At 39.2% G+C, this 136,874-nt stretch overlaps 1 protein-coding gene and 1 pseudogene across 1 annotated transcript; one reads left to right on the top strand and one right to left on the bottom strand.

The window, feature by feature from the left end:
• Nucleotides 1-25,341: 25,341 nt before the first annotated feature.
• LOC137166716 (choline/ethanolamine kinase-like) lies at nucleotides 25,342-31,833 on the bottom strand (annotated as a pseudogene).
• Nucleotides 31,834-39,749: 7,916 nt separating this feature from the next.
• Nucleotides 39,750-109,661, top strand: ALDH1A1 (aldehyde dehydrogenase 1 family member A1). Its single transcript, XM_067569084.1, has 15 exons — nucleotides 39,750-39,927; nucleotides 54,027-54,151; nucleotides 61,949-62,057; nucleotides 73,898-74,002; nucleotides 83,962-84,102; nucleotides 88,229-88,358; nucleotides 89,469-89,530; nucleotides 90,825-90,953; nucleotides 94,133-94,246; nucleotides 96,241-96,343; nucleotides 97,032-97,216; nucleotides 102,169-102,333; nucleotides 104,069-104,226; nucleotides 105,763-105,837; nucleotides 109,218-109,661. Exons 3-15 carry the CDS (start codon nucleotides 61,962-61,964, stop codon nucleotides 109,288-109,290), a joined length of 1,536 nt encoding a protein of 511 aa, XP_067425185.1. The 5' UTR covers nucleotides 39,750-39,927; nucleotides 54,027-54,151; nucleotides 61,949-61,961; the 3' UTR covers nucleotides 109,291-109,661.
• The last annotated feature ends 27,213 nt before the right edge of the window (nucleotides 109,662-136,874 follow it).

The following is a 136,874-nucleotide window of genomic DNA, read 5'->3' as shown; positions in this document are numbered from 1 at the left end:
GAGGGAGGGAAGGAGGAAGGTAACTGTCCTGCCCCACACTGGAGATATTATGGTGTGGGAACTGATAGGGGAGGCAGAAGGCATCTGAGGAGTAAGAGAGAACAGGAAAACTGAAACCAACTGCAAATAGCCGAAGGGCAAGCGGAGCGGCCAAAGGCAGGCTGTCTGCCACCCATTCGGCAGTTATAGTCATCCCTTTAACCGAGCCCCTGGAATTTCCTTCCCAATGTACAGCTGGTTGTAGGTATGGTCGGGTGTTACTGGCTCTGCTTAGCCAGACTGCACTGGTGGGAGCTGGAAATGTTTGCACATTGCAATATAAAAATGTGCAATTTTTTTTCCTTGCATGAAATTTTTACCATTAAAAAAAAAAAAAAAATCAGAAAATGTAACAAAGAAAAATATGATTTCTCCTCTTTCTAGTAGTGATGATTTTTACTTTGATTGGCTTATGTCTTTAAGTATGAAGATTAATATCCCTTATAAATTTCTATCCTAGCTGCAGTGAAGGTGGGCTATATTTTTGTTAATCACATAAATATAGAATCCTTTTTTTTAATCCTAGGAAGTTGGTTACTTCAACAACATCTTGTGGCAGTGTGTCCCACAGGTTGATTATTCAAATTGGAAAAAGTATTTCAATTTCTTTCAGATGTATTTCCTTTAAATTTATGGTGGTGACCGATATTCTCACATTATAAGAAAAAGTACAAATTGCCTAACTATAAACCATTCAGTGTTTTATATATCTTCATTATGAGTGCTCTTAACTGCATAAGCTAAATAGTCCTACTCTTTTTAAATTTCTGCTCATATGAAAACTTCTCTATGCCTCTAATAATGTTATTGCCCTCCTCTAGACCTTTTTAGTTTTTGAGATACGATGATCTAAACTGAACACTGTAGTTGAGCCCTTTGTTGATACAGACACTGACATTTATATTCTCAAATTATTATTGTATCATGGTTGAAAGAAATGTTGATATTCTGTACTGGCATTACATAAAGAAACAGCCCACTTTTTTTTATTAATCACAAATCTACTTTATTTTCTTCCACTTTATACATGATAATAAAAATAATCAGATCACAAGCAATTTCAGTTCTTCATGTCAATATAATACATATTGAATGTTGTTTATTATGCACTGTCTTTGTCTGCACTATTAATAATAGCTGTTGACACAAGACTATAATTTAAAACAAATCTCAGACAGGTCAATTTTGTTCAGTCAATATGGACATCATGTATGCTATGTTGAAAAGAAAGCGTTGTGTTGGACAAGCCTGAAATTTTGGTTTTTTTAGCACAAATGTCCACAACTAATTATGGCCCTAATTCTGCAAACACGTACTCTTATACTAAATTTTACTATCCTGAGTAATTCCATTGATTTCAAAGGGACTATTCACATGATTAAAGTTAAACATATAAGTATTTGCAGGTTAAGGACCTAGATTAGTAACCAGGCAGTTACTGCCTGACTATTATTTGTAGTAATTTTCTAAAATTTATACAGCTGTGTATTCTCTAAACTCTTAGTTGTGTACTACTTATATGGGAGTCATTAGCACAATCAACTGATTTCCCCTCCCTATCTTTGGCTAGACTCTCTTTTCCATCTAATACATGGGATAAAAGGAATGGATACATTAGGACTGATTATCCATTTATGCATATTCTCTTAGTCTACACCTGTGTAGTGAAGAGAGAAGCAAGCCAGATGTTTTTCTGTTGAACTTCACAGTATGCCAGAGTAATCCCCCTCTTTTATGCTTCGCTGTTCAACACTCACAAATGAGATCTACCCACCTACCTGCTGTCCCATTAGATTGTCAAAAACTGAAAACATTCCTTAGATTTGGATGTCCTTTACTGGGGCGTAGCCATAGACATTGGGCTGATACAGAAACTCAGAGCAGATCCCCTCCACTGAACTTTGAAGTTTTCCTTCCACAGGCCTTTTTTGCCACCTACCCAAAACACCCATCTGATCTCTAACTGCCTTCCCCTTACTTTCCTCCATACCAGTCCCTGGTTCTGCTCCTGTCCTTGTCAGCCTCTCAAGGCTCTGCTGGCTCAGTCTGTCTCCCCCATTGGTCATTTTTTTCTTTAGTTCCTCACTTTCAATGGCCCATTGACAAATACTTTGTCATTAGTGGGTTTAAAATGATACCAGGACAAATGCTGAACTGTCTTAAATTCTTTCTACTTTTGCATGGAAATTTTAAGTCCATGACCATAGGCAACAGTCAATTCAACCATATAGTTATGCAGCAGTTACCTGGTCATGTAAACATTTGATGATGATGTTGGCATTCCGTGCAAGATGAACAAACCCCTCTAATGACAAAGAGTATTCTTTGTGAAAGCGCCTATTGGGAAGCATCAAGTGCCAGTTTCATAGAAATATATTTTAGTTCTATAATGTGTTGGCAGTGCCAGTGAAATTAGGGGCCTCTTCCTGTGACTACACATGTTCTTTTATTGGAGAGTATGTGCTGGATTTGGTTCACTGATCTCACTCAGTGTTTAGCCCTGTGTGTGAATACAGCTCATTTTAAGTAATGTTCAGACAGGACAACCACTGTGTTTCTTTGAATACTGCTACTTTGTAAGAGGTATGGTGATATGGGACTATTCCCAGCAAAAATGGAAGAAAAAGCTTATATGCATTCTTGGTTTTGATGAGGTAGCATAATGAAATCTTAATTCTGGTGAATGAATTTATTTGTGTGGGGAAAAATGTCTCCACCATTCTTTAAAGCATTAATTAAATACCCCATGATATTGTGTGTCTGTATATTCTTCCTGCATGAAAGTGCAATGTCAATTACTAGCCTAGTATTTAAACTTAAAATTCTAAAACTTTATACAAATGAAGTGACAATATCTAGCTTTGCACAACCTGTAATATTATTTCACATGTGGAGTAGAGTAGCAATAGTGTAATGAAGGAAATATTTCACCTTACACAGACATTTCTGCTAACTACTGTATATGTTCAATCAGTGTAAAATGACCTATAGCTATGAAAATTCAAGTGTTGGTTATCTTGTCTGTAGCATGATATAATCTTTATGCTAGTATCTAAAATTATTTATTAATAGCTAAATTCTAATCAATCCTTCTCTTAATGTACAATGAAGGGTCATCTGTGTAGTATAATATTTTTCTAACCAATTAGAATTTTTACTGAAAAAAGGACAAAAGTGGTGGATTTACTCTTCCATTGGAGTGATGATATTAATGTTCCTTTAGCAGTAGCGAGTAACATTTTTCTCAAAACTCTAGTTTTTACTGACTTTTTTCTCAGCGTAGTTAATGTTATCAGTTGGCTGCTTCTGATGGGCTTGTACCTTCACCAGTCAGCAAGCTACTTCAGTATTCTTCTACTGTATTTTTTTCTAAAATAAGGTGATCAGATTGCCATCTGACATCTACCAATGTCATAATGCCTTATTGCAAAAAATTCATTTCATGCCACCTTTTATGGCTATATACGCTCATTTAAAAAACAAACAAACAAACAAAAAAACCCTAGGGCCTAGTCCTTCTAGGTGCTGAGTGCCTTCATTTGAGTTAGTGGGACTATAATGCATTCAGTAACTCCCAAAATGAGGATTTAATTTATTATTTTTGAGTGATCACTTTAAAATTTAAGTGTGGATTGTAAATTGCTTTTGCACTTTTGTTTATGGAATGCTCCTTTACAGGCTGTGATAAATGAGATCCTACACATCCTGTAAAAGCTAATGGGAAAAAATTACCAGTACAAAATATAGCATTCTTCACCACATTAAATTAATTAAACTAACCTTGGAATACAAAACCAAAGTAATATTGCAAATGTAACAGCTTCCCATTGTGATGCTGTATGTACTCTTTCTCGCATTTATGTTTGTAACTCATACATATGCAACTGATTTAAATCAAAAACCAAAAGTCATAATAAACTTGCAGTAGAGCAGGAAGCTTGTAGGAGTACCTCATTTATATAACCACTACTAATCCTTCCTGAGAATTGTTTTCTTTCCTGGATTAGAAATGTATGCACAAGCAGTAATGTTGCATAAATCGTATGCTCCCTATAGATCCTGCTGGTGTGCATTAAGGGTTCTTGGTGTGCTTGAAAGTAGCACTGTTTGAAACAGCACTACATTAATGTGCACGAGGGAATCTTTTGTGCACACCAGCAGGGTCTACAGATACCAGTTAACACACAACTTGTTAGTGCGCTTTAGAAACAACACCCCTGTAGGGCGCATTGCTGCTCTGTGTACACAAGCCCTGATTTCAGTCCTTTTTTTTTTTAAATTCAATTGTTAAACTCCCACTAATATTCACAAAGGCCCAGATTTTCAAATGGATATGCATCCGAGTCAAAATTGGGACTAAATAGTACTTGAAATTAGTGAGTGCAGAGAGATGGCCATTTTTAAATTGTTTGTTTAGGTTTCATAGTTAGCCCAAAATGTGGAGTTAGAGCTATTTTCTGGCCTTTAGGATACTTGATATTCAGTCGAAGGAGTAACATTGTTAGGAAGATGAACATTTCCATGGGAGCAAAGCTGTCTTCCAGACACGTCCTCTTGCCAGTCCTGAAGATCATTACTTTCTCAGCTAGGTCCTTGATTTCTTGTATATTTTCATCAAGAAATCTTTCAAGGCTTAACAAACCTGAGTTCTTCTATAATTTTCTAAAAATAAGCATCACACAGTTAGGTATTTGAGAGTTTAATGTCTCAATTCTGCAAGGGCCTGAGCACCCATAACGCCCAATGAATTCAATGCAAATCCAGGATATTCAGCTCCGTGTATCATAAGGCTCTAAGACAGTAAAATTAGAGATTTGTTTTCATACTACCTGACTTGGTATGGATCTTTCTTCAGAATAGTAGAAAACCATGTGCTTTTTTCCATATGCTCTATACTTTTTCAGGTGCTGAGAATCTGCAGCTCCCAATGGGCTCAATTGTATTCCACTGGAAGCCAGTGGCAAAATGCCTATTGACCTCATTGGGCCCCATTTCAGGAAAGCATCTGGAAAGTACTTTAGCGTGTGCTTAACTTTAAGCATATACTTAAGCCCCACTGAAGCTTAAGTTAAGTACATGGTTAAGTGCTTTCCTGAATCGTAGCCTGGAAGCCCATTGCCCATGATGGCAGTTATGGGTGCTGAGGATCTGTCCCTAATAGTCACAGAATAAGAGAATGTTAATATTGGTAATTTAAAAAGTAAACCTATCAATATTTGTTTATTGAGGTCTATTATTTATTTTGCAAGGCCAATTTATATTAGAACAGTAAAGTTCTTTAATAAAGCAAAGCAAACAGAATCAGATGTGCTTCACAGTTACTACGTGCTAGTCTACACAAGAAGCACTACCGCGAGACAGCTGCACTGATATGTAGCTGCACTGATGCAGCTGCGATGCTGTCGCACGTCTGTGAAGGTGCTCTGTGCTGACAGGAGAAAGTTCTTCCATTGGCATAATACAATCATCTCTGTGAGAGGCAGTAGCTATCCCTCCAACACCACACCAGCGTTTAAATTGGTGTAACTTATGTTGCTCGGGGGGGAGTGACTTATTCACACACTTTAAATTATCCCAATGTAACCTGTAGTGTAGACAAGCCCTAAGAATTGGGAGGAGAGAGGGACTTAACAAAATTTGAATTTTTAGATTATTTTTCCAATATAAATCACACCTATTTAGCTTTAAGTTAATGCAAATGATGATCACAGAGCATATAGGTAATAATTAATGGCTTATATGACTGTTTTTGATCTTTTGTCTAGTTTTGATCTTTCAAAGAATTCACCGATATATAACAGATATATAGATTGAGGTTTTAAGGCCGTAAGGCACCATTGTGCCATTTCGTTTGACATCCTGTATAACATAAGCCATACAGTTTTACCCAATTTCTCCTGCATCGTGTCAAATAATATGCTTTTAACTAAAGTGTGTCTTTATACAGATTTCATCCTAAAGCAGTGTTTCTTAACCTGGGGTTTTAGAGGGGTCGCAAGTGCAGAGCTGGTATTGGGGGTGGCAAGAAAGGCAATTGCCTGGAGCCACAGGGGTGCCATGAAACTAAGTTACATGCCTCAGCCCCGTGGGGGTGGGACTCAGGCTTCAGGGGTACAGTAGTTTGGAAAGGTTAAGAACCACTGTCCTAGAGAGTCTGAACATACTCTCCTATGTCTCATAAATCATAATCTAAGACTTATAATAACCTTGCATACTGGGCAACAAAATACAACTTACTCATCGTAGTTGACTTAATATTGATGGATGAAAACATAGGTATCTTTGGCAATAAAATATCCACTTCATAGAGTATCTTCAGTGGTACTGCAAGAAAACAAGGAAACTAAAAATTAAAAAAAAAAAAAAAAATCAAGCAATGCTTGCAGGGCTTGATCCAACTTCCATTAAAGTTAATAGATAGGCTCCCATTGACTTTAATGGAAGGTATTTGATTCTTAGTTTCTGATTTTACAAATGTAATTGTGAAGCAGAGAAGTGTATTTTCATTAGAAGCTGTGAATGTTTTAAATTACATGCCACTCCATTTATAAACAAGCTTTACTGAAAGGAAAAAACATGTCTTGTAGCTCACTATACATAACACAAATTATCTGTAAATCACTCGGAAAATGAGAACTCTCTCTGTCATTTCTTTGGATTTTGTTCCTATCTCTCTTAATGAAAATATTTATTTTCTTAACGAACAAAGAAAAAATACCTTATAAATCATAGTTTCACCTAAACATACGTATTTTTATATTAGGATGTATCAGATAAACCTCCTGTAATCCAGTGAGAGGTTTTGGGGGCTTAGCACATTTGAACAGTCAGTCAGATGCCCATCTCTAGATGTAGGAGACTAACTTTACATGTTTTGGTTTGTTTTTAAATTTTGGCCTAAATAAATAAAAATGGCGTAATATCTTTAAAAGCTATTATCATTAGTCTGGAAAATTATCAATGTAACAGTTTTTTGCAATAAGGACTGCAAACCTTTTGCTAAATACTTACCAGTGAGGAATCATGAAAAGGCACATAAGATGCATGTTGAATACTTCATAAATAAAAGCTTCAGTTTAGGGTATTGAAGACCTATCTTCAAATCTGGGCAGCCAGCTCAACCTAATTTCTTCATCTGTATGTGCAGAGACAAAAAAAAAAAAAAAAAAAAAAAGTAATTGAAAGATATCCCAATATTTTACAAGATGAAAACATGTATATTTAAAAACACTCCTAAGGATAAATTTTCAAAGGGGCCTCAACTTGGCTTCTTGAACTTAATGCACAGAGCAACTAAGGAAGAAAAAATGGAAATACATAAACCTGACCGTAGAACTTATTAGCTGCAAGATAGTTATGCCAGTGTCCACCACAATGGAGCTGCAGTTACAGAAAGTGTCTTATACCAGTATAACTGATACTGTTATAAAGCTGAAGAAGAGTTGTGTGTGGCTCAAAGCTTGTACCTTCCACCAACAGAAGTTGGTTCAATAAAAGATATTACCGTATCTATCTAGCTATCAATACTTTTTAGAATCACTGAGCTCTTTGTACCTTATAAGCTGATCTATGTGAAATGCATATGGTGGTTCCATTCCAATTCCCAGTGGACTCCACATAACATAGGAATCACAGCTGGGCTCTGTCTCACCAGAGAGGCTAAGCACTGAGGGCTTTGTTCTCTGAATTGCTGAGTGACTCCTCTAAGCCAATGAGAATTGTGAGCACTCCCCACTAGTAGGAGGTGCTTAGCGTCGGTGATATGAACATGGGGCTCAAACTCTAACTGTCACTTGCCTTTTATACACTTGCCCAGGTCAACAGTAACCAAAAATTTTAAATACCCACATCAGGTTTGACTTGAGGTCATTATAAGTGCTCTGTGAAGAAGCTTCCCACAGCTGCTGTCTGAGCTATATTTGGTTACTGGTCCAATAAAAGCCTTTCAATTCTAGCTATGTCGATCTGGCACTTTTCAGGGTAGCTAAATGCCCTGTGTTTTAAATCCGCTGTTTTAATTCAAACTGTAACAAAAAGTGTGTTTAAAAAAAAAGGAAGTGCCTGTGTAGTTTTCCCCCCTCACTAAATGCTGTGTTGCCTGGTTCTAAGACTTCCCAGCACTACCAAATTGGAGGATGTGACTAAAATGAGCAACTTTTAGATATAAAAGACAGTTAAAATTAGTAAGCAATTTTGAACATTGTTTCAGAAAACAGTTTGTCAGAATTTTTTTAAAAGTATGTGAAACTAAAATATAACAAATTCTAAATTTCTCAGAAAATAATTGGCATTTTTTGACCAGCTCTAGTAATGAGTAGACTTGGAGCTGGCTTTCACCACACTCTGTGTCTACTCGTGTAGGACGTGAGCACTTAGAAGCAATGTGATTGTAGATATATCCAGTGAGAGATTTATTCTATCCTCATATATCCCAGATTTACACTGGTGAAGATCCAGTTACTTCAATGGACTTGCACCTGATTTACAGTGGTGTGAGTGATTGATTTGTAATTTGGAGGTAGATAATGTTTGATTTTAGGAGACTGATTGCCTGAAATTTTTTGCTTGTCTTGATTTTAAATGAAAAACATATCCTTTGCATATTTATGGTGGCAACTCAATGGTAGCATGGTTATTAAATCTATTTTCCCATGTAATATTAAAAGGAACTGAAATGCCTCCTTTATAGTTTGCAACAGTCATAGTTCTGTACATTAGTAATGGCAAATACATTGATCAAGGAAAACTTTAAAACAAAGCTGCTATTGAGTGTTCTAGAATGACAGAAGAGGTCTGTAGTTTCTAGCATTTAGCAGTAAAATTGCTCTAATGTTGCGTTTACACAATTTCATATCATATGATATCAATATCATATCTGTTTTACTACAAGTTCTTAAATTTCACTGAACAAAAATATTCTGATTCACTAAAAAAACAAAATTAAAGACTGGACTTCCTAGGAAGATTCTGCTGCTGTGCAGTAGAAAGTGGGTACTAATACAAAAAAATAAGCATTGTAGATTCTGCTTAGTTGTAGTACACATTCATTTGCATAGGGCTCTTCTGTGTCTGTCCGTTAATCAACATTCATAAGTTTATCTGAGCCAAGAAAATGCAATCAGCCTGTGTAACAACTGGTGAAAGAAAATCATAGATGAAACTCATATAGACATAATGTTGCTGAGAAGGGGTTTTCTGTTTTGATTTGGTTGCATGTACCAGGCTTATGAGACATGTTGTTACGTTATGCGTCCAGGCTAGACCAGTCACAGGGAACATCTTTAAAGGTTGGACTAAAAGCCTTGATATTACTTTTAAATAGGAATATATCTTCTGTAACAAACAATTTTAATGTATAACCCCAAAATACAGAGATTTAAACCTTACAATGTTTAGGGCTGTGAACAACCGGAATTAGGTCATTTGAAATCATCACAGATTACCAGAAACAAGAGAGGAAAAAAATAGCCCCTGATCAGGACTGGGGTGGGGGGAGCAGGTGGCATAAAGGTGGAAGTCACCTTTGCCCCCTTCCTGGGTCTACTCTGAGCAAAGCTCTGCCAGACCTGAGTACTAAGCCCACATTTTTGCATTGAAATTACTTTTTTAAAACCAACACACCCCCCCCCCCCCCCCCCCCCCCCCCCCAGTTTGGACAGTGATGTTTGAGGTTCTGATAGGGCCATGGAGGTCATTCCCTTGTGGAAAGAAGAAATACAGTTACATTTGCGTGGTTTGACTGGTAGCACAGTATGCTCTCCCATGGCAGAGCCTGGTCTCAGGGCCACATTAGGGCTTCTACTCAGGGTAACGGAGCACTGTTCTTTACTTCTGAGGAGAGCAAATGCTATTTTTCTATCATGCTTTGAGTACCATTACATAGAAGGTAGAGGGACTGTAGGACTCAATATTGACTAAAATAATTGTCCAGAATGAAATTTTTGGTAAAAACCTAAAGGGCTCAATTTGTAACTGCCAGTAATATTGATTGTCATTTTAGGAATATGTTTGGGGTCAGGTTAGGCCAGGGTCAGGGAGAGGAAGAGATAGCCCTTCTGGAAACCTTGGGGCCACTCACTGATGACCGTCTCCATTAGAATGATATAATACAGGACCTTACTTGCAGAGAGCTGAGCACCCTGGGGTCGCAGCATTTTTTTTCAAGATCAGGTTCTCAATGACTGCATTGTTAAAAGGAAAGAAAAGCAGAAACCTGACAGGCATCTTTTTTTCTTGTGATATTCAAGCAGGCTCTTACACCATTAAAACATTGGCATCTGTGCAAATGCCATCCAAACTCATCTGATGAAAATTAAAATATTTCCTACCAACAAGTCCTGACAGTTTTCTCAGCTTTCTATGAATTCCATGCAGAAAGCCTCCCACATCTTAATGTTGATTAGTACTTGTATCATAACTCACATAAATAACTAAGGCCTTTGTTTAAAGGAAGGAAAAGGGAGTCAGATTTCATTGGTATTTTTGTCATGTATCTTCTGTAGATTTCCATAGTTTAGCCTGTTTACTCTCAACATAAAACACAAAACAGAGCTGATGCAGTTTGCAGAACTTTTACAAAATCCCGGTTTCCAATAAGGTGTAATTCAGGCTTGAAGGGAGACAAAGAAAAATCAGATGTAGAATGGAACTGGGTTAACCGTCAAATGGTTCAAATAATACTGAAGAATTCAGGCACTTATTCACTCTCTGAACCTCTTTGGGTTGTAAATAAAGCCATGAGTCCCACTGGAACAAAAAGAACAGGTATAGTCTTGTTCTCACTAAAGGGAGAAGGATGTGGTCCTAAAGTGCTTCTGCTTTCCATCTCAACCAAATGGTGAATTAGTGGCTCCTAACATACATTTAATGTTGCTTTACTAAGACAGTTATTGGATTGTAACCTAATAAATGCCAGTCGACTGTTAAATTAATTGAGCTTTAATAAATCAATGTAGTGGATTTAAAACTCTATTGTCATGGCCATCTTTAAAGTTATGTAGAGCTCTTCCTCAGGTCTCTTTTTTTTTCCCCTCAAACATTAATTTAAATTAGAGATGTGTAAAGTTTGTTTGTCCTGTGCTGGAACTTTTTAAACAAAATATATAACTTTCAAAACAGCACGTCCTTCTAAACTGCAGTTGCACTTAGGTAAAAACATTTTTTTTCTAAACAAAAGGAATCACTTGTCAATGTATTTCAATTTTGTAAACTTCATGCAAGAGATCTAATACTAGGAATACACAATGCTGAAGAAAATATGATTAATCTAACAATACAACCACTAAGAAACCAGTTATTAAAAAAGTGATTGAACTTTTAAAAGATTATAAATTCAAACATACATACTGTGATACAGACTCCTACCCAATCTTTTTTCCCCAATCTAATAACTGAGGAAAATAATGTTCAATGTGCAGTCTGTATTTTCTTTACAATGTATGCATTTTAAAAAAAATAAATTACTCCTTAAACTATTCTGCTTCTTTTTGGAGGGTAAAACCAGTTTTAGAAATAAATCCTTTCAAAGATTTTGCTGATGGATTGTACTGATGATGGTGAGCGGATGAGAGTCAGTTGTGCCTCTGGTATTTTACAGCCCGTTCTGTCTGGAGGCGCTCCTGCAGCACTTTAAGCCCAGATTGAAAAACGTTCAGACTTTCTTGTGCTTCCAAATTTCAGGGGGAGGAGTGAAGAGGAGGAGGTGTTTGATGTCGGAGAAACAAGCTCCAAGTTATAGAGGATGGAAACTGTAATTCACACAGCTATGTGTAAAATATCATTGTGATTTCTGAAAAAAAGCTTCAAAGAACATTTGAGGCTGCTACTAAAACCTTTCCCCTCAAAGGAATCACACTGACTATACAGCAAACGCGTAACTCCAAAGAAGAGCTGAAGTTTCAACTCCTCTTTTTGTACTCTGCCTCCTATTCTCTCTTCTCTTCAGATTCTTATAGTGCTCTCGTCAGTGTAGAATCTAAGCAAATTCCAGCAGTGCATAAGCAATGTGACACACATCTCTCCTCAGCAATGTGACTATACATCTCTTCTTTCACTCATTCTCTCCCCAGGGACTTAAGCGTGTGCAGTGTCGTGTAGGGTTTAGATTTGATCTCTTTTCCTTCCTACCTCTCACTCCCAATAAATCTGTGTTCATTAACATTTTCATGACAACTGAATGAGAACTGCAAATAGCCCAGTGAATCCATAATATATGGATTCAGAAATGATAACATCATGCATTGCTAAATTGTCCTTTATGAGTTAGCCATTCCCTCTCCTTCAAAGAGCAGCAGAAAGATCAGGGAGGTATGGAGGGAAGGCATGGAAACATCAACCCATACTGAATATTACAAAGCATAGTACAATTTTGAATAAAAAAACCTTGCTGCTTTCATGTAAAAATATGATGCCTTTTCACTGAACCAACAAAACTATATTATACATGATTTGGGCCGAAAAATGTTGGTAGTTTATAGAATAAGCAATTTGTGAATATTGTTTGTTGTTTGTACAGCATTAACACTGTGCTAAATTCTTCATAGATAGACACTGTAATCATTCTGCCTCTTCTATGTTCTCTCTTTTTTTAGGCAGGTCTGTAGCACTATGTGAAAGTCCATATCTAGTGCAGTAGCATACTGTGTCTGCATAGTGGAATATTTGTCCTGAATTCCTCTTGGTCTCCAGGGGTCACTGCATTGCCATGACATTCTGCCCTCTGCTTTTGTGGGGTGACTTGAAGTATAAGGATGCTATTCGGTGTGAAGAAGGTTACTTCACCTTCTTTCACTGAAGTGACTGACCTGGCTTCGGTGGAGTTACACTGATTCACAACAGCTGAGGGTCTGACCCTTGGCCTTCTCTTCAAATACCAACTGTGGCAGACAGTTGGCTTCACCCTAGTGGTTCTCACACTTCTGCCTCTTGTAGTGGGCCAGGGCGTCACCAGTTACCCCGTCTCCCAAGGGAGGGGGATAGGGACCCAGACCCACCTGCTCCTCCAGGTCCCAGCCCAGGGGCCCTATGAGTAGCAGCTATGAGCTGCTGGCACCATACTCACAGCTGCAGTCTTTTCTCCTGAGCTAATTTTCCCGCCCTCGGTCGTTCTGGCCTCTCAGGCCCTGCTTCCTTGCTGCCTGGACTGGGCTTCCTTACACAGGCCCCTGTGCCTGGGGGAGTATCTCAGTCCTGCCAGGGGCAGGTTCCCCCCTCCTGGGTCCAGTACCTCTCTCAGGACTCGTCTGCTCTTCCACGCAACACTGTACTCCTGTCTGCTCCACTCCGCTCCACTCCGCTCCACAGCACAGCTACTCCTCCAGCTCATGCGCTGTCTCTCTGGAGCAGTGGGCTTTTATCAGGCACCTGGCTGGGCCTTAATTGGCCTCAGCTGCTCCTAATTGCCCTCTAATGACTCTGGCTAGTCCACAGGGAATAAAGCCCGGATCATTCTGGGGCTTACATACCTCCAGCGCATGCCTTCCTCTGCCACCTCTGAGGGCTCCGATACGACCGGCAGCTCTTTTTTCTCCATCTGAGAGGTCTTCTGCGAGACCTCTCTGAGCTGCCGGTCTTCTACCAGGACCTCCTCCGGACCTGGAGGCTGGTCTCAGCCTCCAGGCCCCTTGTGGTCACCGACGGGGAGGATCTCCTCATGGAGCCCCTGCTACACAACCCCCAGCTCCGTGTGCAGGTGGCGGAGACCCCATCGGTGTGATGGAGGTTGGTCCTGGCAGGAGTCACCAAGATCGGAGATCTCCTGGACTGTGACCGAGGGGACTGGGTGGACCCCCCAGGCGCTGGCTCGGTGCATGGGGCTCTCCACCTTTCGAAGCCCCCGGTGTGTACTCCAGGAGGTGAGGGCAGCATTGCCCCCTGCTACTCAGGCTTCCCCCTCTCGGTCCCGGCCCTCCGGTGCTTTCCATCGGGCCCCGGCCCTGCGAGCCCTTCCCTCTCCCCACGCACTGAGCCGGCTGCACGACTTGCCGCCAGTCCTCTTTTGAACCGTGCCAAAGGACCATCTCTACACGCTCGTGCTGCACACCCTTCACTTCCTCGCCCTTGTGTCCCGTCCTGACATCAAGTGGCGGGACCTGTTGCCACCTGCGGAGGGCGAGGACCCCTGGTGGGCCAGTCTGTACTCCACCCTGACCCCACGGCCCACCGGGGACATCAGTTGGCGACTCCTTCATGGAACCATAAGCACGGGCGTGTACTTCACCCCTCATCCTGACACCTGCCCCTATTGCGGTGTGAGGGAGACCCTGGTGCACATCTACCTCGAGTGTGCCAGGTTGTAGCCCCTGTTCCGGCTCCTCCAGAACCTCCTACTGAGGTTCTGGCTGCACTTCTCCCCACACCTGTTCATCTACGCACACCCCATCCGTGGCCCCATGAAATAACGGGACCACCTTGTCAACCTCCTCTTGGCCCTGGCCAAATTGGCCAACTACAAGACCAGAGAGTGGAGGTTGGCAGGGGGGGCACTCTGCGACTGTGGGGCCTACTTCCGTTCCCTTGTGCACTCATTCATCTGAGCAGAGTTCCTCTGGGCGGCGTCCTCTGGCTCCCTTGACACCTTCCAGGAGCAGTGGACGCAGTCCAGAGTTCTCTGCTCAGTGTCCCATTCTGGTTTTCTTCATTTGTCCCTGTGACCCCCAAGCCTCTTCCTGGTCTTTCATTCGTTGTCCCCCGTACTCAGTTGTATCCTGGGCTCAGTGGCTCCTCCCCTTAGGCTAGTGCCCTCCCACTCCCTGGTTTACAAATAGACCACTCTCCTATTGCCCTCTGCCCTTGCTATATCACACAACATAACTCTTTCCCTCCCTATTTATCTGATCTAGCCTCCTATTTTCCTCCCCTAGCCTTTCTGCTCCACTGGTGATGCCAGCCTCAATGTCCTGTTTGTCCATTTCTGTAACAAACATCTCTGTGCCTCCTTTCATGAAGTCCCTTACTCCTGGAATAAACTCTTTTTTCTGGTCTGCCAAGCTACTTCCGTCTTCTCTTTTAAATGCTTAATGAAAGGGAAAACCCACTTATTTTGTAATGTCTACAATAAATGTCTCAATTACATTCACTCTTTGATGTATTTATTTTCCTTATTTTATATATACAGTAGTATGTTGATAAATTGGAGAGAGTTCAGAGAAAAGCCACGAGAACTATTAATGGATTGGAGAACGTGCCTTATAGTGACAGACTCAAAGAGCTCAATCTGTTTAGCTTAACAAAGATAAGGTTAAGAGGTGACTTGATCACAGTCTAGAAGCACTACATAGGGAACAAAAAAAAATTAATAATGGGCTCGTCAGGCCAGCAGCAAACATAAAACAAAGTCCAATGGGTGGAAGTTGAAGCTAAACAAATTCAGACTGGAAACAAAGTGTAAAGCCTCACTCTACTCAACTTGCCTGTAAGCGAGTGATGAGAAGGTAGGTTAACATATTTCTGTCACGACCCACGGGTCTCAAATCCAGACCCTCAAGATTCATGGGAGCAGCCATGCTTCAGTCCTCCACCTGACAGCCTGCTGACAACAGCTTACCTGAGACCCATGTGTGAGACTCTGCCCCAGAGCAGCTGATTGGCCTGCTGGTTCTACTTAAACCAGCAGCAGGAACAGGAAACCCTGTTTTGGACTGTGTCATGTGCTTCCTGCCACTTGCTCCTGCTTCCCCGGCTTACTCTCCTGGCATTCTGACTTGTGATTCCTCACCTCTGATTCTTCTCCTGCTTCTGACCTCCCAGTATCCCAACCCAGCTAAATTTTGACTCCTCTCTTATGACTGTGGATTCTGGTTCTGACTATTAGGTCCAGCTGCCACAACCCACCTGTGACAATTTCTTGTTTTAGTATTATTTTTTTCACAATTAAAAGTACATGGATTCAAAAACTCATTAACATAAGTGTTTTTTTCTAACGCACAATAATCTAACATCCATTGTATGCACAGATATATGCCCTGAGCATGGCAAGAGATTTATGCAGACATACAGGAATATCCCACCCATACATAAAACGAGACAAATTCACTGAGCCAAGAAATACTAGAGTCAGGAGTATGGCCTAACTTGTTGAGATTAAATAATCAGTGAATTATTAATTATTAATAATACAGATCAGCCCGAAACAACGTTTTAATATGAGCAACACTGAACTTCAAGGCAGAATTCAAAGTGCATCTGAATTTTATGATTAGGATTTATTTCTGCAGTAGCTCAAATGGGAACCTAGAATCCAAACACTGCCAAACTTTGAGATTGTTCAAAATCTGTACCTGAGCCTGGATTCAAGTGTTGTGGCTCTGTCCCACCTCTAATTATTATTGTGTGATTGTTAGGAGTTAAGAGAGACGATGTATGTCTATCTTTAGAAAGACTGTGGCGCCCTCTGATGTTTGTGTTTTTGAAACTACACAGAGATTTATTTAACATATTTTTGCTCAGTTTAGAAACTGCTCAATCACCAATGTCTCTGAGCACATATATTTAGTTGAACAAACCACTTTATTTTTTAAAAACAAGCAGTCATTCCCGAGGCACCAGACTCTGACATTTAAATCTGGTAACTATTAGCTGGTATGCCTATTCTGATTTTAATTGTTTCAGTTGCTCAGAGAGAGAAAAAGGGTCTCCCAGAGCAATAAATTCACCTCTGCCTCTGGGAGCAAAGGTGAACCCTGACCTCAAATTACAGAAGATGATGATCTGACCATGACACTTGCAGTTTTTACCCCCTCACTCACCAAATCTCATCCAAAAGCAACCCCCAGGGTGTGCATATCTGAATGCATAAAACCAAAAATGACATGGATGTCATCGTGGTCACTATTATGATCTAATGCTGAACAGCCAATGTCCTCATGTTTGCAGTGTTGTTGTAGTCATGTTGGGCCCAACAGAAAAAAGACAAGGTAGGTGAGGTAATATTTTATTGGACCAAATTCTGTTGGTGAGAGAGACAAGCTTTCAAACTACACAGAGCTCTTTTTTAGGTCTGGGAAAAGTATTTAGTGTCACAGCTAAATACAAGGTGGAACAGATTGTTTAGCATATGTAGTTGACCTATTCTAAGGCAGCAGTTCTCAAACTGTGGGTCGTGACCAAGTGGGGTCACTCAGCAGAGGGGGCCACATGGCAATCCTGAGCATGCAGCAGATGCCATTTTACAAAATGGCCTCCTCCGCACAGCATGTCCTCATACGCACGAGGTCACATCACATGGAGGAAGCTATTTTACTCTACAAAATGGCACCCTCCATGCAGCATGACCTCGCCTGCACCGTACGTATATGAGGGGGAAAATAACTGCCTGGGAACAGAGGGTTCCACTCAGGCTCCAGCTATTTCAGCAGGATCGAGCTGCTCTTGTTTTCTCTGTCTTCTGAACAGTTCCTTTTTTAAATATACCAGCTTTTGATTCCAGCCTTTACCTTTCAGAGGTGCCTATTAAAGAAAGGATACCTCCCAAATGACCAAGGAAGGATGCACCTGAAGCCAGCTTGCTAGATGTTGCTAAGGGTCTGCACTTGCCAGGAGACGAGGCATCTAAGGAGAGTTCGGCATCTTTTTTTCTCTTGGCAGCTCCAAGAGATTTTGGAAGGTGATCCAGCAGTGAAACCTAGGCTAGACTGGATGGAACTGTCTCCACTGATGAACAAGGTACTTGTACAATGCATTCTGAATGCAGTTCAGACCCATGAACCTCTAATTAAATCATATGGTCCCCAAATTTAAAGTGAAGCACAAAAAAAAAAGTGGGTTAAGAAACTGATATAGCTCAGGATCTATTCTGGTATCTACCAACCTGTACCCTTGTGCAGGCCATCAGTGGTGGAAATTCAGTTGGAAGAGACAGAGCACTGCCCCCAAACTAGGTGGGCAAAAGAGGGGCATGGCCAGAGCACTTGGGGAATAACTTTGTTCAGCATATCCCCCTCTGCAGCCTCTTCTGGTGGCTGGAGCTGGAGCTTCGGCTGTGAGCTAAAGCTGCCCTATCTGGGTGAACCCCCAACAAACAATTACTAGTACAGAGCCTGGCTCAGGATAAGTCTCCTCTGGGATACAGGGCCAGATTGTGTAATATATTCCTTGGAATGGCAACCGAAAAAGGTACTGTGGAAAAGCCATCTTTATGATCAGTTATCTCCCTTGTCTAAATGAGGTCAAGACATTAAAGGAGAACCCAGAATTCAGCCTTGTCCTGCTTTATATTAAAAACCTGCTTGGCTGAAATAGCACATAGGTCTGGAGACAGGCTGTGACAAGGGTGATGTATCAGCTGTGATGTCAGATCTCACTTTTGTTGGGCACATCTCCTCATTTACTGTATGGAACTGGAAAAAAGGTACTAATGGGCAATTTTTAGTTGATGAAGCTGAGACACTGATACTAGCCATGAGCCAATTTTTTCCCTCTCTACCCATGCACTTTCAGAGACATTCAAGCAATACCAGAACCCTGTTTAACATCACATTTTCTGCAATAATCTGCTTTAATTGCATGTACATGGCACATTAATTGTTTCTAAAACAGAAATGAATATTCTATTATTCAGACAATAGATTTCATTTCAATTTACAGCTGGCCCACTAAACTGCTAGTATTCCACAGTAAATCATAGGATACATATTAAAATGGATTGTTTATTTTGTTTCCAAGTTAGGAAAGCATCCATCCACATTACTAATTAAATTTTTCTTTGCCACCAGGAGGTGCAATTGATCTTTCCAATGAACCAGCAGCCATCCCTATGCTGTCTTACTTGGCTTGGCACAGTTTCTTTTCAATGGTAACGTTTTCTTCTGCCATTGTCTGTGGTACTTCTTTTGTGGTGTTTGATGGAGGTGGAGGGTGGACAGTAAACTTCCACTTTCTTTGACTTTTGTGTTTTTGAACTTCTTTTTGAGGAGTTCATCCCATTTTTCTTCCTCCTTGTCTTCCTTGAAGCTCCATCTTCAGTTTCTCAGTTTGCACTCAGACCTCAGAGCCCAGGTAGTATTCAGAATCTGGACAATCCCTTTCACTGTTGCTGAAGCCACAGTAGAGACAGACAGAAATGTCATCTGCAGTGAGGAACCCCCAAAATCACTATTTTCCTAGAAGTGAGATTTATTAGCCTGTAAAAACTGCCCAGATGAAAGCATGAAAGCTCCATCATTTATGACATTTAAAACTAGAGCATACAAAATCCTGGTAAATGTACAATGAGGAAGAATCCTGCATTGGAAGGGAGACGGACTGGATGACCTAAATTAACTTTTCTACCTCTAGATTCAATTGAGCTAATTAGTGAAAATCTGCATTAAATATGTTGGACCTGATTCCTTCCTGCCTTGCCCCTTTTGTAGTCATTTATACCTTTACAATATGGATAGAAAACACTGTCTTTCTGACTTGGTGGTGTTTAATGCCCACTTTGTATTCACTTTGAACAGATGTAAATGACCACGCGAGGTGCAAGACAATGGAGAATTGTGGTCTGATTTAACCAGATGAAGTGGTATTTACGTGTTTAAAAAGCCTGTATGTGAAACCTGCCTCAGTTGTACTTCCATAATTAGTTTTTTGGAGGAGCGTGGTAGGTAAAGTTGTCTTCTATGTTGAGTTTTGCAGGACATTTCTGATTTTTATGAGGTTATCCTGCAATTACAAAGCTGTCAAGATATTGAAAATATCCCAAAATATTCTTGCAACTAATATTATGATCTGACATATGGAAGGCAACATTTAAAAGATGAAATCCTATCTAGGGTTCTTTGCATTCTCCTTTCTCTGGGCTTGAGGTAAATATAGTGTCACTAATAATGGGCTCTTTTTCTATATTTCCCATTTTTGTTTCCATTTTGATATTTTCAAAATATCTTTTCAGGTTCCCCCATATTGATTTTCAAGGGCACCTTTACCATTACAGTTCCTTTCCATTTCTTCTATAGATAATCAGCTGTTGAGATTTCCCCTCAATTATTTTCTCTTTACTTCTTTGATATGTGATCATTTTTTTGGGGGTCGGGGGGAATGCCTGTCCTTTTTCTTTTTTCTTTTCTTTTTTTTAAATAGACACTATTGACTAGTCATCCTATTCTTCATAAGACTATGTTTACAGTTTTCGTTTTAATATATGCTATCAGATAAGGAAAAGACCTTCAGTAACAAAGAAACAAAAAACATACTTTGTTTTATTTTTTCTCTGTCCACAAAATTTTTTCTTCTCTTCTTCAACAGATCGAGATAAAATTATCAAATGTGTATAAACTCCAAAAAATATACTTAAAATGAGGCTCAGTCAGTTCTTGTTTTATTCATGTTCTCATGCTTGAATGGGGAAAATGATTTTTTTTACAAAGTCTAGATTTCTACAGAGAATTTAATGTTCCTGAAAAATGTCACCTATGTGATGAATCAATCGAGATGTGAACTAGTAACTGCTTGCAGACATAGCATAAGGGTTTTCAGATGTAAGTCTGAAGGAGGTCTGAACTTCAGTGAGAAAGAACAGAGCAAATTTGGTTCTGCAATTATCAGTGATCCAGAAGCAATCCCTTTTATCGCTGAGAGAGTATTTTTAGATAGTTTCATTCAGAAACAGGGTGTGAATTACTGCCTTCTTTGGTATTCCTGATTCAAGCAGGAGGAGGCATAAAAACATTCTAATCAGGAGTACTAAGTTGTGTGACAAGTTGAGGAAGGAGCTTGAGTTGCCCATCCTTTAAATGTTGTGTATAGTAGTTTAAAGGAAATATTGACAGTGTCTCAGAGCCACACTTGTGAGAGGGGAGGGGAAGGAGGCTATGATTCATATCCAAAAAGGTGCACAAAGTGAAGACATTTATGTTTCCGGATTGGGTTAGATGGGCTTAGATAACTGCTGCACGTGCAGTCGCCTGGTTTACAAGCACAACCTAAGTAACTGTGCATGTAATTGAGTATACTGTTCGTGCACAAATCTCAGGCCTCTTTTTCCAAAACTGGGCCTTTAATGCTATTGAAAACTATCTCTATGATTGCTGTAAAAAAATCCACTGTTGAAATGGGAGCACAAATGCCGTTGATTACTAGATGTTTTCTTCAACGATCTCTTTTTTTTTTTTTGCCAGTTTAATGGTAACGGGGGAGTAGATGAGGCTTTTCATTGTCATAACTGACTTACATGGCACCTGTTTTCTAAAGATATCAGCAAATTTATGTCAGACTTCACAGGTCTGCACAACACTATATGACAGGAAACAAAGAACAATTTTTCCAGTTCAGACTAACAGGGAAATTTTAGGTATCAAAAATGAAATCCCCAACTGGAATTGAGCCAGGCACCAACTCCAAAATCCCTATTGTTAAGAAAAAGTGTTATGGTATTGTAGATCTCAGTGGTATTGTCCGTCACATTTGAAAGGTGGCTCTTTCAGCAGTTCAGTTCTCCCTGACGATATATTGAGGCATTGGTTTAGGCTTAGTTATGCCTTATAAATACTGGCCTGTGTTGGGTCAGCACTGTGCTGTTCTGGCCAGAGAGCTCCCCATGAGGAATTCTGCCTCAGTGAGGCAGCGTTGTCCTCGGAGCTCCCCACCTACACTAGAGATGCATCCACTGCTTCAAAGGGTGCAGCGTATTTCTTCCTGTATACTCAACCAGCCCCATTTCTTCTGCATTTCTCTCTGCTTCCCACCCCCAATCTCCTTTGCTGAGGGGGTGCTGCCTTTGCACTTTCAGGAGCACAGGGACTTCAGTTTTTACCTGGCCACTGTTCAAAAATACAAGGGAAGGAAGGTTTTTTGTCTTCCCTTGAACACGTGGGGAGCAGTCAGGCACAATCAAGACCTCAGTTCTGACAGAGAGAGGATAGAATAGCAACAGCCTCGGTTTTGCTTTGAAATCTTCCATCCAAGGACTAATTATCCATGACCTTGCTGAGCCTGTGTTTGATCTTACAAGACCATAGCCCAGAGTTGCATGACTGCTGGTTAAGCAGATAGTGGAAATTTAACTTTATCATTTAAAGTCAGATTACTTTACAATCGAAGTCATGCTCTTCAAAAGCCTCTGTTTCAGGAGTCCTGGTTTCTGCTGACTTCCTGATATGTTGCTATCTTGGTTTCTTATTTACCCTACCCTTCCACAGCTGTCCATTAAGGGCTTGAGTCACAACTAGGTTACTCCAGTTTTATGTTTGTGTAATTCCATGGCTACATAGGCAAAAAACTGGAATAACACAGTGGTGAATCAAGGCCTAAAAAGTTTTTTTGAATACCATTTTAAATACAAAAGTTTGAATAAGATCACAAAATGAATGCCATCTAACAAACGTATAATAAAAATACGCAGACAAGACTTACATCTCCAGCCCTGTAATCATTATATCACAATGAGCCATGCTGTGAGTAAAAATCAGTGCAATAACTTTGCAGTGTTTAATGCTATAATGAAAAGCAGCTGCAGAAGAAATTTTAGCAAGCCTAGCAAGAGAAAGCAAATTATTAACAGTTCATGAACTGGAAATTACTTTTATAAGATTAAGGAGCTCCCAGACACCATCAGACAAATGAAACACTGATACAATATTATTCTTTACAGATAAAGAATAAAGTTCATTTTTATTTATATTGCAATCAGCTTAAATTGCAATTAAAATCACTGAAATATCACTCCATTAGTGTAACTTCATTGATGTGTTATTTATGTGCAGATGTGGCTGACAGCAGGGTTTCCAGCTACTTATTTCTGCTAAATATAGTCAGTGTTTAACCTACGCATCAACACAGATAGGGACTTTACTGAATGGGGTTCTAGTAATTTCTCAACCAGACATAACAAAGACCAGAATACTAAGTAACTGTGAACATGTGAAATACAATCTTCAGGTGACATTTCAAAGTACAAATAGCTTACAAATAGGAATAAAATATAGGTGATAGTTGTCACATTTTACATCTTCTATCCTTGACTTCTGGAAGCAAAAATCAAATATAACCCAGCAATGCAGTAACATACTTAACAGGGCTAGTCAAATTTGTTTTTAATTTTGATGAAAACCCCTCCGTGGGGCGTGTTTCTCTATAATGGGCTGAACTCAAACTCCTAGATCTAAGGTGTAGGGCTGGGGATTTGGATTGGGCTACTCCCTGGAAATGATATTTAGTGAAAAGGCATTTTCTTTCATCAGTTTTGAATTTGCCAACTTTCAGTTTCTTTATCACCATATCTTGGGTTAGCTTTTCTACATGGAATAAGATAGTGTACAATATCCTAAATGACAATTTGGCAGTTACCCCACTGAAAAAAATGGTAATTTTAAACAAAAATATAGACGGAGACACAAACAGACACATTCTCCCAGAACTACTGCACAATGGACACTCCAACCCAATGGCTGGAGTAGCCTGCATAGGACCTCATGTGGATCTCTTATAGGGTAGAGGATAGGAGGGTCTATGCAGCAGTAACAAATCATCTGTCCCCACCCTTGAACCTTCTCCAGCTATTCATGTCTGACTCCCTCCTTTTCCCAGTGTTCTGACGCAGGAGACTGTCACAAAGTTAAGATCCACTCCACACAGAGGATGTTCATGTACTTGAATACACCACCGAGCCCCTCCCCCAATAGCCTCCCTGCCCCATTCTGATACAAAGCTTGTCAGTGTTTGTCACCCTGACAGCAGGTGTTGATCCTGCTGGGAAATGATAAGTAACTTCTGTTCAATCACTGAAGCAGATAGCCTCTTATAGCCTATCCAAATATTAGGAAACTGGACGTGGCTCTCTAGAAAGAGAAGACTCAGGGTGTGAGCTGAGTAAAGCTGGTCTGGAATTTTCTGACAGAACCTTTTTCCACTGGAAAATCATTAAGAGTGAGAGAGTCTATGGGAGTGGGAATGCTTACTTCAGAAAGCAGATGAATAAGAGGGGTGTGATAAAAGCATAACAAATCATGAACTGTCTAGAGAAAGTACTGTAGGAACTTTCTTCCTGTCTCTTAACACTTGGGGAAATTCAATGAAACTGAAAGTTGACAAATTCAAAACTGATGAAAGAAAATGCCTTTTCACATAAACACATAATTAAAATCATTGCTACATGATGTCTTTGAGGCCAAAAACTGAGCAAGATTCAAAGAGAACTGGACATTGATATGGATAACAAGAACATCTAGACTAGCATTAACTATTGTGAACAAAAAAAGTTTTGGAACGGAAATGAAACATCTCATTTTGAAGTTTAAAAAAATCTAACTGTTTATGATGAGATGTTCCTGGGGGGCAGATTATCCCATAACTGGATCATTGGGTGATGGTGACTGTCAGAGATAGGATACTGAACAGATGGACCATGGATCTGATTCAGTATGGCAACTCCTGTTTTCTATGTAGATTCAAGCAGTAATAGCCCTGTCCTGAGCTCAGAACTGTAAATCCCATGAACCAACACAGAATAATCTGTGGGCTGTACAGCTATACATGCACAGCTCAAATCTAGTTCCACTGGACCTGCCATCCTTTGAAATTCTCAGACCTGAAGAAGAGCTCTGTGTAGCTCAAAATCTTGTCTCTTTCACCAAGAGAAGTTGGCCTAATAAAAGATATTACCTCACCTACCTTGTCCCTCTAATATCCTCTGAAATATACATTTAGTAAAACTACATCTTTTACATCTGGGCTATAAGAGACCCTCATTGGGGGTGTAGTTTGAACCACAGCTGAGAGGTCTTAGTCCTGACTCCCATTTATTCATATGCCATCCTCTAAGATTGCAGAACATTTATTGAATGCAAGTTTGTTTACAACACAGTAGAAATAAACAACTCACATGAGACCAGACCCAATGCCTTAGGAAGCCACTAAGTGTAATGCCTTTCTAAATTTTTCCTACAGCCTCCCTAGCCTCGTCTGCCTCCACTGAATTACCCTGCACGTCCCTGCCAGCAGGTGGAGCTGATTGCTGCTGTCAGTCTCCATCAGCCTCTGCCACAGTTGGCTGCCTACTCCTCCTCCACTGCAGATGGAGAGGAGAGGTTCTCCCAGGTATCTGAGGTTGGAGGAGGGATACACATATACCATGGGGTGTGGACATTGTTCCCTTGTGGTCCTTGCCAGCTGCTGTCCCTTAGTAGCACAGGGCAAATGGGTCCCTTGGCCAGGAAGGGGTCACTCAGCTGTGACTACCAGGCCCCAGGTGTTTGCAACAACCTGAGGCCAGGACCATGCTGCAGGAGACAAACTCTGAGAGTGGAGCAGGCAGAGCTGGGGGGATGCCATGGGCTGGCCTGGTCACGTGCATCTCACCTTCTGCTGGAATTAGGTCTCGAAGTGGCACTACACATACTCCAGGTACCCAAACTCAGTGGTGGAGATCTTTGCCTGCAGGATGGACCAGAAGTCCCAAAAGAAGTGAGAGGCCAGAGCGAAACAGCTGATCTGGGTGAGTATCTCCTCCTCTATGTGGGCCTGCTCCTTGTGCATAGGGTCCCCGTGCCTCCCCAAGTCCTCCCAGAGGTAGTTCCAGATGAAGTGCAGCTCTGCTGGCGAGTGGGGTAGTTCTCCATGGAGGATTTATACAAGAGCCATGCTTCATAGGTGTAGTTATAAACCCACTCACAGAACTGATTGTCAACATTGAAGCCCCTGTAATTTTAGCTGCTGGGCTCAAAGACAGTCAGCATCAGCTCATCAGAGCAACCGGCACCCAGCCAGCGGCAGGATATTCCCTTCTTGGACATCGTTGTGGCAAAAGTCTGTGGAGAAGGGCGTGGACTCCAGCAGCTCCCTGAGGCTCCTCTTTTCCTTCTGCAGGTCATAGATTTTGATATGGGTGAACTTCTTCAGCTGGGTTTGTTGGGTGAAGGTAAGCTCAGCAGTCTGCTTCAGGTACCGTTCTGTGGGGCCAAACAGCTCAATGGCTGTGAGGTTGGTGGGATGGACTGAAGGGCTATGGGGATGCAGGAGTGCTGTGGTTCTATGTGTGCAGAAAGACAGTGAGAGAGCAGAGGAGCTGATGGCTGTGGGATGAGGTCTTAGGCAGCAAAAGGGCTGGGGGAGTAATGGAGGTTCCAGTGGGAAGAAATAAGAAAAGCCCAACCTCAGAGAAGAGAATGGGAAAAACCAAATGGTTTTCAAGGAGTGATGGGGATAAGGCCCCAAAAGAGAGAGAGAGAAAGTCAAGATGGCATATCAAGGGCAAGAAAAAACAGATGAGGAAACAAGGGGAAGATACCAACAAAAACCTGCAAATTGTGCTCTTTTAATCTTTGCCTCAAATGAAATTTCCAAAGGGGAGTGAGGACAAGTTTTCACATCTGCTTTATTTAGATGTTACTTGATGTGCAAATGGACATCTAGGCCTATTCCTCAGTTGATGGTTGGGTTATGCACAGTAGCACAGATCATAGTAGGAATATTTTACAATATGAGCAGACTACATAGTATTATACCAGTAAACGTAACCAGTCATCTCAAACCTACCTTTCAGTGCTAAATGTCTGTTTTATGATTGTTTTGGTGACGTTATTTTACTTTATCTTTGTTTGGGCCCCGAGGATGAAGAATGGATATTAGAGAGGTCAAAGGATAATGTGAATGGAATTGAAACTGAGGTTACTATTGCAGTTGGTTGAAATTTTCTATTCAACACTTTTTTTTATTAAAACCTTTTTTTTCTAAAATGGACATTTTCCCAGAAAGATTTTGTCCTTTGAAATTTTCTGAGGAAAGGGTCAAGAAAGAAAAAAAGTGGGAGGGAGACCTGGGAGAGAACAAAAACCCAAACACAAATAGGTTTTTTAAAAGTTGTGTTTTTCATGGAAAAATTTTAAATTTCTTGAAGAAAAATGTTGAAATTTTTCTGGATTTTTTTTGGTGTGAAACATACACAGCAATGTAAGCCCAGGGTGAATGTTCCAGAGCCCAGACTCCAGCCTGAGTCCAAATGTCTACACTGCAATTTTATAGTCCCACAGTGTGAACCCGAGTCAGCTGACATGAACCAGCCACATCTGTGCCACAGGTCTTTTATTTTCCCTGTGTGTTTCAAGTTCTTCTGTTCAAGTGTACAAATCATGTATTACCTATTCTTATGTAAATATTTTGATGCTTTGTACTTACCCATTATGCCCTTTTTTATAGCAGCTTGAAATCATATGCAGTTTTATCTACATGACTTGTTATAATCTTTTGTAAAATCAAACTCTATGAGTTAGCAGTGCTCACTTCTGTGTTCATTTAGCTCTGGTTGACTGAAGAAAAATCATTAAAAATAACATACCCATATAAGAAGTCAATTTACTATGATATCCATTTGATAATTTCATTTTGATGAATGAATATCAACTAAAGTCTATAAAATGGAAGATATTTTAAATACTCCAGTAAACAGGAATGTACTTAAAAGGCAAATACTAAACTTAAAATATATAATAAGGTATTGTGGTGACTCTGTGAACTCTCAAATGAACAACAAAACATCTCTAAACAATCAGTAGCTTTTCTTTGGTCTTTGGGCAAATAAACCCAGATAGACTTATCAATAGGATGCATTAAATCATTGTATAGATAATAGGCCAAATTCTAGTCTCAGTCACACTGGGTTAATCAGCAGTAATGCCACTGAGTTAAGTGATGTATCTTGATATGAATAAAGGCAGAAATTGTTCCATTCATTCTTTAAAAAAAAAAAAGAAAAGAAAAGATGCAAAAGTCCAAAAAGTAGACAAATCAAAAGCAGGAGGGGGAAGATATTAAAGTTTTGGCTCAAAACCTCTTTCAGAAACTTACAAATCAGTGAAGTATATTTTTATTTCAAATGTCCAGGCTATCAAGGCTTCAGTTGTACTAAAGAAACTAATATTCAGTGTGTGTAGGAAAGAGAGAGAAGGTATTTAAATATGCCTTTCGATATTAACATTAAAATTTTATAGAAAACAGGTAATAATTCACAAGAGAAAAATAGGAGTAAGATACATTGATCTCATTAATTTCAAACTCCACAATGAAATAGAAACCTGTATTTAGGAGTGGGCTGTGCGCATGCATGATCAAACCTGTACGTTCAGCTTCGATAAACAGGAACAGAATTGTAATTCATAGAGAATTTTTTGATAAAAACAATCTGACTAAAAGGAAATAATTATTAAACAGGAAATTAGTACATTTCAAACTTAGAGTGATGGAAATAAATATTTCCTGCTGAAACAATTACATTTGAAAAGTGCATAGTTATATGGGTGTGCTGTTGATGGGAAGAAGAAAAAGGGAATAAAATCCCAGCAATGTAATATAAAGCCCAACAATTATGATATTTATTAAATTTCCAAAGAAATAATATTTCCAGGAACTGATCCCAGCCCCATTAGTAGGGTGTGAGTAAGAGGAAAATCAGACAGAAAAAGAAGTGAGGTTATATTTTTTTCTTAAAATTATTACCACATTTTGTTAATCACAAATTCATTCTAAAATTTTTTTAAAAGATTAATTTTTTTTTACCAGATTGCCCCATTTCCTATCAATAAAAGCAGGAACATAAAAAGCTTGCTTAAAAAATGTTTACTGTCTATGTGTATAATTTCCATTCTCATGCCGAAGATTAGTCCCACATTAATTCCATAATAAATTATTGAACCATATATTAGACGATCTATTCAGTGATTATCCCAACTTTTCTGGAATGCATTATTAATATAAAATTTACACAATATAATTGTAAACTGACTTATCAGTTCTGTTAATGTTTATAAAAAGGAAGGAGGGAGCCTGTGATTATGAGATATAAACATTGACTGCCCCACTTAAATATACTTTTATAATATTTTTTCTTGTGTTTTTACATCTGATTGTGTTAGTATTTCTAAACGTGACTGCTTGAATAGATGTTTGAGTGAGTAACACTAGCAAAATCATCAGACCTTTTAAAAACATTTCCATTAGAAAGGAATAAATGCAAATAATGGTAAACATCCTAATCAAACACTTTATAATTTACAAAATCTAGACAGAAGTCTAACATCAGAGGCACAGATAACATAGGCCAAGATGGGTTTGTCATGATCAATAATAATGTCCATCATGCATCCAGGATTATAATCAGGCTTTTTCATCATTAGGTGTAACTCATCTCAGATCCCAGCGTAGATCAGGACCACACAGTCAAAGATCATCATTTTTATACTGATTCTCTTCTTACCTACACCAGTTTTACACATATGTAGTTATGCCTGATTTAGACCATTGTGAGAGGTGAATCAGGGCCATAGTTAACCTCCTGCCCCCCTACTACCTCCATCACATCTTCTCAGATAACCAGAGGAATAATTTTATACACAAAAAATAAATAAACAAAACAAACAAACAAAAAAACCCAAATAACCAAGGCAAGCAAAGCTTTATATTCTACTAGAATATCAGGAATTTTAATAAAAGGTTCATATCTGCTTTATGGCTTTCATCTTAATAAGAAAACAACTCAAATTTCAGAAGAAATAAAAGCACCCCTAAAAGAAAAAGAGCTTCAGTTACTAATTATAGTTCTTTGTAAACTATATAGTGATTTATACCTGCGATTAGACTGTTGCTCCAAGTCCCCTTTCAACAGAGGAAGTCCATAAGTGTTATTTGAAAGCAAAACTGAGATATAATATATTTCCCAAGTCATGGCAAAAATCTAGTGAAGTTTGAAGATTTGAAAATCTTACTCCAATCTTCACACTGCATTTTAATAATATAGTATAGACTCCCAGCAACATCTGCTTTCCCTATCTAACAATCTATGTTCCTGATTCTGATCTTACTTACACCAGTTATAAAGTGGTATAACTCCTTTGACTTTAGTGGAGCTACTACTGATTTGCTAAGTATTAGTGTAAAGGAGATAAAAATTACAGCTGGGCAAAATTTTTTGGACTTTTTTTTTCTGAAAAAATCAGATTTGGGGCAACAGAAACATTTCCAAATTCATGTCAAATTCTCCAAATTGTTTCAGTTGAAAATAAACATACAAAAATTTTTGAAAAAACCAAAATATTTCATTTTGGCAGTTTTGAAATAAAACTTTTTGATTCAAAATTTTTCATTGCAAAATTTATTTCAATTTTATTAAAAAAAATTAAAGGTGTAAAAAAAGTCAAAATGAAATGAAACTTTTTAGGTCAAACAAAATGTATCATTTGACACAAAACAATTTTTTTTTAATTTTTTCAGTTTGCTAAAATATTTGAAAATTTTTCATTTCAAGTTGACCTGAAGCTATTTTTTATATTTTGTCCAACTATCCTAAAAATCAGTTATTCACACAGCTCTAATCAGAATGAGACCCTAAAGCAGTGTGTTGTCCTTACTTCAGATGGAGGAATTACTCATACTATTATGAGTAAATAATGAGCACTTCCATTTTACATGGTCAATGTACTGTACAAACAATAAGTAGCAATATAACATAGATCACAAACCCAATCCTATGCATACACTGAGTAGATTTAATGGAACAAAACTGTGCAAGTTAAGTGTCAACTCCAGCAATTTTTAATCAATGGAAGTTTTTTAATCAATAAGAAGTGCAAGACTGGCTTCCATAATATTAATGGTATTATATGTTTGCAGGAATAAACTGCAATGAAATTCTAATATTAAAACTAGAACTGTAACATAACTCATTTTTAACAATTCAATTACTAGTTGTTCATGAGTTTGTTTCATATCACTTAAAAGAAAACCTGATTTCAGTACAAAGATCACCTGAATAACAGTCATTTATAAGTGTCATAATGGCATACCAAATATCCCACAGCATCATTACATTTCCATCTGTTCATGTACAAATTATCAATGAAACAATACATTTCAATCTTTAACATTTAAAAACGCTTATTATTTAAAATATCAGTTATTGTAAGAAAGCTACCTATTTAAGTCTAAGTCAACCAGCATTACTGAGTAGATATGCCTAATAAATCCTTTGGACTCATTCAGTATTGGTAGAAATTAATTTAGTTCATTTGCCCACCTGGTAGCAGTAATACAGCTTTCAGTGCAGGGGTTCCTTCATCAGGGAAAGTAGCTGATTTGAGCAGTCCAACTTCAGCAAAGCTTTTTAATAAAGCATTTATCCCAAGAACAATCCCAATTCCACTGCAACAAGGGCAGGGTCACACATACAACAGGAAAAAAACAAAAACAAACAGCAAATTCATTGACACTGGATTGCCCAGCAAAAACTAAACTCCAGCTCTACTCCATCCAATCTTGTGTGATCAAGAGGGAAACATCAGGCCTTTCTCATAGTAACTTTTCTCTACTGATTGACCCGGTTAACTTCAAAGAAAACCGGTATGAAAAAGGCAGTCCTTGACAGAAACAAGCTTCATTATATGGAAAAGTAGAGAACAGGCCTTCATGTGACAGGTCTCTTTCACAGCCAGATCAAACCACCTTCATTTTAGCCAAGTTCATCATGAAAAGGCACAACAGATCCTCTCACAACCAGCTCCTATTCTGAATTAAAAATAAAAAACAAAAAAAACCCCAAGATGCCGGAACCAAAAACGTAGGGAAACCTAAATAATACCATTAAATAGAACATCTCCAGGTACAAGCACACATACACACTTGGCCTTGGTCATCTTGATCATCCAGTTCTGGGTCCCTTGGTGTGTAATCCACCTCAGATGTGGTCAGTTCGCTCCACAGGTCTCTGTGGTCTGAATAACTGTACACATCAATACTTTCGTCTTGAATTTCTTCAATACCTGGGATTTCATAAACTACACATCCTTTTGTGATTCTGATTTCGGGTGCTGGCTTTTTTACTGCATGAGCATGCATTGTAGGAAGCAGTTCAGTGACTGAGAATAACTCACTTTCTGCTAGATTGTCTCTTATGTTATTTGCCAGCAGCTGACAATGACTCATCAGTTCCTTTTGTTTTGGGGGACAATTTTCAAGCAGGGTTTTTTACAGTACTATGTGATTATAAGCTAGAGTTAGACATTTGTTGCTTGGCAACAAGTTTAGCAGTATCCTGACTGAAATTGTCCTGAAGAGCCTCAACTTAACTTATTCCCTGAATTCAGATAAATGAGGGAGTCACAGAAAATTCTAAGTTTCTGTATTTTCTCTGATTTCATGAAATTTTGCCTTATAATTAACCTAAAAAATGTGTTATTCTGTAGCACAGTAAACACATTATCTGATTCCCCTTTAAGAGCAGCAGAAGCAACTGATTGTTTTTCAATTTTCTTAAGATTTTTATTCCAAGTAAAAAGATAACCAACAAGATTTTCAACATGACATATATACCAATAATGTATATTTAATAACAACAGTACAGAAACAAATGTATATATGTAATATCATCTAGTTACACAGCAACTGGACCTTAATTTCCAATTGTTTTGCTTAGATTTGGATAAACTACTTATCCTCTGAAAGACAAGACATGATTCATTTTGTGAGGTTATTTCCTCCTATACCCATTTTAACACTGGATACAATTTTATCAGCTCACCCAAAAGTTGGAGACATTTGCTTCATTGCCCCTGTCATAGATTTGACCAAAACAAACAAACCACCATAAATGATAGGTTCAGTCATGCCATACACATGGTTTAGACAATGGACTCATCTATGCTCTCACTAACCTGATTTGGCTACTTCTAATGAGCTTTTGGCTCCAAGACCTTCAGCAGAATGAGGATGGAAATTGATGGAGAAGTGCTAAACACTCCTTCATCCTCCACTGATCTGAAGATGACTGAGTGAAATAGTGATATGTAATATGACAATTTCACCATATGTCAGCAAACCTAATTACATCAAAATAATTTCCCCACTGTATAATGTATTACCATCCACAGAGAAATCTTCATCTTTAGTAAATATAATCTTAGATCATGTTTATTTTTCTCAGGTCCCAACTGGGGAACCTGAAAAATACAAGGAATATAAAAGATATTAAAATCTCTGCAAATTATTAAAAATGAGTGCAATCCAAACACCAAAAAGGAGTATAAAATGTCACCATTTTTTACTCTCCAGGCCTGATTTTGATCTAACCCTGGTATAAATCGACAGTAACTTGATTTGGAGTCAGTACAGTCACACTGATGCAAAACTGGTGTGAGACAAACAACAGGCCTGAATCTATGTTAACTGCTTAGAACTTTTTTACAGCCCTCTGTGCCCCAAAGCTTAAAGAAGAAAGGTACAGGTGAGGCCCTTGTATTATACGGCACAACAGGACCACATTTTTCAGCAATGACCTTTACATTGTGTGGCGACATTCAGTGAGAATATTTCCAGGAAATGCCCTTATCTCCCTCAGCAAATCACATGCAGTTGTGGCTCATGGTTGAAAATCTTCATTGATATAAAATTCACCAATAGTTATTTTCAGTAATAATTTTGGAGGATTTTTTTTTGGCTTTACTTGGTAGGTGGCCCAGCTCCACTCTCCTGCTGTTGGCTCCCTCAGCATTGTTCAGGCATCTGGCAAAAAAACCTCCTTTTGCATGTGTGCCAATTAATTCCCTCTCATGAGGAAAGCCGGAGAGCAAGAGGCATCCTTGGGCAGGTTCTACAAGGTCAAGCACCTGACTGCAGCAAAATATCAAATTCCATGGTAAAATATTATATTGTGTGGCATTTTGGAAAAATATTACATTCTACAGCTATTGAGTCATGGGGTCCTAAAAAAGATGGGGCAATACACATCTCTCAGTTATTGTTTTAAGCTCTCTGCAGACTCAGGCATAGTCACTGCATCCCAAATGTTTGGTTCACAGTTTTAAGGTTATTTGTACAACCGAAAGGGGTATTAATATATTATTTAAATGAAAGCTGAGCTCCTCAACCATAATTCAGCAGCATGGGATGAAATATAGCATAAAGCTGGTGGCTGTCTAGTCACTAGATTCATGGATCTTTGGGTATAGAGTAGTGGCTTGCAAAATGGAAGTGTTTTTATGTTATGATAAGTCTTTTAGAAAATAACTTTCTTAAAAGGCTTAATGTTAGAGACTTGATTTGAAAGCAAACTTGTATCTTAAATTATGATCTGTCTGATAAAAATATGACTAGTATATATATGGGAAAGATTATTAATGGCTTGGCATTGCCACTTAACTTCTTTTCAAGAAGCAGGCTTCTTGATTGAACAGTGATAACTGCAGTCTGAGAGCCTGTAAACTCCACCTGTTTTGCAGGAGAGAGATGGGAGCCTGGAGTGTGCATGGGGGCTTGCTGTAGTATAGCAGACTGTTCTCTACTTGTTCATATGTCGTGGGAGGCTAACAAAAATGAAGGAACCTTTATTTTCTCTCTGGAAGATGACAGCAAAGCAAATTGTATTTAAATTTGAAGCAAAATTTATTTGTGCTAACTGCTAGCATCTGATTTTGTTCTCCTGCTGGTATAACTCCATTAACGTGAATGTAGTTGCTCCTACTTTTAATTTAAATTGTTTGACATGAAAGGAGATTCAGGCCCTTCATTTTTTTCTACATTAGCACAAGATCATGCCCTAAGGCCCTGACCATTGGATTGTACATAAATTGGGCCACCCAGGAGTAGCCCAGGAGGTACTGTATGGAGCTGGTCATAATTTCTTCCATTGACATTATTGCTTTTGGCAAAAAATGACTTTCTTTACAAATGAAATTTTTTGTAGAATTTTTGCATGGTTTTTGAATTTTCTGGGGTTTGAATGAACATCCCCCCTCCAAAAAAAAAAAAAATCAGTTTTTTAAAAAATCAAAAAGTTATTTTTCAGTTTTTCAGTGAAAAATTTCCCCTGAAAATTTAGAAGAAACTCCCCTTCCCCAACATTTTTCATTTCTTGTGTGGTGGTGGAGTTGTTGTGGGATTTTTTGTTTCTTTTGGAGATTTTGTTTCTGAAGATTTTGGGGCCAGTTGTTTGGAATACACTTAACCATTTTCCAACCAGCTCTAGCATTGTACCCCAGAGATAGCCCTCTGAAGCACTGTTCCTAATATGCTCTCCTTTTGCTCCAGGAAGAGGCAAGTTATTGCGATTTTTGCAAAGGTGGAGCTTACTCTTTTGTTTGTGCCTAGGCTACTATGTGTGGCTACTCTGGCCAGTGAGAAGGGGAAGGGGTCATAGCTCAGGGCCCATCCATTCCCTGCCCCTCTCCATCCACTTTCTCATAGAGGAGAATATCCTAAGAGTAGGAGCTGCAGTCCAACCAGACCCAAGGTCTTGGTAGGTCAAGCAAGGGAAGGTTGAGGAACATATGTCCCCGTTTAGCTAAATAAAAGAGGAGCACAATTTAGCTCTAAATGAGATAGTTGGCTATCTGATTATTGTATCTGTGTAAACTACACTGCTAGGATATCTGCTATACATGAAACATAGGAGCATGTTAGAGCTCTCCTTACATTTTGCATAGAGTGGCCTCACATTATGCTAATGTAGTCGTGGTGGGGCGACAGTAATTTGTATCCACCATTTTGTTTTCTTTTTTTCATGAATGAATCATTTCGTGTAATGTTTGTTTGCGGTTATGTCCCAGTAGGAAGTTCAGTTTGCTCAGTGAGGCTATGAGAAATTATGCATTGTGAAAAATGTAATTTTCATTAAAAAAATACTTTACAGATTTTGGTTTGTAAATCTAGCCTCTCTCTGACCCTCACAGCATATCCACACACATGCGTACGTGCGCACATACACCAGAAAAGGCCCCTTTCCTTCCTATTTATTTTGGTAATATTTCACCAGCAAAAGAGAGAGATTTTCCACCCATTTTTTCAAACATAATAGATTTAAACATAGACATGAGCAACTATTGCTGGGCAATGAGACTGTGACATGAGAAATAATCTGAGCCGCTGAGCATACAGTTAACTTTCGTTCATTTTCAAAATCCAGAACTGTCAGTTAAAATACTGTAAAACTTATTTTGTGCATTTTCCCTTCATATATTAAGAGAGTATTTCCTGGCTATAAAGTCACAAATATTACAGGGTGGTTTTCCAAAGGACTCAGGCCTGGCCCCCCTTTCTGTAGGAACTGGCCTGGTCAATTTTTTAAACCTTTTTCTTGGGGGGGGAAAGCAGTGAAAATGCCAACAATCCTACCTCAACTAGACCTCCATTATTTGCACTGGCAAATGTGGAGGCCAGTTTCTGTCTTGCCTTAAAAATCACTCAGTGTCTTGGATCATTGTCAGTAACTGAGAATGTATTGTTAATATGTTTGCATATATGGAGAATAAGAATGTTGGTGTAATCGCTGCTGCACGGTGTTCTAAATGTCTTGGTATAAGAATGTGGTGAAAAGTTTGATTAGTTTCATTCTGGGCTGAGTCAATGACCATTGACTCCCATTAACTTTAATGGGCATTGGATCAGGCTGTGATTTCTGTAACAAACCAGTGACAATTAGGAGTTTTTCACAGAAAAATCCTGGGGCCTGAATATCCACTGCCTTGTACTTGTTTAGTTTTTTACACCTATGAAAAATGTAAAATAAGTGTAAAATCAATTCAGAATGGTAGCATTTTGCACTCCATTTCCACACATGAAAGTGGAGAAGCAGGACCATAGTGTCTGTCACACTTTTTTTTTGCTATACTGGTTTATTTAATGATGACAGATCTCTAATGTAACTGTAATTTAAGAATGTATAACATGCTTTATCAGATCAAACTATGCTATCTTTATTTGTTTTTAAACTATTAATGACAGCTACTAGCACTTTTCAAGTGGAGAATAATTTAATAATTAAAATATTCTGTGCCACCAACTTTCACATTTTAAATTAAAATTATTAGTTTTATTTCTCACTCTTTTTTTTTTTTGTCATGTCAAACAACTAGTCTTATTATTTGTGTATATTTTCAGTCAAAATAGATTATTTATAAGTGTGTTTACACAACCCCTTTTCCCTACCAATTTTTTTTTTGCAATTTACTTTTATGAATATTTAGAAGTCTATTATTGGTTTAAATCATAGGTAGGCACATATTTGTGCACACATAGCTTCCTGTGAATGCTCAAATGCTGAGATGTGTTTAGCTTTCCATGAGTATTTGTTCTTACTAATCAGCAGTACACACCTCTGGATGTGCAAAGTAGGTTCATAGTTACAAATATACAAGTGCACACCACTGTACAAGTCCATATGTACTTACACGATCTGAAAATCAAGCTGTATGTCTTCCCAAGCATTTCTTTTGTGGCATATTTACTGAGTGCATTTAGAGAGAAAATCTTTGTTTTCCCTCACAATATTGTATACAAAAAACCTGTTGAAAATTGTACCTGGATGTGAGACATCTATCTAGAGATATTTTTAACTAAATGAAGGGAGAATGGTAACAATACCTTCAGCAAAATAGGTCCAGATCCCAGAGGCAGTGATTATGGTATAAGTGGGCTTTGTATTAGATCTGAAAGGAGGAGATCTATAATCTCACTTTCCCTTCTCCCTCCCTAACCCCTTCTCTCCTACCCAAAGTCTGGTCTCTGGCTTTGCACCCCTCCACCCCCTCCCTTCTCTCTACTTGTTCTTCTGAAGATGTCCGGGATGGTTAGGATTCATCAGGTCACACCTCAGCCTGTCAGGACACGGCGCCTCCTTTGCCCTGCTTCAGCCCATCGCTTCATTTCATCTGCAAAGAGGCTGGCGACGACCTAGCCTCGTTAGACACAAATAACCACCGCAAGCCAAAGGCAGCCAGTGATTTCCTTCTCAGTTACCTGTCACATCCCCTCGGCTTTTGCTAAACCAGCCAGTGCTTTTATTAACCCCAATCGGAGCCATGGCAGAGAGACAGATGCACATATACATACAGCAGAGCTTTGGACAAGGACTCCTACTTTCAAGTTGATAATGAATTGAAACCTGAGGAAACCCCAGATCTGGTCTTCCCTTTGCCCCATCCTCTTACCCATCCTGACAAACCTTTCCTCCTCCACCCTGCCTTTCTCCCCTTTTCTGTCCTGACAGCTCTACCTCGCCACACTCCACCTCCTACTGAAACTCCTCCCTCTCCTTACCCAACCCCCTTTCTAACGTCTCAGATTTGACCCCTCTCCTGCCCCTCTAAATGATTGCCTTTGCAATATTTTCCCTCACTTCCCTGGCTTGAACCCCCTTATTCAACCTGACACTATTCTTTATGCCACCCTTTCACAGCTTAACTCTCCCTTCTCACCTGCCCTTCTTCACCCTCTCCAGCCTGAACCCATCTTCACTGCACTCTCATTACTAGCCTGGCTTTTCTTCCTAAACTGTTATCCCTCCCTCCCAAGCTTGACATGGCCCTCTGTCACCCAGCTCTCTTGTTCCCCCTTTCTTGGCTTGATGCTCCCTGTCATACCTCAGCCTCTACTTCCCCAATCTGAACATCTTCACACTCTGATTTCTCCTTTAACAAGTCTCTCTGTGGTGTGTGTGTTAAGGGAGAAGCTGTCCTCTCTGGTATGTGGCATTGCCTGCATTACAACTTCAGCAGAGACATTCACTATCTCCTCTTGTGCTTGCCATGACGCTTGCATTTCTGGCACTGGACAGAAGAGAAAGGAGATACCAGAAGGCCCAGCCAGAAAACATGTGTTAATTAATTTGATGCCTTCACTGAAGAAGAGGCTAGACAAGGAACATGTTGCTGTTAACACCCACTAAATACACACACATATTGGGCCTGATTCTAGTCTCACAGTATATATCAGGAGTAGCCCCTCCACAGTCAGTGAAGTAATAGCAGTGTAGAACTGGTATAAGTGAGATTAGAATCAGGGCCACTGTGTTTATGTTTATGATACCAGAAGCTTGCATTCATATCTTTACATAGGAAGACTTCCAAAGAAGTAGCATCAAAAATATATGCCGTAATATAACTGTTGTATATTTTATACAAATAGATGTAATTTATAGAGTAATTTATAATTTATAGAGATGTAATTATAGTGATGAAAGTTGAAGTAATGATCTGCAGATTATGCTCTTTTACATCTTAGGAAGCATGGTGCGTGAGCACTGCATTAGATCCTTCACTCCTAACTTCTTGTTATATTTTATATTTTTAACTGGCATCCTAGGGGAAGATGCTTTAATTTTTATTAGAATAATAAAAAACCTGCCATTTTGCTGGAAGTTTAAAGGACGTTTCAAAAGAACAATCAGATACCACCTCCTTCCATGAACACTTCATAACTATAAGTGGTATTTTGACTGGCAAACATAACTGCATCAACAAATCATGTGTTTTTTAGGGGTGGGTGCAAGGTAGGAACAGCGCTCGTGGGATAGCAATATCCAGATTTTGGAATCTGAGCTGTTCCCCTGTGGGTGCTGAAATACTTCCTAACAAGAGACAGGAATATAACATAAAATTGGATTTTATATATTTATTTTGTAATTTTACAGAATAGCATTGTCTTTTCATGGAAACCATGCAAACGCACTACCTCCAAGAATGCAACCTAACTGTATCTATCTTTTTTCCCCTTTCTCCATCCCCTTTAAATTGTAATTCAATCCCTTCTAACTCATGATCTCTCTTCTCTTCTTAGCTTTCCCTCCCGCCTCTCTCTCTCTCATTAGTTTAACTTGAGTTAATTAGAAATAGAAGGCAGCCCTCAATCTGTTATGTGTTAAAATAGAACAATCCAAACAGAGAGGCACAGACACAACTATGTGATTTCATTGTCTGCAGGAGACAGAAAGCCAGTGGGGCTTCCCTTATCAAGGCTAACATCTTCCCAATGGTTAATCTAACTGGCTTTAAAATGTCCCACAAACACAGATCTAGGATAACAATCTTTTCGTGTTTCCTTTTTTCCCATTTCATCATAAGCAAGAATGAGTGAATTGGATTGACATGGAGGTGATGGAGGAAGAGAAATGGTCTACACGTCAAAATGACAATGTATATTACATGGTTAACAGAATGAGTGGTACGTGCAATAGCTGTGGCTATTTTCATCTGCTCTATTGTATAATAAGCTCTGTTTTTTCCCAAATGTATCACCAAGGTCCCTCCCAATTCAATGCAGATTAAGTGATTGCTTGAAGGATCTCTTTCTATGAGTAATATCAGTTGATAAATGTGGGATTGAAATAAGAATCTAAGTATTCACTTGTTGCTATTACTGCTTTGTGTATATATAGAGGTCATGTCTGATGCCGTTACTGTAGTGTTGATCACAGACCTTAGGGCACAGTCTGCTGTGGAAGTGAAGTTTAACAGATCTGGGAAATCAAGCTTTGCTTGTAAAGGTAAGGCCTTGGATTCTTGATTGTCTGAGTATAGTACATTTTGAATGTGATAAGATGAGCATGTTCCAAGAAGAAAAGCATAATAGTACACGTACAAAGAGGAATGTTTATAATGGTTTAGCTCTCAAAGAAATGTTATGCCATATTATATGGGCTATCAGCATTTAAGTTTACAGCAGTAGTTAAATAAAACTGCTAGCTTTGTGTGAAAGTGTGCAGTATTTAAGATTGTAATTGGTGTTAATAATTTATTTGTGAAGTACTTTTGAAATTTAAAAACATGTCAATAATCTTTCTGACATATGATATCAGGTACACAGACTGAAAAATCAGGGACCTTTGCTGAGAGAGAAAGAGAAAGACCTTAATTGTTCAGGAAAAGTATTCTCTTTTATTTTCCAATGTGTTTTTTGAATGAGAGAAAGCACAAGACTAAAGGTTATTTGTAATGAAGAACAAAGTGCAAACTTCATAATCAGACCCAATAAAGGCATTAAAAACAGGGGAAGCTAGTATTTCTTTTGAAAGGCTTCCCTGGAAGTTTGCTTTTTCTGAAAGAGTTTCAGGCTAAGCAGAATGCACTTGGCTCCAGATAGGGATATACTATAGTAAATTTACTTTTACTAGATTTTCAAATAAAATCATGTTTTCTTACAAAAATACATTTAGAGTCAAAGTGTGCTCAACTTACTGAAGAGAGCAGGATTTGTCCCTTAAAGTTATCTGATGTTTTTGTGCTTTATACAGTAATTCAGAGTTTAGTCTTTAAATGCTTTTTCTATATGGAAGATTATATATATAATATATATATATAATATATATATATAATCTTCCACATATATATAAAATGTAAAATCATTATTAAAAAAAAGTACTTCAAGAAATTGCTCTTTACTCACTATCAGTAATCAGTGGCAGATGCTATTATGTCTAGTATTTACATTTGCTCTTTTCTTATTATAAATATCTTAGATCACAGTGTGAAATTTTTTTTAAAAAAGGCAATCAGTTGAAATGTTAGAAATTACAACATTTTGGCCTTGTTACAAAAAACAAGAAGCTTTTAAACAATAAAGTAGGTAAGATTAAGAATTGTATGCAGTTAAGCTATTTGATGGTTTATCAATTCCACTGAAATGTCTGTATGCTGGAGAGTTTGTAAGAATAGCCATAACAGACAGATATATGTATGTATACCTTGTCAGTTTACTCAAAAAGTATAGTAACAATAAGTATTACAAATATTAAAGTCTATTTACCAATTCCAAATCTCTGGAAAACAAATAAAGGCTTCCCTTTTTGTAAGGTTGTTCGTTATGGACTATACTTGTATAAAGCTAATATGCTGTGGGTCCCCAAAAATATGACTTTTACTGGAATAGATTTTTGGCACCATGTGCAGCAGATTAGAACCACAAGTCCCATTGCTATCCATAGCCTTTGCCCATGGAAGACTACCAAGTAAGACACTTGAAAATGTACCATTCAAAGCATACTATGCATCTCAGTATAGCATACAGAATTCTTGGCTCCTAACAACAGCCACTGAGGGAGGAGGATGACACACAGCATTGCAGTCTGAAGAAAACAATTTTAGAACATAATTCGTAGGGCAAATATTTGTCTTGAATCAGTTAAGTGGAGCTACTATAGAAAAGTGTTATTTCAGAGAGAGAAATGACAATCTAAATATTATGTAATTTATCTACTATAAATTTTAGGCCTGATTCTGTTTTCTCTGCACACTTACAATGCCAACTGAACTGAGCCTGGATTATTCAATACATACAGAATGCAGGATCACACCACCTTATTTGTAATAAACATATACCATACTAATTTCAGAATAATGTTTACATGTTACTAGAGATATATAGGTTGTTTGTGTACCATAAGAATCAACAGAATCTGCAGATCTGTGTGTTGTCTAACAGCAAAACCTAGAATACTTAAAGCACATCATGTACCTTATAATTTGCTTTGTACTAATAAAGAACCACCTGAGCCTAGTGGATCAAGAGATTTGCTATCAGAAGCTGCTTCAAATAATTCAGTTGTGCTGGGACGTTACCCTCTATGTCTCTAAAGCTGATGAGTGTGCTGCAATGGATTTTACATTGCTCTTTTGTATAACATTTAGATAAAACTCAAAACGATATATTTTGTATCTACAGTTATGCTACAAGTTAAGCATTGGAGAACTAGATAATAGAAGATAGTATTTATTTTGCTTTTACTGAACAGTGTGTGTATGTGTGTGTATAGCCTGAATTTAAAAACAAACAAACATACACATACAATATTGGTACCCACATAATATTGCAAATTTAAGAGGTCAGGGAAGAGGTTATTGAAAGCACAGTAACAACAGAGTTCAAGTTGTAACACCATATTTCTTAACTAAAATGAATATTTTGTGTTAATTTATTGTTGATGTACTACACAATTAACAGATTCCATTTTAGGTGCCACTTCAGGCATATACAGTATCAGTTTGTCAGTTATCAGTTTGTCGATTTCTTCCAAGGGCAGAGATTTAGATGATGATTTTAATGATTTCATCAACTTTTTTATATTAACAAGTATGCTGATAAGGGGGTTAAAGATTCAAAGATTTCCATAAACCGTTTACTACGAACTAGAATATTTTACACCGATTTGTAATGTTTTATCTTCAGCAGTGTATATTTCATTTTGCAACCTATTGTCTTTGGCAATGAGGGAAATAAAATTGTAAATTTAAATACAAAGGGTCAGATTGTCTACTTTATTCCACTGGCATAAAAGTGGTGTGACAGAGTGGATAATCAGGCCCCAGAGTATTGTAAGACCATTTCTCCACAAGTCCAATGTATTTTCTTAGAAAACAGCATTGGGTACACACTTTTAAACATGAAAGATCTTTTGTGAGTCTTTGAATCTGTTTGAATTTGAGTGGTGTTTTCTTCATATCTGGAGGGGGGATTACAGACTTGGACACACAATGGTATTTCATGGTCTAACAAATAAAACAGTGGCTGAAAATACTGAAAAACTGGCTGCAGGGCATGTTCATGTACAGGGGATGACCACACCCTAGGTAATTGTAGCTCCACTGCACTGACAAAGTGTGCAGTTCATTCCAGTATACATATTTTATAATAAGTTTGTAGGATTATTTTTAATAGGAAATCTGTTTTAGATGGGTCTGATTTATTTCTAATTTTAATATCTATTTAACATTATGTGAGTATTAGTTTTTTCACTTTCTTTTTAAAAAAGAAAAAGATTTTTTAATGCTATTTCAGTGAAAAAGGGAGTTCTGGGTGTTGTGTTTGGTTTTTTTTTTTTGTTTTTCCTAATGGTGCAGTGGAGATGCAATAAAGAGAAAACTATAAATTATTTTATCTAAGGAAAATTTGACTACTTTATATATGATGACTGTGCAGACAGATACCTGACAATTAATTAACTTGTAGGACAACAAAGCAAAGGGTTTCTATACCCATAATGGATTTCCACACTTAACAATGTACTTTCCTTTCTTGAACTCAGTCCACCACATAATAACAAACACCACTGTTTTCAATTGACATGTATTATGTAACATAAGGTCCCATTACTACAAATGCTTACTACAGGGCATATCACCTACCACCATGACTACTCATCCTTAAGTTCCTCACTGGCACTCCACCACCTGACACAAGCCTCCATGACATTTCAGTACATAATAAATATCTTTAATCGATTACCATGATGATATTTAAGTCCAGTCTTGGGCATGAGGATCTAGTCTTTCCTGGTCTTTAACACATGCTACCATTGCTAATATGTTTCAAATGACTAAGTAAAGCTTAGTGATCTGCAAACTTTTTTCTTTTCAGACTGGAGAAAGTGCTACATTAAACTATTTGATTTTCTGATATGCGATTAGATTAGGGGAAAATGGTTAAAATTATTCACAAAGATATTTGGCAAATGTTGTGAAATTCACATGTATTTGTGAAAAATATTTCTCAGATACTGGAGAATTTTACATTTTCCAAACAAAATATCTGTGAATAATTTTAATTATTATTCTCCTAGTTCTACCATAACTCAGAAAGTCAGTTTGATATTATACGTAAAAATAGCATGTCACTAAATGAGTCATCACTGTATATTATTCAACTAACTTTACTTCTTAATTCAGTATAAAATGTAACATTGAATATTACTTTGACCAAATGAATTTGAAACTTTTTGTTAAAATTTTATTGCATTAAATTCATTATTATGGTTCTCATGCTCCAAGTTAAGGCCAGAACTCCCACTGAAGTCAATGGGAGCAAAATTGATCCTTCTATCTCCATACACAATAAATATTAGCAAATCAAAAACCATTAATATTAATTGACTTTCATTTAAATGAATTATTTTTACGGAAAATGCACAACATACATACTACAATTCGATCTAATATAATGTTCATATAATATCCTTTTATATGTGTTATCACAAACTGATTTACAGAGGGAGCTAGTCATAAGATTAATATTGATAAATGCCCCATACACTTTGTTTTTCAAAGGCTCTTATATTGATTATCCTTCCATCCAAAATCTGTGGTCTCTGATTAAACACTTTAAATTGCATTAGGTGAACTGAAAATACATGATGCAATTCCCAAAACACTGAATGCTCTTGAACTATGAGTAATATATTCAGCTATAAATTTGCCTAGTTACAAAGCAGCATCTTAATAATTTGCCTTAATTTGGTATGAACTTGCATGACTTTACTGGTAGATGACAATACCGCTTAGTTTTACAGTTGTTCTTCCTCTTCATTGCAAATTACAGCACTTGTATGTTGTAATTTCCTCTCAGAGAACAGAGTAGTTTTCCTAAGTACGATCTTGAGTGGATAGTCAGGAACAGCAAGGAATTCCATTACTTATTGCATAGACATGATGGTATTCCATTAATACTATGCTGTATGACTAACAATCCTACTGAATTAGCAACAAATAGTATATAAGAGAAAAAGCATTCAGTGCAGAGAATTTTGATTTCTGTATATGATTAACGACCTCAGGCAGTCATATCTATGTAAAAGTATTATTATTATTATTGTTATTATTTGTACAGCACCATAGGTAGACAGAGCCTCTTACAAACATATAAATTGAGAGGTCTCTGCTCCTAAGACTTTACAGTATATATGAGATTTTTACAGTGACGAATAACAAATTATGGGAGTCGAAAAGTGGTGAACGATTATCAGAGTGACAGTGTAAGGTCTGATGTGCTTAGTGTCCTGGATCTATTTTCATAGTTTCACTTCTGATTGAAAATAAATGAATACACATATTTGATTTGGTGGATGGTGCCCAGAATGCAAGCCAAGTGAGATAGTAGCAAAAAAAGGTGCCAAAAGAAGTGAGTCCTGTTGAGACATTATAAAGTGCAGAATAAAGTAGTATGGGTAATGAGATCAGGAGATAATATTCCATTGACAATGGGGACTGCACAGGAACTGCAGAGCTACTTGTGTGGGAGCAGCAAATAGGGTGCATTCCAGTGTGCCAGGTTACATATCATAAGTCATAGTCAGGGAAGTGATAGGACACAAGATATAGCCAAGGGAAGATTTATTGAGGGCCTTAAAGGTCAGGGTAAGAAGTTTGAAGGTGATACAGAAAGTGATTGTGCGCCTATGCAGAGACCCAACAAAATTAGAACAAAATATTAGGAAAATAATTTCAGAAACATGTAAAATATGCTCGCAGTTGTCTTCTAGACTCTAAATGTTAACCCTTTCAGTGGTTTAACTGGCTTTGGAAATATTAGCATATTTTACTTTTGTTGGCACAACATGGATTTTATGGATATGTGTTCACTGAATGATATAAAGGTGATAAAAGGATTTGATCATGCTCTTATTGAAGTCAGTGGGCGAAGGATTAATCCTGTTGTTCATTAATTTTGAAACATACTTAAATATAATAATAGACAAATATTCAGAGCTACAAGTATGTCAGAATCCCATACTGCCTATTACAATCCATTTTAACATTTTTGTTTGTTTCTTTTTATAGTTTGGGACATATACAACCAATTTTCAGTCTAAAGTATATTTCAATCCTTATTTAGCATATCTTCTTTATCTCAAGCCCTTCTTTGTCTTTATTACCTGAGTAGTTTCAGTTTGCATGGAATTTGATAAACCTCCCCGCACATGCACACACCTTTTCCCTTTCTGTTTTGCTGGAAATTTGCAGGTCTGATTCAAACCAAAACTCAAAGAGAAACACAGCTGTGTCTGCAATGTCTAGCTTGGTTTTGAGATGAAGTCTTTCTCGGCACCAATGGAAAGGAAATTTTCATGCAAAACTCATTCCCATATTTGTATGAAACTTGGCATGTTATTGATTTATGAGCCTGTGAAAACCTAGGCTGAATTTCAGGTTGGTTATGAAAGGTCAAATTCTGCTCAGCTTCCTTTTGCAGAATTCCCACAGCAGTTAGTGGAAGTTTGTGAAGCTGGGCAATGCATGGAAGGTTCACACAGCTTTAATCTTTATTATCACTTTTTACCCTGGTGCATCACCTAGACTATATGCAACTTGTTTTCAGGGAAGCCTTCAACATTATAGGGAATCAAGAGAAAATATGTTTGGTGGAGAGTGCTATGTAACAATCTCTGACTCAATCTCTGACTTTTGCCTCTCTATTTGCTCTACAATCTGTTGATTCTGCAGGTAAATTATTTTTAGATTATTATCATCATCCGGGGTTATGACTTTGAGTAATAATGCAGGCAATGTATAATTCTTATATTTTTTATAAATGTAGTATATCCATGGTTATTTTATGTACAGTATAACATTGTCGCTCGCACCCCCAAACCATAAAGTCAGTAGTAGGAGATAATGGAGATTCAATAATACTCAGGAATTTAGGAAAAAAATCATAGGCACTGAAACCTTATGAACATACACCATTTTTCTTGGGATACATGAACAAAATATTAAATGAAACATTGAAGTTCCCAGTGTACAATCATCATATTCTCTCTCACATACAATGATGAAAAACAGGTACCTATTAAGGTCTCATGAACTACTTTGTTAGCTGATAAATTTAATAATCAAACAAAAATATATTTCTTCATTTCAAATTTTTTAAAGTACAGAAAGTTCTTCAAGGATTTGTTTTAAGGACCTGGGTTTGTTTCTCCTCTTAAGACATTTGGGCAGCCCCCCAACCAGATAATAAAAGGATGTAATTTACATTTTGATTATATAGATTCAATGTAATTTACATTTTGATTATATAGATTCAGTGCCTGAATCCATTGGTGACCAAAACTTGCTTGAGAAAAGTATCTTAGTCGATATTATGTACAATTTAAATAGAACTGAATGAAGTATACAGTGTGAGATTAAAAGGTACTCTCATATAACTATGTATTTTTGTAGAGAAAAAACAATTTTTTTAAAAGAAGGAATTATAAAAATAAAAGTAAAAAGGAGAAAATATTCATATTGCAGATAATCATCTGTCTTAACATTTGGAAAATGTCTGTAACCATGTTGGTTCTTGTGAATGAGTGCATTTGGTAGATAATGCATTGCCTTTTTTTAGACCAATACATATGTTAAAATATACACATTTCTAAGCCAACCATTGCCAACACCTAGAAAAGGGGCATTTTTATTGTCTTTGTCTGGCTGCCTCCCTAATAGTGAGATGAAACATATCTATGATATGAATGTGAAATCACAGTTGCATTCTGTAATGCTACTATTCTGAATCTGAAATAGTCTTGCAATTAAAAAAAAGAATTTAAAATAGGAAAGGGATTTATTTTGTGCTAACTAATTTTGGATGAGACAGTTCATAGCATTACTAAACAACATGCAGATAATTCAGACACATTGGAGTTTTCATTGTAAGCTAGGCTATCACTAGGATTTACTGTATACTGTAATTGGGTTTGCTTTATACCTTTGCTAACTAATAGCATTCCTCCAATAAAATAGCAGATTAATTCCTAGATTTTTAATTGATCTGGCTGATTTTTGCTTTAGGGTTGTTTTCCATTTTTGGGTATAAGTGAGTGTTATAAGAATGCCATTCCCTGATTGAGTTTTACAACTGGGTTTAAATGTGCATCCAATGTATGTTCATATTATTTGCTACAAAATATACTTGTTTTAAAAAGTTTTTATTTGATTAAATGACTCAGTTCTACTTCCACTGAAGATAACAGCAAAACTCTAATTGACTTAATGTGGAGCAGGAATAACACTTAAATTATGCTGTGTTTCCAAAAACCATAATAAAGTGTTCTGTTTTGTTCGTAACTTTTTGCTTATCAATGATGCAGGTGACTATGAACTTGCACATCAGTTGTTCAGCAAACAGTATACATGTGATCACAAAACAATAAATACATGAGAAATAGGTATTTCAGAGGATTGAGTAATGAAGTATTTGAATTTGAGGATTAAAGGTGTATTTCAGAACAATGAGATAATGTAAATTCTAATTACCTTAAAAATAAAGAGAACCTAACTCTCAAATTCTGGGTCTGGGAGCTATTCTTTGATCCATAATAAAGTTAGCAGTCAGTCATGAAATTTGCATCTAGATCTGGGTTTGGATTTGAAATCCTAAACCCAAAGTTTGAATTTGTTCAGATCCACAGTTTTGGTTCAGGCCCATCTTTAATGAACTGTCCTCTAGAAATTGCTCTGGTCTCAGTGAAATGCTCAGCAATGCTTTACAAAATGTAAATGGAATAATGTAGTCTTTTCTTTTCTTTTGTAAATCCTCATTATACAGCTAGGATAATATTTTGAGTTGCACAGCTAGTTAATCTGAAAATGTTGTCTGATGAAGCCCTACGGGCAATCATTTTTGATAACAAAGATTCTTATTATGTAGATTAAATTTTCCTGACCTTGCCCATTCAACTTCATATTTTACAAATTAGGGTCCTGATCCTGTAATTCCTCACTCATGCAAATAGTTCCTACTGAAATCAATGGAAATACTTGTGTGAATAATGGGAGTGAGGCAGGTCTCAAGAGCATCTAATACTAATCTCACACTGGTTTTACAGCAGGTTAACTTTATCCAGTTTAGCAGAATTACTCCTGAATTACTGCAGTCCAGGTGAGATCAGAATCATGCCCTACATGTTTACTACTGTACTGTGTGGCAAGAGAGTGTCGGATCTGAAAATGTGCATGGTTTTTAATGTACATTTCTAATGTGCAGATTCTGAGGTCCTGTAAATCAGTGTGAAAACAAATCTAATAAATGGCACTTCTGCTTACAATCATGATTAACATTCGCCTCTGTCAACACCATTAGTAATAATGAAAAAACTATAACAGGCTATGCTGGAAAATGCATTTGGGTACATAATAGAAAAATAAAAGAGAAGGTCAGAAGGAGAACAAATGTCTCACTATTACCTATCCCATATTATTAAAAACTTTTAACCATACTACTATTTAATAAATACTCCCTCAAACTCTCAAAAAAGGAGGAAAGCTTATTTTCACATACAAGACATTCATAATAAAGGACATAATCTTCCATTGCCAGACAGGCTTATAAAGTACACAAAGCAATTATGTAAAATCAATTGAGGCTTTGAAACAAACGTTCATGTAGGGAATGCTGAAAACTACTTGGCAGCAATTGTTACTAACAGCGCAGGTTAATGACTAACAACTTTGTGCCTGATCCTGGTCTCATGCAAACCAGTTTTACAGCTATATAACTCCACTGACTTCAGTTAAATCACTCCTGATTTACATCAATATGAGATCAAGTTAAGGCCTTTTATCTGCAACCCTGGCATAAACCCATCTGTTCATTCAGGCACAATTATTTGAGAAAACTTTGAACCATTTAGCTAATTACTATTCTGGCATTATTAGCAAGTTGGGAGAAGAACAAAATTGTATATCATATATTCTTTTAACAGTAAAAAAAAAGGAAAACATTTTGGGTTCCTTCTTCAAATAAAACTTCCTTATATTGTTCAACTGTCCTATAGACTTTAATAAGGATGAAATCAATAGTGTTCTATAGAAATTACTCTAAATATTTATTAGGTCAAATTCTGTTGCCGTGACTCCCCTGAAGTCAATGGAGTTACACAATCAGAGAATTTGGCTCAGAAAGTTTAATAGACAATATTGTCATTTTATTAATATTACATTATCCCCTATTTATTATCCCATAATTATTATTTATTATCCTGTAATTGTATCTTTTCTATAAGTTTCTTGAACCATCATCTTAGACATTTATAACAGTGACCCATTTATCTGTTAATTCAAGAGGATAATTAAAGAAAACTATAGAAATCTTTAACTTTTCTGTTAAAAAATGTAATCCCATTGACATCAAAGATAGTTTTGCTTGAGTAAATACCATAGATTTTTAAGTTAATTATAAATCTGCTGATTTCTTTTCATTTGTATGTGCTTAATCCTGCAAATGCTCGTATCAGTCATAATATTTCAGACCGTGAGAAATCCCCTTGAAATAAAGGGGTTACTTGGGATTATAGACTGTATACCTTGTGGTAAACATATGCGAGATCAGGCCCTAATTTTAGATTCATAGTTACACTCTTGATTGGGACATCGGTTAGGAATATCACTGCGTAATGAAAATGAGTTGTGATACAGAGAGCAAATTGGGCTTTCATTCTTTCTTTCTTTGTCTTTCTACAGACACAGATATTCAATCATTCATCATTCATATCTAATACCTATGTTTTCAATTGTTCCTAACTGTGAAAAATTTACCTTTTGTTTTTCCAGGCAAATTTGTTTCCAGGTTTTTCTTTTTTAAGTTTACGAAAAAATACATATGCCATTTTTGAGTGTAAAGGAAGTGAAAATATATATATTGCCCATTATAAAATAGTCTTGCAATCTTTTCTTTTTTTTTTTTTTTTTTTTTGAACCTCTGCAATGCTGAAGTATCCATGACTAGTCAAATAAAAGTTGGCAGAAAAAAAATAGCTTCTTACAGCAGGCTTCTTGGAGTCAAAGTTCAAAAAAAAAGCTAGCAATAGGACTTCAGGCAGAGTCTCTTTGTCCGAGGATGCATCTAGTTCCTGCGGCCCAGATTTGTAAAGGTATTGAGGCACTTCTGCACTCAGTGTTGCGACACCTAATGAACATAGGAGCCTAAATCTCAATTTAAAAGGAATTTAGACCTTTGGAGTCTAAATCCTATTGGAATTTAGACTCCTAAGTGCATAGATCCCTTTTGAAAATGAGATTTCAGCTCTTAAATCAGTTAGGCATTGCAATGCTGAGTGCAGCAGCACCTACATACCCTTAAAAAGCTGGATCTGGGTCCTTGTAAATTTCTCTCTTCTTACATTAATTATTACTGGCATTCTTATTGCTATCATTAAAAAATTATTTTGTGGCCCAATTGTGCTAGGCACAGGGAAGATATGGTCCCTGCCCCAAACACCATACAATCAAAAATTAGATGAAACAAAGGAGATAAGAAATATTAATTGTTAGGGTAATAGAAAGAGAGAGAAATGTAATGAGAACACATGGTTGCTTAGACTGGTACACATGCTTCTAATGAAGCAGTTTGCTCCAGCTGAGCTTTGCTAGATTTTACATAAATATGCCTGGATGCCCAGTCAATTTCTGTAATGAGCAAAGACTCTCTCTGCACTCAGGAAATGTTAATCCTCTCTCTTGGACCTGCTAACTGCTGACAGGTTTTGCATCCCCTGGGAAATATCCTGGCATTATTACAATCTAATCACAAATTATTATATCTACCACAGAAGTACAATAATTCCTAAATCTTAAACAGAAAACCAGTTTTGTGGGGCAGCCCCCGAAGGCCTGATCTTGATGGACCACACAATCATGAGGTATTTGGGGTCATGACTAACTGGGCAAAGATAGCTTCCTGATTGATTCTCATCAGCCACATGGGCTATTTGTAAGGTCACTCAGGCACGTGCAGCCCCTTTTCCTTTCTGTACTTGGGGCTGAAGATTAAGTCTACTGTCACTCATGTTCAGAACAAGTTACGTAGGAGCCTGGGAGCCCCCAGTCTCCAGGGTTTGGTCCCATTTTGTTCTTTCCTATACATTAGTGTTTGTTTCTAAGGATTTATTGTAATAATTGTAATGGCTAGTTATTACTGGATTTGTTGCATCTTTGTGTGTACTCCTTTCCAATGCAAATAGGATGTAGGAAGTGGAATGGGAGATTCACCTTCTAAACTGTGCACACAGTTGGGAGAACTGAAGTAATGTCATATCAACAGGGCAAAGCTTGTTGATCTATATGGATGATATGACATTCTTCTGCAGTGGTTCTGGTTTTGAACAAGAACAGGTAGTGGGGCAGAAGATGCAGTTGTTTTATGCAGGAAGTGTGTTAGGCTTGATGTGAAATTATTAGATTCTGGAGGGGGCTCAACAGGATTATATCTAAAAAAAATGGCTTCCACATCAGCAGCCTGTTGAGGAAGTTATCTGGGGATCAGTTAAATATAATAGTGTTATATAATATATAATATAAATATGATTTATATGAAATTCATATAATATAAATATAATAGTGTTATATAATAGTGTTATATAATGTCACCAACACTCCAAAAGTTTCAGCCTTGCCCTTTCCACCTATTCCATTTCCCCTACCCCTCATTGTGATGAGCACATATCAATACAAATTAAACTAACCATGACTAGTGTAAATTCTTTCGTATGAATAGAACAGAAATAGCCTATATTACAGTATTTGCTTAGACTTGTTATGGAGATATTGTTAAGAATTATTTCTTGTGAAACCACCTCATACACTGTTACATTTTGTGTAGTAAAGGTGGAATAAATAAAATGAGAGCAAACTGCAAACCTGGATACCTAAAGCTGGCCACCCACCCCCTCCCTACTTCCCTACTTATATTTAACCACTTAAATAAGTGTACAAATTTTCAGAAGTATGAAGCAACCAAAATTCCTATTGAAGAAGAAACTGCTCAGCACCTCTGCAAATCAGACCACTTTGGCCTGAATTCATCTATCTTAAAATGACTATTAATAGACCTTTTATGGTCACGTCAAATTCACTGTGAATATTTATTGGCTTGGGCATTGGTAAGGGAATAATTAATTTTTCATGTCCCTTCATCTCTTTGGCCTCTCTGCTCAGACTGATAATATTGGTGTAAATTAGTGCCGATGGTGATGGTTTTCTGAGGTGGATTCCTGTCCTCTGGGATCTGGATAAAGACCACTGACCCATTTTGCATAGGTCAATTATTAGATGTTCTAGATTTTCAATGAGACTGATGCTCCTAAATCCTTTTGGCATTTTAAAAATTCTCCCTCCAAATTAACATAACTTTCTGTCAGTACCAACATGGGATAGGTCTGAACCACTGAAAATCTCCCCTTATCTCCTGGCCATTCAAACTCTGAAGAAATGTCTCTGTTTATTGCAGTTTTGAACAAAATCAGATATAGCTCATTGGACATTATTCTGGCTTTTTGTTTTTGCATGGTAATATTTTGCATAATTTAGGTATGTGCTTCAACATATAGCACTCTTGTCTAACTTCAGCATACATGATATAGATCTATTAATAAAACTGGGGAGTTCTCTTAACTGATTCTGCTTAACTTGTGCATGAGGTGATAGGTTACAATGAGGTTGAAAGAAATTATAAAAGGGCTATTAACCTGCAACAACAACTTTCATATTATTTTTTTTCTTTATCCCACTTTTTAGGAGATATATAACAATTGTGAGGTTCAAGAGGAATTCATTCAGCTGGGCTATTACCTGGTCAACAACTGCCAAAAAAATGTGCAACTTGGAACATTCTCAGAACATCTGAATTGCAGCAGTTAAAGGTGGAAAGCACCTACTCTCCGTTTTCCTGCATAAAAATATGAACCTTGTATTGTCTTACATCTAAGGCACTCCAAGTGAAATATGGACCCATCTTATATGCTTTATGTAAATAATAATTTGGGGTGCACGTGTAAAGGGTGCTAGCTTGGCTTCTGCAATGAAAAGCTGTAACCAGTTTATGTTAAGAGCGAGACTATCTGGGCTTTTCCGAAAACCTATTGACACTTTTAAGGAGCATCTCCTTCTCTTCATAGAACTTCATCTTCTCTTTTAGGACATAGCTCTCCTTTATATTTGACATGGATTTGGATTTTAGATTTGGTTTTCTTCCTTATTTGGTGACGTTTATGCTATGTTGCATATGTAGGAACCAGAAAAAATCCTTCCAAAAAACCTGAACTTCCTTATGGAAAAACCACTCACATTAAATAATCAGTGAAGAAGCTTACCCCTCTCTTGTCCGTCCATCCTTATACAGTGGGGAAAATCCAGGGCACTTTGCATTTTTGTCACCAATGCCATAGTATTAATATACTGTTCAGGAACTTTAAAAAAAATGATTATGGATTATTGGCCTGATCCTATGCTCATTGAAACTCCCATTGATTTCTATGGCATGAAATCAAGCCCTTTGTGGTTAGTGAGAGGTGTCACTGTCCTTTTCAGTTTCATATATATTTCACCCTAGAGCATAACAAATTATTTATTTTATTTTGGACATAAAATAAGTTGCTTATAAATATAAAATAATTAAGTTCTTTTAAGAGTTAAGAAAAAAAAGCATACTTGGAGTTGTGACATACTTGGTTAAAGGCAATCTTCAATTCATGCCCCTTACAAACCGAGTAAGAAAAAGGCAGGGTGCAACTTGCAGCACATAAAGTACTTTAGCATCCAGAATCAGAGTTACTATGCGTTTTGATTGATGCCAGCAATGATCTTTTAAGGATCAGTGTATTGGAAATGTGCTGTTTCTGGAAACTAAGAACATTTAGTTCGGTCCGAATTACTTTTCTTCCATAAAGGAGAAGTGTGATATCCATATGATCAAATGGATATTGTCTTATATGGCATTTTCCTTTCTCTTCCTTCGATCTTCTTGTCCCTCTTATTTTGTTGTTGTTTTGGTTTGATTTGTTGCATAGTAGATCATTATCTCCATTCATATGGGCTTGAAATATGGTGTTATTTATTTGCAATTTGAGTTTAATGATGACATTGTGGTATTTGAATATCAGGACCAATAATGGAAGATTATGGCATTTCTGACCTCCCCACTTGCTTCTGACTCTCTTCGCTACCCTTATGATCATAAATACTGGGCAATGATCCAGCATTATAGTCATCCCTATAACTGACAAAACTTTATATAAGTCTTACACCCCTCTGAGGAAAAGTTTGAGAGAAGTATCAATAAAAATTGCTTTTTGAAGTAGTAGATTTGACAGACAAATTGAAACTACCACATTCAGAATTTAATAAGCAGTCCTGCCATCTTTGTAGATGGCAATCCAGACAGCTCTGGTGAACCACTGTTCTTTTATCATTTCAGACCAGTTGGGGGTAAATAGAATACTAAAAATCACAATGAGAATACATATCCATGTACATTTTAATATCATAGAGATGATTTGGTGTAAGCTGTGTACCAAAAGGGCCTGGTAGAGGGCATTAAACCCTCCACACCCTCCGCCCCCAGAAAAAAAAAAACCCAACTAAACACACATGCTAGTTGTCTAGGAAAATGTTTCTCATTTGTGTTTTTTTGTATTTTGTGAAACCTCCATTCCCATAATAGTGTGCTGTTCATAATTAGCATGTGAAGATCACATTATGAAAAGGAGAGGAAGAGCACCTGCTGACATGTAAGTGTTCCCTTTTCTGAGCTGGCAGCAGAGGTAGCGCTAGGCAACATATTTAGGTATTATGCGTTTATGCAGTTTCTCAGTATGCCCCAAAGAATGAGATGTTCCCACACCATATTTGGTGAGTGGGGACACATCCCCTTCCATCTAAGCAAATTTGTGATAATGGTGTAATGTAAATGTATGAAATAAGATATGTATTTTATATACTGTCCCTGTAATTAGGTATTTGGCCATCAGATCCACAATATGAATTTTATGGCCATGTCCTTTATGTTAACTTCCCCACTCAATTATGCCATCTTCTAAAGTATACTCATCTTCTGATGTACATTATCCACATTTGAGATTGTGGATCTTCATAAAAGATTATACTTTGCCTTCAATGCACCTTAAATAGAATTACCTGAACTGAAGTTCTGCACATGCTACTGTCATTTTCAAATGAATTTGTAATCTGATCACATTTTGATATCCACAATAAACTAAAACTGATTTTGGATGGATTGAGGGTTAGAACTTTACTTAATAATGAGTCATATGCTTTAAATGAATTTTGAAAGTCTTTCAAAATGTGATCCTTAAAATTTGTAAGTCTATAAGTTGGAAGATAAAATTTCATTGAATAATGACATCTACAGTAGTAGAACAAACTTGATTTAGTTATGGAAAGATGCAGTGCCAACTGTGAAAGACCTATTTGCAGCTGGTCCAATAGTTTGTCAAGAAGGAGGGAGATAGAAGCAAGAAGAGTTTGGCAGCTAGAAGTAGTTTTTTCTGAAATATTTTATCAAGGGGGTGAGGAGAAAGCTTGAATGGGATCAGGATGGACGTATTTGGGCTCGAGGGAAGTTTTAGCGCTTGAATGGATTGGGCTGGAAGCATCTGTTTCCCAATGGCGGTTTTGGGCCTGGTAGAGATTAAGACAAGAACAAACAACTTGAATGTGAGTGTATTCTTAAAAGCACAGAATTCATTTCTACTTCCATGGAATGTTTAGAATGGATATTTCTTTTTCCTCTTTTATGAAGTAATTGGAAGGCTAATAACTGAAGGGGAACTACTATGTAGATTACATAGCTTCCAAATTATATGCAATCTCTGAGGAGCACTGAAGGAAACCAACATAAAAAGACCAAGTAGAGCCCTTAATCTTAGTTGGTGACAGTTTTATTCCAGTCTAACCCACGGCACAGTAATTGCATCAGTAGAAAAATCACGGAGCACATTTACTAAAAAACTTGACATCAATCTCTGTGCTTCTTGTTATGCGATGAGATATATCAAGTGATTGATTTTATTGATGACACTGTGAGGCATAAGGGTGTTGGCCAAATGTGTTAAAAGGCAAGCAGCTCAATGCCAAGCCTGTGTTGCAATACATATGACTAAAGGCTGAATGCTTACAACCTTGGTGATATCTCCCAATGTCACTATACCTGAGGTATGCAACTAGTGCTGTGGAATGCCCAGTTGGTGGTTTTCTGTTTGTTTGCTTGGGTTTTTTTTGTTTTAAACTTTGTGCAGAAACCAATGAATGCATTACAATACAGTTGATGTTGTTTAGCTTCTTTCACATAAACAGCGTTCCAAAATACATTGCAAAGTTTTATAACACATTTGAAAAGTTAAAAAAAAAAGAAAAGATCATGCTACAAGGGAAAAGCAATCAACAGGATTAAGACAAGGAGAAAAGTTGTACTATCAGATAGCATTTGAAAAGAGATGGAGAATCTAGTTACAGGAAGTCTCTTGTAAGTTGAGGAACTGTAAACAAAAAGCTACTTACACGAGCAAGGGTGAGGTAACAGTGTATGATGAAGTAGAGAGGCATCTGGGCAATACTATAGTGATAATAAGAGGAAGATTTTCATACGTTGGAGGGATGGGTGAGATTACAGGAAGGCGCCAAAGATACAGACTGGGAGGGCATAGTGGATGTTTGAATCCAGAAGGGAGATAAAATTAGATTTGAGGATAAGACACTTGCTTCCATCATCAAAATATTTTGCAGAAAAAAGTTGTCATGAACTTTTAAGTTTACTTAACCACTCCTTGCAGGGAGAGTTGAACAGGGTCCAAGGTCAGGGGAAAGGAAGGAGTCAGTGACTGTTGTAGTAGAAGTAGATTAAGTCAATCTGACATTGAAAGAAGGAACCAGATTCCTTGCTCCTGGCCAGGGAACAGCGGGGGAGGTAAAATAAACTGAGTGGAAAAGAGAATGAATGGTATGGAAAAGAAAGCAAGGATTTCCAGAATCTTTGAAAATCTTCAAAGAGTAACTTTTCACCCTAGACAGAGTAACCCGTCCGTGCCTAGGGTAGCCACCTGAAAACACCATGGTCCAGGCAGACTGTAAAAGGAGAGCAGATTCTCCCAATACTGGTGAGTGACACTGAAGTCAGACTTCCCAACCAGCCACAAACAGCACTTCTGATTCCCCACACTGGTTATCAAGAAGCCAAAATAAAAAGATGCACAGCCCCCTTTACTGCATTTCAGTCTCTGGCTCCCAATCAGCCACTAGGTCCAGTAAAGAGATAAGTTATTTAAAACCCTATGCTCTTTACCAAAAAGGTTTGTCCTGACCCCAAAGGGTCAGCCACAGTACCAGATCAATATAAGTTTGAATCTTACCCAAAATACCACACTGCCAGCCAATCTTTTAGCAACTATAACTAAAGGTTTATTATAAAAAGAAACATACAAACTATAACATAAATGTTAAAGGATTAAAGCAATCAGACACATACAATTGATTTGAAAGTCCATATATATCAGGTTTCTAATAGGATTGTGGAGTTTGCAGGCTTGTATAATCCCTCTGGTATACATCCAGTACCTGGATGGGTCTCAGTCCTTTGTTTCACAGCTTAAGTTCAGTTCAGTTGTAGGTGAGTTGATCCAGAGATAGGCAGGTGGCTGAAGATGAAGATAAATGGAAGTTGTGTAGCTGCCTTTTATGTCCTTTTGCCTTTGCCATGCTGCTTGTGGAAATTTACAGGAATAAGATGGAGTCCAGGGTCACATGAGTAAGTCCTGGTGACTCATCAGGTATATCCTTGGCTTCTTCCCCGGGGCCCATTGTACCTGTGAGTGTCCTTAATGGGCCATTAAGCAGGCACTTGTGCTGCAGCCATCCTGCCTGGGGTGTCGCCCAGACGCAGCAGAATTTGAAATACAGATATATCAACCATATCCATAACTCCCATTACACATATAACACATGAACATAAACATTATCATCTTACTTAGCACATTATAGTCTTTCTAACAGTACCTGACATGGCATATCTCACATGAATCATTATGATTTTGACATACTGATGTTAAATAATATAATAAATGCTCCTTCCCCCCCCAATCCAGCCAGCGTGACAGACAGTATCTCTAAAGACTACCTGATGAGATTCTGCACTCTCGTTACACATAGGGAGGTGGGAAATGTGCCATTGTTTTCAGGGTATCTTATCTTAACTCAAAAATTTCAAGAATACTGTGATTCATGAAAATGAGAATGTGATTCAGGAAAATGTCTTTTGGGAAAGGCACATTTTCTTCATAAAAACCAGGTGAGGCCATTGATTATTATGTTGCAGACCTGAGTGATAAAGCTAAATCATTTGAATTTGATGACTTAACAGATTGGCTAACTAGAGACTGAATTATTTTCAGGAAAACTGATAACCAAATCACAGACAAGTTATTGGAAAGAATGGACTTGACTTTGGAAACGAGTTATTTGTGATGTTGTTAAAAACTGTGCTTCTCAAGTAAGAGTGGTGGTGAAAACTGCTTCCCAAATGAAACTGGTAGCAAGCAGTGAAAGGCCTGAAGTGTCTCTAATCCAAGTGCATATTAAGACATGAAGACACAGTATAAAGCGAAACAGATGGGATATACCAGGACTTCGAGGCAAACTAGTGTACAGTGCTTCCTAATGACTAATCTTTCCCTTGTAGATTTTGAATGGGGAGGGTTCATTTCCTCCAGGGAGCTGGAGAGGCCAGAGCTGCCATGCAGCCAGGGAGCACCCAGGCTGGTGGTGTGAGAAATCATAATGCTGCAGCAGTGAGCTGTGAAGCACTTTGTTCTGGGTATGGGTATGTGGTTAGTTTGTATTTGCTGATGATGCCTCATTTTAGCTCCACACCTGCAGACGTCATTGACTTAACAGAAGTGTGAAGTAAACCAGCAATAGACTTATTCACATACAAACACAAGAGCCCATTCTTTGCCAGGAGAAATAACCAAGGAGAAGCAACCATAGACTACCTCTGCCCTGGCAACATCAAATGAACAGAGAACATTGTCTCCCTCTACGCAAAGAGATTTTGTAAAAAGCAGGTGCTTTAATAATCCCTCCTCTGGATTTAGTTTTGAATGCCCCCACTAGCCACCTATTCAAATTAACTGAGAAGTGTTCCTCTACTTCCACACCCAGTTCTGCCTTCTCACCACGATAAGTCATTCTGAGGATAGAACTGACTTTCAGTTGAAAAATTTATTTGGTCTTTCATAAAGCCCAGGAGATCCTGTTACCTTCTTGTATCCAACGCCAAAGCTCCACAAGAGAGAAATTGTGCTACACATTAGAAGTCGGGAGCAGAGACGACCCGTGCTGGCTGATAGTGTGGGGGCAGGGTGAGAGCAGCCGGCTTCAGCAGTGTTACTGTCCATGCTCAGTAAAAGTCAAGCAATAAATCTGGGGGGGCACATGACCCCACATGCCCTCCCCACACACACTCATCACCTCTGGTCAGGAGGGCTGCTAAGCTATATACAGAAAGAACCAAATGAATCAGTAAATCAGCTGTATGTCCTCTATCATCCATCAGTGAGAGGCAATACAGCCTCTACCTTGTCCACCGCCAGACAGCTCAGATCAGGCCTGTTCCATTGACTTCAGCATGCTTTGGATCAGGCCCAGGAGGCATTTCAGAAGCTTAGAAAATGAACAAAATAGCATATCCATGAAAACTCAATGCTCATTCTTCATGAGTGATGGCAACCTCCTGGGCACCAAAGTTTCATGCTTTATATGAAGAGATGTGCAGAGTAAACACCTTTTGCACCACTCTAAGTAATAGAAACTAGACTTACACAAGCCTTAGCGGGCACCTCCTTCAGCAGAAGGTCAGTGGATGCAATAGTACTTCAATAGTCCACTTTTCATAATGAATTACACATAGTGATATTAATAAATTTAGATACTCTTTCAGATGGGCACTGCTGAAAAAATGCTACTCACAATCTGTGGAGCTGCCTGGGGAAAAATGTATAAAATTTTTTGGTTTTACCTGCAAATGTTCTTTCTTGGATCAGGTAGATCCACAGTTTTGTCCCTCCCTTAAATTTCTTGGTAAGGGTATGGAGGACCTCATATCAATACATTAGCCCTTATTCCACATGTCGTGCAACAATAAGGGTTATCGATAGGAATTATGATTTGCTCCAAGTGTATTTAAATCACAGTTGAGTACTTTACAGCTGTGGAAGTTAGTCTGTCTGGCCATCTAGTGGGAAAGCCTGCACCCAGAACTAACAAATTTATCTCTACCTCCAAAGCTGTGAGTGCAACTGAAAAGCCCATGTAGACTTTCTGGCCCTGCCTGATCTAAGAAAGAAATTTTGCAGGTAAGAATATGAAATGTTCTCATATCTGCAAACTTTCATAATGTCTTTCAATACAGTTTTAGTTCTGAAGAATTTGCTTCATACCGATTTCAGCCTAAGTGAAAACACTGCTGCCCTAGATGTTACAAATAAGTAGTGTCATTTTCTTTTTGCAGTGAAATCTTTCATCCAATCATATTCTTGTATGCAAATATACCATAGCCAGTTCAGACAAAGTAGTACAAATAAAGCTAAGTGCTCAGACAGGACAAAATCACTGAGCTTTGCTGATTTCTCATTTCACCTGTGTTTCAGGAACAAACTAAACATGTCAACTGAAAACACGAAAAAACAAATCCCAGAAAGCAATTCTGCTCCAGCTCTGCCTGCACCACTCAGTGATCTGAAAATTAAGTATACTAAGGTTAGTAGTATTATGCATTTTTGGTAACTTGATTCATTCATATAAGACAATATAATGTACTCAGTTAGTTTTGTTCAAACCATTGAAATAACACTAACTCAATTATTGCATGCAGTGTTGTTGTAACCCTGTCGGTCCCAGGATATTAGAGACAAGGTGGGTGAAATAATATCTTTTTTAAAGAAAAGCTGTGTGTAAGCTCAAAAGCTTGTCTCTCTCACCAACAGAAGTTGGTCCCATAAAAGAAACTACTTCACCCACCTTGTCTCACTAATTCAATTATGTATTTACAAATGTTTGCCTAGCTTTAATTCTTACATTGTGATTTCTGCTAATGTTCTCTGTTCTCTTCTATCCTGAGAAATTGGTCGAAGGAGTTAGTAAGTTTTATAATGCTATTTTTGGTGTGCTGTTCAGAGAGTCTATTTTTTCAGAAGCTAAGATCCTGCGGTCATGAGTATCCTGGAAAGTGTAAATGACCCAGAGAAGGAAACATTTACATCATTTCAATGAAAAATAAGAAAATAAAAGATAAATGTAGAACATATTACAATTAGTCTAATTTTTAAATAAACTAGGATATTTACAAAAAGATTTTAAGAATTGTGCCAATGATGTTGGTCTGAAGGAAGGGTTTAAAAAAAAAAAAAAACTAAAGCAAAGGTCTTCCTGCTCTTGACATATTTTCCTACAGATAATAAACCTTCTCGTCTTGCTGAGCAAGAAACTATCAATAAAACAGCTAAAGTCCACCATTGCTAATTAGTCAATATTACCAGAATCATTGTACAATAGCAAATTCTTTCCATGCTTATTTAGAAACACACAGATAAGGTAAGCACGAAGTGGATCCTCTGGGCTAACCCTAAAAAGAAACTCGTGTTCCTGGCTTAAAAAGAAACATTATTTGTTTCACATCACAGTACATAGATAGCTGCAAGAGTCTTTGAACTTTGAGCAAACAGCAAAGTCATTGGTACTTTCTGCAATCTCATGCTTTCAGGTAGAGTGTTTGGTAAAGCAAAGGGAAATACAGCAATAAATGGAAGCTGAAAAACTTCTGTCACAGTTACAGCTTTTGCTGGCCCTGGCTACTCAGTTGCTGGACACAAAGCAAAATGCCCAGAGAATGTTAATGCTGTACAGAAAAGTTCACAAGTAAACTGGTCAAGAAGGTGTTCTTGTTGCAACTCCTTGAGCTAAACATCAATTTTTCCAAAATATAAATCTGCATGGAAATGAATTTTAACTTTCCACTAAAGTCAAAACTTGCCTCCTTTTCAAACATTAGTGTATAATCTGGAGAGCTCAGCACCCCTCAGGATCAGCCCTTTTGGGTCTAATTCTGCACCTTTTTTTCAGGGAAAATCCAAATTGATTTCAGTCTCTATTTTTCATGGATAAAGAGTGCAGGATTGGGACCTCATTTTATAAATATTCAACAAACTGTTAAAACTGTGCAAGTGCAGTAAAGTTCTGCTGTGTGATAACTCACTTGCGCTATTCCTGGCTCAAACTATAAATGGTTTAATCTAAGAAAGATATTCTAGGAACTGCAATGATGCGTTTTCAACTTCTGAATTACCCTACAGACCAAAAACAATGAGAACAAGGTGATGCCCCAAATACTCTACTGTCATTGAAGATCTGAAAAGCATAAATTGGAATATTCCTCTCCACTGCTTTCTTTCCACAATGTTTAGCCAGCATAAACTCATTTAGAAAAGATTTCTTTAATAGGACAAATTCTGTAAGTAACCACAGAATAGTCATTACAGCAGATGTTTTTACATTACCATCTAAAAAGGGCCTTATCAGGAATATATTTCTTGAGTGTAATGTCTTTTTTTGCTGAAATAACCAATGCTTCATCAGAGATTTTGCCTTGATGATAGTGTTTCCCTGTATGTGAAAGTGTTACAGCTTTCAACTAATTCAGAGCTTCATATGCATTAGCACACACTCAGGGATTGAAAAAAGGGTCAAATCCAGCATATAAATAGATCATTGAATATGTAAATAATTATGGTTCCAATCATGATCCACAGCTTACATGTGGATCCATGAGGGTGAGAGAGAGAGAGGGAACCACATTGACTCCTGCCCTTCATATCACTTTCTCCCTTTTCCAAGATCCCACCAAGGACTGTCTGTGGACCAGGAGACCACATATAATAGGATGGTGGGCTGGGATGAGGGGAACAGGATAAGGGGATGGGGGCACTCACGATGTTACAAATGCACCATCCTAATACCACACTTCCAACTCGTGACTATTCCTCTGACCAATTAATATTGCCTAAGGCTGTGCTGACTTTCATAGACTTTCCATTCTGTATAGTCCCCACACCTTTTATGGGGCTTCCAGGAGAAGCAGCTGGAGGCGAAGCCCTGGTAGTGTGGCATCATTGCAGTTAAGCGTCAGGGATCCTCAGAAGGGCCTGGGGCCCCCAGAACCAGTGCAGCAGTACAAGCTCTTCAATCTTCACTCACCTAGGAAGCAATGTGGCACTAAATAATGAGATCCATTTAATCCAGAAATATTTCTAAGACTGTAAGTATCCCTAGCTCATAGCCTAGCTTTCTCTTAAAGCTTGACCTGAGCATTCCAAAGAGACACTTGTCACACTCAAGAGCCAATTTGGATGGATTCATTTTTAAATTGTTAAAGATAGTTTGGATCCTGAACTGGGGCATAATCCTGAATTTCTTCTATTCCCAAATCTCTTTAAGAGACATGCCAATGAAATCAATGAGTGTTTCAGGTACATGAGAAATGTAAGATTGGTTCACATGTACTGGTAAATATTTTACTTAGTTACACCAAAGAACGAGACAACAATTGTTTAATAAATTATTTCTGTTGTGATGCTTCTGAAAATAGCAGATCCTATGGTGCTCCTACAACCAGGCATTAAAGCACAATTAGTTACTTACCAGGCAGTTAAAATACATGAGGGAGTGGGGAGAAATGTTTTCTCAAACCACTGCTGCTCTTCGCAGTGCCTGAGAGAAGACCATGTTGCATGGAAAGTTAAATCACTTACTGTAAATATAGGAAAAGTGAAACATGTATATAAAATATATTTTAATCATTACAGCTAGAAGCCAAAAAGAGGAAATAATAAAATGGTTTCAAATACAAAAAACAAATTGGTCAAGCAGAACTGACATCTTGACATAGGAAATGTATTTCAGCACTGGAGAAGGAACTGAGACGTTCAAAGCTAAATTCTTATCTGCAAAAACACTAGTTGATAAAAGAAAGGTTTAACTGCTGTTGAATTAATCAATTAAAAATAGAATTTACATCTTCTGTGATTTCACGTTCATTGCAGTAGTGAAATGTATTCCCGGGGTCTTAATCTTCTGCCTGGCTGGAAGATCAGTTTGGAGAAGTATCAGCAAAAAGTATAAACTATCCAGTTAGGGCTTTGTATTTACTCACAGTGAGTAACACCTTACTTCAAGAGCAGTCCCATGGATGTTTAAGGCACTACTTGCAGAGTAAGGTGCTACTCAAAGGGTTAGATCCACATGATCCAGTAAGCATTCTCACACAAAACAGCCAATGAGCAGCGGGAGGAAGAGTCTTCTGTCATAGTCTTTAGTGTGTGACTAGAGCACTGACCTGGCATGTGGGAGTCTAGGGATCAATACCCCCCCCGCCTGATGTGGAGCAGGGATTTGAACTTTTGTTTCCCACCTCTCAAGTGTGAGTCCTGACTAGCTGATTGTGAGCTATTCTAGTGTGCAAGTCTCTCCTACTGAAACTGTTCCAGTGTGTATGAATAATTAAATGTGCATTGGGCCAGCAAGAGGTGGTACTGACTCTATGGCCCCGTGGTTGGAGTACTCCCCTGATCGGTGAGAGAACCTGCATTCAAATCCTTTCTCCAGCCCAAGCAGAGGAGAGAATTGAACCAAGGTTTCCAACGTGCTGGGTGAGGGCTCTAATCACATGGCTAAAATGTATCAGGGAGGCCTTTTTCCTCAGCTGCTTGCCTCCCTGGAAATTCTCGCAAATACATGGCTTAGACACCTAACTCCAGCAGAGGGTTCATGGCTGAGAATCCCACGCAGAGATAGGTGCCACCCTCCAGGCAGCATTTAGGTCTCTAACTCGCTGAGAGGGGCAGGACTTATGTTATACCCAGCTCCTCGGCAGATCTGATTGATTAGCTTAGGTGGCTGCCAGTGCAGCATGCTGGCTTTTGTAGGTCCCAGTCTTAGGTGCCTAACCCTCCCCATGCATTGTATAAGGCCTAGGTGCCCAACTTGGGGCTGTGGGTCAAGATGCCTAAAAGTTAGGCACTGCAATGCTCAGTGTTGCAATATTTAATCACTTTGTGGATCTAGCCCAAAGGAAATGGGGCAGAATCAGGCCCTGTAGTTTTCCTTTAATAGTATTTCAGGTTTAATTGACTGTTTTTTGATGGCCCATAGGGCTCTTTAGGTTTAGCAGAATTGGCGGGCTTTTTCCATTCCTATCAAACACCCATAGAAGTACAGGACTATAAACTTGGAGCAATTATCACAGTTGGTAAGAATGTACAAGAGTGGATAACAGCTATTTTTCAATATCGTGTTTCGCATTTTTGATTAATGTTAGTGTAATGGGGCACTGGCCTTTGGGGTGAATGAGCACAACCTAGTGCTCCTGTTACAGATCTGGAGCCTCTTAAGAACAGGTGTTCTGGGAAATGTAGTTTCCCAGGTGGGATGGCGAATCTGGAGGGCACATGACAAGGCACCAGTTGATCACCTTTGGAACTATATAAGGGGTAGCCTGAGCAGTTAGCTCACTGAGAGGGAATATGAAGGCTCTTACAGAGAAAGTCTCCCCACAGCAGGAATGGTAGGATACCTAGAAAAGGTTATTTGTAGGGAAGAGTGGGTTCTTTCCCCTCCCCACTTACTGAGACCTGGTGGCCGGGTTTAGGTGTTTTAAGTTGCTTTGCTGTTGTTTTGAGTCTTTTTATGATAATAAAAGACAGACCTGAGGGAAAAAAACCTTGGATTGAATTAGAATTTGTTTGTTTGGTTTTTTGTTTGTTTATCTGGGTTATTTTTACCTTCCTGGCTGGCATATCTGCCCATTATCTTACAGTGGGCAACAGTTATATCTAGTTAGATGGAAATCTTTCTTGCTAAAGGATGAACATAGGGATAAATCCAATTTGTAGAGGCCAGCTCAAGTGACATGGGTGCACACTGAGGACTGCTGCAGAGCTGGGGATGAGGAATTTCCTTCTCCGAGGCCACAGTGTAGCTTAGGAACCACTCCACAATTGCTATTGAAGCCTTGGGAGCCTTTGCTCAATAGTCCACTGCCAGCTGGGGACCGTTTGCTAGAGGATGCACACAGCAGGCAATCCTGCCTTGTGCCACGCCTAAAGAGACATTTTTGTCACCCACATAAAGAGGACCTGTGAAACTGTGACTCACGGCATATAGTAGATGCACGCTCTGTACAATCCTGTGAAATCTTCTTCTCTCTTTCTACAGAGCTGCAGTAGGTTCCACTTCACACCAAGCCCTCTGTGGGTCAAATGCTGTCTATGTGTGATAAATAACAATTGTAAAAAGTGGCACTCTTTGTCTTAAGTGTGCCATATAGACACTAATGAACTTGTGGGATGGAGAAGTATTACTCATATATTCTAGGTGATGAAAATGAGCCATTGAAAGGGTAAAGGGGCCCAAGATCATAGAAGAAGTCATAATCAAAGCCAGGATCAGATCTCAGGAGTTCCTGGCTCCCTGTCCTATGCTCAGACCATGAAAGTATGCAAATAAAATCCCAAGACAAGGACATTAAGGCCTCAATCTTGCAGATATCTAAATCTCATAAGGCTGAAGCTAAACTCTTTGTAGAACTGCCAATTTTTCACACTTCTGATTATCTGGAATGAATTGCTGGAGCACAAGCAGTTTGGAGAATCAGGATTTTACTATACTTTTATCACTGATGATGAATGCAAGATTTTGTTTGCAGCAGCCATATAGCTACTGTCTGGGTCTGTATTTTTCAATACAAAGCTTCTGTACGGTAGAACAGCAAATGTTGATTTCTAGTTCTAGTGTAAAGGACAGGAGTGTGAAGATCACAGGCTCTTCATATGGTTATGAGGAGAATTGCCATCTTACCCAAAGATCTCAGTGAAAACAATAGCTATACGATGCACATCATAACATTTCTAAGTAAAAAGTAACTTGCAGCAAAGATTTGACTTGTCAAAAACTCTTAAACTCAGTGAGCCATATCCAATCCTTACGGATGAACACCCAGGCAGCCTGTGCAACAGTGGATGCACATCTGGCAAAAGAAACACCTTACTTTGGAAGACCTGGATGAGTGTACTGCAATTCAAGCAAGCCAGAGGCTGTCCCTCGTGGCAGCATATGCTCAAAATGGCTCTTGCTTTAGCTGTTCCTGTTTTCAGTAAAGCACAACCCATATGTCCATTCTTGAGTTCCTGAGTAAAAATAGCTCCCAGTGTTGCAACATACATAACACTGCGTAGATGTTGGATTTAGGCTTCTTGCACCGTTTTCTTCAGTTCATACCTGCATAAGCAAAGTCATAATGTATCCAAAAGGCTTGGATAATGTTTGGATAATGCAATTTACAGCGCTCTCATACATTGTACAGGTTTGTACATAATGAAAGGTTAGGATTAGGAGGAAATGCCATTAGGAACAATAATAAGTAAGGGGATCTAAAAGAATACCATTGTGTCAGTATTCTAAATGCAGTACTTAAACCAATATTTGCAAAACTTCCAAAAATGGTATGTTTCACTATTACTCCTTTCACTGACAGATATGAATTTGGAATAGTGTAGCATCAGACAGCACTGTTATGTTAATATTTACCTTTTCCTTTGTCTCTTTTCTTGGCAACATAGCCAGTAACTACATAGGATTTTTTTTTCTTATTAACCATTTGACTGCTGTTCATCTGTGCGCCCTTGCAACATCCACAATTTCGTATAGACTCCTTATGACCAATCATGACCCATCTGTGAAATTGCTGTACCTTATTATCTTTACAACTTTTGACAAGCTGCAGACTCAAGCACTGTGGGAGGAAGATATCAATGTGGCTGTGCATATATCTCTTTGAATGCCTATAAGAATAAATTAAAATGTGTACAAAAAATATAACTGTAGGATCCCAGTTTAGGACATTTTTTTGTGCACTTGAGGTTTCCTTACCAAAATATCCACCAATGCTATTTTTATGGTCACAGAGTGAGTTTAAATAATATATCTAGTTTTTAAATAAATAAATAAATCTCCATGCTCCTGAATGAATTTAAACTCTTTGTTTATATATGAGGCAGTGATATCCATATGCTAAATTGCAAGACCATGTGATAAATGCATTTATCCTGCTATTACAACTGTGTTACCTGCATTCTGCCCAGTGGTAAATTAAACGCCATTTGTTTTAAATTGCTTGCCCCAAAATGTTTCTTTCTTTTCCAGTTAAATGTAGAAATTCCTGCCAGGCTGAGCTACAGAACAGGGTCATATTCAAAATGGGAATAAACCTATTTCCCATGCTCATTCTGCTATAGCTATGCCCTTCTGCACCCTCTGCATTTGGCTCTGTGGTGGTAATATGAGGGACTGACAGAGGAGCTCTGTGCCAGAAGGTGATGGTTTTAGCTATGATCATAGAAATATGAACACTAAAAAATCTTTACTGTTAATGACAGTGGTAGAGTTAGAGCTTGTTACAAAATATAATGCAGAAGGTGAGGGATCTGGATCTACAGATAATGGCGAAGTCTTGATAGGGGATGGTACTTAGTTTTACTATTGGTCTCCTTATCTAATAATGCCCACAATAAAGAATAACTACAGTAACAGCTAGTAGCAGTGGGGCCACTTATGTTTTTACCCACTATACATTATATGAGGTATTTCTTACTGATACTTTTGCTACTTCCTTTTCTAGACCAAACTATATGCTGCTTGTGTGGCATTTCACCAAAAAGTGTTGACTTTCTGTGAAGGAAAAATTAACGCTTATATGTTCAGTGGTGGTTCAGAGATGGTGAGGAAGTCTTTAGTAGAGCATAGATCTAGTCCTTTTAGTAAACAAAACCTTGTTCTAGTTAACCTTTATATAGAAACCAATACCTTGAATTTCATCAGGCTGTCGAGTTACTTGCTTCCCACTGGGCCTTTTAAAAATTCAATATCAATGTTAAGATTTTACAGGCAGTCAACAGTTAGAACATAACAGATCTGACAGATTTGGGGTGAGGCATTTTTCCTGTTTCACTATCTCATCAACTGCTGGGCCAGTCTAATTCTGCACCACCCTCAAAAAGAAGCTATGTCTTAAAGTCACATCACAATATTTGATGCAGAACTATTATAATCAGTTTACTGTGCTATAATGTCCACCATAAAGAAAAAATACTTACCCTAATTTACCATGATGATACGTGAGATGTCAATTTTTCCTTGTATTTACAAAAGAAAATAGCTGCAGAACCTCCAATACCACTAGGTCGTAATTGTAAGTGAATGTTGACTTTTTGATAGCAACTGCTGTGTTTTCTTTCACAGCATTTTATAGGGAAACATTGTTTTTCCTGACTTTACCAGCACTCATACTAACATTCGAGCAGGATTTGCAAGTAACAAAACACCAAGGAGAGAGACAGAATTTCCCAGGTCTGAAATCCTCATTTTGTGTAGTTTTAGAAAATACATAGTCAGCTTATGGATGATCAGTGTGGCTTAATACCAAGGAGAAGGAAAGTACCATATGGAACCGACTGCAAAATTCAGAGTAAAAAAGCAGATAAGATTGGGTGGCAATTTTATTCCTGTCAATCCTGAAACTTCCATGCTTGTCTTTGAAGAAAGTGCTCACATTTGATTCTGTTGCCATCCAGACCTTCTAGGAATTCAGATATTTACTTCCTGAGGGGAATTTTTCCAGAGTAAGAATAATTAATTAAGTAATTACATAATCAAATGTTTTCCTATGTGAGTGACTTGATTTGCACTTTTAATGGTACTGTCCCAGATATGGGAGGTTGAAATGTGCATTCTATCTAGTTTTGTTAAAATGTGCTTATGTGCCAAGATATCTCAATGTTCCTATCTGTGTGAGAGGTTGATTGTTCCAGCTATAAAAAGGATATCTGGCATGTTCTGCTTTTTCTGCCTGTATAAAGGTTAAAACTGCATATGTAATGCAGTTCCTGGCAAATATGAAATAATCTTCAGATGATGATCTCAGTAGTTTTAATGCTGCTGCATAAACCAGTATGATTACCTTTGGATTAAACTGGCCATAGTACATTTCTTGTTGTTCATTATATTTGTTAATTGCCAACAACATGCTCCATACTGTATGAAGAGCTTAACATTGAAAAGACAGAAACCAATAAGATAGGATTCCCAGACGGGAGAATAACTTACTTATTTGGTTTGTTTGTTTTTAAATGCTACTAAGCCATTTTCAGTACATGCTGTGCAAGAAGCTAGTCATTAGAAATCATTGAAATGAGAACAAGATTTGGGTACTTAGAATGAGGAGTACATTCTAGGCAAAGGCAAAAGCATGGAATAAGGCACAGAGATATGTTTGAGAGAAGGAGATAAATGGAACATAAAGGCTGGTGTCATTTTTAGAGGGAAAATGGTGAGAAAGCCACGATAAAAGATTTAATCAGAGATGTAGGGAGGAGTGAAGCTGTGTAAGGCCTTGGATGTGAGGACAAGAAATGCAAATCTGATGTAGTGGGTGCCAGGGATCCAGTGAAGATGCTAAAAGTGGATGGCGACATAGTCACAAAAAACTACTGTATATCAGAAAACCTTTTTTTTTTCCCCCCAGTTTCCTGTGATTGGAAATCCCCTTGTCACAAAATATATGACACTATAGCAAATACATTTTAAAATCCATACAAGCCTCCCCCTAAATGAAAAGAACATTAAAGATGCAGTGACGCTTTCCCAGAAACTAAAGTTGGTAGCCATTTTGCCTAAAAATGCTATGTGGTTATGTAATTAAAGATCATATGCCAAGTTCCACTGCTGGTGTAAATTTGGTGCATCATAACACCAGCAGAAAAATAGGCTCCCACTATTCTAATGCATACATACAGCCTTCACTTTGGCATTGCTAGACTTTTGAGACCTTCACTTTGTCTTTGTGTGAAACTTCCTAGATTTTGTTTTTTAAAGAAAAACAATAAAAAAAAATAAATTCTGTCACACACAAACATTTGCAAGACAACAATAGGATAGTCTCAATGAGTGTGCAGAACAAGGCAAGGGCTTCTGCAGGATGATACAGGGCTGCACTGAAGCCCTTCTTCATGCCCTATGTAATTTCAAACACTGACTGGAAGGATGTAGTACTCCTTTGGAATAAAAACACTCAATCAACCTTAACTATAGACATGTAATAATCTAGAATTAACATGGAAACGAGTTACTGTGCAGCATATTCTGCTCTCAGTTAACAGTGATGCAACTTACTGAATTTAGTGGGGTTCCACCCCTCCCCCATAGCTGAGAATAGAATTTGACCCAGTATATTTAAAATATATCACATTGCAAAATGTAACTTGAATAACACAACAGTTCACTGTTTTGTAATAGTTTTAATAAGTTTTCAGCATTGTTGCATGCATTTTGAAATTTATGTGCAATGTATCATTAAGATTAAGCTAATAATTACAAAAATAATCCATGGTTTTGCTAAATTAACAGTGTCATTTTAGTAATCACAGAAGTAAATGCCTCTTGATCTGCGGATACTCCTCCATGTAATGAAATAGACCCCTTAGTTCCTGTAAAGGATTAATAGCATTACATTTCTGCTTTTACATAAGGTTTTATTAGGGTCATATTTAACGGCGCACCAATTCTCAAGCCAGGGGGATTTGGAAATAAAATCACAGAGATTAGTGTTCTTTTTTATTTTTCTCCTATGATATGGAAGTAGAGGAGTGTACAAACCACATTTTCTGGCTCATGCACTATGCCTCAACGATTCCTTCTTTGTTGTAGATTTCATTAAACTGGCCACAGCTCTTTAGTGTTGTCTTTCATTTCAGAGAAACATGTTGTTTGAGAGGAAACTAAAGAAAAGTTAGATAAATGGTTAAATAAAATTGATCTCTCCAAGACATCACACCTAGTTTTTTGTCATCTTCTGTTAGGTAAGAAATCTGCCTCTGAGGCACAAAGGCTCTCCGGAAGCCAAACCTGTGTGGTTCTGCTGGGCAAGAGGGATACAGGATTTCAAGAGGGCTATACAGGGAGTTTACATTCCCTGTGCAACACAGTTCCCTATGGGGATCCCTGTATGCCAGTGGAGCAGGACTTGGAGAATATGCTGCTCCACAGCTCCCCCTATCCCTGTTGAAGGGGTATGTTAATACTAGAGGAGCTGAAGTAGTTGTGAAAGTGGGTAGAACTTGTCATATGTCATATACTGCCTTCTATCCACTTATGCAAGTTCCCTGAGTGACAAAGACCTTAAGAAGCAATTATTTTATTCTGAGAAGAAAACCACGAGAGAATGGCTGCATTTAGTCAATGGTTACTCAAAGCAGACAGGAAAATGTTACTGAAATTCGCAAAAACTTTGCAATTCCACATTTATTTATCCCTATTTACTCTGCAGAAATCAAAGGGGCCTAGTCCCCAATGATGCATAGGGACTTAAAATAAAAAAGGATAGTATCAGCTATCACGTGATACTTTGTAAACTTTTCATTACGAAAGGTAATAAACTATGACTGTATCTGTGTTATTAATGATGTTCCACTCTTTGTTTCCTTATTTCCTTGCAGATATTTATAAATAATGAATGGCATGATGCAACGAATGGCAAAAAATTCGCAGTGTATAACCCTGCAACTGGAGATAAAATTTGCGAGGTAGAAGAAGGAGACAAGGTAGGTTTTTAAATCTTTGCCATGTCATTGCTTTTCATTGTATCCAATCCTGCTCTTGCATGGCAATGGAACATATGCTGTGCTGGTGCAAATTGGCACAATTCCACTGACTGAAGTGGAGCAACACCAACTTCCACCATCAGAGCATTTGGCTCAATGACAGTTTTGTTACTGATTCCACTGAGAACAGGATCAAGACCTTTGTATGATGCACTACTCCAGATCCCCAAACCATTGTACACTACACACTAAAGAAGGATTTAGTCGCTGAAAAAAAAGCAAAACAAAAACCCAAAATCCAGTGTTTGGCTAGTTGCTTTCTCTATTCATCTTACCATTATTCTGGCTATTTATGTCTGAATTATTTCCTCCCATACTGCCAGGTCTTTGTTCTGATTGTTTTTTCAGTGAAGATAAAATATTGCGCTCATGATATATCTGATATCATAAAAATAACTGTGGTATCATCAGGTCATCACTGACTGACTTATTTCAAATGTTGGTCTAATGTGAAGCCTTTCTTAGCAGTTCTATTCACCCTAAGCACCTGTGCTATGTAAGTTCAGTTACACTAGTCAGCCACATTGGTATTTGGTCACGATAGATAAGCTAATCGTTTAGGTCTTACATAAAATGCCAGGGAATCTCTGCTAACGAGTGGCCACAGCTCTGTATTTAAGTCTTTTGTGAATGATGGCATTTCCAATAAGATAGTGCTTCCTTACAACACAGGGGTCACTGATTGAATATAGACTCAGGGATGAAAGCCACCTACTGAATCACTAGCACCAGTTCCTGCAAAACTGAGCTGGCTCATACATGCTTTATTGTAGTTTGCAAGTAACTTGTAAGTTACTTGACGGAAGACAAAGGTATTTATTTTGCCCTGTATAAGATCACTTCAGGAAAAAAGATACACATATATACAGTAACTTCAACAATGTGGAGTGGAACCCTCAGAACTCAACGGCTAATCTCCCATACTTTCATAATTGTGTATAATTTTCTGTTTGAAACGAATTTGCTTAGTAATACTATCTTCTTTCAGTGCACATTATCAAGTAGAAGGTTACATGTTTAAATATAGTAGGCTCTTCTGTTTACATAGTTTTAGAGCTGGTGACCAGAGACATTTTTTGGATGAACTCTCTAAAAGAAAGCCTGAGATGGGAGTGTTCTATTTCTAGTTGACAAGTATAGAAAAACTTTTAACTAGACCTGTGGAAAAAATGACTGGTTTTATCAGTTAATGTTTTCATTCATGCAAATATTTGCTCTTATTTGCCTTTGTGTCTGTTCATTCCCCAATGTGCATGTGCACGCACACATTTTTTCTGTTTATATAAAATTTTCTCATTTGTGACATCATTTTTTGCCTCAAAATCGGCCCGTTTTTGCTTAAAAAAGTTTGCATACAAATAATAATTTTTGTGACTATAAATGGGTCCCTGGTGAAATTAAGAACAAAACGCCAAAACCACCATTTTTCAAGGCTTTTGCATTTTATTCAGAATATTTTCCACCTGTTTTAATACCAAGCACCTACTCCTGCTTTCACTGTAGTAAATAGCCATAAAGAAATGCTTATTGGGCTGAATCTTCACAATTACCTGAAAACTGTGAGATGGCTAGAGGCCAGGCTAGCCCCTTTTGTGACTTTGAGGAGCTTCAGCAGTGCTCTAGATTGGGCTAGCTGGTAATGGCTCCTATGGGGCCATTCTGTCAGATAGGAATTACCAGAGAACATCAGCACCCAAGCCATATCCTGATACAATCCAATATCAGGACAGTAGGTGGGGAACACAGATCTGAGTATTCCAGCATTGCTTTATGTGGGGATTCTCCTATTCTGGGGAAATAGTCCAATGACTGATTAAACCAACTCTTTTCCTGCTTTGCGCTGCTTGATTTGAGCGAAACAGGCAGAATGGGAACCAAGATTCTGGCCCACTATATCCGGTAGTAATCAAATGACACATTGTAAGAAATTGACCTTTGTCACCAGCGTAGTGACACAATTTTTGCATTGGCTGGCAATAGAATATAAAGACTTGAGCATCATCTCAAGCCTCACTTAAACTCTGAGACAGAGTTCTCTTTTCAAGTTGCAGTGGTACCACAAGGTCCTGCAGCTGCTTCTAGTGTGCAGGGTGCCCCTAACATGGAATAATGATGATATCCATTAGTAAAAGGAAACAGAGTAGAGAGAATAATGAATAACGATTTTGCTACAGAATACTGTACTTCACATTCTGTTAGAGGGTCAGAGAAATTAGACATGAGAATCAACTTTTAATTTATCCAACTTATTCTCCTGCCAATGTACAATTATTCCTTACACTACCTTTAATAGTGCTTTGTCTACTCTAATTGTACCAAGTGACTGGATTTTTATCACTTAACTTAGGAGACTCTATCTCAGTCTAATAGTGTATGTCTTCACTGCAATGTAGGCCAGGTTCAGTGGGATTCAAGTTAGCTGAGCGTGGGTTAGAGAACCCAGGGCTTGAGCATCTGCACTTATTGTTAACCTTACATTAAGAATGTTCTGACCTGGGTTTGAACCTAGGTTTCTGATGTCCACACAGCAGTACACAGACCCAAGTGAATCCAACCATCTTCCAGACTCTTTAGCACTCTCATGAAATGTGGCTGCTGTAGTCCTTTGACTGTGGTGCATGTAGGAAAACTTGACTGCTCACCCTGCACATTACAGGAAGTTTGAACCGCCTACCAACACATGCTACCCAGCAGTCTTTTTAGTCTGCATGCTCCCAGATACTAAAGTCAGCAACAAAGAGGAGATGCCTCTTGAAGAACTTCTCTTGCTTTCACTTTCACTCCTGTGTCAGGAAATGGGCAGAGCTTCCATGAGATGCTGGTGGACATTTCAGTGGCATTTTCTGACCCACCAAAGGCTACCTGACAGAGCTTATGATGGACCAGGAGGAAGAAGAGGAGGAGGACACAGATATAGCAGAATCAAACTGGCTGATGTTGCTCATGACACTCGGTATAGCTGTTGATGCCCCCTACATAAATTGGAGCTTCTGGAGTAGGGCCACAAGCACAGATGGGTGAGATCACATTGTCATGAAGACCTGGGATGACCAGCAGTGGGTCCGGAACTTACATAGGTAGAAAACTACATTTCTGGAGCTTTGTGAGCAACTTGCCCCAACCCTCCGAAGTAAAGACATGCGCATGAGGGTGGTCTTGCCAATCCAGAAGCAGATTGCTATAGCCGTCTGGAAGCTGGCTATGCCAGACTGCTACAGGTCTGTTGCCAACCAGTTTGGTGATGGAAAGTCGATGGTAGGAAAAGTGCTGGTGAAGGTTTTGGTGGAGAAGGTTTCTGAGGCAATTGGGTGTGTGGTTTACCCCAAGGTGGCGGGCATAAAAGTTATTCCTGAATTAATTACTGTCTTTGAGAGAATAAGGTTTCCAAATGGCTCTGGGCTCCTGATGGGACTCATGCCCATAGTTTGCCCTGCTCAAGAAGCATTCGAGTTTATAAACCACAAAGGGTACTACTCCATTGCTATGCAGGCTCTTGCGGACCACAGAGATTGATGTATATATGTCAGTTTTGCACTGGAATAGTTCATGATACCAGAGTTCTTTGCTGATCAGGAATCTACATTCATGGACAGGCTGGGACATTATTCCCACCAAATGACCGTGTCATCAGGGGAGACACTGTCACCACTGTTATTCTGGGGGACCCCACATACTCCCTTTTGCCTTGGCTTATGAAACCATACCCTGCTTTCAGAGGCCCTGGCAAAAAATGGTTTAATTACAATCTTGGCTGTTATAGAATGGTTGTTGAATGTACTTTTAGCTGACTGAAATCCCATTGCAGATGTTTGTGACTCTTTTGGATTCCAGTGTCTGCATTACTGTCAATGCTGCACTGTGGCTTGCTGTGCTCTTCACAATCTTTGCAAAGCCAGAAGTGAGCCGTTTTCTTCTGAATGGACCTATGACAGCAAGGGGTCACTGAATCAGTACACTCAGCCAGAAAGTGCATCTACCCTTGCTAGAGGTGGATGCACGCAGGAGAAGTGAGGGATGCTTTGTGCTCCCACATTTTAGACTTGCATGGCCCAGTGGAGTAAGGAGAATAGTACCTTTGTGAATGTGTTTGTAGGGGGGATGGATAGGACTCATTGATTGGGGGGGGGGGGGGCGGTTCAGTGGTTGGGGAGGGGTAGGAAATTGGTTGCCATGCAATATACTTATGGGGTGGAAGCTGATTCACAGTATGAACTGATGTAAGGAAGTGCTTAAAGTATGGATTGATGTAGCTAACCATTTAGAGGATTAAAGTTTGCATATTAATTCCTAATTGTCCCTAATCATGTGTTTACCTTTGGTATTTGAAATATACATAGTGTGATGTGATGCAGTGATAGCAATAAATTTTCTTGATAAAATAGAAACAGGTTTGTAAATAAAGCTATTAGGAGAGTACAACTTTAACTCATTGCTAGAAAGGCTAGCTGCCATTACCACACCAAAACACCAGTAACAACAGAACCTTAGAAAAAAGTGTGTGAACAAGAGCAAACAATGAAACTCTGTACAAGACATAAACCGCCTACTATTGCATGTCACTTGCCCCCACCCTCCATTCTCCATTCCCTTCTTTCCCCATTTGCCACACACTTGGCACTGTGGGGAGGTGGGTGGAGGCATCTATAGGTGAGAGGGGTCAATACAGAGGACAGCATGAGGCAAAGTTGCCCTGCCCAGTCGTCATGAAGCCTGGCTGCATGGGTCACCCAGCGATGGGGTTTTCCAAGCTGTTTCTGGACTGTATCACAGGGTACCATGCAGAAGACTCAGGCCCTGGTGTGCGTGATGCAGCAGGAGCCAGTGCTCAAACAGTTCTTTCTGCTAAGTTCTGTCCTCCAAAAACTTGTTTGATTGTCTGTGCACTGCTGATTGCTCTCCCAACAGATGTCAGGGTGATTGAAGTCCCCTATGAGAACCAGGGCCTCTGATCTGGAAACTTCCATTAGTTGTCTGAAGAAAGCCTTGTCTACCTCATCCTCCTGGTCTGGTGGTCCATCTTCCATATGGCTTAACCTGTTATGGCTGCATGTAAACACACAGAACTCACAGTCATCTTCCTTATCCCTCCTTGACTCCCCCTTGCCACATTTCTGGACAAAATTTCAAACTCCAGTTAAATCTGGCACAAACAGTTTTCTCACCTATGGACTGCATGGGCTACTTCTAACTGACATAGATTAGATTAGTAAATGGAAAACATTTCTATCTCCTGTCCCCACAGTTCACTGTTTCCGGTCAAACTCCTCATCAAATGGGCATGATGTCGTCAGTGAGTTGCCTGAGGTGCAGTTCTGGTCCCTGGGTTTCCTACACTCAGTCTTGAGACAAAAAATCTGCTCCCTACACTGGTCACCAGACTGGTAAATGTACAATGCTGCCAGCTTCTTTGCTCTTTGCTGGTATGCATTCCAGGTCATTCCATGTACTCTTACTAAAGTCTAGTTTTGCTGGCTTTCTACCAGAGATTTACCAAAATCTGGCTGTGCTCCCATGAGCATGATGCAGCATACTTTGCAAAAGACTTCTTTTCTTCAGCCTCCGTTGCAAACGCAGAAGGCTCTGATGGTGTGTTTGTAGCTTGGCATTGGAAAGACAATGGAAGTGTTAAACACTGATTTACCAAGTTGCTGCACTACACCAACGGGGGGCTGCTTCTGTTTCCCTGGAGTGGATTGAAAATTCATGTGACAGAGAGGACAAAGAGAGTTGGCTCATCGGATTGTGGGATACTTTTGGCAGATTCCCAGGAGAGCAATAGAGTTCAAACCCTGGGTCCTGGATTGACTTGGCCTCAAACCCCCAAACCCTGCAGGGTCTTTAGACACTACCTCCAAACCCAAGAGATTTGTGTGTAGAAAGAAGAGGTTTTGGGTTCAAACCTGAGTCTGAAACCGCGCTTACATTGCAGAGTAGGCATACCCATAGTTTCACTGTCACAAAAAACACTTCATATTCAGCCTAAATGTCTCCTTTCTTAATTTTCTCTGATTACTCCCATTTTATCACTTTTACTAGCCCAAATAATTTGTTTACTTCACATTGTGTACAGCCTTTGAATACATAGGAACACAGTTCAGTGCTCCTGTTGCTCAGCTTCCCATCCCCTCTGGTGATTTTTTTCCCCCAATCTGTTACAGATACAGACCCAGCCTGAGAGTAAGACACCTGGCAATATTTAGGAACATCTTGGCTACTGCAGGTTTGCATCTATTTCTTATAAAAACAGATGGCTGGATTCAGTCCCTCATGAGAATGGTTTCCTATGGTTTCAAGTACCTCAGGAGGACGCATGACATAGGAAGCATGACTGCATTTATTGAATGAATGCTTAGTGTTATGTAAAGCAAAAACACATCTATAACAAGTGGTTTAAAAAAAAAAAAAAACTAGTAAATCTGGCCCTGTGAAATCTGGTCTTGGAATTTTCCATTCTTGTCCTTCTCCAGTCCAGTCCAGGTGGTCTGTATCAGATTCTCAGTGTGGCTTCGTCTTCATTTTTCATTCTTTTTGTCCTTACCCAAAAAATGTCATAACCATTCTTGATTGTCCGATTGTATCTCACTGGTATTGTAGGTACTTTTGATGTAAAGTGCTACCAGTCTACTTCTTCTCTTTTAAATCTTTAAAAATCAAGCTACATTGCAAATCAGGTTGGCCTGATATTTGATCATCCTCAAATTAAATTACTCATGACCTGCAACTGTTCACTTAACATTAAAAGCTCTTGTAGGTTTTATTCTTTACAAGCAATCTAACAACTCATTAAATAAAGAGATATTACTGTTCAGCACACAGGTTTGTTTCATGTTCAGTAATTTTGTAAACTAATGTGTAGTGACAACTGCTATTAACTAAATTGTCCAGTGAAATGTACGAATCTAGTAAATTACACAGACATTGTAAACCTAATATTCTAGAGTCTAGTTTTTAGATAATGAGCCAAGAGAGTTTAGAAATTTAATTTGTGTGTACAGTGGAGTTAACAAAGGGCTGTACACTGCCTTTCAGTGTTGTTGGGGTTTTTTTTGTTTTTTTTTTTAAGTGAAGATTACAAAGCACAGACACACATGTGGGTGGGAACTGTTTTCCTTTCAGTTACATAGCTCTTTCAGGCAATGCTCACTAACCCTGAAGGCCCCTCATAATAATAAAACATGACTACATTTATTTAAAAAATGGTCAGTGAGATGTAAAGTAAATGCACATTTATAACCAGTGTAAAAAAACCCAAAAACCCAATAAATCTGGCCCTGTACATAATTATCTGTCTCTGTTTCTTAGTGTAGATTTCTATAATAAATTCAGTCTCATGCAACTGACAGAGCAGGCTTTTATATTTTTTGCTCACAGGACTTATTTAGTTGAATTTAAGTTTAGCTTTCTGGTTTTATGGATTCTAAATAGCTATTTTTGAACATGTAGTAGAAACGATCCCTGCAAAAATAAGAATTTTATCATTTATAAACTATAAGCATCTATTAATCTTAGGCCGATAGGTACCATAAAAATTAAACTGTATTAATTATTTTAATACAGTTGTTCTGGGTCATTAATATCTGATCAAGCATATGGGGAAATTTTGGAATTTCAATGAATATGAAGGAAAACGTCTTAAACATACTGACATTTTTTTTCAACTAACTCTACACATTCCATTCGTTATATGATATTGGAACCACAAAGAATTATAATGTGAATTTGAAACACATTTGAGACCATTTTGAATGCTCTAGGACAGTGGTTCTCAACCTGTGGCCCACAGGCCGCTTGCAGCCCAACCAGCACGCAGCTGCCACCCATGACTTATATTCAGGGCCATACAGGTAGTATTGGATGTGGTCCACAATGCTAAATAGGTTAAGAACCACTAGTCTAGGCCAACATTTTCTTGGGTGCTTTAAATGAGGCACTTAAATAAAATGGCCTAATTGTCAGAGGTGCTGAGCACCAACAACTCCCTGTTGGCTTATGTGTGGATGAGATGGGCTGTGGATTTGTGGCAGTGGGGAAGAGGATCTGCCACTCTGCAGACAACTGAGTCCGCTCTTCTCTCAAAGCAGGACCAGATTAAGGGTACATGGAGCTACTTCAGCTATTAAGCTGAGATTGCTTGTGCATAGTAGCTGCAAGGCTACTCCATGGGCTTGTAGGGTGGATGTTCTCTCTTTCTGCTATGCATCTCCTCTGGTATTCATGCTGAGTGAGGGGATGGGGCATAATACCCTAGAGACATTGTGTACAGGTGATTTTTTTACACTTCCACAAAAATATTGGCTCTAAATCATACGGTGTATATAGTTTTTTCATCTGTGACAGATATAGTATAAATGTCAATTTGGGATCAAATCCTCATCTTTTCACAAAGTCCAAATACATGGGCTATGTATGTGGTAGCTCCTCTGGTATCTTGGGGAAGGAATCGTCTCCATCTCCATCAGGCTACAAAATACTACCAGAACTTCCTCTTCTCCTTACTGTAGCCTCAATATGCCCCACAGCTACTGTGCCTTCCCACGTAGGTGGGATTGGTCAGCAGAATTACATGGCCATGAATCCAGCAGCTCCATACTCCTTTCCTTCATCTAGCCCCCAAACTTCATGTTTACTTGGGCACAGAGAGCCCTTGTGGAGCTGTCCAGGCTGCAATGATAAGTATCCACTATATGAAGATCCTGCCTGCCTAGCAGGTCTGCACTGGTTCTATTGCTTTTGGGGCTCTCCATGACATGATTTGTCCCTCATTAAGTCATTCAAGGATAATTCAACATCAGTTATCAATATTGATTAAAAATATTGGGCCTGATTCTCCTTTCACAACAATTTTACCCTACTGTTGACTTCAGTGGAGTTACTCCTGATTTACACCAGTGTGAGAGGAGAATCAGGAAAATTACAGTGTGGCATAAATTTTCAGAAATTGCTGCTTAAATTGCAAATTGTTCAGAAAATTGTGCTACAAATAGATTCCTACTTTTTCTAGAAATATACTTTATAAAATCAGCAAAGGGCTGAATTGAACCTCTGTTTGTATTTTACTTGGAAAAGGAGCAATAGGATGTGAAAAGCACAGCAAAATCCCAAATACTAAAAACCATTTCTAAATAGGACTTTAATTGCTTCTTTTGTATGCTAGAACATCCTCCATGTAGATACAATTCCAAACAGTGAAATATACATTGTTCCACTGTTGTGAAAGCCAAAAGATTAATAATAATAATTATAATAATCAGCATTATAAAAACTGACAAGTTAACATGCTTAATGTACAGACAGTGCCAAGATTTTGGAGTGCTTAGGGTTGGCATTTTAAACCTTGTCAATTAATCAGATGCTTCCATGATTTACGGTGTGTAGGTCCTGCACTTACAATTAAAAAACAAAGATGATGATTTGTTTTCCAAAGAACACATCTGTCTTCATCATATGAAATATTTTGAACCTGGCCTTAACCAAGCCTTCAGGGGGTTTTATATTGAGAAGTTATTCTACATTAGATGTTTAGGAGCCTAATTTGTGGGTGCAGGCCATTACCTGGACATTAAAATAGATTGTTACAGCCATAAATAACTGTGGATGCTAAAATGGGGGCTAAGTTTTTGAAAATCTAGATTTTAAAGTGGAGTTCCAGGTGTTTCCTATATCACTTCATATAACTGGGGAACTTCTCAAGTGATAGTGAGCATGACTGAGAAAAACACAGCTATAAAATGATTGTTCTCTTCTAATTAAACTGTAAGCTGCTTACAGCAGGGTTGATGTCTTGTATTTATTCTAAAAAATGCCTACCACACTTAAGGGGCTGCACAAATAAAAAAAGACAGGATTAGATAACAGAATCAAATATCAATCAAATGAATTTCCATATTGTTCACATACAGGAGGACGTAGACAAAGCTGTTAAAGCAGCAAGGAAAGCCTTTCAGCTTGGGTCGCAATGGCGTACAATGGATGCTTCAGAACGGGGAAGGCTCTTAAATAAACTGGCTGATTTAATTGAAAGAGATCGTCTACTCTTAGCCGTAAGTATAAAGTGTTTACCGAGAGAAGAGAAAGGGTGGTCTGATATTTAGGTTCTAATTTTCAAAGCATATGACATCAGTGAGAGAAGTTGATGCTTAGCCCTTCGGAAAACCAGGCCATGTTTAGTGTTTGTTTTCAGCCAAGTCTCTGATTTGATTGTTTTGTATTGTTAATTGGCATGTTTAAATGACCAGCACTTTTGTACCCTCATTCAGCAAAGCACTTAAACATATGCTCAGCTTTAAGTACGTACTCAGATCCCACGAATGTCAAAGTAATTTCAATGGGATTTCAAAACATGCTCAACATTGCTAAAGCGGGGCCTAAAAGTAAAGCTTGACTCTTTGAGAATTACAGTCCCATTCCATTTTAAAACATTTTAAAACTTTACATTTAAAACATTACATTTTAAAACTTTACATCAGTGCTGCAAATATCTGTTAAAATAACAATATACTGTGTACATGGTCCAAAATATTTACCTACACCTTTTCTATAGCCCAAATTTGTTGTTGTCATTAAGACTTTACCAAATATTTGTTTCCCATGTAGGTATTTATAAACTGTGATCAAGTCACCCCTTAACATTCTTTTTGTTAAGCTAAATAAATTGAGCTCCATGAGTCTATCACTATAAGGCATGATTTCTAATCCTTTAATCATTCTTATGGCTCTTCTCTGAACCCTCTCCAATTTACCACCATCCTTCTTGAATTGTAGACACCGGAGCTGGACACAGTATTCCAACAGCAGTCCACCAGTGCCAAATTCAGAAGCAAAATAACCTCTCTTTTTCTACTCAAGATTCCCCTATGCATCCAAAGATCACATTAGCCCTTTTGGCCACAGCATTGCATTGTGAGCTCATGTCCAGCTGATTATGCACCATGACCTCCAAATCTTTTTCAGTCACTGCTTCCCAGGATAGAGTCCCCCATCTTGTAGATGTGGCCTACATTCTTTGTTCCGAGATGTATACATTTATATTTATCCATATTATAAACACATACTGTTGTGTGTGCCCAGTTTATCAAGCTGTCCAGATCACTATGTCCTCTTCATTATTTACCACTTCCCCAATGTTTGTCATCTGCAAACTTCATCAGTTATGATTTTATGTTTTCTTCCAGGACATTGATAAAAATGCTTAATAACATAGGGCCAAGAACCAGTCCCTGCAGGACTCCATTAGAAACACACCAGTTAGATGATGATTCCCTATTTACAATTATATTCTGAGACCTATCAGTTAGCCAGCTTTTAATCCTTTTAATGTATGCTATATCAATTCTATACTGTTCTAGTGTTTTAATCACAATGTTAGCTGGTACCAAGTCAAATGCCTTACATGTCTATTGCATGAACACTATTACCTTATAAACCAAATCTATAATTTCATTTTCAAAAATCAAGTCAGTTTGACAGGAATTAATTTTCCATAATTTTTATTAGTCAATTCCTGTATCAAACACTCCATTACCTTGCCTGGGATTGATGTCTTACTATCAGGCCTATAATTACCCAGATCTTCCCATTTACTTTTCAAAAATATTGATACAACGTTCGTTTTCTCGCAGTCTCCTGGAATTTCCCCAGTGTTCCAAGATTCCAAGACTTATTGAAAATCATCATTAACAGTCCAGCAAGCTCAGCCAGCTTTTTTAAAACTCTTGGATACAAGTTATCTGGACTTGCTGATTTAAAAATGTTCAACTTTATAGCTCCTGTTTAACATCCCCTTGAGATACTAGTGGAATGGAAAGACTGTCGTCATTATATGATATGACTACGTCATCTGGTTTTTTTCCCTCAAATACAGAACAAAAATATTTATTGAACCCTTCTGTCTTTTCTGCATCATTTTTAATGAATGCAGTACCTTCCAGACCCCATCAACATAACTTCTGAGTTAGCCAGTGAAATGTTTCCCTTACCAAAGCTTATCCAAAGTAGGGACAGCTGAAACAATATGGATAAAATTAGAACATCTGTGTAAATACCATTGGTCAAAACTCAAAGAGAACCCAAAGAGTTTTTTGTTTTGTTTTGTTTTGTTTTGTTTTGAGTTCAGTTCATTTTAAAAAAAAATGCATGAGTTTGCATATCTGGCCAGGACCAAAAGCATAAATGCTGAAACTCGAAGATGGAGCCTGGGAATTTTTTAGTATTTCTGGCCTAACTAGGAGTAGGAAATACTTGGTACTTCTCTTACTGATGATGCCCACAAGAACCTCTACACAATTTAAGACCCCTGGTATCTTTGTGCATAGGGAGACATGAGAACAACTGTTCTAGCAATATTTCAGTCTCCAAGAGGTTTCTGAGTAGTTTGCTTAATCTTCAGCTTAGTTCTGGATGAACATGTACACCTTTGATTGCTTAGTGAAAAGTCCCAATCTTTAGAGGTTTAACTCAAATCTCCATGGTCTATATCTCAGCATGGGAATGTGCCATAAAATCATAGAATCAAAGAGTTGGAAGGGACCTCAGGAGGTCATCTAGACCAACCCCCTGCTCAGAGCAGGACTAACATCAGCTAAATAATCCCAGTGAGGGTTTTGTCAAGCCGCAGCTTAAAAACCTCTAAAGATGGAGATTCCACCACCTCCCTAGGTAACCCATTCCAGTGCTTCACCACCCTCCTAGTGAAAAACTTTTTCCTAATGTCCAACCTAGACCTCCCCCTGCAACTTGAGACCATTGCTCCTTGTTCTGTCATCTGCCACCACTGAGAACAGCCTAGCTCCATCCTCCCTGGAACCCCCTTTCAGGTAGTTAAAGGCTGCTATCAAATCCCCCCTCATTCTTCTCTTCTGTAGACTGAACAAGCCTAGTTCCTTCAGCCTCTCCTCATAAGTCTAGTAATAGGTGTTTCTGTGAGCTTGCTTGTATATTCTGGGTCCAGCTAGGTCAAAAAAGGCAACAACAACAAAAAGCGGTAAGTGTACAGATGGATGAATGTGAAAAACACAAATCAAAAATGTTTTAAAAGTTCATTTCTGATTTATTTGAGCTTTGGGCAAATGTTCAGGTCCAGTGTTAATTTATGTAAATCTACTTTCCAACCCTAATTTAAACTATATCTATTTTTTGTTATAACAACATCTTTGCTATTCTGAAAAGTGGTAGTAAAATGAAGTCCAAACACTAGTGGAATGTGGGATTTCTTTAAAGTCAGCTCTTGGGCTGGAATACTGACAGAATTGGGCACCCGTGATCAAGGGGAAAATTACAGATTTGGAATCACTAACTTAGCATTCTGAGAGTTAATGTATTGCCAAGGGTTGAAGGATGGCTTCCATGTGGAAACCATGTTAGAGGATTTTGTTCATTCATTTACCTCTATGTAGCTAGCCCATAAAAAACAGTCCTTTGTTTCGGAGTTGTTTATTTTTCCATATTGAAATGCCTTTCATCAAAGGCTTCTCACAAGTACAGGCCTCCCATATGCAGATTGGGAGACTTTGGATTTGGTTTTGGATACCATTCTGCCCTGAGAGCCATCTACAATGGAACTCTGCTCATATTATTTACAGATTATTCACTCTTTCACTGAGGGTCTGTGGAAGGTCTCCCATAATACTTCAGAACCACAGTATCCTAGTGCAATGAGACACATGAGTGGCGTTGCCACTGCTGGGAGCCCTGTTTCCCTTGTACATCACTGCGGCGGATTCATCAGCTCTAAATAAGCTGGTTCACAGAGTGCAGACTGAGAAGGCCCACTGGCTCAGCATTTATGGATCCATATATATCCGCTGAGCCAGGAGCTTCCAGTTGTAGCTTTTTTATACACACCAGTAGAATACTTAGTCTGAACTAGAGCAGCTTCACTTATTCAATTAACAGAAATCTGTTTTTCTTTCCAGGACCTGCGTCATTTAAAATGCACCGTTATCAAATTATCTGCATAAATGACTGAGAGTAAAGCCATAGGAAAACATCTCATTTGTAGATTTCCAAATAGATTTTTCAGTGGCTCTGCTTCCTTCAGAAAGTGATTCACCTTCTAAAAAGTGAATATACCAGAGCTTCAAATCTATAATTTGGGCAGCCAATATAACAAGTGATAGATGCAAAAAGTAATTGCCATTATTAATAAATGTTTGATATGTCTTCTTCTAGACAATGGAATCCATTGATGGTGGAAAACTTTTTTCCACTGCCTACTTGATGGATTTAGGAGCCTGCCTTAGAACTTTACGCTACTGTGCAGGCTGGGCTGATAAAGTTCAAGGTCGTACTATTCCAATGGGTGAGTAGTTTTGAGAAAGTTTTTTCAAACCAGAACTTATATGAATTTGATGTGCCTTCCTGCTAAAAATTCTGCAGTGTGGAAAAATACCTTGCTTTGGGGAAGATTTCAGATAAACATTAATGTGGGTTAGTTAAAGCTTATCAGATGCCTCTTTTTCACACATTTGGAACAGTTCACATAACTTTCTTATTTACATTTTTGGTATTCATTCAACTAAATAATATTAATTATTTACTAGAGAGATGTTAACTTCTATGTGTGAAAGTAAATAGTAAGGGTCTTTTTACATGGGCAATATTAGTGGTAGCGTTTACACGTAACAGTGTAACAGTGTTGGAAACCTGATGTTAAGAAAGGACTTTGGCTCAATAAAGACTAGGAACAGGACCAGACGAAAAAGAGGTGCCATACTAATCTTTGATTCCATTATTTGGGGGTGGACTAGAAAGAGTCTGACTGGAAGAAGTGAAGGGAAGAAATTCACCTGATTTATCTCAAAGCCATTCTGTTGCCCCTTCCATTGATTAACTCTAAGGAAGATGACTGACCTGACTTCTCTCTAAGAAAGAAAGAGTTGTAATAAAGGAGGAATTAGGGAAAGCTAGAGTGATAACTACTTTGAACTTCAGAGATATTTGCATCACACAGACCTCTATTCTAGGCTTACTGGAATGCATGTTTATTTGAAACCAAGAAGATGTTAATGGATTTCATGTCCGCTAAAATCATATTAAAAATGTCTGATATGTACCTAGGATTGTGAGCAGTTTTTAAAACAGCACTTCCCCCCCCCCCCCAAAAAGGGGGGGGGATTAAAAATGCTCGGTGGGTGTGCTTTACACATCACACCAGGAGGCCTTCCCAGCACACAGACAGAAACAGAGCTGGCACTGGGGAAAAATCAGCCATGCTGGGCAGAATCAAACACTGAGGCAAGTAGGGAATGTCCCAATTGAATCTAGATGTACTTTTTTGTTGCATACTTCAGATTTTGAAAATATCATCGTTTCTAAGTACAAAAGCGTGCAGCTATGTTTGGTAACTAATTTTGTCTTCTTCTTCTTCACTGTAGCTGTTTCTAACAAAAGCTTTTTTTCTCTTGCTTAGATGGAAACTTTTTCACATTTACAAGACACGAGCCTATTGGGGTGTGTGGCCAAATTATTCCTGTAAGTTGGAGCCTTTACATAAAAAACAAGAGTTTTTATTTAAATGGAATTGCTTTCAAAATTATTTCTGCATGAATGAATGTATGGATCTTTAACAATCAGAACCTTCCTTCTCAGTCCAGACTGCTTCTGGATCTGATCCTGAGAGGAGCTGTGCTAAAATTAGGAGGTGTTTGGCACCTTGATGGATCAACCCCTCACAAATTATAGCACTGCTAAAAATATGTACAGTTTAGAATGTAGAATAAATTATTTCCTTACTGTAGCACCTAGAAGCCTTAGTCATGGACCAGGACCCACTGTGCTAGGTGCTGTACAAACACAGAACAAAAAGATGGTCCCTGCCCCAAAGAGCTTGCAATCTGAGTATGAGATAAGAAATAACAGATGGATACAGATAGACAAGGAGTAAACAAAACAGTCTGCATCCTGTCTTACAATAAGTTGTAAATCTCCAAGTAACTTCTGACATATTCAGTGGCCACTTTATCCCGCACAGATCTTCAGAGATGGTCCATTGGCACATTGTACCATCCTGTGTCCCTGTCTGCAGGCACAGAGACCCGGTGCCTCCTATCTACAGGAAGTATTTTCAAAGGGGCAAACAGCTAGCCCATCTTCCCCCAGGTGTATAGTCTGTAGCAGCATGACCAGGAGATGTTTCTCCAGTGATGTGTGGATGATTTAAAGACTTTTTATGTGCCCCATCATGCAATGCAGATCATTCCCTATGATAGCACTACATACTAACCCAAGTAGAAGGTAAACCCTTTCAAACACCAGCAGCAGAAATGAATGAACATTTCAAAGTCCTGCTACAGCTGGTTATGGGGTAAAAGGGACAGGCTGTTAGCTGTCCTGCAGTATTTCCTATTGATTGTGAGGCAACAAACCTACCAGCTGACTTTCCAGAGATGCACAACAAGGAGAGCAAGCCATCTAGCCACTCCTTGAAGACAGCTGAGATTGAGGGAACCAATCAACCCACCAAAGCCATCTGGAGGTGAGAGGTTGCAAGTTACAACCCCATCCCCTTCAGGAGGCCAGTTCAGGTGAGGAATATGCTTATAGAGAGAAGGAGATGAGAAAACTCACCAATTTCATTACATTTGCATTAGGTGTTTTCAGCCTCATCTGATCTCTAACTGCCAGTTTAAGTTCATTGAAATCACAAAAACCCAAATCAGTGGGTTTTGCACAGTCCATCTGACAATTCATACTACTGTTAAAGGGAAAGCAAATGCAATGCTATGATGTATTAGAAATAGAATACAACTTCTCATCTGTCTTTTAGTGGAACTTCCCTTTGGTTATGTTTATCTGGAAGATCGCTCCTGCCCTATGTTGTGGAAACACAGTGATCGTCAAGCCAGCAGAAGAAACTCCATTGACTGCTATTTACATGGGATCTTTAATTAAAGAGGTAAATTTACCATTGCAGAGTACTACACTTTTCTAAGAGGCCAGTACCATACTAAGAGCTAGTTTGCACTGTGCCAAAATAGTTAATAGCATGTCTAACCTTGTACTGTGGAATTTACTGCAAACCACTGAAGCAAATCAAGGGTAAAAAGCTTGCATATTTTTCAGTCTCGCCTATTGAAAAGAAAACCCCAACAAACCACCACATTTGCAATCTAGTAAACTAAATTTCTTGGCAAATGACTATGTGTTATAACAGCACCATACTTTTCAAAGTTCAAAACAAATAAGAAGCTTTTGGAGATGAGTTGTGGTTAGTTTATCAGCATGATTATCTTGGTAACAGATCTGTTTGTGCAACTGATTTTACTGAACACATATTTTGTTCACCTGGGTTTATGATTAATGCAAAAAAAATTAAATGACTTGACTGCTGCCAACTTCATCAACAATAGGTCCAAGTATAATACACCTCCTGTGTCTCTGAATGTCTCAAGTACAGTAGTCCTTAGCATTCCATTGGTTTCAAAGTAATGTTTCTAGTGTCATCAAGCATAGAAGAGACACTAGAGAAGAATGGTGAAATAGTTAAACAATTATCCTGCCTTCCATTAAGGTCAATAAAACAAACTAAAAATTTTATCTAGATGGGATTACTGCCACCAATGTCAATAATCACCAGGTCAGTAACTTTCCCAAGTACTAAACACTGACTCAGCACATTTTAATATTCTGCCTCATAACAATGACTCATCACAAATACAGCCTGTAGAACATTTGAGGCAAACATAAAAATAAGATGAAGTGGATGAGAGTCACAAAAGGGCCAAATGCTACTGTTAGTCACACAGGAAAACTTTACTAGAAAACACAGTTTTGGGGAATGTCTTTTATTGCTCAGAGTATCCATCTGTTCATTTTTAACAGCAAAAAATAAAGATGATGTCTCCATTGAAAAGCCGGATTAAAGAGAAATTTACTCAGTTCTACCCTTTATTATCATTATCAGTATGATAATGGCATACTGACCATGATGAAATACCACCTCTCTCTCTATATATATAAGATTAACATTCCTGCAATAAGGAGTCATAACTGTATTCAAAACACTAGTGCTGTTGTTCAGCAGAGTACAACTGATATAATACTATGACACTTTTATGTAGAAATGAGCATAGGAGTAGAATTTCATTTTTCATTAAAAAAAATCAAGTTTTATCATTTTTCTTTTTTTTTCTTTATCCAAATTTCACCTGCTGAAAACTCAGATATATCTGAATGATGAATATATCCAGATTTAATATCTTTGATGGATACTCCGGTGTAAGTTATAGGGCAAGAAGAGCAATTTTTTAAAATATGCACATTCTTATCAAAATTGTCAAATGGTTTTTGAGTCCAAATTTGCAAACCAAAATTCATCTCATCTCTGCTTTTGCATCTGAATCACCTATTAGAATCTGAGCCCAGTGGTAGTGACCAAAAGTTGTTACTCTGATAGCTGCTTTATGTGAAACCAACTGGTGATCTAAATTCACACCATCGTGGACAAGTGTTCACATCAGAAGACAACATAGTCACAGCTGGCACTAATTGATACCTCATTGGCAGTCTCATTATGGACACCAGTGACGGACTAGATTTATAGACAGTACACCGCCATTTTTTCCCCTATGGATGGTCATTCCAGGTTAGGGATGAAACACATAGCGAAGGCAGCATGGAGAAAATTTCACTGTTGCAGACCCATTCTGTGGCAAAATAGAGGATTTCAGTTTCCAGAGATGTCAATCTGGCACCTTTAATGAGCACTAAAAAGAATGAGTTTTAAAAGATTTTAATTAAAAAAACCCGCTTATATTATATTAATTAATTATATTATATTATGATTTAACATGTATATTGCAATTGGGGGCAGGATAATTGTTGAACCATTTCACCACTCATCTCTGGTGCCCCTTCTATGCTTGGTGACACCCTACTAGGTCAGGGTGCCATTATGTTTGGGAACATGAAATAACTTGAAAAATTATGCAATCTGTGTACGTGTCTCAGCTATATGGTATTCTTCGTGAAACATGTCTGTCTGGGAGGTGCACTTCACTATTAAGTGCCTCAAAATGAAACCTGAGCTTCTTATTTCAAAGTCCAGTTCTACTCTAAAAAGGGACTCAAATGTGATAACATGGGGGGGATCCATGTTTATTGCCCTCAGTGATTCCATAATATATTTGTTTCATGTACATGTAAAACAATCTTCTGCTAATGGCCAGTCCTGCAGACTCATTCTATGAAATTGAGGTCCACCTCAACTACATTTACCTTGAACCTCAGTTGGGTTTATGTTGGTGGTGAGGATTCATGAGCAGGAACCAGCTCAATTCTCAGACCCTAGTCCAAATTTGCTGGAGTGACAGGGGGAAAAACATATTCTGTTTCTTAGCTGAGCAAATTTGATCTGGACTCGCTGAAAGACAATGGGTTTCATTCATGCTAAAATGTGTACGCCAAGAAGGAGGGCAGCATTCAACAGAAGCTTCTGAAGGGAGGCTAAACAGCACATTTCCTAGGTATATAGGACATGCCTCCTCACTAGCCAGACATACCCACTTTGAACTGGAAAGTACCTTGCTGGCAGTCCCTCCAGGCAGTCTTTCCACCACCAAAGAGCTGCAGCTCAGGTTGTGCCAATCAATGGAAAGAGGCGAGCCATTCAGTATGGCACACCACAATGCCATTTTTACAGTCACTTTCCAGAGCAAAATCTCACTCTAAATCAGTAGTCAAATGAATGAGCTAGCCTTAACGAATGTGAAAAAATATTTTAACCAGTCTTCATGTCATTAAACAGTTTCTGATTTTGGGGGAGGAGCATATTGAATGAATGCTGTTTCACCATTTGACAAAAGCGTTGAAATAATTACAGAAAATTAGAGTCTGCTTTTCCAAAAGAATGTCTGCAATGGATTGGAGCATGATACCCAGTCTGCAAGAAAAGCCAGAATTGTTAAATAGAAAAATATCTGAGTTGGGGGGGGGGGGGGGGTGTTGATGATTTTTTGTGTGGTTGGGGGGAAATTATTGGGGAGCTGTAGAACAGCAACACTTTAATAAGAGTAATAGGAATGCTCTTCCATTCTTCATCGTTTACTCATAGTTCTGGTGATTTTTACAATTTAGGCAGGATTTCCACCGGGGGTAGTGAATATTGTGCCAGGTTTTGGACCCACGGCTGGAGCAGCAATTTCTCACCACATGGACATAGATAAAGTGGCTTTCACGGGCTCTACGCAGGTATTATTCTGAACGCTACTAACTATAAACTGGAACACTCTGCTCCTCTGATTTTCCATAACGATTTAGTGTCTAACTTGCGTTATGTAATTATTTTAACTGTTTTTCTTTTTTGGCTGCTGTTTTGTTAAACAATGTCTGTTTAATGATTTGTAAGTTATTGAAAACCTCAAACATATCTAAATAATGTTTGTACTGTAAGAAGGCCTCTTCAAACAAAGAAATCCAATGAGATACAATTGGCTCTAACTTAGCAGTACCATTTTAAGGCTTTTTAAAAAAATTATTTTCATACTTTTTTGGGGGTGTGAAGTTGTCTTATCAATTTGAAAGTGTATCCTGGAGCTTTCTGCTATTTAATTTCAGCAATGACATTTTGGTAGGGGAAACCCCCTGAAATCTAGGCCCAAATCTTGCAAATATTTATGCAGTCGGACTGCTCACATGTGTAAAGTTACGCTTATGTGTAACTCTGCAGGATTGGGCTCTTGTTTAAATGACCACTAACGCTATAGGCCATGACATAAGTAAATGATGGCATCGATAACTCATACATCAAGGGAAATTTTCTTTGAGCAGAAACGTGCATTTGAGAATGTTTCCATTCAATGATTTAAAGAGTGGTTGCAGATAAATTCCCCAATCCTCACTTTACAAAAAAGGGGTCTGAGCTAATAGTTGCCCGGTAGGGACATTTTTTAATTATACTGTATGTATTTCTGTGGGAGGTTTAAGAGCAATTGTGTTATAAGAGCATGTCACACAGGAGTGTGGGTAAGAGACTGAATATAGTTATTTGTCCTAGGGGTAGCATCCAAAGGCTAACACATCTGTCATATGACAAGGGTTCATATCCACTGACTGCGCAAGCTGTTTTTCCTCTCAGGAGCCTCTAGGTCTAATGTAGAAATAACCCCCCTTGTCCTCCATCAAGTATCACTTCTGAGAAGAACCCCCACAGAACTTCCTAATGGAGAGCAACAAGGGGCTGGCAACATAACTCTTCCCAGTAGCTGCTGGTATGCAGCAGGTGTAGGTTCTCTAGGGTTTCTTACAGCTGGACGGTGCAGGGGGAGTGGACGAAACTACCAAACCCTGCAGTCATGACAGGCTAGGCCAGGAACCAGTGATAACCCTCTTCTCACTGAGTAACTGAGAGTAAAGTGAGAGTAGGTGTTCCTGGAAGTGGGAGCAGGAATCCATCTGAATGGGTGCTAGACACTAGCAATTTCCCCAAATTATCCAGCTGCAACGAAAGCCAATGGGACTCTAAACACACTCTCCCGAAGCTGGCGTCACCACCCTACCTTCTCCAGTCCAGTTCAAAAGGGAGACTCCTTAATAATGCTATAGGTGGAGGGGAAACAGAATGGTACCATGGGCCGTGTCTGCCCTACCCATATTCTCTAGTCCCCTCCAGACCTCCTTACTGCATCCCGCTGAAGAGGGAGAAGTTGGACCAGGGAAGGGTAGGCTGTGCAGACAGAGTCTTGATCTCCACAGATCCCCTCCCATGTATTGTGCTGCAAAGGGCTTTCCCACTGCATGGAGTAAAGGAATGGGAGAAAGTGGGAGATCAGAGCCCTGGTGACTACTTTGGCTGCAGCTCTTTCTGCCCCCTCCCTCAGGATGACTGTTACGGAGGTGGGGGTGCTATTAGTGCTCAGTGCTGCTCCAAAACAGGCACATGACTGGATAGGGAGATGCTGTGTCCTTGTGAGGGAGCCCCAGAGTAACCCTGTACAGAGCCATTAGCGGGAGCTGAGACTTATTTCTGGTTTGAGGATGGGAACTCTTGGGGACATAACACTCATCCCACCATCTAATCCCCCCAAAATCTTTTCTTTCTTTAACGATTCTCATATTGAACGGTTACTAACCCAGACCTTCACTTTTTTGAGAAAGTGAGAGCTGGGGATAAAGCAACTCTTTTAAGTTTTATTGGTTTGTTATGAAACCATTTAGATGGAATTGTCTTTTGTGCTACCTTTTAGGTTGGCAAACTGATCAAAGAAGCAGCTGGCAAGAGTAATCTGAAGAGGGTTACATTGGAACTTGGAGGGAAAAGTCCTAATATCATATTTGCGGATGCAGATTGTTAGTAGTACTGTTTATCTTTTTTTCTGTTATAAAAACCTTCGTCTTTTGCATCTTGGTCTTAGACAATGTACCCACATCACTTTTTTTTTAATTTCTTTTCTATGTGTGCAACATTTTGCACTTGTCCAGGACCCTTGAAGGATCCTTCATTCTTTTGTAGTTATGCCTCGGGACTGTTAACTTAATTTTCACTTAAAAATTGGCAAGAAGGGACCTTGGTCTAACATTCATGGAAGGACAGAACTTAGTAGTATCATGTGGTAGTATCAGCTTCAAAACTAACTTCTGTTTTGGGACATGAATCTGTGAGATTCTGGACCAATGGCACGAGAGCTGCTAACTAAGGCATATGGATAACTGAAAGGTAATTTTCAGATTTCCACAACTGAGTGTTCCTTTTGGCACTGTTGACCCAGCGTCATGAGAAAATATGGAATGAATATTCCATATCATGTAATTAAATGTGCACTTGTCTAAGTATATTGTATTTAGATATCTTTTGAATGTAAGCAGGTGAACATCTGTGCCTTAAAAGACCACAACATTGGAAAGTTTTACAAATGAGATGGCATGACAAAAGAAGGCAAGGCAGATTTTCCACAAGTTCATGTTGTGAACATTCAAAACCAGTATACGTAGAGATTGTAAAGAAATGAGACTTCATTAAATATTCATTTCATTGCAGTGGACAGTGCTGTAGAACTTGCACACATTGGTCTGTTCTACCATCAGGGTCAATGTTGTATAGCAGGCTCTAGGATTTTTGTGGAAGAACCTATTTATGAAGAGTTTGTCCGCAGGAGCGTTGAGCGAGCTAAGAAATATATCCTTGGGGATCCTCTGTCTCCTGGTATAAATCAAGGTCCCCAGGTAAGTTATAGTTATTTAACTTTTTATAATCCTGTAATGCTATGGCAAAGAGGCACTGTGATGCGGTGTACTCCCCACATTGGCTCAGAGAAGGTAAATTAGGTCCAATTAACCTATAGGCAGCACCATGAGGAGTAGCCAGGGAGCAGGGATTGATTAATCAGACATGAGACTCAGCTGGACAGGAACAGGGGGGAACTGTATAAAGTCAGGAAGCTGGCAACAGAAGGGGGCTGTAGGGAAGTAGACTGCAGTCAATCCCTGGGAGAAGGGAACTGTGTTAGGACTGTAGAGGGTAGTCCACCATTACTCCCTCAGGGGGAGTTGGGAGGCTGGCAAACCCAAAGAGGAAGGAAGCCAGAAAGGTAGGAGAAGACTAAGGGGGAAAACAGCAAGGAATAGAGTGCAGACCTTGGCTGCTAAATAGAGTGCCACTGAGTTTGAACCCGGAATAGAGGGAGGGCCCAGTTTCCCCTACCAGCTACTAGGGACTTGGCACAGACTAGACAGAGGACAGTGGACTGCCTGGGACAATTTATTCTGGAAAGACTTTGTTACCATCACCCGACCCCACCTCCCAGAAGGGGAAACACTCATAGTGATCTAGCCAGAGGGGTAAGTCACAAAGAGGAAGCAGCAGTTACTGGAATCAGTGGACCTCTGTTACAGGCACCATACTTTAAAATATACTCTATTATTTATTAGAGTCCTTTAGAGGTTTCATTGGAGGATCAGGTGGCAGGAGACCTGCATTTTATGCCTCACTGCCTTTAACTAAAGGTTCTTGGGCAAGTTACTTCACCTCCTTGTCCCAGTTACCTCTCCTATAGAATGGGGATACTACTATAGTACCTACACACCATCTAAAGTACTTTGAGAAACCTCAGATGAAGGCCATTGTAGAAGTTCAAATTATTGTCATTTCCCATCTATATTAATAAGAGATGTCTAACAATAGCATATCCAAGTATAGCCACTGTATTATAAGTGAACAGCTATGCCGAAGTCAAAGTTACTGACATTTTTCCCACTCCTCAAAGGCTTCACCAGTTCTATTCCCCAAGCTACTGCAAATTTTAAACACATTGTATCACAATTTGGTGGTGACCCATTTTGCCCTGCAAATCTTAGCCTGCTACATAAATATCCAATTAAGTGTATTTTAAAATATAACATTATGCAACGAATAGAGATTCTTTTTGATTACTTTACAGAGCTGTTAAATTGTTCCTTGTCCAAAATCTGAATAAAATAGTAGTGGGCACTGGAGGGTTTGTACCGTAAATATGCTTTTTTGTCCAATTACTCACTGTGTTCCTGATCCTTACAGAATAAAAGTATCATCTTAGAGATGATAAAGCTAGAACCTGAGAAAAGAAAACTCCCCAGATGTAATGGTAATAAAATGTTCCTCTTCCTGGCAACTGAACACACTTGAAATAATCAAAGACATCACAAAAGATGGAAAAATAATCCAAAACCACCCTAATTGAGGAGTTTGAAAGGTGTGTCCTGTTAGTAAAGTAACAACCATATCCTGGTCTGAATAAACACCACAGCCAAGAGTGGGGTGTTCATAACAATGAACTTCAGAGAATTAAGGTGTGTGTGTGCGTTTATTAGTCCAGTGTGTGGTTAATACTGAGCTAACAGGAAGCCACCCTCATGTGATTGTTGCTGTACAGAGTTTAAAATTAAGTACTTATGGTTGATATGAAAGAGGAAAACAAACCTACATCAAAAGGACTGGTCAAATTGCCAAAAGGGACATTTCTGAAGAGGTTTTAAAAGGAAAACCTTCCCCACCCCCATCTCCTTTTCTCACCCTCATTTTCATTCTTAGCTCATCAGCACCCCTTATCTTCCTCCCAGACCAGCAGAGCTCTTATCCCCTGAATCAGTGTACTGATCTTTTGTTTACACTGTTTTTCAAAACTGAATTGAAAAAAGGCTGGGCTGGGATTCAGCTGACCATTGTAAATAACAGTTACTGTTGTTACTGTTCTGAAAGTGTTTATTGTTTAATAATTATTTCAAACCTTTTCTCTTTTCTGCAAGTTCCTTGAACTATTTTGACCCCCTTCTCACTACAAAAGGCAGCAGCAGTTTGTTGTGACACATCAACCTCTTTCAATTCATCAACAACCAAAATTGAAATATTGGCATTTTTTAGTGCTGGGAAGTGAGTTAAAAGTGACTGGAAGGCCAGAAACTAGAGTTGAAAGAATAGCAGTGCACTTTGTGGGAGGAAGTGGCTGAAAACTCTCTTTTTTAGTTCTTCCCCTTTCCCTCCTACTCTAACTGCCTCTCTTCACCCTCTCATGCTGCGTTTATTTTTGTTGTTTCTCCTCCCCTGTATTCATTAAACATAATGAGCATAGGGGGTTTTGTTTTGTTCTTTACATTGTTGAGGTACCAGGGCCAAGATTTTCCAAACTGGGTGCCTAATGTTTGTGAGTCCATTTTTAGGTACCCTAATAGTGGCCTAATTATGAAAAGTGCAGAGCATCGAATAGCTCCCACATGGGGCACTTATCTTTGTATATGAGGGACCCAGTTTGGAAAATCTTGGCCTCACTGGGCACCACTGTAGTTGGTGTGCAGGTACGACATCATCAAAAGAACCTGATCAGAAGGTGACTTTGGGCAATCCATGTCTCCAGCCAAATTCTAACATGTAGGAGACACAGGTTCATTTTATTTTATTTTTTTTTTAATTGATCTGCTAGAGAAATGTCTCCTCTTTAGCCCAACACCCAGGATTGGCAATATTGCTATCTGAGATTTTATATGCAAAAGATTTATCACACAGCCATGTGAGGCTAGGAATGAGAGCTTTATATCCCATGGGGAAGCAGAGATTCCCAGCTTCACAGTGAGCCTGTGTCTTACCCTGGAAGGGCCTGGTCACGACAGTTTATTTCTATTCTCAATTTTATGACACAATGTTATTTTCGGAGGTGACTCACACATTATTACAAATTATTATTATTATTTTTAATATTATAATAGGGCCCACAAGCTTCTATCAGATTAGGACTCCATTGTGCTGGGTGCAGTCCAAACACATAGTATGAAACAGAGTCTTTCCTGAGCATCTTACAATCTAGTTTACATTATAACTGCAGTCCCCAAAGAGTTCATTTGAAAAGTGGACACAACTGACAGCAACATCCAGTTTTTCAGTTCAACATTTTCCATTCTTCAGGATGTTGCACATATCAAAGATATTTTGCCCACCAGAATAACAGTAACCTTATATATCTATTGTGTACAATAAGGAAATTGCTTAAAAGTATAGTGGGTGGCCAAGGGGTGGGGAAAACTGGTAGACTTTAATCCTCATAAATATTTTCAAGATTTTATCATAGCTTTTGTTGAACCACTGGGTATGTTGGAACCTTACAAAAGAGGCTGAAATGCCCCAGGGTTCTCTAACACCTTTAAAAAATACTATTTTATGGGAATGAGTGTGGTAATACTAGAGCTGATTAAGCTGAAGTGTTTGGCCTCCTGCCTTGTCCTTCTGTTTGCTGAGTCAACTCATGCCACTTTCCCTACTGTGTGGAAAATGGATGAGGTGCAAAACATCCATGCTGAATTATGATACCAGACCGCAAAGAATGAAAAAAGAGAAAAACAGCTTCCCAGATATAGCTTTCTGTGTATACTTTATTATCTAATCCTTGATCAGAAACTCTACCAGTTAGGTTTTAAAACACAAGCCTGATAATTGTAAACAATGGTTTTACCAGTTGACAATTGTAAGAACTAGACAAATCATGTATTACATGAGTTTTGGCTTTAAGTCAAATTTTGTAGCAAAAGTTTAGTTGCCATCTCGTCTTGCTAAAGTACTGTGTCATTTTAAGCGAGAAGATAGAACTCCCTTTGCTCCCACAGCAAAATGATATAATAATTTTACTCATGGGAAATAGTCTCATTGTCTTCATGACTGTGTGTTTGTAGGACTGAACTCTAAAACGTACCAAAAAAAATCGCTGAGAAAATGGACAATATGGGAAGGTTCTCAACCTATTTGACTATCATAAACAAGTTGTGTATTGATTTTAAGTTCTGAAACATATAGAGTTACTTGTACAAAATTTCACTACTGGAAGGAATGAAGAGTTTTGGAGTTTATTTTGCTGCCACAATAATACCTTTCTAATATGGTACAACTCTATTTTCTGTTATCAACTTTCTCATTTTGTTGGGAATGGCTTGTCTCAGTTGCATTCCCATTGTAAACTCTTTCTCCATCCACACCTTCCACATCCTGCTTGGATGAACCTGCCAATCTGATCTATGCTTGGCGTTGCTTGCATTTGTTTTTTAACTTTGGTGCAACTCAATAAACAAACTGCCATTCAAGCTCAATTCCAACAGTTATTCTGTATTCCAGCAACCTCCAGTCATAGAACAAAATGAAATAGTACTGAATTTAAATAATGCTGTGTTTTTTCCCCTTCTACTAGTGTTAGCAAAACAGGCTTGGGAAGGCCTGCCTGTGTACTTGATCCCAAACAATCCCATTGGCGTTAGTGGGTGTTAGATCAGGCCCTGTACTAGGACTGAGGGTCAGTCTCAATGATGCCCACTTGCATGGACCAACTGTAATCCCACAGATTTCAGAGTACTGAGAGAAGTCTACAATTAATGTATTTTATAGGGGGAGAATTTTTTTTTCATGCAATCAGAATATCAGCTCCTTTAGAACACTTAACCCACTGTACTATCTTATATCTCTAATTACTGATCTATATGGGAAAAGCCTGTAAAGTTTTGAGACATTAAAGACAAAAAAGTTTGTGAAGCTTCCCAGCTGTTTCATTTCCACATGTAAGATTTAATGAAGCTAGAACATTGTTAAGGCGCAATTAATGGGTTGGGAAGGGATTGCTATCAGTACATGCTACTTTTTATCCCTCCTACAATATCTTTTCATTTAGATTAATAAGCAGCAGTTTCATAAAATACTTGACCTAATTGAGAGTGGGAAAAAAGAAGGAGCCAAACTGGAATGTGGAGGAGGTCCCTGGGGAGACAAAGGTTACTTCATCCAGCCCACGGTTTTCTCTAATGTTACAGATGATATGCGCATCGCCAAAGAAGAGGTAAATAAATTCATGACAGTCTGTACTTTCACAGGCTCTCTGTTTAATTGTCTGTACAAAATATCCATTTAAAAGGTCAGTTGGGTAGATAAAAATGTTCGCAATAAATCTTTCACTCTAGGTTGGTTCAGTTTAGATTCCCTTTCTTAGCTGCTTATGTCAGCTTAGTCAACTCAGTGAAATGTGCTGGAAAGGGATAATCATCTGCCCTTCTTTAAAAAGTTCCAGTTAGGGTCTATATGAGACAACAGGTACAGTGGCTGGAACTGTTAGGTACATGACCAGAGCTAAGGTAACAGATAATAAAGAAAACAAATCTTTCAGGGATAACTTGTGAACCTCTTGTTCCCTTGATGAGCAGTTATTTGCTGCAATAGTCCCATTGACTTAAGTAGAACTGTTCTGTTGAGTAGCTGCTCCCCAAAGGGAGCAAGGGGTTCACAATTTGGCCCTGATGACTTCCACCCCTTTTGTTTTTTATTTTACATTACTTTTCATTAGCCATGTCAGAGCAGGTCTTCCACTGTATTGGTGCCTGCTGTGTTCTATCAAAGTTCTTTTGAAATCATTGGAAACTTAGCAGCATGTGTTTTGCCAAAAGTACCTAGTGCATTAGTCAGCTGTCAACAGATTGACTTCAAGTGAATAAAAAAGCCCTGGGGCTTCTAGAATGAATCCTAGAGGCCAGGGGGAACAGGAGAGTGGGTTAAAAATAGCCTCTCTATTAGATTAGAAATAGATTTGAAAGCTGTTTTCGAAAGTGTGGGTGGATCTGGAAGTCAGGTGGGAAATACACTTCCTCACCAGATTTAACACACATGAATAGCTTCTCTATTATGTACACTGATCTAGATGACACCAGGATGAGCAGAGACAATTTCAAAATGTTCAAGTTTAATTTACAATTTCGAATCCCAGAGGCTGACTTTCAGTTTGAATTTGGGGGGAAGATTCAGGTGGCTGCTTCTTTTATCCAAACCAATTCACGTAGCCCTCGTTGCAAAATTAGTACTAGATGCTGCTCCTAGTAAAATTAGGCACAAAGCTCCCATTCATTTCAGTGGGAGCAAGACTGAGCCTGTGTAGTAATAGTCCCCAGCCCTAGTTACAGAAGTATTGAATAGTGGAGCGTTGCAGTTTCTGGCTGAGAACACAGAGCTAAGCTAAATGTTCAATAGCAGAAGAAGAGCTGAGTCTAACAGAATATTTTCCTGTATAATAGTTAACTCTCAGAAGGAGAGAAGAATTAGTTATTTTACTTGGCTTTCTTGGTTAGTTGTGCAGGCACTTGTGGAGAGAAAATGCTAATAAAAGGTTTAGAAGAGGAAAAACTGAATGTCTTTTTCAATTTTAAAAATGGAGTTTACCAAAATAAATACCAAAATAATAAAGTACCGTAATAACTGGAACACTGCAGAGATCTGTAACATCCTGTAACTTCGTGTTAGGTAGTAAATGATCTTCTGTTTCTCTTTAATTATTTTTATGTTTATAATCATCTTACTTTAATTACTAGTCAACTCCATATTATTCTAACCTTGTGGCCACTTGCACTTAATACAGTACTGAACATTTTGTTATCATGCTCTAAAGCCTATGTTCTTGATCTGACTAATACAATAGGAATAAGACTCATTTGACACAAATAAATACTTTAGAAAGAAATTATTTCAAATAATAAACTGTGCTAAAGTTTCCACAGATTATAACCACTACTTTTTAAAATCTGAAATAGATATTTGGGCCAGTCCAGCAAATCATGAAGTTTAAAACTGTAGATGAAGTTATCAAGAGGGCAAACAATACTCAGTATGGGTTAGCAGCAGCAGTTTTTACCAAAGACCTTGATAAAGCATTGACATTTGCAACTGCTCTTCAGGCTGGAACAGTATGGTAAGTAACAAAGATTTAATTATCCCTCATTGATAATATTTATAAATAGCCTAGGCTGAAATAGGAGGCCATTTCAACAACACTTTATTGGGTGACTTACTGCATAAATTTTTTCTTCTAACCCTATCTGATCTCCAGGGAGGCAGATTCCCTCCTCCCGCCACCCCCAATACCTCATTTGCTATTACGTAGTATTTCTCATGAATCTGCCAGTTAAAAAATGCTGGTGACTTGATGGACACTACAGAAAAATTATAGTCAACCCTATCTTTTCTTCATACACAATACTGTGATGGCACAATATAAACTCAGTTAATAAGACTAACTTCCTTCCACACGTTACCTAAAGAAGCCCATTCTTTTAAAATTCTTCTGATGTCAGCCTTGGTAGAGTGGCACCCGGGGGATGAGCTGAACGGAGAGAGAGACTCAAATCATTAATACAGTTCTCCAAATTGAGAGTGGCCCTGGTGCACCAGTAAAGTGGCACATGGTGGTGAAAGGGATTGACAGATTTTTCAGGCCTCAAAATCTGGCCTTAGTTTGTGTTAGATCTCGAACAACACACAATTAGCACCAGTCCTTGTCCAATTAGACTTACATTATTCACAAAAAAAATACATGATTATGGGTAACCCAAACACACGCACCTTTTTACAAAAATAATTTTAGGGTTTTGATTCAAGAGTAGGTATTTTTCCTTAGATTATTTAAAATTGTATAAACCCTTTACAGAGATAACCAGTGTGAAGCATCCCAGTGTTCAGTAACAAAAAACATTTAAAGAAAGACTAATTTTTAAAAAATATTTTCTTGTCTCAAATAAATGTTCTCTGTGGAAATTTCTGTTTAATTCCTAATCCTCACTTGCCAGTGTTGAAATCAGCTGACATTAGCAGTAAGAAATAAGAGGATTAGAAGATATGGAAATGAAGAATTTCTCATTTGAAAATCCTAGAGGACTGAGTCAACTAATCAATTGAATCAGTAGAAGTCTCACTCTGCCCACACTATTAATTCTGCTAGTTTCCAGTCCTATTAACATTTTTTTCCACAGGTAATTACACTTCTTTTGAGATTTCTTGCCCTCTACAGCAAATAATATAGAATAGTGGAACTGTCATGCAGAATCCAACAGAATGTCCTGCGTGAATAGTGAATAGATTTTGTTTCTGGGAACAAACCTGAAAGACACTGACTATTCCTTAGGCTCTGAAAAACGGTGCCGTAACTTCACAGATTTTCAGTAGGAGGGAGATTTGTAATAGTTATCAGTTACAATTATAAAATTATCATTACGCCTTGAAGACCCTAAATTGTATTACAAATCCATTGTAGTACAGATCCAGTATCTACTAATGTAAATGCAAGTTATATTGTTTTACTGAACTATGAACAACATTCATGGTAAGTCCATTTAAGAAGAGCTTCAGCTGGTGGAAATCACCATGGCTCTGCTGAAACCAAAGGAACGATACTGATGCTCACCCGCTGAGAACTTGGCTCATGATGTGTAAAGTCATCTTTCTTTTTCAGGATTAATTGCTATAGTGCCGTGTCTGCCCAGTGTCCTTTTGGAGGATTTAAAATGTCAGGAAATGGACGAGAACTGTAAGTAATGTTTCAGATCTGAACACTGGGGTTTAGCTACATGAGGCTATGTCTACACTGATGGCGGCAAAGTCACTGCCGTCAGCTCGACTTATCTGGATCGACTGAGCAGTTAGTGAAGATCCGCTCAGTCGATCCAGAAGTTGACACTATTAATCCACCCCCGCAAGTGGCGTAGCGCTGCGTTGACGGGAACGCGGTTCCCATCGGCGCAGTGCAGTGAAGACAGTGCGCAGAAGAGAAGCATAGCAGTCGATGGGAGTAACGCAAGTTTTCTGTGTAGTTTGTGTAACTCCCGTTGACTGCCACCGAATCACTGGGGTAAGTGTAGACTAAGCCTGACATTCCCAAAACTCAGCTTCTGGCGACCACTTTTAATATTTCTCACTAGAATTCTTTACATAGGGTCTATAGCTTCATATATTTCAGCTAAAGTTCAGAGTTGTCCTGCTATTACACACCGTCAGGCAAATCATTTCATAAATGCCAGTAATTAAATTATTTACACTGTAGCCAGTTTTTCAAAGAATGGGCACTTGTGGTGAGGTATAAGGGCTCATGTGTACATGTGAAATTGGTATTTGTGGATGCAGTTTTCTATTTTGCATGTGCACATGAATGTTTCCAGGCAATTATCTGTTGCTCATGCATAATTTGTGAATTTCACTTTCGGTGCTCAGTTTTTGAAAAGTCAACCCATCCTGCATATTGTAACTAGGGAGGCACAAATTTCAAAAGTTTAGGAAGTTCATTTTAGTTTAGATGAACATTTCTAAGTTGACAGTCTTGTGGCAACAACATTTTAGAATTGCTTCCCAGTTCCAGTTTAGTCAAAAGTAGCCACAGAAATAGCCTTTCACAGTCTTTCAGTCCTTCTGCCTCTGATTTTGACACAAACCGGAAAGTGCAGAGGTACACACAAATGAAAAGCCAACCAAACTCTTTTGAATCTCTGAGGTTTGGTTCAGGTTCAATTTGGATCAATTGTTGTTTTATCTGAGCCAGCTCACTCATTCCTAGTTGTAATATTAGCAAATGTGATGAGTCATGTAATGAGTAATATCATGAAATTCCTGACATCATGCAAGCTCGTTGCATTAAAAACATTATGCCTTCTGATTTTAGGAACATGAATTAAGAGCAGCCATTTGCAAGTTTCCAAATAACACCAATATATCTCAGCAGCAAATTTCTATCTACATACATTAATTTGCTAACTGAAGGGTAAAGACAAAACCATAAATATTTTCCCTTTCATTAAGTCTCATGATAGGTTCTTGCATAGAAAAACAGAATCAATTTGATAATAACATATATACAGGTGTAATGCATCTGAGTTAATACTCTCTTAATATAGATAAAGGATAGGATTTTCCAAAAGCACTCAGCATTAGCCTCAATCTGCTCCTTTTGGCAAAACTCCCATTGACTTTGAAGGGAACAGTTAAACTGACACTAGACACTTTTGAAAATCCCATCCAAAGTGAAGAAATGATGATTTAAGCTATGCTATCAAAGACTGTTTTAAATGTGATATGTGTCAAATACTTGAGGAAGCCATTTCTGAAATACTGTTTTTTGAAACTACTCTTTTTTCCCTTGGAGAATAAAGAGATACAACAGTTATTAGAGAAAGATTTCACCACTGGAAATTGTACAAAAATAAGGTAAAACACTGGTATTATCTATAGAAAGGATTTTCAAAGCAGTTGAGCACCTAATTCTCATCAATGCCTCTGAAAATCTCCTCCCTCATGCTGTGTAGGAGTGCATCATCAAAGTTAATGGAGTGATATAAAAGGATAGCCAGGAGATAACGTTTCCACTGGCTTAAGTGTCTAACATAGAAATCTGAGTCATAAGTTCAAAAGAGAGAGACTAGTGTGTGTGAGAGAGGAAGAGAATTTATGGAAAAAAGTCATATGGAAAGGAATCAATGTTAATGTTATATTTCTGTAAACAACATTTGGCAAAAACTAGGGTGACCAGATGTCCCTATTTTATAGAAAATGTCCCAATATTCAGGGCTTTGTCTTATATAGGCGCCTATTTCTCCATCCCAATTTTTCACACTTGCTATTTAGTCACCCTAGCAAAAACATTTTCAAGGAGTAGTCACACACACAAGAAAATGTGTGAAAAATAACAACACTGAGAAAACAAGAAATGTGTCAGGCCAGGTCTACACTTACCTGGAAATTCGGCGTCAGTCGATGGGAGTTACGCAAACTACGCAGAGTAGCTTGCATAACTCCCATCAACTTCATAACTCTTATTATGACATTACGACAGGGTGGTATCTTCACTGCATTGCGCCGACAGGAAAAGCATTCCTGTTGATGCAGTACTACGTCACCTGAGGGGGTGGTTTTAATGCATTGACTTCCGGATCGATTGAACTGGTCTTCACTGACAGCTTAATCGATCCGGATAGATCAATATGACAGCGGTAAATTCACCACCGTCAGTGATGACATACCCTAAGGCTTATCTAGAACTTCCTCTAAAGCTAAAAAAAAACCTCATTAGGGAACCATTACAGTGAAGGTTATACCCTTTTGCTATTACAAAGTAAATAAATGAATAGACAAGATGCCTTGTGAAAGAAAGAGCTCAGTAACGAATTTTTCAGTGTAGTGTCCTGATAGTTGATAAATCTCAGTTTTTCTCATATACATATTTAGTAAGATGGTTACAGGAGCCAAGATATCATTATATTGTAGTAAGGTGTGGCTTAGCATACTATAAAAACAATCAATTATGTCTAAGCGGTGTGGCATAAAATACAAAACATCTAGGAAACTGAAAGTTAAAGCATACAGGCCATCTTGATTTCACAATGTGAAATTTAAAAGGCCACCATGATAAGTTAAAGATCAGTCAGATTTAACTTTGTTTCCTGACTTTTTTTGGTTTATGTCAAAGCCTGAACAATATTTAAACATAATGTTGTATACAATTTCTTCATTAACTAAATGTTTTCATAATAAGTTAATTATGTGTTTCATTCACCCAAGAATAAGAGTGTTAGGAAAATTCAGAAAGCTGAGGAAGGCCCTGTGAAGGGTCTCTGTAATCATGTTGGTGTATGTCATGACAAGCTCCTGATTTAGGGCTCAGAAATCCAGTTTAAAGATGTGCTAAATTTCTTCAGTAATGTTGTTTCAGACCAAAATGGAAGTCCTTTGACACATTTTTCCAGGGAAGCAATTGCTTTTGTGTTCAAAATAGCCACCAGCAGTAGCCTAGTTATGCTGAAAGCTTCCAAGGAGACCAAGAAAATGTGGCTAGTTGCACAGTACTGTAGCAGGTCCATTCTGAGACATCACTAACATGAGCAGCATTGCAGAGAGTGCTATTATTGTTTCTCGTTTATCTAGGGGAGAATATGGCATTCACGAATACACAGAAGTTAAGACTGTCACAATCAAAATTCCACAGAAGAACTCATAATGTTGCTTCAGGGCGGAATTTAGCATCTTCAAATGCTAAACAAATCTGCAAAGGTTAATTGTATTGTGAAAAATTTTACACCCCAAAGTATTCATTAACTTGTAAACAAGGAATTTGCTTATATTAACATGATACAGAATAATGTAGAAACTTAAAATGTAATTAACTGAGAAAGGGAAATTTTAATGCCTGGAACATAGCTAACAAATTTTAAAATTCTTATTGAGAAAGGACTAACTATTTTTTCAATGGGAGATATCTGTAGTGCTAAGAAAATGTGCTTTTTTTCAATACATGCTGCTTGTGCAGTTTGATGTAATATGCTATTCTAAATGTTAGATGGCAAACTGGCTTTACATTTTTCTTCATGACCTTAGCAAAAGCACTTACAAATTACTATCAGATAGATAATGTTCTATGTCTCTTTGGAAAATCATAGATTTGTTTTGGATACATTTCTTAGAATGCTGAATTTGTGCATCATGTTAAGTACTACACACGTAATCTGGATGTAAACTTATTAAAATCCACCTTCAAATCTAATGTTGTTTATTTTACTGACGTTTTAAATGGCATTTGTTTTCACTGAGCGCTGGACAGTACATGTTGTATACCACAGAATAGGCAGTACTCTCAGTTAAATGTGCTTAAGTCACTAGAAATATATTGAGTTGGCTGTAGGAAAGCTAAACTACTTAATTCTTTGGCAATGTTATTTCTGGAAGAAAACTGTCACAGATCCATAGGGCCCCGGCCAAGGTGTACAGCGACCAGGATAATCTGAGTCCAGCGATTAGTGTATGTCTGCACTTAGCACTGGAGGTGTAAATTTCAGCTCAAGGGGACATACTTGAACTAGGTCTAACTGAGCTGCCATGCTAATGATAGAGAGTAGCCATAGTGACACAAACAGTGGGAGGGGCTAGCTAACTGCCCCAAATAAGGGCTGCAGTGATGAACATGGTATAGACCCCGGAAAGACAGACAAGAATTAGATGTAGGTTCCCTTGGGGTGGTAGACCTGCATGCTTTCTTTCAGTCCTGTTTATCTTCTCCCCTTTGTATACACATACAGACACACACACACCCTTCCCTGTTTTTCTCTCTAACCTTGTCTCTCCCCTGTTTCCCTCCCTCCTCTTTTTCCTGATCCCTCTTGTTATTCTTCATCCCCTTCTCTGAGACTCTCTCTTCCCTATTTTTACTCTCACACAGCAGGGTGCCTCATACTTTGTGGTGGAGGCACCCTGTTTTGATATTATTATACAGCCCTTCTGCCCACACCCTCTCACTGCAGGCTGCCTGCGGCAACAGCAAAATCCACTTGCTAAAATGGAGTTGCACTGTGGGGCACAGAGAGTGCCGCAGCAGCACAGATCTGATATCAGCAAATATGTACAATACAGAGCTGTTGCACAGTACAGAATAGAAGAGGATTTTGTTGATTATGGGTATGTCTACACTGCAACGTAAGCTCAGGGTCTCAAGCCTAACTCCCCTTCTGTCTACACATGCTAACCCAGGGCTCAGGCCCAGGATCCCAGGACTCCACAGGGCTGGAGGATCTGAGCTTGAGTCAAGCCAAGACCCAGTTTGCTTTACAAGACTCAGCCCCACTAGACTCTTGCTTTGGGAGTCCGCCAAAAGTATCCCACAGGCCAACTTTCTTTGTCCTCTCAACAGTCAAGTTTGGTGGACTGACAAGTTTTCCCACATTGCAGCATTAACAAAGGGTTAAAGCAGCCATACTGGGGAGGGCACAAGGACATCTAAATGGTTGGACTCAGGCCCGCATAAGACAGTGTTGATTCTGGACCCTGAGGTTGGGACCTAGTGTTCACCAGTTCTTAACCTGGGGTTACAAATGAGTATAGACACTCAAGTCCTAGGTTACAGAACCCAGAGTCTGCTAACTTGACTTCTACTAAGCTTGGGCTTACATTGCAGTGTAGACATACTCTATGATACATTTGTCAGTTATTAACGGAGATAGGCCTAAATCAAAACCCAGATAGGAACTTCACATCTGGTCCCATCTTCAGATACAAACAAACTCCCCTGGACTTTGGGGGAGGTAATATCAGGATCCAAACCCATATCAACACAGGGTTCTATAGTATTCTTTTCTGGATGGTGATACCCCCCAAACTGACTCACTCATGCTCAGGAACAGCCTCCTCACACACATTTGGAGAATAAGTAGGATCCACAGTCCAGCTCCAATCTCCAGAAGTCTAAGGGGTAGTAGGAGAAATTGAGCAGAGAGAAAAGTAAAGAGGCAGAATCAAAAGTGGTAGAAATGCAAGATGATAATGGTGGAGGTTGATTGTACAGAGGGGAAAGAGAAAGAGAGAAAACACTGATGATAAAATAGAGGCCAAATCAGAAAACAAAACCTTCTTGATGGAAAAAAGCAAGGAGGGGTTCAGGAGGAGGAAAATGAAGCAAAACCCTTAAAGATGAAAAAAATTGTAGAAAAAATAACCTTAGTGGAAACATGGATACTGAAAAGAATTAAAGACTTGGCAAGATATGCAAGGCAAAGTGGAGTCTAGAGGTGGTATTTTATAAAGCTATGATTTTTGCTTCTACTGAAGTCAGTGGCAAAAGTCTGATTTGAGCAGAGTTAAGCCAGCAGTGACCACCTGTCTAAAATTTCAGCCTAGAAGAAAAACAGAAAAGAAGGCACAGAAACAGGGGCCATTGAAGGGGCTGAATTCTGTCCTTAGCGATATGCATATAACTTCAGTTTTTAAAAATTATGTAATAGCTTTATGCAGTATTTTGAATCTGAATTCATTGTGGTTTGGCTGTTTCTAGCACAAAAGATACCTGAACATGTTCCCAGTTTTGCAGATGGAGAGTGATACCACTTGCCCTCTTTCAATCGTTTGAAAACGTGACACACACAGCTATCTGGCATTTAATACTGGCTTTAAGCTCCTGTCTTTGCAAACACCTTGGGTCAGATGAGTGGGTATATAGGTGGGTATGAGTGGGTATATAAACTCTGCCATTCAGCCAAAGAGGAACACACAATATTTTCCTGCAGAGCTATGTCTAACATTGGGTTAATCTGATGTCGTGCTGAAGTTGTTCTCAAGGACTGCCAATGTAAAGAAATACACCTTTTGGCAATTAAATAAGGCGAAAAGACTAAACATGCTTGTGTTTGTCCAAAGGGTTTGAGATATGTCTGAATGAGGCAAACCAAGGTACTGTAGCCCAGGTAACATGAGAAGGTCAATCAGGTGTAATTGTTTTACAAAAACATCCAACTCGGGAGAGTTTCAGAATATATGAAAGGCATTATCCATAAAGGCCCAAATCCTGCTCCCACATGCAGCTTGAGTAACTCAGCTGGGGGTTGGAGGAATCCTCTCTAGAGCTGGAGCAGAGCCACTACTACAACTTCCATGGCCTTTGTACCCACACTCTCCACAGCAGGGAGAGGGGTTTAAATGGAGAATGTGCATAGGATAGATTCTGCAGCCACAACCCACCCTGCCTCCAAAGAGATCCTAACTGCAGCCACAATAGAAGCCCTGGTCGAGGTTTCACTCTGTGAGCACATAGGTGGCACATCCCCTGAGTCAACTCCTGGTATCCTGTCCCTCCCCATCCATGCAGCAGAAATGCAGTGGTTTCACTGTGTCTAAGGCTGTCCTCAGTGCCTGGAGGATGTGGACTTGGGGAGAAATTGAGGCTTTACATGACAGCACAGTAAATATAAGTTATGTGTTTACCATAGCACTTTCAATTATATTTTCAATGGGTCTCCTTAACTATGCCACGATATTATGGACTTCATCCATCTGCATGCACAACCTTTTGCAATGGCATGTTCAAATGGGTATAATGGCTTGTACTCACTCAGTTTGTGCATGCATTCATAAGGTCTTATGCTTACAAATATTGCAGAGGCAATTGAAGAGATCCTTTCTTTCTGGGCCTCATTCAGTAGTGTGTTATTCCTGTTTTTTGACAGTACAACTCCATGGAAGTCAATAGTATACAACAGGAGAAAGGCAATGGCTGATTCAGCCCTCAGTGGAAACTGTTATTTAGCAGGTCTGTGAAGTTGTGTCCACCATTTTAGAGTAAGGTTCACTGGAAAGGTGGTCTTGTTCCATGTTTTCAAAGCTGAAAAAAAGGTTGCTCATGAGGTCTCTGCCAAATTTATTTATTTTATAAATTAGCTTTAAATAATAAAAAGACACATATTCAACTGTCACAGACCAGCTGGTCCCTGTGAGTAGACCAAGCATTGCTCCCTTGTGTTGGAATTGATGACCCACTTAAGCCAATTAAAGGGGGCAGGGCTACCCCTGGGGCTATAAAGACCAGGCAGAGGGCAGGAAAAAGAGGAATGAGTAGAAACCATAGAGCAGTGAAGTTAACACCCTGTTATAGGTCCCTAGAGTAAGGGGCAAGCTACTCAGGGAGGTAGCAGACTTAGCTGGTACTAGGAAGCTGCAAGATTCAAAGGAGGATCACCAGAGCATCTGGGAGGGGAGGTTGTGAAATCCTGTGACAGAGGGTGAGTTAAGGATTGTACTGATTAGCTTATGTTTGAACAATAAACAATGTTAAAGGAGACTGGGCATGGCAGTGTATGTTTGGAAGCTGCCAAGAAGACTTGCCATGTCACAACATTATAATACAATAAAATCCCAGTAGCATTTAAGTAATTCTTTCAACAGGAACTCACCCAGCTAGTCATCTACAAAGGTTCTTTCCACCCCTCTTTCATTATAGGAAACATACTCTCAGGCTTTCCAGAGACCCTCTCAAATAGGTATCTTTTGCAGCATGCATGGAACGTCACCAACTTCAGCCTATTTCAGACCACGTGGAAGAGTAAGTTCCAGAGTCCCTGCAGTCCTCCCAGAGAATACCTTGCCAGCTGTCCCCTCTTTTTATAAAGAGAGGGATGTAGCTTGACGGCCTGTGCTGACCACAGTTGTTGCAGTGTGGCATGGCAAGAGAGGCAGACCAGCTTGGGCCAAATAAATGTAGCTGTTTGAATCCCCTGGTTACCTAGCAGATGAGCTGTTGGAGGTTCAGATCCTAAGATATACAGCAAGACTTGGAAAAAACAATTCAAGACTGTGAGAGTGCAGGGGTTACTAATGTGGCTAAAAAATTAAAATTCCCTGATGAAGTCAGGCTTACAATAAGATACAAAGCACGAGAACTTGGCAGCCAAAAAGAGGGGAGAACTGATCCAGGTGTAGGGAGTTGCACAAAAGCCAAGAGCGTGAGCACAATGGCAGGCATCTAAGAAGCAAGACTAGGAAATGAGAGCAGAGGTAAGGATCCGGGTGAGATTATATAGGGCTTTAAAGGGAAGGATGAGGAGCTTGAATTTAATGCTGCAAAAGATGAAACCACTAACTTTGCTTCTCGGCAGTCCACAGTATCCATTCCAGGAGAGGTTCCTCCTGAAAATTCCACCTGTGGATATATTAGACCTGTATGATTGTTGCAATATCCCCTCTTTTCATTCAATGCATGCTCCAGTTTTACTGACTTGAAGGCTGCCTAATACCCATTTACTAAAACCTGACATTTAAATATTTCCTTTTAAGGAAAAACCCACTTTAAAATCAGTGGCAGAGTGAAAGCAGACTCTCTGAAAATTGGGAATGCTCGTTCCCTTGGAACTTAGTGGGAGGCCCTATAGAAAGTTCTCAGAGTCTGAATTATAACCTTTGCCAGGCACAGAAAGAAACAGTGGCTTGATGAATAAACTGCTCTGGAAACAAAAAATTAAAGAGCTGCAAGACCAGCATAAACTGATTTAGTCAAAGTGTTACATAGGAAAGACATAAATCACTTGGTGTATGAAATATTGGACAGGGATACAGGTCCAATAAACAGACCTGGGGATAGGATGGGTTGATTGTTGATATTTGAGTTAATGAAACAGTCCTCAAAGGGCAAAGACAAAGATGATTCACCCGCTGTATAATAAACTGACCTAGAAAGCAGAAGAGACCACAGCTGCTTTTGCGCATTACTACCAGCCATCATACAGTGAACAGGGAGATTTAGGAGACATGTTAGTCAAAATAAACAGGGGTTTTGGGGGGTGGGGATGGAACTCAGCTAAAGCAGCAAAATGTTCCAAAGAGAAAGCAGCTGCCATAAGAGAACCTTTGGAAACAGGCAAGCAAGAAGAGACAAATCTTTGGACATAGTTGGTATGGAGCTGACTTCAGTGAGACTTACCTACCAGAAATGGGTTTGAATGTGTTGAGGGCTCTCTTTTGTGTTTCATCAGAAACAAACTACCCCTAAGACAGGCAAACGGTCACCATTAGGAAATTATTCCAATATTTGAATGAATGTGCCTCATGCTGCAGACAGGCTTTTAGATTATTACTAAATAATAGCAAACTACTTGGCAGTTATGATTAAATGTTTGCCACACCCTGATCAAAAGAGGAGTCCAGCCATGCAGAATAATCTGGTGATTTCAGACAAGTGTTACATGTTTTGAAACAAACCATTGAAGCTGGGCACCATGTTCTTATCGCAGATGCAGAAAAAACATTTAGCAGAATTAGCTCTGTCTGCTATAGAATCTGAGGGGGGTTGATAACTTGATTTAGGAGGGATATACACAACACAATAACAGTACTTTCCTTGATGACTGCCTGACTCATAACAACTCTCTTCAGTGTAGCATTGTCTTCTTACAAGATGTTGGCCTTCCAAGTGATAACAGATGTCAGGGCCTTGCAAGTTGGCTTCCAACTTGAGACTATATCAGTGATGTGGAGTCTGGGTATGTTGTCAGTGCAACTTGTTTTTTGCACATATACACCAGTCCTGAAACAGAGGTGTCACAAACAGCATGCAGGCTGTCCATTCTTTCATAGACCTCAGCCCAAATGCCAATTCCCAGTTCCAAGAGAGCAACGCAGTCCCCAAAATTATCTTAGAGTAGCAGTTCTCAACTTTTGCGGTGGGTCTCCCAAGGGAGGCATGGGAACGTGTTAAGGGAAGCATGAGCTGTGCGCTATTTTTGAGAGCTCTGGCTGCGAGCTCCAGAAGGGCTGGGGCTCATGCAGAAGGGCCATGCACACCCTGGAGGGAGGAATAAAGGGGACAGCTGGAGTCCCGCCACCCAGGTTTGGGCTCTCCTTCCTCACCCCACTTTCAAACCCTCATGGGGAGGCAGCTCAGGATCAGAATCTCCTCCCTGTCCCCCGGTCCCTCACCTGGAGGTGAGGTCACTTTTCACATTGCCACCCTTATTTCTGTGCTACTGGCATGGCACTGCCTACAGAGCTGAGTACCCAGCCAGCAGCCTCTGCTCTGCCTTCAGGGCGGGGTTGTGGTATATGTACTTGTGGGGGTGTAAAAGACTCCAGACACAAAGTGGGGGAGGGCAGTCAACGAAGTTTAAAGAACCACTGGTTTAAAGAGAGTAAGGCAGGGAGCAAATTCTCTTGCTGCTTGCCACAACTCTCCTAAAAAAGGCCAACATTACAGTATTTTTTCAAAGATTGAACACTGCTCATGCACAAACCAAAAGAATTTGTAAGACTATCTGTAAATGTTCCCAGCAGTTCTTAAAACTGGCAGATACAGCTGCAGCTCTAACACAGATATGATGTTAACCGGCTGCTATTCGCTGCATCTCCATCTCCCAAGCTTGTCACAGGGTGCCTGGCCCTTTTCAGAGGGAGCAGGGGCACCACACAAGTGACTCATTAGCTGTCTTTAGGCTGGGTTTAAATGAAGGCATCAGGATCTGCAAAGATGTAGGTGAGAAGTGCCTGAGAACAGAGGACAGATGGAAGGAAAGGAGGGAGTTGCAGGTGTAACCCATCTGCCAGACCGCGTCGGCAGCAGCAAGGGCCGGGTTCTATATCTAGGGGTCCCTCTCAATGATACAACACCAAGCCCCCACCAAGTCACCTGGGAAATTACACACTATTCCCTGGGCGCCCCCAAAGGGCAATACTTCCCCTCTCGCAAGCACAGAGTCTGAGTGTAGAAAGAAACTTTTTAATAGCAGAAGAGAGGTAACACAGCACTGGTTTGGGAAACAGTGCAAACAGAGTTCATGAACTCAATGAGCCAAACCCCTCCCAGAGTACAGGGCGTGTCCTTCACCTCTCACTTCCTTCTTCCCCCTGTTCTGACTGTCGTATTTGCAATGTCCACCTCTTGGGTGTGGCTCCACCCCCTATGCCGCTCCTGTCTGACACAGGCTTGACCAGGCCCCTCTGCTGCTGTCTCCTACCGCCTTCGGGCCTCGCTGAGTCCCCGACCACTGGCAGCGACCACGCCTGTTTTCCACCAACCGCTGGCTCCGACCACACCTGGCTCCCGCTGACTGCACCGGACTGGCACCGACTGTGCCGACCCCTCTGCCAATCGCTGACCCGGCTGGCACCGACTGTGCTGGCCTTTCCGCCGACCCTGACCGCACCAGGCTGGCACCAACTGTGCCAGCCTCTCCGCCGACCGCACCGGCACCAACTGTGCTGGCCTCTCTGCCAACAGCTGACCACACCAGGCTGGCACTGACTGTCCTAGCCTCTCACCAGAGTTGCCTGGTGCTCACTCAGCTCTGTTAGTTGTCAGGCAAGGTTTCCCAGATCCTCTACTGGTTCAGCTCTTAGTGATTTCAGCTCATGGGTAAACCTTCTGCTGACATACAGGAAATGTCCCTGCTTTCAAGAAACAAAAGACTCCAAGATGAGTCATTAATTCTACCTTTTAACAATGGGGAGAGAGAATCACTCCATGCCTGGGGGCAGCCCTTTGCCAGGGCCAGTGCAATCCCAACAGGAGACTGCTCCTGCTCCTGCTCCCCCTTCCTGCTCCTGCCCCCTGTTCCCACTTTCTTGGGGCTTGGTTCCAGCGTGGGGGCTCCCTGACAGGACTACATCTCCCATGATGCAAAGTAGCCAAGTGACTTCAATGAAGTACATGGAAGTTCAACCAAGGGAGAGACTAGAGTGCATCATGGAAGATGTAGTCCAGCCATGGCACTGTCCGCAGAGGAGAATGGGACATGGGTGCCTTGAACTATGATTCCCAGGAGGCACTACAGTAGGTCAAACAAACACAGATTAATGTGGAATTGAATTAATTCATTTCAATATTGACTTTGCAGAAACTGCATTTTACACTGAAAAAGCTTAGATGGAAAATTCCTAACCAGCTCTAACCTAAAGATTTTAGAAACAGTTAATAGGAGAAATATTTGGATTATTCTTCCCTTACTTTCAGTCAGGAAAATTGGAGTGGTAAAAACAAGCCTTTTGATAGGCATTTTATTTTGTTTTAGAGAATTTGTCTATCTTGATCCACAAAGAAATCTTATCAACTGATAAACACATCCCCAGATTCTTATGAGGCATGTGACGAAGAGGAGGATTAAATATAGACTACTTCTGACTGTAAATGGGCTTGAGCTCTAGCTCTTCTTAGCTCTGTTAAGTACCACTACACAGCATAGCTAAAATATCTGTTTGATTGAATTTCTAGTTCAGATGAATGGGCATGAAAATTGAGCTAGTGACCTTCCCTCACTTGTCCTTAGGTTCAGGTCTATTTATTGATTTTTATTTTTATTTTTTGCAAAGATAAATGCAAACAAGCTCAATTTAATATCTGAGTTAATAATTACAATAATTTGGCAACAAGAGGAAAAATAATAATCTCCATTATCCAACATAGTAACGATTTTTGACATTCCTGACACCACTCCATGGTTTTCGTGTGACCTCAGTCAGAATGGAAAGAAAATACATTACTTTTTCTGGACTGATACTTTCAAAATGTGTATGTAAGATCTCACAGAGTGATTTAACAGTTTAATATATAGAGGAGAGACTTCAACCAAATTTTCATCTGCAACATGGCTTATTCATTGGACATGTTTGAATCCACACTGTGGGAAATCAGAAATATGAGCAGGTTCAAAGGACAAGTTGCATTGATGCATGGGACTGAATAAACAAACCTTTGAGCCAAATTCTTCTCATTTGCACCAGTATAAATTGGAGTGTCACCATGAAACACAGGACACAAGAACAAATGAATATAAAATGGCTATCAGTCAGTTTAGGCTTGAAATTAGATGAAGGTTTTTAATCATCAGAGGCATGAAGATCTGGAACAGCCATCCAAGGAGAGCAGTGGGGGCAAAAAACCTGACTGGCTTTAAGACTGAGCTTGATAAGTTTATGAAGGGGATGATATGATGAAACTGTCTACAATGGCATGTAGACAATCTGCAACTGCTAGTAGCAATATCTCCAACAGCTGGTGATGGCATACTAGATGGAAGGGCTCTGAGTTACTACAAAGAATTCTTTCCCAGGTGTCTGGTGGGTCTCTCCCACATTTGCAGGATCTATTTATTGCCATATTTGGGGTCAGGAAGGAATTTTCCCCTGTGTCAGATTGGCAGAGACTCTGGGGGTTTTTCACCTTCCTCAGCAGCATGAGGCATGGTCACTTGCAGGTTTAAATTAGTTTGAATGGTGGATTTTCTGTTACTGGAAGTCTTTAAATCATGATTTGAAGACTTTGGTAACTCAGTCAGAGGTTATGGAGCGGGTGGGCAAAGTTCTGTGGCTTGCAATGCTCAGGGGTTCAAACTAGATGATCATGATGGTCTCTTCTGACTTTAACGTTTATGAATGCCAGAGTGGATCAGACCCATGGTCCATCTAATTCAGTATTTTATCTCTGGGAGTGGCCAGTATGGATGCTTTGGAGGAAGGTTTAAGAACTCCACATAAGGCAGATTTGGGATAACCTGCTGTGCAAAGTATGGCTAAGAGTTAGAAGCTGGCTTAAACCCTTAAGCATGAGGTTTATTTTCTCATTGAAATCAATGGACTTATTCCACTTTAACACCAGAATCTGAGCTATTGTGTATATAAAGGCAAAATAAGAAATGGATTTCTGAAAAACTACTATGGAGGGGGACTGGATAAATTATAGAGTTTAGAGAATGCCACAATAATTGCCTACAAATTTTCACTCAGACTGAAAAATTAACAAAATGGAGCCCACAGTCACATCCCCATGTTTTTCTGTGAATGATCAGTTTTACTCACAACAAAGTGCATTGAAGTTATTTAAGGTCATGAACTTGAGTCCTTGAAGACAGGGCAAGGTAAACTCACTAGGTGTGGTCTAATTTATGGGACTGGTTGCAACAAGGGGGACTGGATAGGATTTCTTGAAACAGATGCAGTCAACTGAGCCAGGCAAGGATCTGACTGTGTCCATTGCAGCTAGGATTGAGCAGGTACATGAAATTACTTTGTGTGAATGTGAAGCTAGAGAACTCGATTTGAACACTGCGCCCAGATAATAAACTTTATACTAGTCTAATGTTTCTAAAAATGATGCCACATGGAAGGTCTGATTGGCACAGAAAGGAATCCTTAATCCTGTTTATCTGCTACCTTTCCCTGAACTGCTGCCTCCCCTGGAAGGCCCCACTAACTTCTTCAAGCCCTCTTGATTATCAAATCAGGGAACAGAAACAATTCTAGTTGGCTTAAGCAATCATTCATTACTAACCAATAGAGCCCAGCTTTTTAGTATTGGGTACCAAACATGTACAACATGGTTAATCCGCAGGATAAACATAATTTAATGAATAGATTTGAATGATGAATACATTAAAGGAAATCATTATCCATTTGCAGACATTCCTCATGAAAAGAAGGGTTCTAAATTCATAGAGCAAATTACTCACTGCAAATTACTTGTTCAGTTCTAATAGGCTAATTACTGTATATTCTCCCTGCTCTATCATTTCCCCTTTGGCAGGTGTTTAGTGAGAGACAGACGAGTGATTTCTTCTCTGCACTACAGATTACCACAGTACCCATGATTTTTTTAAAAGATGTTTAAAATTAAGATTCTAAATCCATATTTAGACCCTTAAATTAAAGGCCCGATACTCAAAATTACTGACCAATCAATAGCTCCTGTTAACTTCAATCTATGATTTAGGTACTTCAATATCAGTTTAATAGCCTAACTTTAGGCACCTATTTTTGAACATCTTCTCCATTAACTCTGAACAGTGCTGAAAGGGCTATGGCCCAATAGCACACTAGTCATACATATGTTTAGACTAAAGTCTTTCTGATCCCAGGTGCCTAGTAAAACATCAGAAGTTTGGGTGACAGGTTCAGTAACATTGGTGCAGGGAAGCGTAGGTTACATCTCCCTGCACCTCCAAGGGCCAATGTACCCCAAGGGGGATTCAGCAACCAACTGCCTCAGGGTTCCTACCAGGAGGAGGGGAGGGGACAATTCTGAATCTTGTCAGAGCTCCAGAGGGTCTTGATGGGTGGGAGTTACTAGGGGGAGATATTGGCATTCCATGGCCCTCCTAGTCAAACATCCTTCTCAACTACAACCATCTACTTTTTAAACTGTGCTATCCCTCTTATGGTCCCCATTGCACAGGGGAAATTGAAGTCACTTTCTGCCACCTCAACCTCCCTCCCTGATGAGCTCCCAAGAGCTGTCACAAGTAATATATATTCTGTAATATTTCACTTCACTGTGGTTGAGGAAAATACACTATTGGCTTTATCAAAAGGAGCAACCTAGAGATATTCAGAATTTTGACAATGACTGAAGAAAAATGCATCAGAATCACCTGACTAATGATAACGGGGCAACCAATATGCTCTTGGTTCCAGAAACTGCACAAGGGCTAAGAAACAGCATGTATCCACATGTGTATCAGGTCACCTCAGGACTTGTTTACTAAAAGATTGATTTTCATTAATTCTATATTTATACCTCACTAGATGAATGGTAACAATCAACTGAAATTATTTGGAACCATTATTGTTAAGCAATAATATCATTAAGCAGAGTTTAATGAACCTAGGCTCTATAATGAACAAAACAGTCTCTCTTAAGGTGTGTGTGCCTCCCCCCTCCCCCCTCCCCCCCCCCCCCAATGCTCTTGCCTTGTGCTGAGTCACTCTGCTTTTCTTCAGAGATGTCCTAGTTACCTGCAACAAAGAAAAAAATCTGTGTATTAGTCTCTGCACTGATGTAAGACAGATCACGTCTGATCATATGCTCCTGTCTCAATAACTGCATGATGTTACTTCCTTTTGTGTGGATGCTGTACTCATCATCACTAAACTGTTACCAGATTTGCCCATCACCATGGGGTATGCTCATTTATTAGGGTTACCTTCTTGGAAGGGGGGTGTATGATTCGAGGGGTGTGATTAGGGTTACCTTCCTGGAAGGGAGGTGTGATTCTAGGGTGTGATTCTATTAATGTACTGCTTGTGTTACTTGTGTGTTCATATGACTACAAGTCTCCTCCCAATGGAGCTATCCTGCAAGACCTAAGGTTTTCAGGGCTGGGTTCCTCCAGCCCCTGATTCAAATAAACCTCCCACAGATGCACACACACATTCCAGATTAACCGAGTGTGTCTGAGCGGACCGGGCTATCAGCACTCTCAGCTGACCCCTTATATGTCCCTGAACTCAGCAGGCTGGGTGACACAGCACTTTCAGTGGCCACCCTTATATGCCCCTTTGCACCGCACCAGAATAGAGCACACTTCTGAGCAGGCTGGGTCCAAACAGTACTTTCAGCTGCCCCCCTTATATGCCCTTAGACTCAATCAGGCTGGGTCAAACAGCACTTTCAGCTGCCATCCTTATATGCCCCTGTACTCCGTAGGCTAGGCAGAGCAGCACTTTTCAGCTGCCTCCCCCCTCACTCTACAATTATTCTAGCAGTAACCCCCTTGATGAGCAAACCCCATAGGATTTTTGGGCACTCCAGGGATCTTTGGCTTAGGTAAAAGAAGCGTTGCTGCAGAGCAAGATATAGAAGCCCAGAACACAAAGGAATAAAAGAAGTTGGGAGAGAAAGACTGGCAACCAGCATGATTATAACAGTTAATTTATTGCCAGGTATATAAAACTTAAGATGCTAACAGTGATACCATGCAAGGAGAGAAAAACAATACTTACAATACTACACAATTACACAATACTACACAATTACAGTTGGGGTATTGGAGAAAGCTATCCCAGGTTTGATTACAAAAGTAGAAAGTCATGCCTGGACTAAAAGAGAGAGAGAGAGTGTTGAGGGGTGGAGATGGGGTGCGGGGGGGTCCTCACCACTCCATGCAGCTCAAAGGTTCCCAGGAGACAGGCTGTTCAGCTTAGGGTCTGGAGCACTTGAGACAGGCAGAGGCCCCAACACGATCAGTCAGGAAAAGGGGGAAGTTCCAGTGGAACTAATGCAGAATTTGGATCCAGGCATCAGAACAGGGATTTGAACTTGGGTAGGGGTTTTTGTAGACACCAGGTTTGTTTATGGGTAAACAATGTCTCAAGGAAGTATCCCAGAGTGGTTTTCTTTATGCTGGACAAAAGGAGCTGATCATTCCTGGCTATGGGCAGTGTTCCTTGAGGGAGCTCACAATGCAACCAGGCAGATGCAGTGTTTTGCATATCAATAACTAGAATGATCTGATAGCTGCGGAGCTGGACATGTGCAGGTGTGAGTTCATTTACAACAAGAGCAGAGATCTCCCATCATGCAGTGTGTCCCTGCTTTGCCAATCCCAGAGTTCAGTGAGGTCCCTGCTTTGGAGGTTGGTTCTCCATAAGCTATGCTAATTCTTGTTCCATCTTCGATGTAGATGAGGCTTCTGTTCTCCATTCAATATGCGGATTGAGATGCCTCCTTTTTACATCGTTGATGTAGATGAGGCTATCACCCCTGTTAGGAGGTTTTTGGTGTGTCTTCCACTGCCTTTTCATATTGAGACGCCTTTGATTTCTGGTTCAAGCAGGGGCTGGGGGCGGGATTCATATGAGCCAGAGAGAGTAAGGGTTTTGCGTCCTGGTTCCCCAAGAACACAGAGTTGCCAGGTAACAAAACCAAGAAAAACACTTTTTTAAACCTTAATGTTTTATCTGTCACTTCCCATGCCTTGTTAAATACCAAGCCTGGAATGATGGGTCATGGATGCCTCTATTGTGGTCCAGGTGGTTACTTCACTGCCAGATATAGTCCTATTGGTACACATAGCACCAGAGACATCTCAGGTAACTTGTTTTTAAGATATGCCCTTCTTTGGTTGAAAGACTTCTTTTTATTAATGTATTTGGCATACTATCTTGTAAGGAGTGCCCATCCATGAAAACAAACAAGAAATAGATGAAATGTAGAATAAGTATTGATCACCTGTGACCCATGTACACATCAGAAATTGTGTGAATAATCCTAGTACCTGCTGCTGATATGGTCTGTCATAGATACAGTGGAATCTATTTATCAGAACAGAATGAAATGACACAAAATGTATCTTGATAATGTGGTTCCCTTAACACCCAGATCAGCTGCTTGGAAGGAGAGCTGGGTGAGTGGATTTGACCCAGAAATGTAAATGACTCTTTTTGCACTGGCACATTTACGTAAAAAGCTATTACAGATAATTAAGAATGCTCTCAGGCAGTGTATTGTGCTGAATGCTAGAAGTTCCCATTTTGTTTAAAGCACTCACTTCACCAAAGGCCCCATCCTACACCCACAGAAGTCAATGGAAACACTCCCAGTGACATCAGTGAATATTGAATTATACACCATCAATTGTGTCAGGCTGGGCACAGGAGTTGGGCTGATATGGGAATTGACATACTGAAACCAACCCATGGCCCATCTGTCTCCAAAGTTGCTAGCTCCAAAGGCTTCAGAGGAAGCTGCAACACCATAGTAGATAAGTATGTGATAATCTGCTCCCTAAGAAGACCTCCTTAATTGTTATTTGGTTTAAGCCTGACACATGTTTTCTTCCCTTCCCGTTCTGTTATTAGAATTAAACTGTAATAATTCTGGATATCCATGTTCATATAAATATCCAATACCCTTTGAATATTACTATGTGCGTGGCAGAAGAATGAACTGTCCGCCAAGTCCTGTTGCTTCGTTGACTTTGGAACATTGCTGTTTCACATTTTTAGAAACATTTCATCTGAAAGTCTTCGAATAAGTTGAAATGTGAACCCACAAGATTCCACTTAAGTCTTTTTTTTTTTTTTGTTAAACAAACCAACTGGCCATCTTTAAAACAAACCATTCTTTTTGAATGTGTAGAATAAATAATTTTGAAGGTGAGACCTTTAATAATGGCATCCAACCAGGGAAATGTATAACAAATGTGAGAGCAGAACAAAGAGCACAAGAGTGGAGAGAATCCAGCAACAAGTTAAATATTTAAAAGTAAAATTCTCATTGTGTAAAGAAGACATTACATGATTACACAGAAAATATCTGTTTAATTTTTTTCTCATTACACTAGTTGTGAAATCACTTGCTGCTCTGAAATACAAATGCAAAAAGGCCATCGCCCCATGAGAGAGAGAGTGCACACATGCACCTACACCTAATACAATACACAGCACTAGGGCCAAATCCTGCTCACTTTATGCAACCAAGTAGCTGTCTAAATGGGATTTCTCATGTGGGGTAAGATTCATAAAGCTAAATCTTGTTAATTTTTTAACTCTCTTACTGGCTTAATTTATAATATTAAAATTTAAATTATAATAAACAACTGAAGTGGTTGAAAGAAATCATGACTCCTTATTGGCAAGGGAGAAGATGTTTTCAGATAAGAGTTCAAATTCAGTGGGAAGATACACGAAAGCTGTTCCAGAAGGTAGAAGCTGCAATAGAGAAGGTTTACACACCACTAGATTGGGAAAAGGAGCAGAAAAGGAGGACAATCATAGTCTTTTTACGCGTGCAAACACATACACATTCTCTCTCCCTCTTGATTGACCTGCATTATTAGTGGTGGCATCATTCAGATGTGTCACTAAATCAAAAATTTCACCTATTGCAACCTCTAATAAATCGTCACATTTATCAACCACCTTCATCTAAAAGCTCAAAACCTCAAGGTTTATAGATTAGAAGAGAGAATCCCAGAAAAAACCTATGTTAAGTGGAAGTTAAAGTTGAGCATGTATATCAGTAATTTAGGGGGGGAAATTACAGTAATTATCATTATTACTTGTAATAATCACCAAAACAAGCATTATAATCTTGGGAAATTAAGAATTAAGGTTAAATTTAAAAGACATCCAAACATGTTAAACTATGGAAATGCACCCAGATGAGGCACCTAAACACACTTAACTGCCTTGGAGTGTTGTTATGTTATCCAGTTATGACGAAGGCATTTTAGCGTGTATGGTACCAGATAAGATTAAACTGATTTTTAAAGACATATTTACATTTTCCATAGATCTTTCTCCTGGTGTTACTACAGGAGACATATCTTCATAACAGAAGAGATCAGTTCATCCCCCATTAAAATGAAGTGAATACCAGGACCAGGTTGCATGACGCCCAGTGTTCATGGCACATAGCATGACATAGTAGTGAGGCTTTCAAAAGTGAAATGAGCTGAGCAGAGACTAATCTACTTGAAACTTGATTCCATATCCACGGCATTTGTGACAAGCTGATTTTGTTTACCATTTGCTTTATTTTGACTTTGACTTTATCTTGACTTTGCCATAATTCAATAGAAATACATTGCTCAACAAAAATGCAGCAATGGTTAAAGGCAGATCAGCAGATTAGAGGAATATTTGCAGGATTTATATAAAAGGAGATCTTAGCCTCCCAGCAGGGGATTGTATGACATTACTTTAACTCATTTGGTTTGTCAGCACAGGTGGGCAACCATGCATTGAAAATGGGGATATCATGACCTTTGGAGGCAGGGAAGGACTTCCCCTATTTAAAATACAAATATATCTAATCCAATTATCTCTTTGGGGGTAAAATTATGATGTTTTGGAGCACGGGGCAGAGCCACACTGCACCATTTAACAGAGAGTCTTCATATGCTATTTGCCCATTTTCCTCCCACAAACTCACTTACCAGTTCTGGATATGTGACCTACACCCTTTCACTCCATCCCTCATTGGACTATACCCCTGGGATGGCAGAGTAATCTGTAGCAGATGTGGGAAAGGGAGAAGTGTTTGCACTGAATCTTGAGCCAGGCAGCAGAGGATACCAACAGGATGGCTTTGTAGGGGCTCCAGATTTGCTTGAACTGGCCTTGGAAGGAGGAACAAAAATTCCTTCAAGCAATGGAGGATAGCTTCAAAACATGCTAGCCAGTACTGTAAGCAAGTAAAAATGACCACTGCTTGGGCAGAGATGTAAAAAAACAGGATGACGGGATTTTGCTATATATCTCTGGCACAGCATAGAACAAACACTAAAATTACAGCCCCATGTAAAAACTAAAATAGAGAAAACAATAATAAAACAGTTATCTTAATATCTCAGAGATCTCTACTGCATATGTTAACAATCAGGCAACTTGTATTGCTCCTGCTCGGTGTGGATTGCCATTCATATCTGCTTTCTTTGCCCTATCCACCCTTCTTTACAGTTTGTTTTTGTGTTTTTCCTGTTTCTCCTGCTAGATTTCCCACCCTGCACTGGATTTCAGCCAACGCTGTTTCAAGGGGCTAAGAAGGACCTTTTCCACATTTGCAGAATGGCAGCTAGTGGTGGGGGTTATGGGTCTTCCTTAGAGCACACAAGAGTTTTGGCTAGGGAGGTGCTTTTTGCAACTGTATGGCATATGTAGGTTTACTGTGTAGCAGGCTGAGTTGCCACAGCAGTCCCTGTTTGGATGGCATGTGGCTGGATCCTTGCCATGTGTTAGTTACATGATAAAGAGAGGGCTTCAAAGTTCAGGGCTAGGGTGACAGATAGCAAGTGTAAAAAATTGGGATGGGGTGTGGGGGTAATAAGCAACTATATAAGACAAAGTCCCAAATATAGGGACTGTCCCGATAAAATTGGGACATCTGGTCATCCTAGTCAGTGCAGAAAAGATGCATCACATTTCAGTACTCATCCTTTGCATGAAAGAAGGGAAAGGTGGAATCTGGGGTGTGAGGGGATCTTAGTCCTGATCGCTGGATAGATTTCATAGGACAGGGCTGGCTACTGCCTCCTCTTTAAGATTGCTCTGCCTTGCTGGTAGTTTGTTTTGAAACTGGACTGGATTTATCTTGCTGGCAGATTGTGTGGGAGGAGCCACCTGGCTATTCCTCTCCTAGCTTTGTTTCATTACACCTAATAAAAGTTTCAGTCTTCATTTTAATCAATCTCTTTGGGTGGTGGTTTATTTATTGTGGTCTCTGGACCACTGGAACCAGAACACTCCTGTGTTCTTTGCAGAATTTGGTGCATAAGCCACAAGGATGAGCCTATTCAATGAATTTAATCTTTTTCTGGTAATGAATTTTCTGGTGGCTCGGAGTTTGTTTGTGTGTTATTTGAAACTATTTGCTGAATAGTTTCTGGGAATGTTTCTTGGACTGTAGCTTGCTGGAGATAAGTACTTATCAGGTAAAAGGGAAAATTCAGGCTGAACTGATTTGTCAGTTTGGACATTGGTCAAGTGGGCGTATTGTTGCTCTTCCCTGAATGCATGAGTGTAACTCTTAGAATCAGGTATGGCGTGCAAAAATTCACGTTTGAGTTTGAAAGTTCGCTTTCTGTGACTATTTGCCAATATTTGCTTAAGGTTTGCTGTTTCTATTAACATTACACATTATTGGGCTCACTACAGAAATAACTAGATGAATGTCTGTGACCTGTGTTATACAGGTCAGACAAGATGACCTAATGGTCCCTTCTGACCTCTATGAATTTATGAAACATTGAGGCCAGTAAACTTATTCCCTAGTGAACACATTTGAAATTATTTCATTCAAAATTCAAACAAATGTTAGAGGGAACTTTCTGTAGAACTTGCCCTGTTCTATTGACGAGGTTTGTCACATGACCTCTTCAGTTACTTATTCCTCAGATTCTTTTTGTACAGCCACAGAACAATAGTGTTAGTGTTGTTGGTATTACACTGAACACTGTCAACAAAACCCTGACATTTCTGTTACTTATCTATTTGTTCTAGTTAACAAAAACATTATTAAAAGCAAACATTTTTTTTTGTTTTTAATGTTTTGTTGTAAAACAAATACAAGCTATTGAACATAAATTATTTTTAAATGGTCAGGTTTCAAATAAATTACACAGGTTTTACCTTTAATATTGTAGCGCCTACATTGTGATCACTGTAATGTGTTGTGTTGCTGTGACCTCTGCTGGCAAAAACACCAATGCACATGTATTATCACTCTGAGTCAGACAGCTTTTTAATCAGCAAATGTAAAAGGATTTCCACTGTAGTTCTCTACAACATACATTTTCTCCAAGTGCTTTCTCCTGTGGATTTAGTTGTCAGACTGATGTATTTTAGCCACACTTGATAACATACTATCTGAATACAAGTGATAGTTAAGTACTCATTCTGATGCTGTCTGGACTATGAGTGACCATTGATAATGTTGTTTAATACCAATGACAAAATTGTAATGATTCTTCCAAGGTATTCAGGTACCATTGGAAAGGCTATAATTTTCTAAGTATGATAATATTGTTTGTATATGAATCATCTTTGTACTGTAAGTTATGGATATGTGATATATCTGTATCCAAACATTTGTGCTGTGCTACTGGGTTACACACCCAGCCAGATTAGCATTAACAATGATGACTCGTGGAGGGCCATCCCCATCAGCAATACAGTGAGCCCAGGAAGAGAAACCAGGGTCTACATTGCACCTTATGAGTCATCAGGCCATGTAAGAACATACCTATGGAAGGGGATTCTGAGGCTTTTCCATACCGTGTGCTGTGTGGCTGTGTTTAGGATGACAAAGGAAGTTCCAGCCTCATGGCAGAAACCAAAAAAGGCTGCTTCACCATCTCTCTCCATCTGATCTTCACTTCTGCTTCCTACCTCTGGATCAACTCATCTGCATCTGAAGCTGTGAAACAGAGGACTGGGATCCATCCAGGTACTGAATGTACTCCAGAGGAACTCTACAAACCTGCAAACTCCAGTACTGCTAGTAATCTGATATATGGACTTTTGAAGTCATTTGTATGTCTGATTGCTTTGATCTTTTAATATCTCTCATCTTGTTTCTTTCCTTTAGTTTTAAGTACTAAATGATTGGCTGGCAGCGTGATGTTTTGAGTAAGATCCAAACTAATATTGATCTGGTAATGTGGCTGACCCATGGGGGATCAGGAGAACCGTTTGTAAAGGGGAATAGAGTTTTTTAAATCTATGTCTTTACTGGACCTAATTGTTGATTGGGAGCCAGAGCTGAAATGCAATAAAGAGGGCTGTGTAACTTATTGTTTTTAGCTTCTTGATAACCAGTGTGGGGAATCAGGAGCACTGTTCGTGACTGGTTGGTGAATCTAACTTCAATATTAGCCACCAGGTTTGGGAGAATTTGCTCTCCTTTTTGCAGCCTGCCCTGACCTTAGCATTTTCATGTGGGCTACTCTGACACAGACAGATCACACTCATTCACTAGTGTTAATTTTAAATGCACTGTTTGTTGTTTATTATTATTATTATTATTATTTTATTATTGCAGTAGCACTCTAAGCTCCAATCAGAATTGGAATCCCATTGTGCCTGGAGATGTACAAACACAAAAAATTCAAAGTCCCTGCTTTACAGGTCCAGCTGAGTACCGTATCTTGGACACTCCCAGACTGTTATGAGGGGATCAAGTTGCTGGATCCTATGTGTTCTAAGCCTCCATATTCTGACTTGCCTCTGTTTTGAGGTCCCTAGGCACACTCTTAGGATTCAGATCCTATATCTAGTATCACTTCCTGACAGTACAGACCATGTAGCCACTGCCCAGCACCCTGGAACCAGTGCTGACCCCTTACATACCCCGGTAGCTTAAACACATCCTCCCCCAGAATTCAACAAAAGATATGAGCCTTCTGGGTTACAGTTTAATATGCATGTGATAAGATGCAGCATATAACACACACAGACAGACTTTCCACAAGATTCTAAGCCACTTTTGCTCTTTATTTAATAGCAAGAGAAATACAAAATTAATAAACCCTGTACACATTTCCCTTGTTCAGTTTCCTCAACATTCCAGAGAATTCTCAGGGTTGCCTGAGGCCATCCAGAATCTTTCTGTTTCCCAGTGCATGGCCTGGGTTTTGAAATATGGAGCTTTCATCCCTCCAGCTCACCTCTTTTACTTTGGCAAGTCTGTCCCCCTCCCCTCTCCTGCGCAAACTTCCTGTGTGGCTCTCTGAGTCCTCTCCCTGTGTGTCCTTTTATATCCTCTTGCTTTGGTCCCAGTCTCTTTGTCCTGCTTGAAGAATTTTCCCTCTCCAAGCCCGCAGGGTGAGGGAGATGGAGAGATCTGGTTTTTGCTAGCATAAGCTCTAATGGGGACAGCACTATGTCTGTGAGAGACACAATCCCGCCAACATAGCTACCGCCACTTGTTTAGGTGGCTTTATTATGTCGCCAGAAGAGCTCTCTCCCATCGACATAAGCGGCTATACAAGCGCTCTTACAGCAGCACAGCTGTACTGATACAGTTGTGCTGCTTTAAGTTTTAAGTGTAGACTAGCCCTTACTCTCTTTTAGTCTCCCCAGGTCAGACCTGTTCAGGTGCTGATAGCACTTAACAGTAGGCTGTTGTAAGCTCTGTATCACTACACCTTGGTATTTCAGTCCAACCTGGTACCAAAGAGGCCATGGAGAGGGTAATTAGCCCACATATTCAAAAGGGAGTTTTCAGCTTGGTAAAGATACAAAGGGAGTTCACAATCTTACAAAGAATTCATAAATTGTATAGACCGATTCTCAAATCATCATGCCATGCTTCAAAGAGTTTACAATCTAGGTTAAGACAAGATGCAATCAATGAGTTTAACAAAAAAATAGCAGGAAGGACAAGGCCAGATTTACACATAGTATCTTCAGCGCACAAGCCCCTCCCCTCCAGTCTATAGTTAACCTTTGTTTGCTGTGCATGATGGGGGTGGAGGGAGAAGATCTGGCTCAGCCAGCTCTGGGTAGGGGGAATATGCTCACCCCTGGGTGCTGGTTTCTGGCCTGGCCAGGGGGCAGAATCCCAGTGGGAAGAGGAGGAGTAGGACAGTGGGCCCCCAGGAGAGAGGAGGAGGAGCAGGAAGCAGGTCCAGAGAGCTAGTGCTCGTGCGGTGCCCCACATTGGCCAGAGTAACAGTAATAAAAACTTAGGAGTTCATAGGCTAACAATGACCCTGATTCAGAAAAGTATGTACGTACTTAACTTTAAGTACATAAATAGTCTCATCAAAGTCAGTGGAACTACCCATTCCCTACAGTGAAGCACGTGTTTAAATGCTTTGCTGGATTAAGCCATAAGGCTCAATTCACAGATTACAGAGGCACCTAAATCCCCCCACTGGGATCCACAAAACTGCCATCAAACCTTGTAGGCTCTGAAACAGGTGAAGAGGAGAGACAAGTATCCAGCCACCTAACTAGCCTGGGGGCCAGATCTAAAGTTATACAGTAGGCACCACATCTTCTTCCAGTCATATTCTGTGAAGCAAGGCAGGTGCCTAACTCATTTCTGTAAGAAACTACGTGGGAACCTAAGCCAGAAGAGGGGTTCCTGTTCATGGATTGCAAGCAGAGCTAGGCGCTCTCTGCAGCCTGGATTTAGGCCTTTATCTTTGAGAAAGGCATGGGTTTACCACATGGGCATATTCCATTGGCTAGCTTAGGTTTCTCCCCCCTAGTGTGTACTGGCTTTTGTGGATGACATTCTTAGGGACCTATCTCTCCCCATTTGTTGTATAGGGATCCGGGGATCCTCACTGGCCTTGTGGATCACAGTATTGTTCCTGTGATTTTCTAGGCACCAAGATGCTCAGTGCTGCAATGCCTAAGTCCCGTCATGGAATCTACCCTATGTGTCTGACTTGTGGCTGGGATGGAATCCAGATCGTATCAATTTCTCTTGAATGACTCAGCAAGTTCTTGGTAAAAGGAGAAGAGATGAGTGAGAGAGGATTTAAGGAGAGAGTTAAAGGTGGAGAAAAACCAACAGGAGATGTAGCAACAAGATTTGATAAGGAAAAATAAGTACAAGTATATTTATCCTTCTTTAGTTTAAAATGGATGAATTCTTGAAGAATTTCTCTCCTAATTAAAACACTTTTGAACAGAGCAGTACAAAATCTGCTCTGTTCAAAATGAATCTTATGTAGTCTGACTTCAAGACCTCTTATTCTAAAGAAAGAGGCCAAAGATGGAATGCTGTGACACACAATTTGCCCTAAGGAGACCATTAAGGTGGTCTTAGAGACAACATACAATCAATAGAATAAAACTCTCCAAAACTGCGTTTGCACAGATGCAAATGAGGCAGAAATTTGTCTCCAGTGTTCAAAGACCCCATGATATGGTGAATGGCCTGTTTTTGGGATGGCACTCAGAGAAACAGCAGACCTGGAACTGATTTTTATAAAACAAGGCAGTGGGCCAAATTCAAGCAGGGAGACAGCACATGCAATTCCAGTCCCAGAGCCAAATTCAATCTGCATAGGAACTGAAGAGTAAGATGGTCACAAAAGAGGTGTAAGTGTGGAAGTTATGTAAGTTGACTTGAGTTGGCATTTAGTGAGCGTGCAAAATGGTGTAACTTCCTTTTCCAGAGGAATTTGGGGGGGAAAATACAGGAAAAACAACTAACAGCAGGTGCAAGAAAAATAGAATTTTAGAAGGTGACAGTTTCTTTGTCATAAATTGTTCTCTGTTTGAGTGAATACAAATGGGGGGGGGGGGGGGGGAAGCTAAACTGATAAATAAACCTGAATAATGCTAACAAACTAAAATGGGCTTCATCCAAAGATTTTGGAAGTCATTGTGAATCATAGCTCTAACTCATTACAGTTCTGCCTTCATTTGCACCTAAATGCTTAATCCTTTGCCTGATGGAAGGCTTGGGTACATATTATTATCACCTATGTGCTCCTTCTTGCTGTGCTTCCGATTGTTAAACTTTCAGAAGTGCTGTGCACTCCATTTGAAATCAGTGGAAGCTGTGATTACTCAGGACCACTGAATACCAGGCACAACCCAGTCTTATGTACAGTACTCACAAAATGAGGAATCCAGAACTAAAGACCATGAAAATGGGGGACTTGGTGTGCTATTTAAAAGGATGTTAAGTTTGAAGGAATGAGAGGATTAGGTCAAGGAGAGGATATTCTTTCCCAACTGCTTCTGTTTACTCGCTGCCTTGACTTTATTGTTGGATGTTCAACAAAACTATAACAGGGTTAAAAAACTAGATAAGTTCCTGGAGGATAGGTCCATCAATAGCTATTAGCCAGGATGGGCAGGGATGCAACACCATGCTCTGAATGTCCCAGTATCCTGTCTTCTGACAGCGGCCAATGCCAGGTGCTTCAGAGGGAATAAACAGAACAGGCAATCATCAAGTAATCCATCCCCTGTCGTCCACTCCCAGATTCTGGAAATTAGTGAATTGGCGAGGAACTGATTCTTATTTCTGTAAGTTCTAAGTGCCACAGATATACCTAGACAGTTGGATAATCTATAAATATTAGCAGAATAGTTCTGGTGAATAACTTTCAGCCTATGTGTTGTTTGAAAACTGTTTGCTTTCCATATTTGGGTTTTAGTATTTGTGAGTGGTCATGTAAGTAACATGGAAATGTTTCTGCTTTTTGATTAGATGATGGAAACTTTTTTAAGAAAAAAAAAATCAACACTTTTGTTATGAATTTTTTAACAAATAAACAAATTGTCACAGTATGCAACAGATACATTTGGATACTTGTGGATAATGAGCAATACAGCCCCATGAGCTTGGCATTTTTATTTGGGAAAATATTTGCAAATTGTTGTTTTTTTAAAAATAATATTGAATCAGCTGTAGAAATAATATTCAGTTTTGAGTTCTGATGGGTTTTGAGATATGTCAGTTTAAACCATCTTTGTCTGTCCTGCATCTCTGACCAGTATAATTGAGGGAAGAAATTCCATACTTTGGAGAAGGAAAAAACATTTTTCTGGCTATTTTTTAAAGGAAATTGTTTGAAGCTGCTCAAATGTTTGAAATAGTATAAATAATCCCAGCAGAGATGGATTAATGGGCACAATATAGGTGAAACAATCAAAGGTGCATAATAAATATAATTTATCACAAGACTCTGTAACTTATTAAATGGATATCATCCCATGAGTGATACAAATGGATTTAGACTGGAAAATCAACCACCGAATTCTGTAGTTGCAGTTAGACCAATACTGATCGCTTTTGAAAATCCACCTTTATTGCACTGCTGAAATATTAAAATAGCAGTACTTCTTAAATCACAAATGCCTATGAAGTTAACAGTCTTAGCTGATCTCAGTGAAGAATACATAAAAACTAAAAAACTAAAGTCAGGGACAAAAGGGAATCTCTAATATGACACTTTTGTGTGCACAACACTTAAAGCAAATCTTAACCCACCACGTTCTATCACAATCCTATTCTGAGATGCTGCATATGTCTCCATTGACCTCCATTTCAACTACATGGAAGGAAATTCTGTTAACAGTATTTGAGCTTTGTTTTTCAGATTTTCATGGCAAGAAGGGTACAACCTGCTTATGTATGGGTCACTATATTCAGCTGTTCTCCAGGCTAGTTGGCTTCTGACCTTTCTTACTACACTGAATTCTTGCTGTTAAATGCCAAATATTTCTCTGTTGTTGACATTCATCTAAAAATCCTCTTTCATAATGTAAGTGCAAGCAAACACTTCTGTAGAACATTCTGCAGGAATGATTGAGTCACAACACTGAGGAGAGCTTTCCACTCACCCTCTTCCAATAGGATTTGTAACTGTGACTGCCACCCTTCACACAATGGGGAAAGGAAACCGAGCTGCCCCTCTACATCTATGGGTTTTTCACATATACCTGTTAATTATTTCAACCATTCTACACCTAATTAGTTGCTGACAACTCCCCTGAATATGTTTATTTAGAGAGTTAAATTGGCCCAAATCCTCTCCCCTGCACAAAGCCCATGTAACAAGCTTGGTACAAGACAACAGAGTTCTGTGGGGATCCAGGAGGACAAATTTCTTCCCCCAAGCTGTGGAGTGTGGGCAGAGCTGCTCTGCAACCACTACAAGATGTCATGGGTTGTAATAATCTCATCAGCTACAGCAAGGTCCCCTCCTCTAGACCCTCTTGCACTGAGTCACGTCTGTGGGCTTACTACAGAGGGTGCAGTGCTTGACGGGGAATACAATAGACCTTTATGTAAACTCTCTGCATAAGAAGCGCCTCAGTTCTGCTGGCTATGGTTAACATCAGGCTTAGATGGATTCTTTGGGCATCCTTTGCCTATTCAGGGCTATTCTGTGCCTGGTTTTGTGCTGGTGCACAAAGATGGGCACTTGTGCATGCAGGGGCTGAGCACACACTCACTGGGGCACCGAGAAATGGCTCCTGGCTTGCACTACCAGGGACGCTAACCTCCCAAAAGGGAATAAGAGACTTGTCAGCTGGAGGGATGCTCTCTGAGAGACGTGAGAGGGGTCAAAGGTGCAACTAGCCTTTAACTGC

Source organism: Emydura macquarii, unplaced genomic scaffold (assembly GCF_026122565.2).
Source record: "Emydura macquarii macquarii isolate MOO-44397 ecotype Brisbane River unplaced genomic scaffold, CSIRO-AGI_Emac_v2 contig_2897, whole genome shotgun sequence".
Classification (NCBI taxonomy): domain Eukaryota; kingdom Metazoa; phylum Chordata; order Testudines; family Chelidae; genus Emydura; species Emydura macquarii.
This window is presented reverse-complemented; position numbering and strand designations above follow the sequence as displayed.

Coding starts and splice junctions, on each gene's coding strand:
- ALDH1A1 (XM_067569084.1), top strand. CDS start 61,962: ATGTCAACTGAAAACACGAAAAAACAAATCCCAGAAAGCAATTCTGCT. Junction 74,003..83,961: donor AGGTAGAAGAAGGAGACAAG/GTAGGTTTTTAA, acceptor GTTCACATACAG/GAGGACGTAGACAAAGCTGT. Junction 88,359..89,468: donor AGGTCGTACTATTCCAATGG/GTGAGTAGTTTT, acceptor TCTCTTGCTTAG/ATGGAAACTTTTTCACATTT.